This window comes from Armigeres subalbatus, chromosome 3 (assembly GCF_024139115.2).
Source record: "Armigeres subalbatus isolate Guangzhou_Male chromosome 3, GZ_Asu_2, whole genome shotgun sequence".
NCBI lineage: Eukaryota > Metazoa > Arthropoda > Insecta > Diptera > Culicidae > Armigeres > Armigeres subalbatus.
The window spans coordinates 429,295,660-429,417,555 of NC_085141.1; the positions used below are offsets into that span (position 1 = coordinate 429,295,660).

The 121,896-nt window shown below is 37.6% G+C and overlaps 4 protein-coding genes and 1 long non-coding RNA gene across 13 annotated transcripts; 4 read left to right on the forward strand and 1 right to left on the reverse strand.

Annotated features, from left to right (window-relative positions):
• The first annotated feature begins 3,717 nt into the window (after nucleotides 1-3,717).
• Nucleotides 3,718-21,143, forward strand: LOC134224491 (phosphotriesterase-related protein). The gene is made up of 6 exons (XM_062703853.1): nucleotides 3,718-4,015; nucleotides 4,116-4,343; nucleotides 4,407-4,658; nucleotides 4,727-5,164; nucleotides 5,231-5,451; nucleotides 20,585-21,143. The coding sequence occupies exons 2-6, from the start codon at nucleotides 4,325-4,327 to the stop codon at nucleotides 20,720-20,722; spliced, it is 1,068 nt and encodes a 355-aa protein (XP_062559837.1). The 5' UTR covers nucleotides 3,718-4,015; nucleotides 4,116-4,324; the 3' UTR covers nucleotides 20,723-21,143.
• A 78-nt stretch (nucleotides 21,144-21,221) lies between these two features.
• LOC134224492 (uncharacterized) lies at nucleotides 21,222-36,299 on the forward strand. Of its 3 annotated transcripts, XM_062703855.1 has the most exons (5): nucleotides 21,222-21,240; nucleotides 28,406-28,526; nucleotides 35,537-35,658; nucleotides 35,721-35,827; nucleotides 36,016-36,299. In XM_062703855.1, the coding sequence occupies exons 2-5, from the start codon at nucleotides 28,411-28,413 to the stop codon at nucleotides 36,124-36,126; spliced, it is 456 nt and encodes a 151-aa protein (XP_062559839.1). In that variant the 5' UTR covers nucleotides 21,222-21,240; nucleotides 28,406-28,410; the 3' UTR covers nucleotides 36,127-36,299. The 3 variants fall into 3 exon arrangements, with proteins under 3 accessions (XP_062559839.1, XP_062559841.1, XP_062559840.1); XM_062703857.1 differs by lacking the exons at nucleotides 21,222-21,240; nucleotides 28,406-28,526 and adding an exon at nucleotides 35,178-35,372; XM_062703856.1 differs by lacking the exons at nucleotides 21,222-21,240; nucleotides 28,406-28,526 and adding an exon at nucleotides 35,355-35,485.
• Nucleotides 36,300-60,557: 24,258 nt separating this feature from the next.
• Nucleotides 60,558-94,857, forward strand: LOC134227526 (cysteine-rich motor neuron 1 protein-like). Of its 7 annotated transcripts, XM_062709088.1 has the most exons (7): nucleotides 60,558-61,012; nucleotides 63,555-64,001; nucleotides 72,270-72,397; nucleotides 72,774-72,940; nucleotides 73,015-73,099; nucleotides 74,281-74,324; nucleotides 92,832-92,993. In XM_062709088.1, the coding sequence occupies exons 2-7, from the start codon at nucleotides 63,790-63,792 to the stop codon at nucleotides 92,853-92,855; spliced, it is 660 nt and encodes a 219-aa protein (XP_062565072.1). In that variant the 5' UTR covers nucleotides 60,558-61,012; nucleotides 63,555-63,789; the 3' UTR covers nucleotides 92,856-92,993. The 7 variants fall into 7 exon arrangements, with proteins under 7 accessions (XP_062565072.1, XP_062565065.1, XP_062565069.1 ...); XM_062709081.1 differs by lacking the exons at nucleotides 60,558-61,012; nucleotides 63,555-64,001; nucleotides 72,270-72,397; ... (1 more) ...; nucleotides 73,015-73,099; nucleotides 74,281-74,324 and adding exons at nucleotides 75,513-75,636; nucleotides 77,076-77,354 and having other exon boundaries at nucleotides 92,832-94,857; XM_062709085.1 differs by lacking the exons at nucleotides 60,558-61,012; nucleotides 63,555-64,001; nucleotides 72,270-72,397; ... (1 more) ...; nucleotides 73,015-73,099; nucleotides 74,281-74,324 and adding exons at nucleotides 75,519-75,538; nucleotides 77,076-77,354 and having other exon boundaries at nucleotides 92,832-94,857.
• LOC134224493 (uncharacterized) lies at nucleotides 82,107-82,697 on the forward strand. Its single transcript, XR_009982959.1, has 2 exons — nucleotides 82,107-82,465; nucleotides 82,533-82,697. It is a non-coding gene; the product is annotated as an uncharacterized LOC134224493 (long non-coding RNA).
• A 16,338-nt stretch (nucleotides 94,858-111,195) lies between the features above and the next one.
• On the reverse strand, nucleotides 111,196-120,528 carry LOC134224494 (homeobox protein six1b). Its single transcript, XM_062703858.1, has 4 exons — nucleotides 120,237-120,528; nucleotides 112,803-112,949; nucleotides 112,089-112,740; nucleotides 111,196-111,579 (listed from the first exon to the last, which is right to left on the reverse strand). The coding sequence occupies exons 1-4, from the start codon at nucleotides 120,355-120,357 to the stop codon at nucleotides 111,453-111,455; spliced, it is 1,047 nt and encodes a 348-aa protein (XP_062559842.1). The 5' UTR covers nucleotides 120,358-120,528; the 3' UTR covers nucleotides 111,196-111,452.
• Nucleotides 120,529-121,896: the final 1,368 nt, after the last annotated feature.

Sequence of the window (121,896 nt, forward strand, 5' to 3'; positions counted from 1 at the left end):
GTCTCGCCTTCTTGGGGTTCACGACTTCCCTCCAGGGTAGATCTTCCTCCCGGCGAGCTTCAGTGGTCTCACTGGTGGAGGCACTGGGTTCAACGGCTTGGGATGGCCATCCTTCTGCTCGACGTTCTTCCTTTTCGCTGACTTCGGGGCTGCGGAATTCTCGACAGCTGTTTTCAGGTTCGCCTCCTGCGTAACCTTACTCAGCTTCGGGGTCGCTCCCGTTACAGCCATCCTTTTGCGGAGTTCCTCGACCTGGCTCTCCGCCAGTCGTTTGCCCTCGGACAAGAGACGAATTTTCCGCCTCCTCTTTATCCTTATCCGCCTGCTTCCGCTCCTTGACGAGTTTGCGGAGCTCTTTCTCTGCACTCTTACTGGCCTCTAGTAGGGACCTCCACTCCGTTTTGGCCTCAACTACTAGGGCACAGAGTGCCTGTACAGCAAGTTTCAAGTCCTTGCTGTAGTTAACCCGGTTGTCTAGGAAGGACATAATCACGTTGGATACTTCCGTGACTACTTCCATCGTGTGACCACCGCGTTCTTCGTGGTTCGCCATCACAGATTTGATGACGCGGGTCAGGGTAGGGCCGTCCATCTTTACTTCAACCGGCACCTCCTCAGACCCTCCACGGGCTTCACCATCGCCTTCCCCGGCGATCTTTGGGGAGACCTTTCCAGGCCGCTGCGTCTGGTGAAAGGGTTCTCCTTACCACCATTCGCTTCACCTCCTTCCTTCGTCGTTTTTATTTTAATGGGATTACTCATGTCTGATGGGTCCCCTTGCGGCTGATGTCGAAACCTGCTGGTGTAGTCGCCTTCACGATCCCATGGTTATCTATACATACCTTGCGGCATGCAGGGAGGCCATGCGAGGTTGACACTTTCGTGTTCAGAGCCAGATCAGCGCTAGTCAGGGAAAAGCATCTGAGCCTACTCCCACTCAGCTGCCAGCTGAGCGACAGAATTGTACCGCGTGCTGCAAGGCCAGCCACGGTTTTAGGGGACGGAAGACAGCCTGGCCATTAGCCCATTCGCCGTTTCAGGTCGGTGTCACCCGGCCTTACTAAGAGAATAGAATAACCAGACTACCAGCCCTCGCGTTGACAATATCTCAATATCCAAAACAAGACCAATAACATGCAACCAGTATACCATAATCAGGATCTTACTGGAATCAATCCTGATGTGCCAATGGCACTCCCTGGGCTTGTGCTTTTGAAGCGGCACACAGTCGCTTTGATAGAGTCTGCTTACGGGCACTTGTGGTTTTTTTGGAAGGGATTTTAACAGTGCCCACTGCTAAATCCCACCACGCCCTAGGCAGTTCTCCCTGACTCGCAGACAGCTGGGGAGGGGTCGTCAAGCCCTTGGACATGGTCCATGCTGTCCCTACTGTCCCTGCTGCCCCCTCTCCATATGCTTGTGCGCTTGCTTATATGTACATATGATGTTTGAAACCTCGGTCGCGTGTGTTTGGGGGAACCGTCGTTTTGCGACTGCGATTCTGTCGCCGTTGGTATGGAAGCGTAGATGAAACATTGCATGCAGCGACCCAGCGATAGATTCGCGGCGATTAGTTGTCACCGGCGCGGCAATGAAATCGCTTAGGTTCGGGGGCCGCCTTAAATCTTGTTTCCAATTACCATAAAACGAAATAAATCTTCAAAAGTAGGTGAGAACAACTCAATATGAACCATTTGAGCTTTTCGATATTTTCATCAACATATGTAAAGCAAAATACCGTACAATTTCAACGTGCACATCAGAAAATTTCAAAACTAGCTGCATTTCACAATGATCACCTACAAAAACAAAAAGTGTTACTGTTTTTCAATGCGTTATATTTTAAAAAAGTGCCGGGGATAAAACACGCGAATGGTTACATCACCATTGACAATTTGCATGAGAAATAAATGATACACGCATGTTTTTCATTGAAATAATTAAATACCAAAACTGGTTTCGATGAACGTCAACTTCATTTTCTGCAAATCTGGGTTCAATCGGACTTTTCGAAAAAAAATTCTGGACGAAAGACAGACGGAGGTGTGCTTTTGACTTTCATGAATATTAAGTATACGTAAAGTGCGTGTGTCTCGTGTGTATGTGTGCGTATGCAAGGATGTTAACAATCATTCAATAATTTGCGTTCTATCATTTAGTAGTTTGTCAATAGCACATTCCAGAAGCTGAATATCAAAATATGTTGTATGGTGGACTTCTAGTGCGAAGGTTTTTCTATACAACTTTGCCTTAGTTTGTTATTAGAATTCAACTAATAACGGAGTTAGAGCGCTAATTGCAGTAACTTAAACTAAATGATTGGAATTTTGTTATCATTTAGTCTAAGTTACTGAAACTATAGCTATAACTCCGTTACTAGTGGAATTCAAACAACGAACCATTAGGCAGAGTTGTAGAAAAACCTTCGCACTAGAAGTCCACCATACAACATATTTTGATATTCAGCTTCTGGAATGTGCTATTGACAAACTACTAAATGATCGAACGCAAATTACTGAATGATCGTTAACATCCTTGTGCGTATGTGTGAGCGTGTCACTCGTTTTTAGGCATACTAGGCATTTTTAACTGATTTATCTGCAACAATATTGTCAGATCGCACTACGGACTCAAAAATTACCGCCAAAATCATTTTTTTTATATGCACGAGTAAGCTCCAACACCGCCATTACGACTTAAAATCAAATGGTCGGGGTTCTGCGCAACCGCACCAAGCGCCATTTCGACTGACTTGTGATATTTGGTTCATAAAATTAAAACGGAAATCAATCCATCTCAATTCATTAATTAATTTATTGTTGGATATCCTCATTCATAGGGTGGAAGGATATCCGATACGATTTGTGATCAGTTGGATCTGCTACACGGAAACTTGTGCAAGAAAATGGGTATTTTTTCATTGGCGCTTAGTGCGTTTTGGCAGAACCCCGACCAAATGTGCCAACTTATGACACAAAGGCAACCTGGGGGGTACCCCGTAGAATTCGACTACTTTTTTCATTCCATGCTAGACTGCGCCACTCTAGTAACTACCATAGAGATATCACCGCCAACTGATTTCGGTGATATTGAGCAGCTCTTTTCTTTTTTACTGATATCCCATCCAGCAACTGGGAAAATAACAGAGTTTGCGAAAATTTTATTGTTGATACATTACATTCTATGATACCCACCCTTATCAACATGGCTTGTTTGTAGTGCGACAGTCACAATGCCTACATGTGTTGAAATACTCGATTATATGTATAATAATATCATAATATGTATGTTTCTATGGAGGCCTAACACTACTCGCCATGGGGTAGGAGTACGCTTCTGCACGCACATTTACAATATAAGCACATATGAACTTATTTCGTTTTGCCTTTCTTGTACACTAAGTGTACGTGAACGATACATGTTCGCTCCCAAAACAAACGTTTCGGTGGAAGTCCGAAGAGCTATAGCTTTATATCCCGAACGACTCTTATTGATACCTTTGGAAATTCGCCGGAATTGACGATGGTTTTTACTTTGCCCTCATTAGCATGAGAGCCTACTCTAATGAACGAGGCATCAACACCGGTAGGTGGATTAATCAGGTTTTTATAGAAATACGTATTCCCTCCCACTGAAACTTGACCTACCCGTATTTCTAAATGTTTAGCACTCCATAATGGTTAGTATAGGTTTAATTGAATTATGCATCCAAGAGTCAATCTCAAAAGCATATCAGTGAATTTTAAAACGACGCAAATCATCTGTTCAATAAAACGTTGTTGTGAAGGTTTAGTCTGTGGGTTTAGGCTTTGTTCCATCGACTTTGCATGACTGATTGATAAAATACAATCAAAACTGAAACCAATTGATAAAAAGGCAACGAAAGTCGGTCACGCTTACGATTGATTACGTTTGATCCGGCAATAACAAACAACTCGTTTAAATTGGTTTGAAGTCATCTTCGGTCAGCATTTATGGTGTGCGTTATCATTGGAGAACAGCAACAACACTACAGGTGATTTATATTTAGAACCCTGTTTCTCTCTTCAGTTATCATTCGTGGTGACAAATTGATGATAAGCGTCTTGATATTGCGAGGATTTTGTTGTTTACAGACTCCCATGAAATCTGCCTGTTGTTAATAACAAAGTAAAGCTTAGAATTGTTGATTAAATTTTCGTGTATAAAGAAGAGGCAATGTTGTTCTCAAATATTCTGTAACAGACCGTTCATCTGTGCGCATCAATTCAATAAGTAGGGTTTGAGTTGGTATCATCAGTGGGAAAAATCTAAATTACTCAGATCAATCGACAGTTCACTTACAATGGCAAAGGTTATGACTGGTCAGTACATTTTGTGTATATTTGGATGCATGCGAGTTATTATAGCTATTCACAATATTCCAGTGCGTGGACAAGTGGATTCAAAGGAACTTGGGTTCACATTGACCCATGAACATTTGTCGTTAGACTTTCATCACTTTTACGTAGCACCTCCATCGGGCTTGGAGTTGTACGTAAATAAAAAGATCACGCTGCAAAACGTTGGGTATGTCCGTCAGTACCCTTACAGTTCTGCGTATAACGTTAACTTCGAAGATGATGATACCCATGATGCTGTGCTGAAGGATGTAATGCAATACAAAGCTTGTGGTGGAAGTAAGGATTTATATTTTAGATGAATAAGGTAAATGTATGTATGTCGAATATCGAGTAACGTTTTGTAGATACAATCGTCGAGAATACTTCACATGGAATCAATCGTAACTTGAAGCTTTTGTACAACATTTCGGAAGCATGTAACGTACATATCGTTGCTGGTACAGGCCATTATGTTCAAGCGGTACAACCAGACTCCGTTACCCACATGACCATAGAAGAGATGGGCGATCTCTATACAAAGGAGATTCTGTTCGGTGCACAAGTTGACACCACGGCCAATGAAACCAATGTGATTAAGTGTGGTATGATAGGTGAGGTTGGTAGCTCGTGGCCCATCACATCATTTGAGAAGAAAGCTATCCAGGCTACGGGAGAGACTCAAAGCGTGCTGAACTGTCCGGTAACTTTCCATCCCGGTCGAGATAAAGATGCACCGAGTGAGATTGTTCGTTTGTACTTGGAAGCTGGAGGCAAGGCTGACAAATGTGTTATGTCACATCTAGGTAATAAGTGAATAAGTCTGATGATAAACGATAACGTTTTATTGTACCTTTGAATGATATTCACAGATCGGACCATATTAGATCACGATGATTTATTGGAGTTTGCCAAATTGGGAACATACTGCCAATTCGACCTTTTTGGTACGGAGTGTTCTTACTATCAGTTGAACAATTGTGGATATATGCCATCTGACGAGCAACGTTTGCAAAGTGTCGTGCACATGATCAACGAAGGATACGAAGACCGTGTTCTAATGTCACATGATATACACACAAAGCATCGATTGGTAAGTTTCGTCTTATTTTCGGTTATTCGCCGCATTATCTATTAAGGGGTATCTGGGGTAATATGGACCCCCGGGGAAAAACGACCTTTTGGAATTTTTAGCAATGTTCCAGGTATATTTTCGAGAATGTTTACTACTGGATTGGTATTTCATAATCCGAACCTAGGATAGGATGTGCCAATTAGTCATTAAAAATCGTACCGGTTTTCTGTCAAAATCGTACCGGTTGCTGATTGGGTGAAAATGACAATCGATTACTTCGATCGGCGGTATCACATTTTCAAAAGGGCAGCTTGTTGTTACCTTGGCCGTGTTGCTGGGTTAATAAGTTGAAATTTATGAAAAAATTCAAAAGTTTGATATTTGATTTTTTGGGTAAAATTAATTTATGCTAGACTGCAAATGATGTATGCATGATTCTCAAGTGCTATGCTAATTTAAAACTCTTGATTTGAAGCATTATTTGCCAACTTTTTGCCCATTTCACTATAAAACTAATCTAATTCGATGTTTAAACTTTTTTCTGATAGTACGTAGCATCTTTTACTACGAATAATGGAAGAAATGAACGAGAAAACATGATTTTTTTACATATATTGTTCGGCGGATTTTGCATAAAAATTATTCGGAAGCACTGGCCACCACCTCGTCGAAGCGACCGACTGAGGAAACAACAAGGCAGTCGCAATTCAATTGTCACATCCTATCCTAGATCCGAACTACATGCGCTGTAATAAATACACTGAAAAAACTGCCGAAAATGTACTAAAAATGCCAAAGGGTCGTTTTGCCCCGGGGGTGCATATTACCCCAGTTTCCCCTAACTTATGAAAACTGAATTAACAATTTGACTCCACAGTATTCGATGCCTGGCCACATCCTTGATTGCGCTAAATGCTCGCCAAATTGTTCTGCAGCTGTTCTTCTCACCTAGCTTGCTGAATTGCACGCCTTCTTATACCATATACCTGGATGCCTGGTATATTGTAGAGTTCCATAACCTCAATATGTTCCTTCAGTTTCCCCGAACGTTTAGGGTCCCCAGACCTGATTCCACCGCGTGCACCCAGTGTGTTCTTATCCTTCCATGAACATTCGCATTAATTAACCAGTTCACTGAAGTCTGCCGTGTTTTAGTCGATTCACAATATTTTCTTCTTTGTACACTTGATACAGCTCGGAATTCATGTGTCTGTGCCACAACCATTTTCTTTACCGAGTACAGGGGTGACATTGCGCATTTCGACTCGAAACGAGCATGCAAACCATGCAAACAGTCATATGAAAGAGCCCAGTACTTTATGCCCGAAAACCCCGAAAGCTTTCCGGTCCGCCTCTTCTAACGTCCATGCTTCATGTCCCTAAAGGGCACTGGTAGAATCAGTGTTTTATACGGGAAAGGGCCGTTTCTCCGAAAACCATCCGGCCGAATGCCACTTCGTTGTTTGTTGTTTGGCCGAATATACTATTTAACCGAACAGACAATCAGGGCGAAAGTCATTTGGCAGAATAGGTCATATAGCCGAACAAATAATTTGGCCGAACAGATCATTTCGCCGAACAGGTCATTTGGCCGAACAAATTATTTTTCCGAACAAGTCATTCGGCCGAATAGGTCGTTCGGCTGAATATGTCATTTAGCTAAAAGGATCATTTGACGTCTCACTTCCACTAATCAATCATCATTTCTCACTTCTCACTGCGAAGAGAGACAACTCTTCTTCGCTCTTCCCAATTTTCACAGTGAGAAGTGATAAATAAGAAATGAGGAGTGAGAAGTGAGAATTGAGACAATGTGAGAAATGAGTAGTGAGAGATGAGACGACTTTTCTCTCACTTCGCACTAATCATTTCTTACTTCTTACTGTGAAAAGTAAAAAGTGCGAAGTGATTAGTTAGACGTCTCACTGCTCATTTCGCACTTCTCACTTTTCACAATAAGAAGTGAGAAATAAGTAGTGCAAGGTTAGAAGTAAGTCGTCTTAATTCTCACTCCCAGTGACAAGTTAGCAATGATTAGTGAGAAGTGAGACGTCTCTTTTCACACTTCGTACGTCTCATTTCTCACTCCTGATTTCTCACTTACTGTGTAAAGTCAGAGTTGCGAAGTGGGTAGCGAGACGTTTCAATTCTCACGCGCTACTCATTTTTGACAGTAAGAAGTGAAAAGTGAGAAATTATTAGTGATACGTTTCACTTCTCGCTTCGCACTACTCACTTTTCACAGTGAGAAATAAAAAGTGAGAAATGATTAGTGAGAAGTAAGAAGTGATTCGTCTAACTTTTCATTAATAATTCCTTATTTCTCACTTCTCGCTGAGAAAAGTGAGTAGTGCGATTTGAGAAGTGAAACGTCTACTCACTTTTCACAGTGAGAAGTGAGACGTCTCATTTCTCACTGTGAAAAGTGGGAAGGGTGAAGTAAGAAGGGAGACGCCTCTCTTTTCACTCATTATTTCTAACTCCCTATTTCTCACTTTTGCAGTGAGCAGTGAGAAATGATGATTTAGTAATGAGAAGTGAGACGACATATTACCTATTTGGCCCAAATAACATTTTCGGCCGAATGAACTATTCGGCCAATTGACTTGTTCGGCCAAATGACCCATTCGGACAAATGACCTATTCGGCCAAACGATCTATTCGGCCGTATGAACTTGGCCGAAGGTTACAAGGGTCGAACAAACCATCGAAATGAATATACGGTCGAACAGGTCATTTGGCTGGAAAAGTCATTTAGCCAAAATGTCCATTTGGTCGAAAATTACGAACAAACGACCGAACTGGTTATTTAACCGAAAATTTTTTTTGTTCGAATAGTTCACGTGACCGAAAATGCCGTTTAGCAGAATGGCCATTTGATCGAACGGGCCAAACGACCATATCGGCGAAAGTACATTTTGGGCCAAACGGCCATTTCGACCAAACGACCTGTTGAGCAGACGATTTTTTCTGCCAAAAGCTTTGCGTTTTGGCCGAAGTATGTCACTTTGGCCAAACTTTTTTCGGCCCAATAACCGATTCGGTCAAACGTTCATTTCGGCCAAAAGGAATTAACCTAGGTGACTTTCGGCTTAACGTGTTATTCATCCAAGTGACATTTGACCAAATGGTTTTTCCGCTGATTGACTGTCTTCAAAACGACCCTTCCCCTCTTTGAACAATTTCTCGTGGAATTACCGAAAAAATTGCTTATGGTTAATATAAAGAATTTTTATTAGAAATCCAACGAAATTAGCTCCAATTTCCGAAAAATTTCCCATAGGAATAAAAAAACGAAAGAATACTAAAGATTACCTATGGAAAATCCGAATAATTTTCCTGAGAAATTCCGAAGAATTTAATTAAGGATCATCTGCAGGCTAAACATCTCATCCATTCGTTCACCAGCTCTCACGAAAACCTGCATGGTATACCCTGACGAAGGACTCCACAAGCGGTCTCAGTCTGTAAATAATAATACGCGACAGAATTTCTTCGTCGAGTTCAGAACAGTGATCCCTTTGTAAGTGCCACACTCTAGTCTGTGCCCTTTCTTAAAGATCTTAAAGGCATATGAGGCAACCCTAATAGCCGGAAGATAGTTATTCATCCTCCCATATTTTCTGAATGTGTTGGATCGATTGATGCAGCTGCTCACTGCCAAGTTTAGGAAGCAATCTTTTTTGTTTTCAGTTCATTTAGAGTTTTCTTAACCTCATCCAGCGTTGGAGGTTCCACAGATTGTCCATCGTCGATTATGTTCTTACTTCTTCTTAATACACCTTCGTTTTCACTGTTCAACAAATCCTTGAATGCCTCTTCCACTTGACCGCACCTATAGTCTTGTCTTTTAGGGATGATTCATTAATTACGTAACGCAAAAAAATGCCGTTTTCGACCCTTTCTCCCCCTATGCCACACTTTTTGTATGAAGCATCTGAACATTTTGTATGAATTGTCTCATTTCATGGCCCCTCTTCTAAGCGCTTCGTAATTTATGGATGTTCCCTAAGCGAATTGCCTTCTCAGTCATTGCATATGTCGGGCACTAGCAAACCTCGGCATATCTTTTCTATCCATGCTTTCCGGCGCTTCAGCTATTACACTTCCTTCGTGCTGCCTTTTATTTCTGCAGTGGATTCGCGTCACTTCTGCTCTTGCTGCACTGTACTGTTCTCTATTGCATCGGGTACCAGTCACTAGCATCCGACTCCTGGCAGCATATTTCTCGTCCGTCACTTCTTTTTACCTACTGGATCTAAAGCGAATACCATCTTTGCAGGGTTGCTGTTCGGAGTTCTTACAACATGCCCAGCCTATCGTATCATTCTACATTTTGCCACCTTCTGGATATTGGGTTCGCCGTAGAGTTGGGAGTGTTGCAGCGGGTACCCGCTATACTAGCACCCGACTTCTGGCTGTATTTTTCTTGACCGTTACTTGCTGGCGCTTCTTCTTACCAAACAGATCTAAATCGAACACCATCTTTGCAGGGATGCTGTCCAGAATCCTAACAACATGCCCTATAATGCTAGGTAGATCACAATGAGTCTAGCTTCTTGGGTTGTTCCCTAATGGCTGCTAGTTAAAAGGCGTTTACCTCATGAGTTTTCCGGCAATAGAATATCACCACTTTTTTGAAATGTGAATATGTATTATCAATATGATTGACATTTTCAACAATTTTAAGGTGATTATAGAATGAAGCCCGTGGTGAATTTCAAATTCACCACACGTTTATCTGCATACATTTCCAAAAGCCCAAATCTGGCGTAATAGTTTTCGTACAGTGCCGAAACTTAAATCAGGATTGTTCAGCATAACTAAGCAAACGATCTACCATTATTTCAGGCGCATACGCGTAATGGTTCTTTCATCTCGTGCTCTTGAAAAAAATATTGGAAAAGCACGTGGTTTACAAAATGGCCGATTTCTGGCTTCATTCTATAATCACCTTAAGGTGGCATCAGCTAGCTATGTTTTTTAATTGTTGTAGAAGGTAAACATAAACAGGTAGAAGGTAAACAATAGGGCTGCTTTATCTCTAAGCGGACTGCTGCAAAGAAATTAGAAAACCACAAAATTGACAATTACTGACTGGCCGTATTGTTTTCTAACTTTCATAAATAACGAAAGAGAATGAGATTCGTCCTTGCAGTGCCCTATGAAAATCTTTACAACTAAGACGTTAAAGCAGTCTTTGCTTAGCTGTAGGAAATATTACCCACTTTCCCCTATCCGGGGATTTTTTTGAAGGATTGCATGTATACAGTAATGCTGATCTGTTGTAAATCTGTAGCCGAAGCTGATAAATTTCCACGAACTCATTCAAATAACGGAAGATGATTTGAGCGGTTTCTTTTGTTAATAAAAAAAATGATCTAGAGGTCGTACTGGACTTTGCACAATACATCCAGGGAATCCAATGTCGGAAGTGCATGATGAGAGGAGTTTGTAAAAAATGAATTCACAAATAACCACAGATTAAAAAGATTTACACATAATGTGAATAACGAAGGCTAATGAGTCATTAATGAGGTAGAAGCGGCAATGCATTTTTATCCATATACGATGCTTGTCTTTGATAAATATGCAATGCATATACACATTCCAGCCGCTGATTATAATAATCGTTCTACTCATAATTGTCTGATGTGATCTATTTAAAAAAAGCAAGTCCATTTGCTCTTAACTCTTTATATGGGCGATCACAATTCACAAGTTACTTCAAATTCAAGAATACATAATGATGTGTAATTTTGAAGTTTAGCAATCATAAGCTCACAAGACAATCATTTGCTCACAAGACAATATGAGGCGTCCTCCACCTGATTAATTGAACAAGATGGGACAATTAGGCAAACAATTGCAGTGTGTTTAATCGCTAAAATCAGCGATGTTAGAAAATCGCTTCTAGCGACCAACGAACATGTACACAGCTTATGTGAGATCTATTAGCATCATCGTCAGTAAGCGATGCTTTTGCGCTCTCCAGCCTTGTTCGTGCGGAGCGTTTCGGGTAGTGAGTTACCATGATCTCAAGAGAACAAGATACACGTAAATCGGTGTCGTCTACACTCACAGCTTGCAACTCACGCGATTTAACGTTTATTGCGAGAGCACGCAAAAAGCCGTTACTCTCAATGTGTACAGTTGTAGACATCAAGTTAATCGGAACATGTACAACTTACGATCAACTGGAATCGAATCACGATCAATGCTGCAATGATCGTGATTCTTCCTTTCAAATCGGACATGTGCTTTCGCTAGAGGCTGCCCGTTCACATCGTTCACATGCGGAACGGCATGTTCTTATGTTTTTTACGGTGCAAATAAAAGGAAACACGTAGGCGCGCGTCGAAAATACGCGGGCATAAATACTCGCCGGTGGAATTCAGGGTGCGCATCCGCGTGACTCCTGCGTATAGTCTTTAACAGCTTAAACTGACATTATTTAGAAAACTGACACATTTTAGAAAATTCAAACATCCTTCTATTAGTTGCATTAACTAAATGACGGTTATAAAGTTGTTAAAATAGTGAAACATAGAGAGTCCATTTCCCGATACTTTTCTTATCCCGGAAAAGATTAAAAACATAGTTTTAAATTCCCTCCAATACTGCGAGGCCAAATACTTCAGAACTAAGCCTAAATTCAGGTTAAAAATACTGCTTGATTTCTGATAAGGGATCTATTTAATAGCAAAAATTCGTTGCTGAAAACAATTTGGAATGTTCGTCACTTTGGTGCAATTTTATTTTCGTGACATTAACAACAGTTTGCTTAACACAGCTTAACAATAGTTTGCATTGTGCTTTAAACGAATCACACTATGTGTCACAAATCGCAACACCAGCATACAGCAATGTCAAATAATTCAATTCCCAGTTTTCATTCAAAAGTTACTACGAGGCCTTCCCCTTTGAAAATTTGAATTTGTTGCGATTGTTTAATCGATTCTTATAAGGAATATGTTTGTTCAAGGATATTAACATCCATTTTTGGTAGCATAATTTTGCTTTATATTTTCATAGCCTTTCTTTAGAAATAAGTTTCTTCTCTAGGTTTCATATCGCTTTCATATCACACTTCAAGTTTTCATCAATTTCGTTGCCAGGATTGAAGCAGAGGCGACATTTCAATTGATAATGTATCCATCTTTTCTTCAAAATCTAAAAATCGAGATTTTTTGGACTATGGAACCCAGTAATTTTAACAACAAAATTGTCATTACCGAGAGTTCGGCATAAATGAAAAAGTCAAATAAATATGATCATAACTGAGTTAGTCAGTAAATGAGGATTTGTTTTTTGGAATCCTATTTTACTGACTGACAATCAATGTTCATTTGCATAAAATAAAAGTATAAAGTAATAAAGACTTTGGCAGTTTTTGATTGATAGAGATTGAATGAAAAAAAATCTCTCACTTATTATCATCATCACTTACGATATGTAGCATAATATGACAAATGTTTAGTAGAAAAATGGAGTATAGCCAAAGCTTCTTGATAACTCAAGAAGCTTTGGCTATACTCCATGATAATTTCTTTTGAAAATTTGCAAAGGCAGAGGGCATCGATGCATTTCGACTTGTTTTACACAGCTATGCGATCTGTGGCTGAGTTTTGTAAAACACAAAAAAGTTCACTTTTGGAAACGCAGGTCCAACCAGCACAATTTACAAAATAATTTTTAGCTCAACGGGTAAGACAAAAGCAACAAAACAAGAGCGAGAAGCCCTACAACCATGTTTTGTATTTTCAAAAGGCTGGTCGGCAAATTTTAATTTTTTACCGATGACGCTGTATAAATTTCTACCGACTTTTTGTGCCGTTCAGCATTTTATGGATTTAATGATTCATTCAGCAAAAATAAATAGTCAAAATAATCAACAGAATTTGTTACCGAGACTCGGGAATTTATTACTGACAAACGTTGTTGGTCTACTAACAAACTGGAATTTCAGTAAAAAAGAAATTTTCTAGTTGAAACTCGGCATACAAAATACCGAACTGCTGATTAAGTGTATATACATCCGTCTAAGACGAATTAAGTACTGTCCATTTAATTCCACCAGTTAATTTTCGTTATCTTTGCAGATACGTATTTCGACCACAACTGTGTGGTCGTCTTCAGTGTCTTGTACTTGACTCGACTTGACTCGAAATACGTATCTGCAAAGATAACGAAAATTAACTGGTGGAATTAAATGGACAGTACTTAATTCGTCTTAGACGGTTTAATACATTCCACTAAACGAGCTTAATATATTTTTCTGTATATACATGTTTCAAATCAAAATCTTCCACATAATGTACATTTTCACATCTGAGTTTCAAAGCATTCTAAATTTAGAACACAAAGCGCCCATTCCGCTTGAGGTCATTACGCTATGAAACTCTCTTACCCTCTTGATCTTAATATCCCATTTTAAAAAATAATAGGTCCAAACCTGCCAAAACCATTATCCTTCATTTCCTTCAAAAATTTGTAAAAATATTTAAAAAACACGAGAAAAAAATATGCTGGTACATACTTATCGGAAAACAATTCTCGGATATTTCGAGTAAAAAATCGAAAGGAGGGACAAAAGTTAAAAATAATTTTTGTAACGTCCTTAACCGTTGTGTGGCCGGCAAAAAACACCCTTAACAGGCAGGGTACCCGGGTACCCACAAAAATAAAATGCTTATATCTCGGGAATTTTTCAACCGATTTTAACTATTCTGGGCTTATTCGATTCAGAATTTTCTCTTCTATGAAGATGTTATCAGAATGAACCGATCCGGCCAATTCGATCCCTGGAAAATCCGGATTTCCAGGAACATGTCCTGCATAAATGATACTGATTGTGGATTTCGGTAGCTAATCAGCTATATGGGTATCAAACTTATTGAAATTTAATCACTAGATTGATTTTTATCGATTCCATCAGAAGTGCAGATTTTCGATTGGCCATTCCAGAACAGGTTCCTCGATGGGTCATAGGTGGCCATGAACATTGATCAATGGAACATCAACAATATGGGTATCAAACTTCATGAAATTAACTCTTGCGTATGTCCTTCATGATCCTAGGCTCACCAGACAAGTTGACTCCGGAGTGGCCATTCTGGAACAGGTTCCCAGGGAGCCGGGGTTGACCAAAAACATTTCTCATTGGAACCCCAACAATATGGGTGTCAAACTTCTTGAAATTGTCTCAAGCGTTTATTTCTGATCTATTAGGGTACATCAAACAAGTTAACCCCGGATTGCCAATTCCGGAATAGGTTCCCTGAGGAGTCAGGAATGTTCATAAACATTTTCAGAGCCGCATTTTGTTTTAAATCAATTTATCTAGCAATGTGAGTGCAAAATCAAAGCAAGGACCACTCATTGACGCCGGGTGATCAGCAGGAGACCCACCATAAGATTCCGGACACTCGGAGATATGATCGATTCCAGAAATTCTTCTAGACAGATGCGACTTTTCATAAACCGTTTGTTTTAACATTGTCACATCAAAACCAATACATACTACAAAAGTTTGTTCTAGAAATTTGCGCCTTTTTTATAAACAATCCGTTGTAAAGTAAATGTCCAGGGCCATCAATTGATTCCAGGTGGACACTAAGTTATCCTTGGGAAGCTCCAAATCATCCGGAGCAGTGGTTAATTCTTGAAATTCGTCATTTGTTGTGAGAGCAAAATTAATGCAAGGGCTACCTGGTGGTCCCCAAATGGTGCTCCAGAAGTACAGGGACATCCAGAGCAGTGGTCAATTATTGCAGTTCTAGAAACTTTCGAAAATCGTTTGTAATAGCAGTATAGAAGCAGAGTCTTTACTCGCGCTTAGAATCGTAGGGGCGTAACTGTATTGATCGATTTCTCTTCATCGATTTTATATTCACTTCAGGTAGAAGATGCAATCATCCTTCATTACAACCATGAACTCGTCGAAGATAAATCGATCAAAACAGTTACGCCCTTATGATTCTAAGCGCGAGATTGCCAATATAATTCATTGATCCCGAGTGGCCACCAAGAAGTCCTCCTGAAATACCGGAATTCCCGAAGCAATCGTCATTTCTTACATTTTGTTGTCAACAGTTGCGTAATCGTGAACAATTTTTTTGTAACAAAGTAAAAAGAGAGGGAGAAGCGAGTGGGCTTGGTAGTCATAAGGCTACTGCTTCTGCCTCATACGCGAGAGGTCGTGGATTCATTCCAAGGTCCGTTCCATTCTCCTACTTTGTATCTTTCTTTATATTTATCTCTAGCAATCGCTAGAACTGGAAATGGACTTCCATACCATTTCCATTTCTATTCCTTCAACTTGACTATTCTAGCAGTATCTGCTAGAATTGAAAATGAACTAAAGAGCTTGTTTCCTACATCCAATTAGAAATTCCATCAGTTGCTTTCTATCTATAACATTGGCAGTTCGTTAACCAAGACGGACCTCTGCCACTCGAACCTTGACCCAAAAATTCCAATAAATTCCGTACGAACTCGTGGCAAGTGCAGAGGTATATTCGGCTTGCAGTGGGCGAGTGATTGCATCATCATTTCATCCCCCTTCTCTACATTGACTTGCATTCTGAATCCACCGATAATCTGTGTGAAAAAAAATGTAACTAGATCCGCTCCCTCAGTAGATGAAGAAACTGGCTAGTCTTATCAATTTCTTCGTTCCAGTTTCAAAATCTACCTGTCTGGCCGTGGAGGCCGATCAACGACGGATGAGATGTTTAGCCTGAAGATGATCCCTTATGAATTTCGGGAGTACAACTTGCAGACTCACCATCTGTCTATTGATTTCAAAGCAGCGTACGATTCAGTGAAAAGAAATTATCTGTGGCAGACATTGTCTAAACATGGTTCTCCGGCGAGGCTGATTACGATGATACGTGCAACGCTTGATGACTCGAAATAAAGTATTCGGGTTGCAGACGACGTATCAACCGCGTTTGTGACCGTGGAGAGATTGAAGCATAGTGACGCGATGTAAAAAGAGGCGGACAGGAAAGCTTTTGACGTTTTCGAGCGAAAAGTGCTAGGTACAATTCTCGATGGGAAACTAGAAAAAGATGTGTAGCGCAGACGCATGAATCACGAGCTGTATCAAGAAGAAAATATTGTGAATCGTAAAAATACGGCAAACTCCAGTGGGCCGGTCACTTAGTGCGAATGTCGGAAGAAAGAATAGCACAAACAATATTCACCAGAGATCCGGATAGAGGCCAGTGACTTCGCTGAAGGCCACGAACACGCTAGCTGCTGCACGCGGTGGAATCGGACCTGGGAACCCTAAACGTTTATGAAAACTGGAGGAACATCACCCAAGATTGACAATTGTGGAGCTCTACAATACGTCAGTCAAATGTTGTTTAGAGCTTCTAGTGGAGTGTCTTCACTTGTCATAAGACGATTTCGTACTTCCCATTTTATTCCATCACTTGAAGTGAACGAACGATTTATTGAAAGTCGCAGAATTATTGGATGTATTGTGGCTATACGTTTAGATTGCATCAATTATGCTCTCACATTTCTCAACAAGCGATTTCTAAAAACTCACAACTTTCTAGGACGACTTAAAAATTGGCACATCTTCGAAAGTTCCGAAGCTTTCAAAATCGATTACCTTTTCGGCTATTCCGGAGCTTTTGGAGCATCATAGTGACCTCCAGGGTCAACGGTCGGTTCTGGTATTGGTATTGGTCTCATTCTGATGCATAAATCGTTTTGTGAAACAATACGGTTTACGAGGATGAATTCAAAATTGGCCCTTCTCTCAGAATGTTCCGGAGTTCCCGGAGGACCATTTAGCGGAATTTTGCTGTCACATGTATAACAAACAACTGTATTCTAGGACAATTTTCAAGAATTTGTCTCTACTATGGGTGTTCTGGACCTTCAGTGCCAGATGACCAATGGTGGTCAATTCGTTGTTTATGCGATGATTTTACTCTCACAATGCTACAACAAGTAATAGTTTCTAAGACGGATTTCCAGAATTGGCATATCGCCAACAATAGATTTATAAAAAAATCGCTACTTCAAAATACAGTCGCCTCTAGACGTCTCGATATTGGAGGGACCATCGAGATAAGGAGAGATCGAGGAATGGGAGGAAAATTGAAATTGTACTAGATTGAAAAAGCTCGTTGCTATGAAAAACGACAACAAAACAAATGTAATCGCTTGTTGTTTATGCGTTTGTTATTGTCCAAAAATGGTCTAGTAGCCTTGAAATACGAATATATCGAACAAAATATGACCAGAACGCATCGAGATAGAGAGATATCGAGCTAGGGAGGTTATCGAGATGTAGAATGCCCAAATGTATGTAGATTGAAGGGACCGAGAAAACCATCAACATGAGGAGAGATATCGAGATATAGAACATCGAGATGTGGAGAGTCGACTGTATAATCTTCTACACCTGGTCATTTCTCCTGATGTTCCAGCACTTTATAAAAACCACTTAGTGGCCATCCGGGATGAATGAGTAGTCCTTGTATTGATTTTGCTCACTCATTGCTACAACACTAAAATTCTAAAAAGTCTCAGTTTTCTAGGATAAACTTTCAGAATCGGCAACTTCTCCGGATGTTTTGGAGCTTTCGGTGGTCCACTTAGTTGCCTTCTGGTGTCAAAGGGTGGTCCTTGCAATGATTTTGCTCTCAACACACGGATTACAAAAAACGGCAGCATTTTTTTTAAATTATATTTATTTATATTGACAAGTATTTATGGCCACTTAAGACCCTACGGGGAACCTGTCCTGGAATGGAAACTATAAAAGCAGCACGTCTGGTGGCTCTAAAACAATCAGAAACAAACTGCTGAGGCAATTTCAAGAAGTTTGATGCCCATATTGTTGAGGTTCCATTGAAAAATGTTTATGACCATTCTTGGCCCCACTGGGAATCTGTTCCGAAATGGCCACTCAAATTTTCGCACATCTGTTGGAACCAAGATAATAAACAAAAGTCTGCTGTAGAAGTTTCAAGAATTTTAACATCCATTTTGTTGGGGATCCAATGAGAAATGTTTTTGGCCAAGCAAACCCCCCCTCCTTCCCCACCCGGGAAACTTGTTCCAAAATGGCCACTCCGGAGTCAACTTGTCAAGAACACACCCTGGAAATAATTTCAAGAAGTTTGATACCCATATTGTTGATGTTCCCTTGAAAATTATTCATGGCCATCTATGACCCCTCGAGGAACCTGTTCTGGAATGGCCAATAGAAGATCTGCACGTCTGATGGACCCAAATCAATAAAAATCAACCTGCTGATGAAATATCAAGAAGTTTGATACCTATATTGCTGATTACCTATCGAAAATCATTTATGCAGGACATGTCCCTAGAAATCCGGATTTCCCGGTGATCTGAGGGACCGGACCGGTCCAATACTGGAACAGTATGATAAAGGACAAAATTCTGAATCGAATAAGCCCAAAACGGTTGAAAACGGTTAAAAATTGCCAAAGATATAAGCATTTTAGTTTCGTGGGTACCCGGGTACCCTGCCGGCCATTTAAAGGGTAAAAAAATGTCGGAACCCCTCCCTCAACCCCTCCTTAATAAAAATTTCAGTTAACCCGTACAATCGATTTTGGCCGTCATTATTGTGGATATGACAGAGTTTCAACCTCCTACTATGACAATTCATTTAGATATCGCGAATTGAATTCCAAAAAGGTACCCGGGTACCCAGCCGGCCACACAAGGGTTAATAAATCTACGAACTTGTTGCTTTAGGTAGATGAATTAAATTATATTTTGCTTGCTTTGCTTTGATAACATTGCTTTAGAAATTAGGGTCACAGATTTTACGTTCTTAACGTTTTTACTGATTTTGAAGGTTGCTATAAAATGATCCTCTCTTTAAGACAGGGCACAGACTGGTGTGCGCCAATTACCGAGGAATAACCCTCCTTAATTCAGCGTACAAAATTATGTCCAGAATTCTGTTCAACAGATTGAGACCGCTTGAAAAGTACATCTTCGGCGAATACTAGACAGGGTTTCATGAGAACCGAACAATGACGACTTACTGGTAATACTTGATGGAAACAGAAGTATATTACGGACTTATAGGATATTTTTTCCAATAACATGCTCGTATATTAATAATGGCATTCGCAAAAGAACAATTTCGGCATCATTTGTGTCCTTTTTGCTTTTTCATGCTGTTGGCTAAAAACAAAATCCAAATTCCAATGAGCATCGCACCTAGTTCGCACTTAAATTGAAAGCTACTCAGTAAGAATTTTGCTTTCAAATTTTAAAGACATTGCTTCTTCCCACGTCAATAGTTTGAAGATTTTAAAAAGTATCTAACTATCGAAGTTTTCGAAACTACAGAAATAAAATGGGAACAAAGTACACATAATGTTAAATAATTAGTTGAGGGGCTTCAATCTACAGTGCACATAATTAAGCAAGCGCGCTCAACGTCCCGCATGTAGTCATGCAAAGAAAACAGAAAGACACTCACGCTCTAGGGGCAAATAGTTGTCACGATTCGTTCGTAGGTAGAACGGCTAGAGTAACTCATTTCTCAGAGCAAGACTCAATCTTGCAATATTTTGGTATGTGCGAGTGTCCAAGGTAATAACATTCAATCGTAAAAGATGGGAACTCAATGTTGTTCGTAAATTGTACAGATCGCGATCTGTACAGTTTAGGATAAACGTCGAATCGGATCATGTTCGTCCGATTTTCATCGCTGCTAAAAATAGATGAATTAGAATGCAGATTCAAACGGCTTCCGCATTTTGTTAATTGTTGATTGATATCTGTGTGTTTACTCCTTCCCAATTTCAACGCGTTCTTTTGTCTTCGTGAAGTATGGTGAATCATTTGGTAGGTCTTTGATAGATAACAACACTAAAGGAAATTGATATTTTTGTAAACAAGTGCCTCGCATTTACTTGGTGGACGACCGCCAAGGTGATCCAGATACGGAGAATAACAAACTTTATTCAAGCAATATGAATAGATATGCTTCCACTAGTATAAGAGATAAAATATTGTCGAATCAATATTGACCGTACGGATATTGCGCACCGTTCATCGCTAGCTATAGGCACTAATTATTGTTAAATAAGTTCGTGAGCAACGATAAATCCCTCCCCATAACTTCTACTTTCAGACCCATTTCGGTGGACATGGCTATTCGCATATACTGACCAATATTCTGATGCGTTTGTCGTTGAAGGGAATCGATATCAAAACCGTTGACAACATCACTATCAAGAATCCGGCAAGGTGGTTGGAAATGAAAATTTGAGACTAAGCAATAACGGTCAGCATTAAGGAGAAAATGAGAAGTTTGCGTGTCAAGCAGATATCGTTTTATGATTCTAAAAAGAGTTATACATTAGAATAGCTGTAAAATTGTAAGAATATTTTCAATTAAGAAGATGAGAGTGTATTGCATGAATTTGTACTATTCATTCGATTGAAATATCCGCGTAATTCGTCTCCAACTGTAAGCTCGTCTTCTGTATTTAGTACTAGACTTCCTTGAAAAAAAAACTAGGTATACATGTCAAGATGTAAAGTAATGGAATTATCGAAATAATGTCAAATAATATAATTTAGATGTTCTTATAATAAAACCATTGAAAAATAAAACTATACCCCCGGCTAAGTTGCTACTTTTAGGTGAATAGAAGAATCCTTCAATAAATAGTTGTTAACATCGTTGATGTCCTTTGCGTTTCAATTAATCCTGCTGTGAATGTATAAAAGGAACCGAAAGTGTTGGAAACTATTCAGTTGTAAAGTGGCAATTGACATAATTCGGTAATAACGCGGATATAGTGATTATGATATAGTATAGTGTCGTATATTCGAATTTAAATTTCAAAGTCTTTATAAAATTTCATATCAACTTTCGTGTTAAAAAAATGTGCAGATCTAGTGGTTGATAGATAAGCGTGCCTGATTCTCGCATCATTGGGTCTCTGTTCAATCCCTGGAGGTCATGTATTTGTTCCCTTTGGACATTACAAGCTTCAGAAAAAGATTTTGTACTGGATGTTAAAAGATTCCAATCTAGTTTTAGAATGTTGTTTTATTTGAACTTTAACTTGCTATTTTCAATTCAAGTTCGAAAATCGGATGTAACTTGGTCGCACAAAAAAAATTTGAACAATATTATAATATTTGATGGTTATTTGAAAGATATGATATATATCTATCTTTTTTTTTCTTTTGATTATTACTGTTTGACCATATTTTTAGCATTCTTATAGTATTTGGGGCCTTCCTTAGCCTAGTGGTTACAAAACAAAACCATGCTGAAGGTGGCTGGCATCTATTCCCTTGTGAATCTGTAAAATTATTGGATTGGAAGTTTTCTTGACTTCCGTGGGTATAAATGTATCATCGTGTTGCCAAAGGTTTTTGGCATGCAAAAAATTATAAAGCGCGGCAATCTCGCAGGATTATAGAAAAGAAGAAAAAACAGTTTTTGAAACATCAGAAGTTAATTCAAATGAACATTTTTTTAAATCAAAATTTTAAATTTTTTCTTTGGAAAATTTTGATTTCTTTATGGAAAATTCTTCTTTTATAATTACAATTTTTACTTTTAAATGAAAAATTATATGGGGTTTTCAAAAGAAATCCTCTGGAATTTCAATTTTGTTTTGGGAATATAAACCGGGAAATTATACGGGAATTTCAAAGTGTTTACACGGTAAATTCTGTGGATTTCTGCAAATTTTAATCGGCATGGAAAACTGCAGATCAGTTGCGCGATACTTTTCAAACGGCAACCCATCGCAAAAATGTCGGCGGCAGCATGATGCCATAAACTTTTGATGGTGGCGCCACCGTGTACTCTTCCGGATCCCACAAAAAGGCAAATCTGCTAATTTCAACGAAAAGCACCAGGATTTCATAAATGCATTTGTTTTCATATTCTGAGTATGGGTTCGATGTTGTGGCCTAAACATGTTTACTATGACCCTCCGGAAGATCCGGTTAAATGGTTACAAAGCAAAACCTTCCGGAAAATGCCAAATTATTAAATATCATTGCAAAGCAACTATGCGATGAAAATATACAGATTGAAAATTATTTCATTTCATTTATTCAAACTAAGGCCAGTGTGGTCTCTGTAGTGATCTTTTGATAAATCCGGATCATCCATTTCATCGTGAGAACAAGCACAATTTTTCTTACTATAAGTATGGAGCTGGTGTTGTAGTTCATACATAGCCATTTTTTCATATAAATATTCCGGATGAGCATTTGGTGGCATGAGTCCCAATACCAACGCCGTACTCAGAATGAAAGAAACTCACAAATGTTTCTAAAAAAATCGATGTTTTGAAATGAATTTACCATCTTTATGAATGTTTGATTTTGGATCCCTTAGAAAAGCGAGAAAGGCACTATCACCACTAGGTGGATTAATCTGGCTTTTTGATATAAGTCTGGCACATATTGAGTACGTTACGACTGCGTTTGCCTTGATTTTTTATAATTATACACTTTATGATGGTTTTATTTGATGCATCGTGCTTTGAATTATCCTAAGATTTCGCTTGAAAAACAATGATTTCCCCAATATTTTTTTACAAAGATTAAAAAAAATATTAAATTAATTCTTTTGCACCTACAGTGCACAATGGTTCGAAGGCAACCAAAACCTCAAAAATCTAAATTCGTATTCCGGTCGGAATTATGTTTTTCTCATTTTATAGAATACTTATGTGGTTCAAATTCGAATTTTCGAGTTCTGTTGAGTTTTGACTTTGTTATATAATTTTTAATTGAACATGAGTGTTGATTTCCAATTAAAAACGCTGTTCGACAAAGCGTTTAGATCAGCATCGTACGGCTTGAATTACATCGCTAATTCCAATATTTTTTCAAGACTGCATTATCAGGGTCTTAAATAGTATGCCTATGTCCAGGGAATCAAATTTTCTTGGATGCGCATGCGATACAAGCGACAAAAGAGAACCAACGACAAAGCTTTGTATTTGTCGGAGATAATAATGACAAAGATCCGAAAAAAAATGTCAGCAACAAAAAAGAAGACAATTTTGTTGCTAACTTTTCATCCCGTTATTTTGCATTAACTCTTCAGCAAATCTCAACAGCAGAACTGTTCGGTAAATAATTTAACTGATTTTCGGTGATTTTGACAGTTGAGCAATGGAAAAAATTACAAAAAAAAACTGTAAAATAAATTACCGAACAGTTCTGCTGTTGAGATTTCGGTAAAATTTACCGAATACGGTGAAATGAGTTAAGTGTGTATGCTATCATAGTTTCTGTTTTTATCGAAATATTCGAGAATCTAACTAGGATTACAAAGTTATTATCGTATTCTCGGAAATATCAGAGCATGCAAGGCAAATGATACTTGTCATATTGTGTTTGAGTTCTGATAAAGGCTTGTTGCGATGTGCGTTTGTCAGTCAGTTGACGACAAAGGGTATATTGTTAGGCGTTGCTCGAATATTGATTCCCTGCCTATCTTCTTCTTCTTCTTCTTCTATATACATAAAAATGAATTTCTGTCTGTCTGAACCTTATTGACTCCGAAACTACTGAACCGATCGGCGTAAAAATTTATATGCAGAGGTTTTTGGGGTCGGGAAAGGTTCTTAAGATGGTTCGAGACGCCTCCCTCCTTTGGAAAGGGGGGCTCCCATACAAATGAAACCGAAATTTCTGCATAACTCGAGAACCAATCAATTTTAGGCGAAACGAAGTTCGTCGGGTCTGCTAGTGTAAAATATAAGTGACAGAACTCAACTTAAGTTAACTTTTTTTAATTGCAGTGCTCTAAAAGTATAGGCGCCTATGAGTGCCCATAATGATTCTATGCTCATTACAAAGCTGAGGGCAATATCTTTCTATTAATCACTATTTTGTTTTGCGAAAAATTGCGATAAAATTCTTTTTTAACGTTTTAGTTTGCTTAGTATTTTTTGGTCTGTTTCTAATTGAAGCTTTACAAATGCGTATTTTTTGTTCACAAGAACCTCAAAAATGCCTTTTTCTGATTATTAGATTGGAGTGTCTTACTTCCACAATCTGCTCCTGGCATCCGAATTTCTACCAATTTAAGTTTTTTTTTCACATGAATTTTATTGTTGAGATTTTGTTTTTGTCTATTAATCCGAAATATGCAATCATGCTGAAAACTTGTCTAGAACATATGAAAACTCATAGTATTGGATATTAGCATGGTTTATCACTTTGCAATCGAAATGATTCTACCTATAAAGAGTTTCAAGTTCTCACGTTTGAGCTCGAGCTAAACTGTAACACACTATTCTTGCCAGCAATAGACAATGTTGGTACTGATATTTGAAGAAACATCAGAAAACAACAAAAACTATTAGAACAAGCATAATAGATGAATAAAGCTTCCGATTCCATCAATCAAATCACAAACTGCTACTATATTTGACTTTGCTTAAATGATAACATTTGCTATTTCAATAGTCATTCAAATTTTCTGAGAGTTGATTGTAATTGAACAGAGCACAAGTTTGAAGTTTGTATGGAATTTACTATGACAATAGTAACTTTAGTCAACAGACAACGTTTCGCAGCACTGTCCACTGACCTTTTAAAATATATTATTACGTTGTGAACAAAAGAAATTCAGCAAAAAGATCGCCTTTTGTCTTGTCTTGTTTTAGCACATGGACAGCCAGTATTTAGCAAGCAATTATTTTAATAAGAAAATTATTTAGATCTTTTTTGTGGAATATCTTCACTTGTCATAGGACGAGTTAGTACTACCCCATTCAACTCCACCACTTGAGTCAAGTACGAAACACTGAAGACGGCGTTACTGTTGGAGTTGTGATACGTATCTGTAAAATAACAATCAAATGGTGGAATTAAATGGAATAGTACTAACTAGTTTTATGGCATGTGAAATCATCTTTGTTGCGAAACGATCTGTTTTCAAAAACCAAATTTACACAGATAAAAATATGTTGTGATTTAAATGTATTTTCATGCACATATTTGGAGCATGCAAATAAATGCAATATTCAATCGATCTTACTGTTCTGTTAAGTCGAAATAAACTTAAACAGTGCTTGCTAGTAAAATTCAGTCAAATTTAATTGAATATTGAATGTTAATTCGTTTGATGGGTTCAGCTGCAATTTCACACGTCGTTGAATATTCAAAACTATTTGCTGTGTAGCAGTAAAATGAAAGTATTTACTATTCACAGAGATGCCGAAAATGGCTATATATTGCCAAACCAGTGCTTCCAACACCCACGATCAAGTCTTTATGTGACAAAATACCATGATACAAACATAAAACCTACCTTTTTGGGACATTTTGAGGTTTTGGCCATCCTTTGTTCTAGAGCGATCCACTGTAAGTGGTGCAACTGTACCAATAGTGGCAAGTCTTATAAGAAATCAATGGCTAGCAATGGCTATGGGAACCAAAGTTAATTTTTACCACCAATAAAGGAACAGTTTACTAGACCTCTTCATGTTTTCAAAAAATATTTCAAATTCAACCGGTCAGCCCAAAATCACAATTCTTATGCTTAAAAAATCCTCCTATCAAATTTTCAGCTAATTCGAATAAAACTTCGAGGTGGTTCAAATCGATTTACTGTTTTTAAGCTACTTTCAATTTTGAAAAAAATGTAACAAAAGATATGAACGCCAAAAACCATCGGAACAGCTTCTATACGGACGCTTTTGGTGCGCTCTACAAATCTTGTGAACATCGCGATTCGTTCCGTTAACGACCATGTTAAAGTGATTTTAAAGCTTTCAAGTCCATAAAAATACTGTTTCCCCCTAAAAGTCGTTGTTCTACAAAATTTTTGAATTTAGCACAATACATTGCTAATTTATTTTATTATTATTCCTCTTTTTCCTCTGGACATTTGAGTAATATAATTGCCAATGGGCGATTTACCGTTAAATTCTTGAAATTCAGAAGCTGAACATTTGTCATAAATTTACACGTTAGGATTTTTTCAAACAAGTTGTTTGAATCATGAAACATCAGAATTTTCCAGAAGCAAGTTCATCTATCGCTTCAAGGCTTGTCGAGCTATGCAATGTGGCCCGATAACATGGAATATGATTATTCTGTGCGGCAACATGATTTATTGGTAAGAATTATCATGTGTAGTAAATCAGTCTGTACCGTTTTGGTACAGATTTATCATATTAAAGCCCATTTTTCGTCATTGCAAAATATTGCGTGTGCAACTAGTTGCAAAAATGTGATTTTTTCGGCACGAGTTGTGCGTTTATCCAACGAGGCTTGCCGAGTTGGATTAATACTACGAGTGCTGAAAAAATCGAGTTTTGCAACGAGTTGCACACGCTTGCAATGACGAAAAATGAGCTTTAATATGCTAAATCTGTACCGGCTGATTTTAATAGTTTTTCAACGGAGATTTCATGTTGACATCACTGTCTGCTGCGAAAGGAGACGATTAGTGATAGCTTGCAAATGACGCTGCCGACGACGTGAAACCGGCGACGCGTTGGGAGGAAAAATGCTCACTTAGTTTTATTTTGGATGATAGTTTATCAATTTATAAATTGAGTACTAGCTTATGTACCCGGCCTTGCTCGGAGTTGCCAGTTTGGTTCGCAGTTTTTTTTTCACAATCGGAAAATAATTAAACCAATTGGTTAACAGGGTAAATTGTGTTTACTTGTTGATACTTCTTTCCCTAACGCCCCTATCGTCGTCTTCTTAAGAAAAAGAATGTGTGTTCTAAATTTGGTTGAGATCTGATATTTTTTTAGGGAAAGGATAGTCAGGTGTGGTTTATATCAAAAACAAACTGCTCGGTGCTAATCGGAGCGAGGAGGTGGGTAATTGTAACATTGTGCTGGTGAGCCGCAAGGCAGCCATTCTGAATGACACCGTGAAAGGCCTTAAGCTAACTAAATTAAGCTAGTCTAAGCTCAAATTAGAATTATGTGTTATACGCACAGTCCTCATAGATTTGTGTGGGAATGCTAGGTTGCTATCGATTTGGTGCCGGACCTTGCTCCAATTGAGCAAAACTCCAGCACAATTTGGAGAACCTAGTATCCGCTTGGGATCAATTTGATTTTCGATATTTTGTATAACACATGCTTACTTCTGGCTATCTTAATAGTTATAAATGTACCTAGAATCATAACAACTTACCGAACTATGAAAGAATTGTAAGGATTAGACAAAATACGATATTAGGTTCAGGTTTCTCTTAATCCAAGTTATCATACAAATGAAAGCATACTTGTATAATTGTTTTTGTAACATATGGGATGCAATGTGCAAAAAAAGTTAATCTCAAGAATTTCAGCAAATAAAGAATAGTAAAAAACTTTCTTGAATTTTATGAATCAATACACCATGCGTCTCCACATGCTCTTATGCTTTATGATGATGAATACTTCAAATATTTACACATACTCTACCCCTTGTGAGGTTCTCGTTCCCTTAAAAATACTGATTGTAACATAAGAAATTAGATATCCTATAACTTAGGAATAGCTTCTGATAACTTCTACCATATATGCACATAAAACATGCGCATGATTTCAACATACATGTCGAGGAAAATGTTCAAGCGACGAACCCTCGGCCATTTTGTCATCAACTAATCTTGGAATTGCATTCAATTTTAAATTAATTAACTGTTGATAGTCTCCAATTGATTTCTGAGGGCGTGAATTATAGATGCGATACATGAATACTATTTTACTGCCGACCAATGTGATTTTCAATTATTCAATATCAGTCATAATGAACGAGAGCAAAAAAAAAACATTATTTAGGATACTTACACACATTGATAGCTGGAACTCAATAAATGATAATCTTCTTTGTTTTCTCTTTATTTTCAATATAAAACAAGATCTTTATTATCTTTATTTTACTTCAGAATCACGATGCAAGAAAACTTTCTTAAAAACCAATAACCCTAATATTACTCTATTTTTAGCGAAAATGGCAAATACTGAGCTAGTCACAGGTATAACAGCAGAGCAACGACTAGTTCTAATTGATGCCTGGAAATTGGTCAAATTGGATATTGTTACTCATGGAACAAACATATTCTTGAAGTAAGTATTGGTGGCTGTTATGAGGGTACTGTTAGCCGTTGAAAATTACGCCTACCTGGTCGCATTGCACTCGCGAAAAAATCGATCAAATTGCACTTATAACTAGTTGTTCCTTTTGTAACGGTAGTTAGAAGGAAAAATAAGAAAAGTGCTCCTAAAGCAACAAACTCGTACAAGCTAAGGAACGTAAGACTCGGTCTGTCATTGTGGTTAAACCGAAACAGTCCGACCAGAGTAGTGACGACACTCGAAAGTTTTTGAATACAGGTTTACCTCGATTATATGGACCCTCGATTATATGGACCCTCGATTATATGGACTTCGATTATATGGACTTTTTACCTCGATTATATGGACATTTTTTTGGCTATTTTTTTTGTGTTTTGGGGCTTTAAAAAGATGTTGAATATTGTAAGTCATATTTTACATTGATTCTATATTTATTATGGTACATTGGGGCAAATAAAGGCCAGTAAGGCATGATGTGATGTTATATATGGAGATGCACTCTGAGTCATATGTTCGATTGACTTGATTGATTTGCCATTTTCGCGTTGGAAAATTTCATTGTATATAATGATAAATATACAATTCTTTAATCTGCAACAGCCACGGCCACGTCCTTACAAATATGTGGTGAAAAATAATGCATATTTTTGGTGATCTCTGCATTACGAAAACGTGAAGTGAATTGTCAGACTGACAGTATGCGGAGCAAATGATAAGATGAGATTGTCATATTTAGCTGTTAGATCTTTGCTTCCAACCTTTTTCTGCTTTTGGTGCATGGAATTAAGTATAGAAGGACGGATGATGCATTAACATTTAGCAAACCGGACCCACTGAGACTGATTTTTTAGGTATATACACGAAACTGGAAAAGTTTATTTCAATATGTGATACATAAAGTTCCAAATGGTTTTCAAATCTGGCATTATTTCTTCTGGACGAACTTGATAATTATTTGAATGTAAAAAACTGAAAACTCTTCGAGCAGTCTTTATGTTTAAATAAATGTTGTCGAATATCCTGGTATTCACATTTGTTCAGCACAAAGCTTAAGGATTATACTGACGCTCAACGGTAGGAAAAGAAATTGAATATCTTTAGAATGTTCTTGTTAGCAGTTCTTGAATCAATTGCTGCTAAACCGTTCAGCAAAGCGTGATCCCGAGACGCTCATGCAAACTCGTTCATGCTGTGTAATGTAAGCTATGTGTTTTTCGTTAGTGTTGTACAAAATACAACAGCGCGCGGTGGTAAAATTTTGAATGCAATCTCAAGTTTTGTCCGGGATTTTTATGAGGGCCCGCCACTGTGCGTCGTTTTGAATTTTAAAACCCGTTGCAAAATTCAGCCCTGCTTTAATATACGAACATAATCCAAAATAGCCATAACAATTTATCCTTCAATATTCCACTTAGCAGATGTAGGTGCATTGTGCAATTGACCTTTCCCGTCAACAATTTTTATCCGCTCAATCGATTCTTCAATTTTTTGAGGACAACTTTCCCAAAGAACCCATACTTTTTGACGCTGGTTTCCAAGCTTGACCTAAAATTCGCCCGATTTTGAATTAAAATAAGGCCAATTCCAATTCTTCAAACGTGTGGCACTTTTCCGATTTTTTTTATTCTAAAATATTAATTCTGTGAAAAAGTTGAAGATACATTTTTTGGCGGGAAATGTCAATTGGTTCTTGTAAAAATGACACTGTTACGTGGATAGAGCACCTTATTTACATTAATTTAAATTCTTTTTAAGAATATCAATCAAACGCAACTTCTTGCAAGGAGATCTTTTAAAGATAAGTGTCTGAAAAGTGAGACTGTTTCTACGTGATTTTTGCATAAACAAATGCATTTCGGCCATATCTTCTGAGCCCATAGTCCAATCCGGCCAATTTTCACAAGGAGACAATAGGACAAAACTTTACATCGGTTTCAATTTGCTGCGATCAAATCAAAAGAGGACAAGTGTCAGTGCTTCTATATAAAGCCAGTTTTTGAATCTAACATATACCTTTCTCAACCAGTCAGTGTTTGCTTTGTTGCTGAAACAGGAAGGCACTGTAGTTAGAATTCGTGAATAAGTATATTAGTGTGCTCATATTGAGGGCGAAGTCTTCATTACTAATGTAATCTTAGAAACAAGCGACTGGAAAAAAGGTTACGTTCTTATAGAAAATCATAATCTACTGAGTTATCATAAAATGAGCCCAAAAATGCGGATTAGACTGTAAGGCAATATATGGATATTTTCTTTCAACTTTAAGACTTATTTAATCGTGTAACACAAATTTCGAGAAAAAAATTGTTTCGATTATATGGAAAATTCGATTATATGGACTTTTTGCATCGAAAAAGTCTATATAATCGAGGTATACCTGTATACTACGTTAGATCCAAAAGTACACAAGATTAGTAACTTTCGGAACGGGAAAATGGCTCCATTATTGTACTGTGTGCAACTGGTTTCAATGTAGATGTGGTGAAAAATGGTGTGCAAAACGATTTGGGTGAAAACTACACTGCTGTTGTTCCAACATTGGTGCCAAGATTGAAAGTGTTGGGTATGAGCGATAAATATTCCTCCGATGACTTCATCGACTATCTAAAAAGTCAGAATGAGGACATCGCAATAAATGATATGACGAGCTCGGTGGTCTAGTGGCTACCGCTTCTGCCTTGCAAGCAGGAGGTCATGGGTTCAATTCCAGACTCGTCCCTTTCCTACTTTGTATTTCTATCTTAGTTCTTTCTGTGTTTCACGTTCTACCAAAACGATTCCTACTGTTATAACCTTCCACACAATCCCAAAACCTCCCGTGGCACCTATGAGAGGTCGTAGAGTTCTCTGCATCTTTCTTAAGTAGGTGTCCAACTAACCATCCTTCCCCTTCCTCAGCATTCGCAAGGACGTGGCCAGGACAGATCTCGACTATTGGAGGGTGCATTGCTTTCATCTAAGAGATAGTGATTAGTCCCAAATCAATATCTGTGGTAACGGATGAAAGCGATGCTATTCTCGTACAATAGTCTTGGCTTGTACCACCTACGAATTTGTGCGAAAATGCTCAATGCTAATGCTAATGCTAATGCTAATGAGGACATCGCAATAAATGATGTAAAAGTATAAAACATATTTTAAGCTCTTTTTAATGGAATGTATTCAACCGTCTAAGACGAGTTTAGTACTCTCCATTTAATTTCACTACGTTTTGTTATCTTTGCAGATACGTATTTCGACCACAACTGTGTGGTCGGATGGAAAAGTAGTAAATATCTATGAAAATCCACGCTTCAAGTACAATCAATTTAGTGCCGTAATTGAAGTAGACAAAGATACATATAGCTGTTTGTATGGTAATTTCGCGAAATCGATTCATTGATAATGTTTCTGTTAGAATTGATGATGAAACACTTGATCGCGTTCGGGAAATTAAATACCTTGGCGTAATTATTGATGATACATTGAAATTCAGATATAAATGATTTTTAACGATTTTATAATTAACATTTGAAACATTTGGAACTGTTTGAAAGATACTATGAAAAGTAGTGAGCTCTCAGATAGAACGCGATTTTATCGAGACTTTTGGTATCTATGGGGAGGTAACACAAGTTTTGAATTTTTTCGAGTAAATATAATTGATTGGTACTAGCGAGAATAGTTTGAGTACGCGCTTCTTGGCCAAACTTTTGGCATCATGCGAGAGGTATCACAAATTTTGTATCTTAATCGGACTCGCTGTATCACTGATGATGCTTGCAAAACTCTGTGGTGGAATTCAACTGTTTCTTTTTACTAACTTATTTTTTTTTTGCTGTATAGCGATGTTATATGTTAATGTTATTTATATCTGTGGAAATAATCGGATCGTTTATTGTTTGCTAAATCTAATTAAAATTGATTATTATTAATTATCTTAAAGATAAATCGTCTAGCTCAAACCTTTGTAGGGGTATGTGGCGGGACCATCATCATCATCATCATCATCATCTTATCTATATCTAGAACAAAAATAGCAAAAAAAAATTGACAAAGTCAAGTCAAGTTATAACAATACCACAATACCACATCCCAAAACAATCGTAGAGATGCAGAGGTGTTCTCATTCTCTAGTAGCAACCAGAGTCGAACTATGTAACAATCCTTCGTTTCCTATATGGCCGTAAGGACGCGGCCGACGCCGCTATTGACTTAAAATTCGTGAGCTTCCGAAACGTGTACATTGATAATGGATAGCAGATCCCATGCTCCATTCACATGGTTCTCTGTACAATTTCACAAGTTCCAGTCAATCACGGAGTAGCAACTACGAATTGCACGGTCATAAAGCTCATGCTCATGGATTTCAACGCGATTCCACTTTTCACCATTAACCAAAACTTCTTTGAATAATATTTGGAACACTCGTTGCCAGAATACAGCTTAGGAGCCGTACTCATATTACGTAAGCACTGATGGTGGGAATGGTGGTTTATCGTTTTCTTAGCATAGCATAGCATAGTTACGGTGTACTTCGTAGATTGGACACTAGTGATACTCATCATACAAGGTGGGTGTGTGATTTATAGTGAATAATGCATCAACCATTCATAAGCTGAAAAAGCATCCAGAACCAGAGCTGAGGTTAGGAAAATTTGCCGAACATGAAGTCCATTTCGCTCGAAACTGTTGGTAGCTTAAATAAGCAGGGTGTCGACTACCTGGAAAACCTGCAGGGAATTGAGGCCAACCTGGAAAAATCAGGGAATTTTCGAAGTAATTCCTGCAAGAATTCCCGAAGTAGTTCCTCGAGATATTAAAAAAAAATCTTCGGAAATTACAATAAGAATTCCTTCGTGAATCCCTTTAGGAATACTTCGAAAATCCTTCCAGGTTCTCCTTCGAAATGTTTTTTTGAAAGCTCCTCCAAAAATGGTTTCAGCAATCCTCCAAGAATTCCATTTGAAATTCTTCCAGGAAAGTCATCTAGAAATAATTTTTAGCAATTCCTTTATGAAATCCTTCATGAATTTCTTTAGTAATTTATTCGGAATTATGTTCCCTTTGTATTTATTTAGAATTCCCTTACGGAATACTTTTCACTCTTTTGGATTTTTATTTGGGAGTTTTATAGGATACTAGTCGACCCGTCAGACGTTGGCCTGCATAGTAGGCGAAAATGCGCGTTGTGAACTGCATATGCGAAAATCCCATACGAATCTTTACTTTAGTTTTTTACAATCTACTCAACTTTACTTGTGATTTTCGCATTAGGAAATATCATATAAACCCGTCGGAAACTATAACGAATGTTTCTGCTGAAGAAATGAAAAAAATCCATCCAGCCGTTTTCGAGTTATGCGGATACGAACACAGACCATTTCATTTTTATATATAAGAAAGATTACTTAGGGGCCCTCCTTAGCCGTGCGGTAAGACGCGCGGCTACAAAGCAAGACCATGCTGAGGGTGGCTGGGTTCGATTCCCTGTGCCGGTCTAGGCAATTTTCGGATTGGAAATTGTCTCGACTTCCCTGGGCATAAAAGTATCATCGTGTTAGCCTCATATGATATACGAATGCAAAAATGGTAACTTGGCTTAGAAACCTCGCAGTTAATAACTGTGGAAGTGCTTAATGAACACTAAGCTGCGAGGCGGCTCTGTCCCAGTGTGGGGATGTAATGCCAATAAGAAGAAAAAGAAGAAGAAGAAGATAGGATATTACTAGAAAATCTTTCTAAAATTCTTTCAAAAATTTCTTTTTTACCATAATTTTTTTAAATCCTTCAAAAATTCATTTAGAATCTGCTTTAAGAAATTTCTGCTGAAATAATTTTAAAAGAATTCCTGTAATAATGTCCAAATAAATACTTGAGAAAAACAGGAATTATTGAAAAAAAATTGAAGAAAATCGTAAAGGAATTTCCGAAAGGATTCCCGAGATGTAATTTTTGAAGAATTTTCCAAAAGAATTTCTAGTGAGAATCTCAAAAAAAACTAATGGAATGCCTCATGCCTCAATTTCTGATTGAATTTCAGAAAGAATTCCTAGATGTATTTGCTAAAGAACTCCTCAAGTTTACGAAAAAATGTCTGGAGGATTTCTCGTCGGAATTTCTGGATTAATTTCTTAGATAACACCTAGATGATGGCAATTCCCGAGGAATTCCTGAAGTATTGAAAAGAACATCCAAAAATGTTTTAGGGCAACATTTCAATGACAATTTCCAAAGTTTTCCAGTAAATTAAAATCATCTGCATCTATAACTCAAAACCGCGAAAGCTGCTTCTAAATGTAATGAAAACCCTGGAATTTTTGAGTCGACACCCTGATAAGAGATAGTGCAGAGTTATTGTTGCTTTTGACTACTTGGCGTAATAACCAAAAGTAAGCAAGCCGTCTGGTGGGATAATTTTGGTTAGAGTTTCATTATAATGAAGTTTTACAACGATAAATTTACCCAACCAGTGTATATTAGGCAAATGCTTGAGCCATATTCCATATTCAGGATAACTGGAAACTGTTTCAAAATTGTCAATCATAATCCTACGACTTCCAAATAGTGTAAACAAGTGGTTTTGTACAGTGTGTCGGGAATTAGACCATTCGCTCAAGTAGTAATTAACACTATAACGTCTGCGAAAAAAGTTGAAATCTGAGAACTGCAGAGCGAACGCGATTCTGAATGTCACCTATGAAGTGGTATCGCATATCTTCCATTGCTTATCACCTATAAACTAATGAGTTCATAAAATGTTATCAGACTGATTTCATTAGCGGAAGGTGGCTAAAGAAGATTCACCCACTCACTAATGGACAAGCCCGGTAGTCCTTACAATGTTTTGCCATTACGGTATACCAAGATGAAGAGAATAGTTGAATAGTAGATATGGAGAGATTCATAGAGCTACTATGGAACTCTCCATCTTCAAACCAATCAATTTTAAAAAAAAGGCGGGATCAGTCGTAACGTCATAATGTTAATATCTTTAAATTATTAATATTCATTATTTGTAGGTTCTTTGAATTGAATCCAGAATATCTGGGGTATTTTGACTTTTCTATGGATTATGGTGCAAAGGAGTTGAAAGATAATAAATCGCTGCATGCCCATGCGCTGAACGTGATGAACTTTTTTGGTAAGCTCAGCAAACGGACAATATAACCGCATCAAAATACAGAAAAAAATTTGCCATTTCAGGAGCCATAATCGAATACGGACTAGATCATCCCATTATGTATAATAGCAGTCTCTCCAAAATGGTGATAAACCACAAAAGACATACGGTATCGAAACCCGATGTTGAGGTAGGTAATGTTTGTTGATCATGTAGTTTGTAGAAACGTATGTTTTATTGGAGTGCTAAACTGCGAATAGTCACGTTTTCATTAACACTCCATCTACACCGAGTGTACTACTGACTGACTTCAATTCTGAACGTGATCAGCAGCGTTAATGGCCGCATTATTTGTTCTATGAAACATATTCATTTCAGGTTGTTTGTGGTATAATCAAAGACTACTGTTTACAAACTCTGGGCCACTCTGACGAACTGGAAGATGCATTTACAGCATTGTTGAATAGTATCATAAAGGCATTCGATTAATAATATTTCAAGTGCGGCTACTCTCAAATGAGTAGATACCTATAGTCTAATATAGATACGTTACAGTTCATAACGAACCGATTCATTCATTGCGCGTTGATGTGTTGAATTATCGATGAATTACAAACGTTGAATTGTGCTATTCAACCTGCATGTTTTGTTCAGAAGCGGCAAATAAATATACGTAAATGATCACGTTAATGATGAAAGAAATTCCACAATGTGTATGATAAATTAATTACAAAAAACATAAATCAAACCACCTATCAGTGATGGTGTCTATTGTCGTGTATTGAAATTTAAATCAAAAGAAAAACAAAAGCCAATATTTGTATGTTATATTTTTATTTTTCTCGTACACCAAGAGATTTCGTAAAGGCTACAGGATCACTCCGAAAATAGTAATCAGGAAATCATTAAGCTCGTTTAGTGGAATGTCTTCACTTGTCGTAGGATGAGTTAGTTAGTACTCCATCCACTTCCACACTTTGTATTTTTTACAGATACCTATTTCGATATCAATAGACCATCTTCAGTGTCTCGTCAAAGATTACAAAGTGGTAAAATTAAATGGAACAGTACTACCTCGTCCTACATCAAGGGAACCAATTGAACTGATCAATAGTATATATATATAGAGTATAGTAATATAATATATATAGAGTATCGACTAGCTCAACGAACTGATGTGATGTCTATGTAGGTAAAGTATGCGCATGTGTAAATTTTGTAGACACACAATTTGAAACTTAGTAATAAGCTAAATCGGTTTGTCCAAGAAATCATAAAGTTCTTAAAGAAAGCAGGAACACCGTCTTCTACCAGAGGCCTTACAGACTGAACACATAAAACCTAGCATGAGACAAAGGACAGGACACATAACACCTTAAAGTCTGGCGGAGTGAAAATCGTGAGCTTTGGCAACCAAGAAAAATCTTGTCTAATTATGGCACCGCTTAAAAAAGTTCAAGCTTTCGCACGGCTATTCACTTTTGCAAGTTGCTTTCATAAAGTAAACAATGTTCTCATATTCTATTCGCGAAACTACAATTCCTGCTTTCGAAGATTTTGCTTGATTAGCCTACTGACTTTCTATTTATTTATTATATATTTTTTTTTATTTTGCAAAAAAAATATCTGCACTATCACAATACTCTTCAATAATTCAATCACATTTGAAGCGTCACGTTTGATTGGATCCCGTGAATGACAGTTCGATTGGTGACCTGTCAGTGGCTTCGCCAGACTTTATGTCTAGTGACATTAATAACACCCAGTGGACAAGTGGAGATTTCATTCGATCACGAAAATTTTTCTCCTTAGTGGGAATCGAACCCACACTCCATAGCCACGAAGTCCACATATGGGACGCCAGGGCTACCGTGAATGGAGTGTCGTTCAGGATCGTCTCTCCCAGTGCTTCATATGGCGAGACGAGTCGAAGGATGATAAACAAGTCTTCGTTATGGACGTTGCCATCTTCGGATCCCCGTGTTTGCCAGTTTCAACAAGTTTGCAAAATATCTTAACGCAAAGCGATTCTCCTAACGATCCTGTGTGGCTCCAAATGGCTGGAGTGAAATGCGATGACAGCAGCTCTTCGTCGGAGCGTGTGCACGCCTTCGAGATCTGACAAGAAGAGGGTGAGTCATGGCTTGCTGCTCACCGATTGACACGCTGAGGTGTTAATGTATAATCACACGCTGATGGTAACATACTCGAACCCCACATTCTCCTTCTTCTCTCATAAAAAAGACTTGCATAGTATAGTGATGAACTTTATTTTTAATTTATAAATCACTTTAATAAAGATTAAAAATAAAGACTTGCATAGGATGCAACTATTTTTTTAAAGCTATTTGCGCGAGACTACCTTAGTTCTCTATAAAACAGGGATAATCAAGTCTCCACGGGGATCAAGTCTCCCCACCTTCTCCTATCGTTTAAATGTTAAATTAAATAGATACCTAGTGTTACGATATTGATCTCTCAAGAAACATTATAGATTGCAGTAATAATATTAACATCTTATTCCGTTCATTTGATCCAACTTTCAGCCTCGTGTATAGTAAGTTGACATTCGACATATCGATGTTGAACTTCCGAACAACCGCCTAGAAAATTATATGTATCTAGAATTTAGCTGTGATATTATACTTGAATGAGATATCATACTTAAGTTTTAGACTTATGTTAACTATTAATTAACAACTCCGAACTAATAGCTTTGTAAATGCTGGCAACTTTTTTTAACTTCATGAATTTCGGATATCTGATCCAACAGGTAATTCCGCTATGAATACTATGTCAGAGAATTCCAAGTTTATCAAGATAATATATTTTGCCTTCCAAACACCCCTTTTGTAGCATTCGATAGTTTTCCATATATCCAAGATTCCGTTAGAACTAGCTTATCTGGTTGCTCATGTAAACTGAAGCTGCCTAGTGTATAAATTTCTAACAATATTTATTTTAACCAAAATCTTCCAAGACTCAACATGGTATTTTCTAGATCGTAAAGCCTTTTCTCGACAGTCTCCCAGATGCACCTTGAGGTATTCCAAACCACAAACCATTTTACTATTTTTACGCGCCTTGTGATTTTCCAAACCACCACAATCAATTTTCCAGCAGTCTTCGAGACGCACTTTGTGATTTTCCTAACCACAATCCATTTACCAGCGGTCTTCGAGACGCGCTTTGTGAATTGCCAAATATGGTTATTTGCAATCGATTTGAAGTTGATTAATTTTGTTGAAGCCAAATCTATTTTGGATGCGATATCACATAGCGGATAGAAAGCTTAGATCCTAACGATAATTTTCCTGTATTAATATCTAAAATTGGTTGATTTTGTGGTGCGTTAGAAATAATTGAATGTTTAGAAAGTCATTAAGCGTTCCATAACCGTGGGGGTAGTTTACTAGACTACTAAAGTCCGCTTAAATGATTGAAAAATCTCACTTTTTATTTCAAAATTTGGGCTCAATGTTAGCTATATGTGCATGTATGTATGAACGATAGATATTTTTATTTATTTTTTTTATAGAAGGTAACGGAAATATGCTATCAGACACCTGGGGATGCGAACCCAGGTAGTGTGGGGTTGAGGTCACTACTCCCGACCCACTAAAACCAACTCCTTCTTCTTCAGTCACACCCCGGCCCGCAATTAAGCAATACATCGGGGGTGCGACTATTTGAGCATTGCGCCCTCTCCTTGACGCCTCTACTCTCCTTAACGTCCCATGCACCACCTGTGCACATCGACACACTGGCACCAAATGTGCCCCAACACTCACCTGCCTGTGCTACGGGAATAACAGCAAGGAAATTGCAGGTACCTTGCAGGAGGCACCTCATGCTGATATCCCACAACACAGACAGTCCTCATTTAGGGTGGTATCCACTCCGTCCTGCAACAGGGTGGCACCACCTGTCTGCCAAGCCGGAGGCGACCCTAGGGCAGTGAATCCTATTCCTAATCCTATTCTTACCTCGGCTACGAGGCAGACCAATCACCCATCAACCCAGGCAGCGGTACCTCAGCATCAGTCAGGAGGTAAAGGTATCTTACAGGAGATACCCCAGTCTGGTGCTTCGCTGTCCAGGTTGACCTCACTCAATGTAGTGGTTCTCTAGTCCTGCGCTAGAGAACCCTACTAGTCCACCCACCCAGAGAGGATGTGTACATGGCTGGTACCCTGGGCCCTGGTTGCTTAGCACCTTACCATGACAACAATCCCCCTGGCGTGGGTAGACCACTCATTTTACTGCCGAAGCAGTCCGCTCACTTCCCTGTTAAGCAGGGACCCTCACTGCGGGTTTGTGGGTACCACCCACTGTCACCCTACTGACTAAGCAGCCACTCGATCAACCATCCTTACCGTGTGAGACTTACCCTTACATCCGAGAACTCACTCCGTGAGGATATTACCCCCATTCTCCTTGAGAGTAATACCCCTTGAGGCCCTTGCACTTGCACCACTTGTGCACTACTTGGGGGTGTGCGGGTACCACCCGCTGCCACCCACTTGCCGCCGAAGCAGTTCTCACTCTGTGGAACCTCCACAGGCTCCGTTAACTACCTGGCTAATTATTTCACTCCCCAGGTCATTCATCCCCTCGGCACGGGTCGCCTGATACCTTGGGATTCGGGGTTAGGGGCTTGTATGCTTTAAGGGGCACACGGTCACTTGATAGGGTCTGCTTGCGGATACTTGTGGTTTTTGGAAGGGAATTAACAGAGCCTCCTGTTAACCCCACCACCTCCTATACAGAACCCCCTGACTCGCAGACAGCTGGGGAAGGGTCGTCAAGCCCTTGGACATAGTCCCTGCTGCCCCCGATAGATGTGAAATGAAGCAACTGTACGACACTATTACATATATACTTATACCAAAGCCGAGAACATTAAAAATGAAACTACTGTATGTAGGGGAACTGCTCCGTTTTCCATCTTACTGAGCATATATTCATCACATCACGAAACAAAGAAATACGACACTAATATCGTCGCTTCCTTTTGCTAACATGCGTGCTCACTGCTGAAAAAATCACAAAAATATAAAGACAAATCAAATACCTTTTCTTTGCTTTGTTTTTCATGGGATGAATATCCGAGCTATGAGATGAAGTCCAGGAGCAGTAACCCTATAGGGTTATACTATGTGCTATGTTTTCAAAAATAATATTGAAACTAAATTAATTCTTATAAACAAACAATGCAGGCTCAAAGAATTCGCATAGTAATGCCTCATTTCATTGCAAATGTTTACCAAAAATTGTAAGATGAAATTTACTCGTGTTTCTGATTGTGATCATTCATTGAATGTTTATTATCATGACATGACAGCCTTTCTGCACATTCGTGCGCTTAGCCAACAGGAGGATTAAAAATGATTCACATTGAGTGCTTCATGTACTGCAAAGGTATGAATATTTGTCATGTCTTAAATCTAATATAGGATTTAGATTAAGATTAAGATTAGGACAAAAAATTGTCTACGCTTTTTATGGTCAAGCGAATTATAAAACTTGGAATGAAATAGTAGGATTCAATGTTGTAGCTTGGGTACCGATTAAAATACAGATTGAGCATTGCTACCGGGGCGCGTTGGTTGAACAATTCGTAAACTAGGAACAAAGAATAATATATCTTTTGGTAGATATCTCACACTGTAATGCACTGACAAACTGCGCTATCAACAGATTGTTCACTTTAGCTATCACACTGAGGACGACCTAGTCTGGAATGTTAACCATTCGCATTCCATTGTTATCTTTACTACCGGTTTTGTTAGAATATATATACCCTCTGATAAACCTTAGCACAATGAGCTGTATCAAACGCCAAGTGCTTCTTGGGGATCTTGAACATTGTTTTCATCAACACGGTTGAGCCAAATCTGTATTATTTATAACGCAAAGGAATTTCGCCTCGGATACTGATAAACGGGTAATCTGCAGTGACTATCGAATGATGCATATGCAAATAAACAACTGGATGTATCACATTCTAAAGCAACTGATTTCCAAAGGAATGGGCCGGTATAGAAAATGTGATTTATTGATTGATATACATATATATGACTAATGAGTAGAATGGAATATTTCTAGGGCCAATGAAATGAAAATAAATATCCAGCTTCGTACCACGTGGTAAATCTGTACTCGCCAAGCTGCATTGTTCCTATGAAGGAATATTGCATGTGGTTGAGATTGGCGCACTTGAAATTTGGCATCGATGATTCAATTCAAGTAGTTTATACTTGATACGGAGTGGATAAAGGAATTTTTAAACGATCAACAACAAACAATTTTGTACTTCTTAGACTAGCTTCAATTTTTGAAAAAATAATGCCACCAAAAATCCACAGTTATACTCCAACTACATATATTTCAAAATTAAATGGCATATCGTTATCCTCTTACATTCTTGAAGCTATGGGAAATTGTATAGCCTCATTCTGGAGCTTTATGGCGATATTGGCAATGGATTCCTGCAACAAATAATTATTTATACAATACAATATACAATATACAATAAATAATTATTTATACAATTTATTAAAAAATAATGTGAAGTTTAACTGGGATGATAATTGCCAAAGAGCGTTTGAGGAGAGTAAAAAGCTGCTTGTAAGAACAGATTTTTTGGAATTTTATGACCCAAAGAAACCTATGATTGTTATTTCGGATACATCCCCGTAGCTGGTGGATTGATAGCCCATATAGTTGACGGAGTGGAAAAGCCTATCAGTTTTACATCTTTTTCCTTAAATCCTGCTCAAAGAAAATACCCAATACTGCACTTGGAGGCCCTAGCACTGGTTTGCACCATAAAGAGATTTCATAAGTACCTATATGGACAAAAATTCACAATCTATACAGATCATAAGCCTTTGGTAGGCATTTTCGGCAAGGCGGGTAAAAGCTCGATTTTTGTTACAAGGCTACAACGTTTTATCTTAGAGTTATCTATTTATGATTATGATAATTTATAGACCTTCTCATAAAATGGGCAATGCAGACTTTTGTTCAAGGTTTCCACTACAACAGGAGGTCCCTGAGGAGTTGGATACTGAAGTAATTAAAAGCATAAATTTTGGGAACAATATACCCATTGATTCGAAAATGGTAGCCGAGGGTACTGAAAACGATGAATTTCTAAAAAAAACATTTAAAGGGTTTATGTTGAGCGGCTGGCCTGAAAGAGTAGACAAGCGATATGCTGATGTATTTGCAAATCAACAGGATTTAGAGCAGAATACATACCTTGACAGAGTGATAATCCCATAGAAAAACCAAAAACGGGTGTTAGATTAATTGCACAACAACCATTCAGGAATAGTAAAAATGAAGCAGTTAGCGAGACGTATGGTTTACTGGTATGGAATCAACAGTGATATTGAAAGACCTGCATGCAGTTTGGTTGATAAATTTGGTATGAATTTGTGATAGTAGTTTATGAGACGTAAAAATGACTTCAACTCTGATTCGTTTTTTGGGGCCTTCGCCTTCTCTATTGTTAAAATTTTATCTTGGCATGGTTTTAGTCCGTCTTTACTAATCACATGGCCTAAATGAATTAACTCTGATACAAAAAAAATGCATTTGTCGAAATTTACCTTAATGTTGGTCTTAGATAATTTATCTAAAACTAACATAAGCTTATTTGTGCATTCTTCTATTGTTTCTCCAGCTATCAAAACATCGTCCAAATAGCATGATACCTTTTCAATTCCCTCTAAAATTTTGTCCATAACTTGTTGAAAAATTGCCGCGCTTGAGGAGGCACCCTGTGGTAGTCTATTATAAGTATACAATCCTGTCATTGTGTTGATCACTACAAATTTCTTGGACCTTTCCGTCAGCTCTAATTGTGTATAAGCCCCCTCTAAATCTAGAGCACAAAACACTTTACAACCAGAGAGTTTAGCAAAAATATCCTCCGTTGTAGGTAAGGGGTACGTATTAGGCACGATTGATTTGTTTATGGACACTTTACAATCAATTACTAGTCTAATGTCCCCATTTTTTTCATTACTACGATAATCGGAGAAGCCCATTCGCTTGTGTCAATTGGCGTAATTACTTTTTCCTTCTCTAATTTATCTAGATAAAGTGCCACTCTGTCTATACGGAACGTCATACGCTTTTTTAAAAATCGGGGTATCATCTCTCAGCACCAGTTCTGCCTTGAAATCCTTAATAGGCCGTGGCCCCGGGCCCCCACAAATCTTATGTACCAAAACCAACCTTTTTTGTACATTTTGGGGCCCCCAAATACCGTCGGCCCCGGGGCCCCCTTCCGGCTAAATCCGGCTCTGCCTTCAACCGACCCAAGCCGGTACCTCTACCGCTTGAAGCAATCTGACTTCCCGTTACCTTCTCTTCTCGTTTCAACTGGACACGTCCAGTGCGACTCGGTGATTCTCCTCAGGGTTTCACTGATTCCGTCGGGATGTTCTGGCCCGTAATAATCGTTAATCTCGAACCACTGCTGCGTTTCCCGGAATGAACCAAATTGCTTCGCAGGTTATAAAAATCGGTGATAATAGCACACGAGGTATTTATTGTTTGCACTACTGTTACGTTTCTTTTTATGCCAAATAAAAGCTTCGTGAGCGATGCAAAGCCAGCTAGTCAAATCCGCAACGAAATTCACTGCTTCCCAGTTGGTCGGTAGTTCGTTCTATGCGCCGTCGGAACCGTGATGTCGATTTTCCGACTCTGTCACCGCAGATGGTATCGAACTGTATCGAATTCCTTAGCTCCTAATACACCGCAATTCCGATCTACTCGCTGGGCGTCTTAGCATCAAATTACACCTTTTATATGAAGTTTTTCAAATTTTCCAACACTTTTCTCGCTCGTCGCCACTTTAAAATCTTTTAGAACAAACCGAGACTGTGATAAGTTAAGAAGACTGATCAGATTTAGATTTACGACTTTCTGGTTCAGAGTATCTGTAGTAACTAACTTTTTATTCAACTTTCTCGTTACAGGTAAATGAACATATCACGACATCGCACGACAAACGTACGAAGTTTGACAGCGATAGAAGATCGCTGATTTTCGAATGCGCAGGGTGCGCTACGTATACAACAGTTTTATTATTGCAGAATTGAATAAGGTCATTAAATTGATTATTGCTCATTTCATATAGAATGGAGAAATAAGAAAGATAAATACTCAACATGTACACACTTGATTCCCTACAGTTTACTTGCCTTACTTAATACCAACAATATTGAATTTTTGCAATATTGTTTTTAAGTTAGACTATGAAGAATTGTTAGGATTTCAAAAAAAACAATTAAGCCTCTTTTTTTTCAATTTCGTTTATTTGGTAGGCTCAGGCGTGTATAACACTTTACGGAGCCATTGTTCTTTGTGATATATACAATCAATATCATTTTATTATACGGTTAGTAAGAGGGGGGTAGAAGCCAGCGTACTCGTGGTGACTCGAGGTTAGTTAACAATGTTTAAGGATGGACGGGGCTTAGGATTTGGGATCAGGAAATTTCAGTTTCTCATCCGGGCATTTGGCGTCAGTGACGATGTGGCATATCGTCGTACTCGAGGAATGGTTCGACTGGGAGCATCTTCCGGATGGCAAGAGCTATGGGGCTCTACGGAACAAAAAGGCAGAGACAGAACAAAAAAAAACTTTAAAGAAAGAAAAAAAAAACAAAATGTTAGATTTTGATGTCAGAAGCACAAAGAAAACTATAAATGGCCTGCATATAGACAACATCACGATCTCCCAAAACACCGCGAACTTCCCTGAAGGGTTGTTTACCTCGGGCCACAAGGGTATCCAATAATTGCTCTCTGGAGGCGTCATTTTCCGAGCAGGACCAAACTACGTGATCGATGTCATCATAACCGGCTCCGCACCTACATAAGTTGCTATCGACAAAGTTTATTCTGTACAGATGTGCGTTTAGTGAATAGTGATTAGACATAAGTCTCGACATCACGCGAATGAAGCCTCGACTTAAGTCCTCACCTCTGAACCACGCTCGCCCAGAAACTTTTGGAACTATGGAAAATAGCCACCGTCCAAGTTCGTTGTGTGTCCAATTTCTTTGCCAACTTTGAAGAGTACTCTGACGGACTAATGGGAAAACCTCGTTGCTCGAGTATTGTCTATCATAAACTTCACCTTCCTGTGCGCCCACCTTTGCCAGCGAGTCTGCCTTCTCATTGCCGTAGATTGAGCAGTGAGATGGGACCCAAACAAAGGTAATCTTGAATGATCTTTCGACCAAAACACGCATCTGCTCTCTTATGTTTGTAAGAAAGTAAGATGCGTGCTTAACAGGTTTCATCGACCGGAGTGCCTCGATAGAACTAAGACTATCCGAGAAGATGAAATAATGGTCTACAGGCTGATTGGAAATTATCCCCAAAGCGAAGTTAATTGCTGCCAGCTCAGCAACATAAACCGAACACGGTTCCTGAAGTTTTCGGAAGGTGGTTGAAGTTACATTGAAAACACCGAAGCCAGTGGATCTGTTGATGCGAGAACCATCAGTGAAATATCTGTTGTTGCAATTGACATGTTCATATTTTTCAGAAAAAGTGAGGGAATAGATATTTGTCGAAGATGATCTGGTATTCCTTGAATAGCATGTTTCATGGACAGATCGTATACAATTGAGGAACTGTCGTTGGTGAAGTGAACTCGAGGTGGATTATAACACGGAAGACAAAGATCTGAAGAAATGTAGTTGAGATAGACTCTAAGGAATCTTGAACGACAAGTTAGTTCAAGCATATTATCGAAGTTATCTAGAACAAGTGTGTTACTTGTTCCACATTTGATAGTATTCTAAGTGAGAGCTCCCAGTAACGGTGCTTTAAAGGAGTGACTCCAGCAAGCACCTCCAGGCTCATGTTATGCGTTGAATGCATGCAGCCAAGGGCAATACGCAAACAACGATACTGAATTCGTTCCAATTTGATCAGGTGGCAATCAGCTGCTGAGAGGAAGCAGAAGGAGCCATACTCTAAAACAGAGAGAATAGTCGTTCTATAGAGTTTGATGAGGTCTTCCGGGTGAGCACCCACCATGTTCCGGAGATAGAACGTAGAAAATTGATCCTTTTCCGACATTTTTGTATCAAATACTCAATGTGGAGTTTCCAGGTACATTTGGAATCAAACACCACCCCCAGGTATTTTGGAGATAAAGATTGGTTGATGTCATCATTCAACAGCTTGAGTTTGAGCAGGATACCGCTTCTTAGTAAACACAACCAACTGAGGTTTTTGCGGTGAAAACTCGATCCCTAAATGTCTGGCCCAAACAGTCAGATTATCCAGGGTACTTTGCAATGGTCCTTGCAAGACAGCTGCACATGGACCTCTTAGAGAGACCACGGCATCATCTGCAAGTTGTCTGAGCGTGCATTGTCCTTCCAAACAATTGTCAATATCTTTAACATAGAAATTATAAAGCAAGGGACTTAAACATGATCCTTGGGGAAGGCCCATGTAGCTATTTCTGGAAGTTGTCAGAGTGCCGAGTGTGAAGTTCATTTGTTTTTCTGACAACAAATTATACAAGAAATTGTTCAAAATAACGGGTAATCCAGTACTGTGCAGATTGTCTGACAGTACTTCTATGGAAACTGAATCAAAAGCGCCCTTAATATCCAAGAATACTGAAGCCAATTGCTCCTTGTGCGCAAAGGCCAGTTGTATATCTGAAGAAAGCAACGCTAGACAATCGTTAGTTCCTTTCCTTTTCGAAATCCAACCTGAGTATTTGAAAGCAATGCATTTTCTTCGACCCAATGGTCGACTCTTGAAAGGATCATTTTCTCCAATAATTTTCTCATGCATGATAGCATGGCAATCGGTCGGTATGAATTGTGATTAGACGCTGGTTTCCCAGGCTTTTGAATAGCTATTACTTTGACCTGTCGCCATTCAGGTGGCACAATGTTGTACTCCATGAAACAGTTGTACAGGTCAAGTAATCGTCTTTTGCGATATCTGGGAGGTTTTAAGCAGATTGAATTTGATGTTATCGCATCCCGGAGCAGAGTTATTCGATGAAAGAAGAGACATTGAAAGTTCCAGCATTGAGAATGGTCCACCCAAAGAACCGGGATCAGTGACTGATTCTCGAAATAGCGGTTCTGCTGGTACGGAATCTGGACAGACCTTTTTTGCGAAGTTGAATATCCATCGATTGGAGTATTCTTCACTCTCATTGGTGGAAACGCGGTTCCGCATGTTGCGGGCCGTTTTCCAAAGTGTTGTCATTGAGGTTTCTCGTGATAGTCCCTCGACAAAACGTCGCCAGTAGCTACGTTTTTTGCCTTGAGAAGATTTTTGAGTTTCTTTCGAGCCTCAAATACTCTTCAAAGCTCGGACCTTCCGTGTTTACGGAAGGCCTTGAAACATCAGATTTCTCAGAATACAACTTAGTACATTCATCATCCCATCCAGGAGTGGCTGGTCTTCTGATGACAGATGTACTTGGAACGCGTCGTTTCTGAGCTTCTAGTGCGCTTTTTGAATCAACTCAGTAAGGAATCGATATTCATCCAAAGGTGGAAGAGTATCAGTTGATTCAATACCAATTTTACCGCCGATGCAAATTTTGCCAGTCAATGTTCTTCGTGAGATCGAAAGGAACATTAACTGGCTCAGATTGATGATAGCCACTCTTAATTGTGGTGACTATCGGCATATGGTCACTACCCTGGGGATCTTGAATTACCTTCCACGTGCAATCTAATGATAGTGAATTTGAACATAAAGACAGATCAATACGGCTTTGTTGACCATTTGGTCCTATTCGAGTTACTTCACCAGTGTTCAAAATATTCAAATTGAAATCGTCACACAAATCATAGAAAATAGGCGCTCTATAATCGTCATACGTTTCGCCCCAACCAATACCATGTGCGTTCATATCACCCAATATCAATACTGGAGATGATAGGAGGAGACTGCGCTCCAAAATGTCGACGATTAATAGAGGCATTTGGAGGAATGTACACTGAAGCTATGCAAAGATCTTTATTCTTTACATTTATTTGGCAAGCGACGATCTCTAGGCCATTAACAGTCGGAATGGGAATTTTGTAGAAGGAGTAGCATTTTTGATCCCCAAAAGAACGCCACCATAATGATCATCCCGATCTTGGCGAATAATATTAAAATCGTGGAAGTTGATTTCATCTTCAGAAGAAAGCCATGTTTCACAGAGTGCAAATATATCGCAATCGGAATTGCGAATCAAAAACTTGAACACGTCTAATTTATTTTTCAGACTATGACAGTTCCACTGCAGCACAGCGATTGTATCTTGGGTATAGGCCGTATTATCCATCGAAAGATACAATTCCTGCAAGAAGGGGCCATGAAACAGTCAATTGCTTCAGATAACTTTCCACTGTTGGTATGAAAAGGTCAATGATAGGCCTCAATGAATTCGGAATATTGAATAAATTCAAAAACGGTCCACAAGGTCCTTAAAGGAGATCAATCCTCGCTTGGACGGAATACTTTTACTAGAAGTGCGAATTACTTTTTTCTTTCGTTGATTCTTCTAGCCGGATGTTTCTTCGAAACATCGGATTTTAACAATGGCAGGGAATGCCTTACTGCAACTAGGATAAAAAGAAGGAGTAGGGACAGGTTGCTTCGGGATTTTAAATAAACCCCCATTACCTTCAGAGTTTGCCAAGTTTTTATGTATGATTTTTGTTCTCTTGCGGCGCGATCCCGGGGAAGACGGTTGCTTCCTCTTTTCGGGCACGTGTACCTCCGCAGGATCATCCATATCGGCAGCGTCAGAGTCCAATTCATCAATGGATATGGAATCATAATAATCACTTACAAGAACGGTGGCTGAAATAGCAGTCGATGCAGTGGCTGTGGCGGATGTGTCTTGCGACTTAACCATTTCCGCATACGACTGCTTGGAGCGCTGTACCAACGAGCGCTTCACTTTTTGGGTGCGCTTTTGTACACCGGGCATTCCTGCAAACCATGGGGAGGATTCAAACCACAATAAGCACATTTTGTTGCCTGTTGCTGGCAGGACTCCTCCCTATGCCTTTCAGAACATTTGCCACAACGTGGTTTGTTGTCACAAAACTCGGCAGTGTGACCAAGTTGTTTGCAATTGGTACAATTAAATACCCTTGGCACAAAAAGACGCACCGGAAATAGCATGTTTTCAATATCAACATATTTTGGGAGCATCGAACCGGCGAACGTCACCCGAAGCGAACCTGACTTGGAATATACCTTCTTTCCATCTACCGTGCCTGCTGAATGCAATTCCTTGCAGTCCAGAATATCCACGGTAGACTCCATTGCATTCTTTAGGCGGCCTTTTCCCGCAAGTACATCCTTGCAAGTCAGGCTCGCTGCGTTGATCACACCTTCAATTTCGACCTCTCGCGAGGGGACATAAACCATATATTCAACATTGTACGCCCTGTCGCCAGCAATTTCATTCGCCACCTGGTATGTAGGTGCGGTGATGCGTAGTTTGTTCCTGTTGATCTGGCTAAAATCAAGCTTCGGAAAACGACGCGTCAAATCTCGTTTAATGCCGAGAAAATCCAGGCTTTTTACTTTCTGCCGAAAGTAAACAACCCAAGGCCCAGGCGAAGCCGCATGGTACAATCGAGTGCGCCCTCCATCTTTAGCAGGCACATTGCCTTCTCCAGTCTCCTCCTCCATTCTCACCCCGCAAGGTGGAAGGATAATTTTGCTTATACTAACTTAGAACTAATAGCAAATTAGAAAAAAAACTTAAAAAAACTAATTCGATTAATTCTAAGCAGTCCCACTCTGTATCAAACAGAAGAACAATAAAAAGTTTTGCCACTTATCTGCCCCTGCTGCTGTAGGTAGCAGCAGTAACAATAGCCTGCTTCACTGGCGTCGCCAGAAGCAGCTACTTCACTCGCCGACAGCGATCGCCTTGGATCCGTAGGTAGGAGCACCACACAATAGCCTTTTCACTACCGAACACAATCCGCGATGAGACACAGCACACACGTCTGGCTCGTTCGAACTATCGGCACGGAATGGAATTAAGCCTCTTGTTAGACTTCAAAGAACTATAATATGTTCAGCTAAAATGGGGGCGATTCCCCCCGATATGGGGATCAAGCCTCCCGCAAGCTTTGAAAATACTAAATTTTCTATCTCTCTTCTATCTCTCTATCTTTTTTGATAACTTTTATGAAAAAATAATTCCTTCCAATGATTCTTTTGAATAATTATTTTTTTGTTTTTCGAGTCGATCTCAAATCGTATAAATTTAACCATTTTACATCGAGAAACATCCGAAACAAAAAGTGGGGATCATGTGTGTCCTGTTTCCCCTAAATTTGTAAGATGATCAATATAATTTGCACAAAAATGCTTTAAAATGCATGTCACCTACAATCTGTTCAAAGTCCTAAAAACACAGGACCACAGGATCAACATCTAGTAAAATTAGAAACACTATCTCACAGAACTGTTAAGATTTTTTTTATTCATAGCTTTTTAATTTTTTTTACTCAAAAACAGAATTTAAAATGGTAAGAATTTTATAACAGTATGGTATTCGAATAGATAGACGGGACGATTCTGCCGAGGAACACAATATGTATTCGTTATTTTCTACTCTTTGTTATAGAGGTTTTCAGTCCTTGACTGGTTTAGGGTAAACTGGGGTAAAACGCACCCCCGGGGCAAAACGACCTTTTGGCATTTTTGGCGGTGTTTCAGGCATATTTTCAGGAATGTTTACTGCTGGACTGGTAGTTCGAGATCCGAACTACATGCGCTGTAGCAAATATGCTCGAAAAATTCCTGAAAATGTCCTCAAAAACGTCAAAAGGTCGTTTTGCCCCGGGGGTGCATATTACCCCAGTTTCCCTATCTCTTTTTACCATTATTAAATGGAACCGTTAACTGATGTTCTATAAAATAGCATAACCTGCACAAATGGTAAATATTCATCGTGAGACAAAAATACGCAGGAATGTTTGCCAATTGCTGTTTGATGTTCCCGACCAGTAGATAGTAACAGATTTGTATCAGAGCTTGTTGTTCTGTTACAGCAGTTTGTTTTATAAAAGGGGTTGTTATAAAACATAACATAACATAAAATGTTACAAACATAAAATGTTACAATATCTCTTCTAGTTTTAACAAATATGTTATTAATTGAACAAAAATAAAACTCGATGTGTTACATAAAAAGTGGTGAAAATAGCATATTATGGTATTGAAAATATTATGATTATCCATTATATAGGCAATTAACTTTGTCCAGCTGGTTCAATTTTATGTTCAAGTTATCCCTTATGCGGCCGACGGGGTACCCGTGTTCCTTTTTCAAATTCAAGTGGTGATATTTCAATGAATTTTTATAGCTGAAAGCTGAAACTCGGTGACATCTAAGAACTCCATAAAATGTAGCATCTGTGATCACGTTGATACAGTGAGGGGGGACGTGGGAAGGGCATCTGATTTTTTTTACCACGTGGATGGCCGACAGGGTACCCGTGTTCCACTAAATTGATATTTTCATGACTTTAACAATTTTCGACCGATTTTGATAATTTTAACAGTTTTAGAAACAGAAACTCATATACTTTTTGCCCATAGTCAAGGTTTACAGCTTTTGTCCTTGGTTATACAAGAAATCTTTGAAGTAAGACTTAAGAGTCTACACACGTAACCGAAGGACTATCAACCAGTTTCGAATATATTACATGCTCATTGCGCTTTTTAGAATAGTCGGTGTTCACAGTATATATTCTGGGTCTCCAAAAACCCCTGGAGTAAGGCCTAAGTCACCCAAAAAATCCCTGGAATAAGATCTTATGGTCTGCTAACGTTACCAGAGGTCTATCAACCAGTTTCAAATATATTACATGCTCATTGCGCTTCTTAGAATAGTCGGTGTTCACAGTATATATTCTGGTTCTCCAAAAACCCCTGGAGTAAGGCCTCAGCCATCCAAAAAATCCCTGGAATAAGATCTTATGGTCTGCTAACGTTACCAGAGGTCTATCGTGCAAATTCAAAAACGGTACATGCTCTTTATGGTGCTTAGCATATAATGCTTTCACAGTATATGTTCCGAGTCATCCAATGACCTTTTCTTAAAACATGTTTGCATTCCAAGTAGTTCTTGTTGCTGTCATTGATTCCAGGTAGTCTACGAGCTCCATACAGTCAAGGTCTTCGCATCAATCTCCGTAATAGAGGCAGTTAACGAAGAATAAAAAAAATGCGTGACTTCTTCTTGGTATATGTTTGTATTCTAAGTAGTTCTTGTTGTTGACGTGGGCTCCAGGTAGTCTACGAACTCCATAGAGTCAAGATCTGTGGATCAACCTCAGTAACGGAGGCAGTTATTGAAGAATAAACAAGTTGTGTGACCCCTTCTTGGTATCTGTTTGTATTCCAGGTAATTCTTGTTGTTGTCATTGGTTCCATGTAGTCTACAAACTTCATAAATTCAAGGTCTGTGGATCAACCTCCGTAATGGAGGCAGTTAATGAAGAATAAACAAGTTGTGTAACCCCTTCTTGATATATATATATATCTGTTTTTCTTGTAGTTCCTATTGTTGTCGTGAGTTCCAGGTAGTCTACGAACTCCACACAGTCAAGGTCTTCGAATCAATCTCCGTAATGGAGGCAGTTATCGAAGAATAAACAAGTTGTGTGACCCCGTCTTGGCATATGTTTGTATTCCAAGTAGTTCTGGTTATTGTCAGGGGCTCTAGGTAGTCTACGAACTTCATAGATTCAAGGTCAGTGGGTCAACCTCCGTAATGGAGGCAGTTATTGAAGAATAAACATGTTTTGTGACTCCTTCTTGGCATATGTTTGTTTTTCATGTAGTTCTTGTTCTTTTTGTGAGTTCCAGGTAGTCTACGAACTCCATACAGTCAAGGTCTTCGGAAAAATCTCCGTAATGGAGGCGTTTATCGAAAAATAAACAAGTTGCGTTACCCCTTCTTGGTATATGTTTGTATTTCTTGTAGTTCTTGTTGTTGTCGTGAGTTCCAGGTTGTCTACAAACTCCATACAGTTAAGATCTTCGGATCAATCTCCGTAATGGATGCAGTTATCGAAGAATAAACAAGTTGCGTGACCCCTTCTTGGTATATGTGTGTATTCCAAGTAGTTCTTGTTGTTGTCGAGGACTCCAGGTAGTCTACGAACTCCATAGAGTCAAGGCCTGGGGATCGACCTCGATAACGGAGGCAGCGTTTGAAGAATAAACAAGTTTTGAGACCCCTTCTTGATATATGTTTGTATTTCAAGTAGTTCTTGTTGTTGTCGTTGGCTCCAGGTTGTCTACGAACTCCATAGATTCAAGGTTGGTGGATCAACCTCCGTAATCGAGGCAGTTATTGAAGAATAAACAAGTTGTGTGACCCCTTCTTGGTATATGTTTGTATTTCATGTAGTTCTTGTTGTTTTCGTGAGTTCCAGGTAGTCTACGAACTCCATACAGCCAAGATCTTCGGATCTATCTCCGTAATGGCGGCAGTTATCGAAGAATTAACAAGTAGCGTGACCCCTTCTTGGTATATGTGTGTATTCCAAGTAGTTCTTGTTGTTGTCGAGGACTCCAAGTAGTCTACGAACTCCATAGAGTCAAGGTATGGGGTTCTACCTTGGTAACGAAGGCAGTTATAGAAGAATAAACAAGTTGTGGACGCCTTCATGGTATTTGTTTGTATTCCAAGTAGTTCTTGTTATTATTGGTTCCATGAAGTCTACGAACTCCATAGAGTCTAGGTCTGTGGATCAATCTTCGTAATGGAGGCAGTTATCGAAGAATAAACAAGTAGCGTTACCCTTTCTTGGTATATGTTTGTATTCCAAGTAGTTCTTGTTGATTTTGTGGGTTCCAGGAAGTCTACGAACTCCATAGGGTCAAGGTCGGTGTATCAACCTCCGTAACGGACGCAGTTATTGAAGAACAACTGGGAAGGACGGAAGGTAGCGGTTTTCCTCCAATACCTTTTCCAAACTTAATCTATCACATGTTGTGCATATGCAAAATCGAGTTTCAGACATAGCAATTAATTTTCAATCCGGCTGGCTCAATACCCGGAACATAGGCAATTAACTTTGAATGTACTGAACTCGAAAGGCGATCCCTCTTCGCTTATGTGGTCGGGTTGGGATCTGACGACCAACTGGCACAATCTCACACAACCCTCCTTCATCGAGCGCCGTTGTTGATGTGCAGCGCAATGCAGCTGTCATTGAGTCTGACATCGGTTTGAAGTTTAGCGGTCCGATAACTGTAAAACTGTTGCAACTATCGAATTGCAGTTTAAAAGCATTGCAGTTAAATGACTTGCAGTTATCGAACATCTGCTGTAGTTTTTGTTTTTGCCATGGTACTAGGTAGTCTATGAACTCCATATAGGAATGATCTGCAGATCAACCCACGAACGGAAGGCTATTGGTATATGTTTGCATTTCAAGTAGCTCAAGTTGTTGTCATTAGCTCTGGGCAGTTATTGAAGAATAAACAAGATGTGAAACCTCATCTTGATATATTAGCATTCCAAGTAGTTATTGTTGTCTTGTTGTTGTTGGCTCCAGGTAGTATACAAACTTCATTCATAATACAATAAATTGGAACGATACAACTTCACGCCGAGAACGTGAGGTTTAAAACGGGCTAATATCGCAAAGATCATGTACCATATTAAAATAAGATTAAGAACACTCCTCACGGAATCCAAGTTTCAAAGTGCTCGCGTTTTCGGGGGCACACCAATCGATACGGAGGCTGCGCACAACTGTCACTTTTGTTGATTTAGCTTTGCTGCGTCGCAGTATGCGTGGAATAATAAAAATGACAGTTGTGCGTTACTTCCGTATCGAGTGGTGTGCCCCCGAAAACGCGAGCACTTTGAAACTTGGATTCCGTAAGGAGTGACTTTAAAGACCCTCTAGATATTCGTGTAAGCCTAGAAGTCTTACTCCATAAATTTCTAGGATGACCATTAGCATATGCCATGAACGCATTTTATTCTAGAACCCCAAAGGCATGTACCAAATTTAAAACAGGCTCTGGTGTAGATCCTAATGCCTTACTCCAGGGTTTTCTTGGATGACCATGAACATTTGAAATGGGTGCATTCTATTCTACGTACCATAAAAGGCATGTATAACTATTCAAATAGGCCGAAAGAGCTCTGGTTACGCGTGAAGTTCCTGAGGATTGTTCAAGTGCAATGAAAGCGGTATATTCTATGTACCACAAAGGGCATATGCCACTTTTGAAACAATCCGAAAGGTATCTGGTTGCGATGTGAAGATCCTGAGGCCTATTCTAACATTTTCTTGGATGACCGTGAACCTATGCAATGGACGTATTCTATTCTATGTACCACAAAGGGTATGTACCACTTTTGAAACAAGCCAAAAGATCTCTGGGTACCCATGCAGATTTAAAGGCCTATTCCAGGGTTTTCTTGGATGACCATGAACCTATGCAATGGACGCAATCTTTTCTATGTACCACAAAGGGCAATCTGATAGATCTTTGGTTACGCGTGTATATCTTAAGGCCTTTTCCAGGGTTTTCTTGGAGGACCATGAACATATGCAATAAAGGCGTTCTATTCTATGTACCACAAAGGGCATGTACCGGTTTTGAAACAATCTAAAAGATCTCTGGTTACGCGTGTAGACCTGAAGGCTTTTTCCAGGGTTTTCTTGGATGACCATGAACATATGCAATGAAGGCGCCAGAGGACTTATCCGAGAGATTTCTTCGACAGCGCAAAACATATGTAGTGATCACATTTGATTTCAAGATGCGCAAAAAGCGTGTACCACTTTTGAGACAAGTTCATAGACCCATGGTTATGAGTGTAGACCTTAAGGCCTTACTCCAGAGATTTCTTGGATGACTCGGAACATATACTGTGAACGCATTCTATGCTAAGTACCACAAAGAGCATGTACCGTATTTGAATTTGCATAATATACCTTTGGTTACGCGAGTAGATCTTTAGGCTTTACTCCAGAGATTTCTCGGATGACTAAGACCTCATTTCAGGGATTCTTGCATTACCCGAAGCATATACTGTGAACACCTTCAATTCTAAGAAGCGCAAAGAGCTTGTAGCATATTTGAAACTGGTAGAATGGCCTTTGGATACGCGTGTAGACTCTTGAGCCTTACTTCAAAGATTTCTTGTATAACCATGGGCATAAGCTGTAAACCTTGACAATGGGCAAAAAGTATATGAGTTTCTGTTTCCAAAACTGTCAAAATTATCAAAATCGGTCGAAAATTGTTGAAGTTATGAGAATATCATTTTAGTGGAACACGGGTACCCTGTCGGCCATCCACGTGTGTTTTTTTTGTTGGCCGCATAAGGGTTATACTGACGGTGATACCTTCTTTTTTTCCAATTCCTATCTACCAAAAATGTAGGCAATTTTTTCGGTAAAAATAAACATAACACATTATGTTATAATCATGTTATGACGATCATTAAATTTTTTCCTCCATCTTTTACAGAGAATTTATAACAAAATTATTGCAAGTATCTATTGTTATTTGTAACACATATTGATATAATTGTGATAAAAATTTGTTACATATGACTAACTGGTCGGGTTGTTTTCAATAATTTTCATAGTTCGGTATCTTTGAGTATTTTTGAAAAATATGCATCAAAATGTACTGTTTTGAGATGAGAAGTCAAAATCTACAAAGACTAACATAATACAATTATGCGTCGAAGCAATTGCTGAAATCAGTTAATAAAACCCAGATTAATCCACCTAGCGGCGATGATGCCTTTCTCGTGCATCGTAAAATGTACTGAAAAAATCACATAGGAAAGGTCAAAAAAGCACTTTAGGGGAATAGATCGCATATTTTCTATCATTTTGCATGTTTTTGCATTAATTACTATGCATTCCCACCATTCTTGAAACATTTTTTTTTTCGGTTTTGAAATTTTTTTTCAAGGGGACCCTTGGGAAAAACAATGATTTTCAATAATTCCGAAACGCAATGTCCGATCAGGCCTATTTTCAATAGCAAACAATGGGACCGCATTCCCCGTCGAATGCAACTTGTTGCGAGTAAATCAGGTAATGCTAAGTTCCAAAAAGTGTGTCTACAAAATTTGTACACATACACACATACACACACACATACATACATACACACAAACAGACATCACCTCAATTCGTCGAGCTGAGTCGATTGGTATATAACACTATGGGTCTCCGAGCCTTCTATCAAAAGTTTGGTTTTAGAGTGAAATTATAGCCTTTACGTATACTTAGTATACGAGAAAGGCAAAAAGAAATTGCTGAAATCAGTTAATAAAAAAATCATTCACGTTATCCGCAACATTTTGTAGTATCCACCTCGACCCTCACCTTTTAGTGTAACAAAGTGTAAAGCAGGCTGGACGTAATTTGTGAACAGGCCATTTCTTTTAAGATAAAAATGCGGAACCCTATAGGGTATACGATCTATTTGAATTTAATTTATGAAGGATCCCCCAAACGCACGTGACGCGACTGTAGCTTCGCGATTGCGATTCTGTGGCCGTTTGTATGAAAGCGTATATGGGACATTGCATGCAGTGACCTAGCGATGGAGTTGCAGCGACTAGTTATCGTCGCCGCAGCGACTAGCTATCGCCGTCACAGTGATGAAATCGCTTATGTTCGAGGGAGCCTTTGCCATTCAAATACCATGGTGAGCAACCACGCGTTCCCATGCCCGTGTGGTGAGTATATTGTGGATTATGTTTGTATGGCGCATCAAAAATATATTTTAGTTTTAGAAAATTCAGATAATAAAACAAGGTTGAAGACCCTCGTAGATAAAATTAAGAAAAACGTTTTTTTTTTCGTGATTTATCCACATAATATCAATTAAACCGTTAGGAGGTTCCGTAGTTTTCTTTGAAAATAGCACCCGTCAGCTTCTATCTCACGACTAGAGCATACAAGCATTCACCTTGATTAAGGAACTTCATCCTCAATTTTGACGAACGTCGGATGACTATTCAAACATAGAATGACTTACTCAGTTTTATTCCTCATTTACTCACTCAAATCACAGACAAACAGACATAACACTCGTGTATCAGTTTACCGACCAATTAAAAAACTGGCCAAGCCCTCATTCGTGACGCACGAGTCGCTTTTGCTCGAGTTTGAAAAGTAAAATTTATGAATTTATGAATTTGAAAACAGAAATAGGGGAAAAGACGGCTTTGGCAGGTTTTGTTCTATTATTGTCAGGGGTTTTTTTTCCGACCGAATTTTATGAAATTTGACCACAATATTCTTTGATATGCAAAGAATGTTTAGGCCAAATTTGAGCATAATCAGTCATAAAAAACCCCCTGACAATAATAAAACAAAACCTGCCAAAGCCGTCATTCCCCCTATGTAGATTGGAAAAAATTAAAAAGGAGGTGTAAAAAGTGAGTAATTATAGAAGTGAAAAGTTAAGTGTCATAATACAAAATTAGCTGTGCCTTTGTCAAGAAACACGCAAGTTCTATCAGAAGCTCAACGCATCCCGCAAAGGCCTTGTGCTGCGATCTGAGATGTGCAAGGATAAGGATGGGAGCATCTTGACGGACGTGTAGTGATCGAAAGGTGGAAACAGCACTATGAGACTATGAGGGACATTTTGTATGGCACAGGCAGTGAAAGTCAAGACAGTAGGGGGAGATGAGTACGTCAGTTCAGCGGACGATGGAAGCCAACCAACCTCCACCTTGAGGGAAGTTAAGGATGCCATCCAACAGCTAAAGATCAATAAAGCAGCTGGTAAGGACGGTATCGGAGCTGAGCTCATCAAGATGGGCCCGAAAAAGCTGGCCACTTGCCTTCACAAACTGATCGTCAGAATCTGGGAAGCTGAACAGCTACCGGTGGAGTGGAAGGGGTCATATGCCCCATCTACTTGCTAACGGCTGATAATAATGTTAGTCGTGAAATACGAAGGCGCATGATCTGTGGAAGTCGGGCCTTCTACGGGCTCCGGAAAAAGTTTCACACCCGCACCAAATGTATCATGTACAGAACGATCATAAATCCGGTGGTCCTTCACGGACTTTTTTTTTTAAACTTTATTATAGTGATTTTTCAGAGTTATAGAGTTCATCACTCCTCTACGGCCATGAGATTTGGACCATGCTCAAGGAGGACTTGCAAGCTTGGTTGACCAGGTGCAACCGAGGATGGAGAGATGTAGCCTTGAACCGTGTTGTATATGTTTAGATGTAAGCTAAATAATTTTATTAGAATTAAACATGTGTTCATCCTGTTCACGTTACTTTTTGAACACTCTGATAAGGTTAAAAAATGTAGGCCGGAATTGAAACACAGCTGCATGAAATACAGTACTGAATTTGTGGCTCAACTTTAAGGTGTCATCTTAATAAAAAATCAACGATTCGTAATAAAATACGGAATGTTCCTAATTTAACATTATCTGGTTTTAGTCTCTGAGGGGATTTTTATTTCTATGTAATTGCATATAATCTCATATGAGTCAACATAATCGCTCGAAATTTAATCCGATTTGCAAGTCCTTCAACCCAATTTTACAAGAATATCATGGAACATCACATGACTGCAAAGTTTAATTTCCACTTTTTACTAGTGATTTTAGATTTTTTCTGATTTCTGTGAATTTTGACAAGGAGGTCAGTTATTCACTAACCGGCGAAAAAATATTTCCCTATCTTCTCCTAGGATTTTTTTTCCAGCGCATGCGTTCATAAAATCATAGAGCACGCGAGAGATTCCACTTGTTTGGGCAAAGTATCCACTCATGTTTGGGAAAATATACATGCCAGCACTCTCTTGTTTATGCTTCATTGTTGTTTCTTTTGAGAAGTAGTAAAGTTTTACCTCTCGGTGGTATTGTATTTCTTGACCGATTGATTCATTTCAACTTAGAACGCTGTCGACGGAGGCAGAAACGAATTAATTGTTCAGACGCTATCCACAAGTTGATTATATAAACCGCGTCATACGGAAAAGCCAACAGCAGTATTTATCCAGCATGTGATACACACGAAGGAAGAGTGTAGTGAAGTGTGATTTATAGGAATTGATTTGATTTTCATTGGAAGTCACAGGAATCTTATTGCCTCAGGATGTACATGTGACGTTTTATGATTGCCAAAAAAAAGTGGGAAATTATGAATGTTGTTTCTTGATTATTGATTATTTTGCAAAAGTGTGGTGTATTCCAACATTATTATTGGAATTTAAAGAGTTGCACAAGTAGTGAATAATCGTTGAAATTGTATTTCAATTGCGGATTATGTATCATAAATATTTTGTCTCCACAATTGGTAAGTTCCGTATGTTATAATAATGTTATTGGTTTAGGATGATTATTTAATATTTGTATGTATTGTGTTTTTGTCAGTTTTTCCCAGAATATGAAAATATGTACAAATTATTCTTTATTTTACTCTTGATTTGATCGCAACATCAAACAGAAGTTTATAATCCAATACTCTTTGCAAGAGTATTTCAACAAACGCCAAAGATCTGTGCCGCAGGGCTGGATGAAATGCATAGCCGCGTTTTTTTTCCATTCGTCTTTTGTAGAGAAAGCCACTTCCGCTGTTTTATACCTACATAGCATCACATCGTCCGTCCGTAGTTTCCGATTGACATCGTTTTTTCACATCAGCGGTTGGGTGTAAATGATACGGATAAGGACTATTTCGGCATTTTCTGGTCTATGCTTCGGGCAGCATTTCTTCTACAAAAGCGTTTTCTGTCGACTAGCTCAGTGGAAAGGACAAAACAAAAAGGCACGCTCATAAAGATAATGATGATGATAATAATGATATTTCGTTGTCATGGGCTTTTGTAAAAGTTACAACAGTTACATCCCCGAGTTGAATGAAGCTGATTGTATTTTGGCACATTCGAGTCATTCGTTAACAGTTTTCATTTTATGATGTTTTTCTTTCAGTTTTTATTGTTTTTGGGGAGGGAGCTGTTGTAAAATGATCACGTCCAACCAAATGGGAGAGGGTGTTGGTGACCAAATCACGTTGTATCCATTTCGAAAAGCATTTATCGAAAAGAATGATGATAATTTCGTAATGGTGCATTCAGCGATGTCTAAGGATCTCGAAGAATTTTTAGATTGCTCTGGGAACTTTGTCTACGATTTAATAATTTATTATTAGTCAAAAGCTACTAACGCCTGAGTGTTTTATGCTGTACATTAGTGTGATTCAAATTTTGACTTTTTCCCTCCCCTGTGTTTAAACGATTGTTTATGCTACTTTAATAGTCCTCCCAATTTTTTAGCTGATTTGGATGTAATTTGATTGTGCACAAGCCGTTTGAAGGTTATATGAAAATTACTATGAGAATTGCCACTTATGTAAAGGATCGTTTCGTGAAGCAGCCCAGAATCTATTTCAATATATTTACCGCATTGCCATCATAGAATAGATCCTAAACTGAAAGTCAGTTGTTGTTGCGAAGCAATCTGACTTTTGAGAGCAAAGTTATAAAGAAAACAGAAATGCTCATTATTGATATTGATGTTATTCTTTTACGTGTTAAATTGAATTTCCCATAATCCAGTATTTCCCTAATAACTTTTGTTGCCAGCATCAAATCGTTTAGCAACAACGACGATATTTTCCCTTGTTAAACTTCCTATGTTGCTAACGTATTCATACATTTTTAGAGCTTAATGGGCAATGATGTGGAACGGTTTTTCTTAAAAGTTACTGGTTTCGTAGTAATTTTCATACAAGCTTCAAACTGCTTGTGCTCAGTCAAATTACATCCAAATTAGCTAAAAATTTAGGACGATTATTAAAATGGCAAATGCTATCGTTTAAGCATAGGGGAGCAAAAAAGTCAAAATTTGAATCACTCTACTGTACATATAACATGTTTTCATTGCGCTCAAACGGTACATGTTGTACGATTTTGGATCTGCAAATAATTTTCCACCTGATCGATCCTCTGCGCTGCGAACTTCCCTTTGTTACTTGCCTGGTTTTAAGTGTCGGATAGCTATCGAGAACCATATTCACCGCGTTATTTTCGGGGTATGGGCGATAGATAAGTCAAACAGCAAATGCAATTATATAGTTCTAAGAATATTAATCAAATGGGTGTATGTAATAGATTCTGACCTTGATCTTAGGGAAGGCAATTGTACTATCGTCAGTTGAACAAAATATGCGTCATAGACCGAGTCATTTCTAATTTCAAGTGCAACTACAGTTACGCCCATTTGTGAAAAGTTTCTACAGTTTATTGATTTACTCCATGTACTAAGCAATAAGCTTGCAGAAAAAGCTTATCAAGCAGTAGGGCAACTATACCAGTTTTGACCATGTTCCTGATTTGACCAGCTTCTACCATAAACTATGTAAATAAACAATTTTCGATGCTTTCGCTTTTGCTTTCGATGTTTTTATTAGCTCTAACAGGGGATATACAGGGAATTGCGTGCGCGTGTATGAAAAAAATGATATGTATTAGGGGGGTGGGGGTTATGGGTTATTGTACTAGAACGACTCTACAGCTCCGGACCTCACTAGATTGCTTGGTAGATTTCGAAGATGACCCTCTACCTTTAGTCCTTATTTCCGTGGATTATTGTCGTTGCTAAACCTCTTGTTCATGATGGTCAACTGCTCCCGCCTTGCTATCACTGGTGTTGGTTATTCATTTGTCATACGAATATTATTAGTATAGAAATATGTTATGTTAATTATAAACAAATGCCGTATCACTTTAAATTCCTAGATATGATAAACCAATGCTGTGAATAATAAGACATGATTTCCCGTGGAATTGGCAAATAAGACTGTCTCATATCAATTTCTTTTCTCTTTTATCTTGCAGGTTGATTCACTGAATGATGCAACATCAGCTTTGTTTCCGGCAATACCGCGCACACAGAAAAGTGCATAGTGAATAATCAGAATAATTATTAGACACGTCTCGATAATAACTGTATCGACAAAGTGCAGTTCAAAATATTATGATCGTGCTATGAATAGTAATACTGTTAACGATTTGTGTAAAAAATTGTGGTTTCCTCCGTCAAATAAAGCTGTACCAGTACGAATTTGATAAGATGGAATACATTCCAAAGAAACCGTGCATCATCAGAAGCAAATTTACCGACATATCAAATTTTGATACAAAATTCAAATTTATTATATATTTTTTATTGGTTCTCGATGTAAAAGCTTTTGCGCTTAAGTGTGTTTGCAATCCCAATGAGTGTGATATAATCAGATCCGAAGACTGTCCTGGCAAAGGATACATAGTGTGGGATCCTTGTAGGTACGTATTAATGCAGGTAGAAATTATAAGATTTATAATTCATCGTTCCTTCGTCTATTGGAAATATATGGCTACTACTCAACATTCGGGATTACTCATAATTGAATAAAATATACTACTTCGTAAAAAGAATAATTAAGCTTGAACGTAAAATCTGTTGGTTGTAAAATGCATTCAGATAGATAGGTAAACTACTTTCCCATCCGTCGTATGAAAAAAAAATGATGGAAAAATTTTACGAAATAATCATTTCATTGAAGTACTATATTTTACTTGATATTTTATCTAACTTTTGAGTAGTCCCGTTTGTAATTTAAATGAGTCGGATTCGACTCAATTTTGAGTTGTTTGTTATTAGCGTGTGGGTATGTCAAGCACCCGAAAGATATAAAAATTAACAAAACAGAGTTAACCGCGGTAGAGGTTGGTACTCAGATTCTGATGGCTTTCTCGCAAGCCTGGCCTTTAAGTGTTCTTGTTGTGTAGGGGTTATCACGCCACGCCTATCTAGAGAGTAGGAGGTTAAAGGTTCGAGTCCCTCCAAGGAACGCTGATTTTTTTCGCAAATATCAATTTGTCCATTTGCTGGTTGTGCAGTTCGACGAATTAAGGTGATGTCTGATATTTTTTTCAGGCACTTACTATTAACCAAGTTTCTCGCAACAAGTTGCATTCGACGGAGAATGCTGGCCCATTGTTTCCTATTGAAAATGGGCAAAATCGGGCTATGGGATCAGTAACTATGGACAAAAAACATTTTTTTCAGCCTGACACGCCAAATCTCGCTCAGGCACTTACTCTTAACCGATTTGTTCGCAACGGGGACGGTGAATACTGTCCCATTGTCTTAATTTTGAAAATTGGCTGGGCTCGAAAGTTACTATTTTAATAATGCATCAAAATACTATTTTAATAATGCACGAGCAAGGCATCATTACCACTAGGTGGATTAGTCAGGGTATTTTTTTGATTTCAGATTTCCTTTCTTTTATGTTTTTTCATTAGATGAATAAAAAATATATTTTCATTAATGTCAATTAATCTGAAATTTACAAACGAGTAGAAAACAAATTTTCGCTTATCTTGTGCACAAGAGTGTAACAATTTTCAAGAATTATTTTGGTATATGTAATTTGTATTTGGGAGTGTATATTACCCAGCATCGTTTATACGGAAATACACAATTTTGCAATAAAAAACTCAAATGAGTTGCATAAAGTTCATTATAGCACTCATTTGGGTGCTGGGAAAAATCAACAGCAGAACAGTAATTACATGACTACATTTTGCTGAATTAGTGATAAATTAAATAGTTTGATAAACATGACATCATAATTGTCCAAAAGCAAGTTTAACTTTGCTTCTTGGCATGTCGAACTATGTAATGTGGCACGATAACATGAAATCTGATTGCTCTCTGTAGTAACATGATTTATTAGTAAGAATGATCATGAGGGATTAAACTAAACTATACAATTTTGGTACAGATTTATCATATTAAAGCCCATTTTTCGTCATTGCAAACTGTTGTGCAACTCGTGCATGCGAAACAAAGCTTTGTTTTTGTCGGACATACAGTCACTTTCAAAATTGAGCGTACAGTATGGAGTAGTTGACTACATTCGAAAATTTCAAAGGAAATTAGATGGTTGGCTCGGTTGTTTTTAATGCATTTCAATATTCATCCCTTCCTTCAATGTATGCGTACATAAAATTGTTAATTTTTTTTTCTCTAAAGTTTATTTATTTGAAAATAATCTTAAAATACGCCTATTAGATGTGACAAAATTGAGCGTACAGCGATTTTTTTTCTATAAAATTTCTTATTATAAACACGATTAATGTATTTGAATATTGTTTTTTCATGATTATATTTATAATAATAAACATCCGCTACTTAAACATTCAATGTTTTGAAATTAAACCATGTTTTGGTCAAAATGGTGAACAAGTGAGAGGTAAGAACATTGCTATTTAATAATTCAATGCTGCTGGGCAAAATAGATGCTTTAATTTGTATGTTTCACCGGCATCGAAATCGAGCGAGACATACGATTAATTTGGGAAAATTCAGTCGGCAAATGATGAAAACAGATGTAAACATACAGAGAATACGACAAATGTTAGGAATGACATAATTCAAATTTAGTATGTCTTTAACTTAAATTTGTTTTAAAGCTCGATTATTGTCTCAGATCTATCATTAAGAGTAATTTTATTGAATCCAATCATTCACAGTCAAATTCTAAAAGTACAAGGTGAATGTTAAGGTACCGATCATAAAAACAGCTTTTCAACCCCGTAGAGCACTTCTGATTGAATATTGAAAAGATAGCTTAAAATCGTAATTTCATAATTATATTTGGATTGAACTCCACGGTCTGTTACCATAAGGGATACAATTGGATGATTTCCATGTGGCGAGTAAAAATAAATGGCAGCTTATTTAATGATATCTTGGTGAATTTAAATAATTCAACCAAATTTGTTCCTACGGTGACAGATGTTTTCAAATATAAAATGACTTCTTATAAAGTATCCGTAATAAGTGTCCTGAGCTTATAAGCTACCGATACATCGACTTTTAAATAAAGTTATACCTAATTTGAAATATGTCATTCCCAACATTTGTCGTTTTCTCTGTATGTTTACATCTGTTTTCATCATTTACCGACAGAATTTTCCCAAATTTATCGTATGTTTCGCTCGATTTCGATTATCTATCATATATAAGACACGATACGGTGATATCCATATCATAAAGCATCTATTTTGCCCAGGCTATAGACATCCCTATCTAAGTCCCTTAGCCTAAAAATAGCCACCATGTCCCGGGCACAGTGTGCAGATAGACCGCTGTCAGTTGCATGAGATGTCAACAATCGTCAATGATCATTGAAAATATCCACAACAATAAAAGAGCAGGATTTATTTTTAAATTCAGCTCAAGCTTTTCACGGTGAAATAAAAGACAAATTGTTGTTCTCCATGTTAGTAAAATCAAAATTGATCATGTAGATAAGTTTTGAATCAATTAAACTCATTAGTCATATTTAATGAATATTCCCGATTAAAGTTGCATATTGAAGAAAGCTTAATTTGGATGTTTTATGATGTTAAGCTTTTTTAGATTTGGCGTACGTTGCTCGGCGTTGGTGTTGGTGTTGGCTACGCTAAACATGAGCTCTTAGCATAGGCCTGATTTTGCCCAGCAGCATTGAATTGTTAAATAGCATTGTTTATACATTTGTTCGCCATTTTGATTAAAACATGGTTTAATTTCAAAACATTGAATGTTTAAGCAGCGGATGTTTATTATTATAAATATAATTATTAGAAAACAATATTCAAATACATTAGTCGTGTTTATAACAAGAAATTTTATAGAAAAAAAAAAATTCGCTATACGCTCAATTTTGTCACATATAATAGGCGTATTTTGAGATTGTTTTCAAATAAATGAACTTTAGAGGAAGGGATGAATGCATTAAAACAACCGAGCCAACAATTAAATTTCCTTTGAAATTCTTGAATATATTCATCTAATCCATGCTGTACGCTCAATTTTGAGAGTGACTGTAATAATCACAAAGATCCGAAAAAAGAAGACAATTTTGTTGCTAACATTTAATTCCGTTATTTTGCATTATATCTACAGCAAATATCGGTTTTATGCTATTGTATTGTAGTTTCTGCTTCTGAGAAAATTTCGAGAATCTAACTCTAATTACAAAAATAATGTCGTATTCTTGGAAATATAAGAGCAGCAAGGCAAATAATTCTTGTCATATTGTGTTCGGTAGTTCTGTGCGCCGATTTACTTTGCTGTCTGCGGCGGTGGCTGCGGTTCGGATCGGGACGGTTCAAAACTATCCTTCAAACATTAAATGTGAGTCGGTGAGTGGCGAACAATACCTTTGTTAAACATTTGCATTTCTCGTGCCCTAATGGCAATATTCAATAAGCATAATTTTTATTGTACCTACCTACGCTGAAGTATTTCTTCGGGAATACCATGAGAAAATTTCTTCCGGAATTTCTTTACGATCTTCTCCAGTGATTTCTCTTCATGCGTTTCTTCTAAAAAATTCGAAAGAGATGAATTTCCCTGATTTTTCCCGATGTTCCTTAACATTTCTGAATGAGCTTTCAGGTGAATTTCTGTAGAACGAATTCTTGCAGGAGGAATTGCCCAGAGTTTCTGAAGGAGAAACTTTCCAAAAATCCAATAAGAATATTCCACAATTCTTGTATAGCGAGTTGTATATTTCCTGACTAAAATATCTGGGGAGAGATTTCCATAGAATTCATGAAAAATACCTGTTTTGATGCGGCTGCGTAGGCTGCAGGTTTTTTAATTTTTTGATGTAATATTTTCTGATGGTGTACGTCCTTACGACTTATGAGGAAGGTATTCTCCAGAATTTCTGAATATGGAAGAACCCAGAATGATTTGACAGTTTCCCAGAATTCAAAGATCAGGAATTTTCTTGTTGCTCAGAATTCAAGAAAAACGACAGTCAGCAGGGGTAAAAAGTTTCCAAAAATCCTTGGAGAAGAATTCTTCAAAAATCAGTGGCGTTGTCCTAGATTCGGCTGGACATATATAAAATCAGTAGCATACACGCTAAAAATGAACTACTCAAAATTGAGTCGAATCCGACTCATTTTCATTAAAAACGGGACAACTCAAAATTTGAGTAAAAGATACTACTTCAATAAAATGATGATTTCGCGAAAGTTAAGCTTGGCCTTCCATCAATTTTTAATACGACAGATGCGAATCAAGTTTATCTATCTATCTAAGTGCATTTTACGACAAACAGACTCCTAGTTTAAGTGCAATCATCATTTTATTGAAGTAGTATCTTTTACTCAAATTTTGAGTTGTCCCGTTTTTGATGAAAATGAGTCGGATTCGACTCAATTTTGAGTAGTTCATTTTTAGCGTGTAGCGAGAAAATGTTGTTGTGGGAGAGAGGGGGATTTCTGTATTGACTTCGATAAAGCAACTAAGAGTTATGTTTCTGCCAGTTCATCCAAGAATTCCTAAGAGTTTGGGCCTTAGGGTTTACACGCGAATCCAAACGCGAATTTAAATGATAATCGATAGAACCAAATTGGATATGTCCTCAAAAATAATATTTCCTGGACTTGGGTGCCAGATCTTTCCAAAAAATGGTTCGTGCTCTATATGATCCTTACAACCAAATTGTATAACAGGAAGTCAAATGCTATTTGATTCAAATGATCACAAACAGCTGGGCCTTCCTTAGCCGTGCGATAAGTTGTGAGGCTACAAAGCAAGACTATGCTTCAGATGGCTGGGTTCTATTATCGATCTGGTGTAGGAAATTTTCGGGTTGGTAAAAACTTCCCTGGGCATGAAAGTATCATCGTGTTAGCCTCGTGATATACGAATGCAAAAATGGTAACTTGGCTTAAAAACCTCGCAGTTAATATCTGTGGAAATGCTTAATGATCACTAAGCTACGAGGCGGTAATGTCCCAGTGAGGGATGTAATGACAATAAGAGACGAAGAAGATCACTAAGCGCATGTTCATTGCCAGAAGGAGCAAATAGATCTGTACTACAATTCTAGAAAATCTTGTATGGCCTGGAATGGAACATGCGTTCTACTCAAATTAAGTTCAAATGATTACTAAGAACATGTTTCAATTTCTGTAAGGAGCTAATGGATCTTTCGTTATGCGATATTTCGTTATATTTTTCCGTCATATTCGTTTTTCGTCCTCCCAATTAATGACGGTAAAAGAGGTTTGCGGGTACATGTTCTTTTTAGCGGCGCAGCATAAGGGTTTGAACGGAGTTTTTCTTCTAACAAATTGAGGGAGGGATATCAACCATCAAAACCAATTTATTGCTTTTCACCGGTGGCGCGGTCAAAAAAATGCAGCGGCGAGCCGGTCAAAAACGGGGGCTGCGGCAGGGCCTAAAAATCGTCGGCGGCCGCGGCGTGTCTTCTTTATAAATTTGTCATTACTAAAACCCAGATTAATCCACCTAGTAGTGATGATGCCTTCCTCGTCCATTACAAAATATATTAAAAAAATCACATTGGAAAGTTCAAAAAAGGTCTTCTTGGGACTAGATCACAATTTTGCATGTGTTTGCTTTGAGTAAAATGCACTGTCTAAAATTTTGAAAATAATAAAAAAAAATCGGTTCCGGGGGAGCCTTGAAAGAAAAAAAGTTTTCCAATAATTCCATTATGAAGCTAATTTTCAATAGCAAACAATGGGACCGCATTCCCCGTCGAATGCAATTTGTTGCGAGCAAATCGGATAATGCTCAATTCCAAAAGTGTGTCTGCAAAATACACATACACACGTACATACACACATACATACACACATACATATCGTCGGAGGCAGCATGCGTTATTGCCGGGATATTACCCATCTGCATCGCACTGGAGGAAGATATCGAGTGTTATCAGCGGAGAGACACCAGAAACATAAGGAAGGTGGTGAGAATCCGCTCGATGGCGAGATGGCAACAGGAGTGGGACAGTACGGAGAAAGGAAGGTGGACCAACCTTCTTATTCCGAACCTGACAACGTGGATAAATAGAAAGCATGGCGAGGTAAACTTCCACCTGACGCAGTTCCTGTCGGGCCACGGAGGCTTCAGTAAGTATCTGCATCGGTTCGGGCATGCCAACTCACCGTTCTGTCCGAACTGTGAGAACGTCGAAGAGACGCCGGAGCACGTGGTCTTCGTATGTCCAAGGTTTGAGACACTACGAAGGGAACTAACCGGTTTAAGCTTGGAGAACGTCGTTGAGGAAATGTGTCGAGAGGAAAGCACTTGGAATGCGGGCGACAGAGTAGTATCGCGCATATCATCTATTTTGCAAAATAAATGGCGCAACGACCAAAGAGAATCGGTACCGGGAGAAATTCTTTTGTCGGGGAACTCACCATCGGTGTAGGCTAGATCCACCGCCGGGGACTAGACTGAGTAGATCGCGACGAAATACCACCAGCGACGGGTAGTCAGGGCACCAGTGAAACGGACGCCCTGTTCCACCGGAATCGCTGGACTGACCTTGGCACCCGGCTGGTTGGCTTCGGTGTGGGAGAAACTCCTTCACCGGGGAATTCTCTGTCGGAGTAGGCTAGATCCGCCCTCGAGGACTAGACCGAGTAGAACGCGAAGAATTAGTTGGTTAAAGTCGTCGAGACACCAACCACTTCAAAGTGGAGGCCAAGGAGAGGTGCTTAACAGCACAACAGGCCGACTTCTCCGAAGTAAAGCAGATTGGTAGTACCGGAGAAGTGCAGGCATCGACACAGAAAGATTTGATTATAAGCTCGTGAGCTCGTAGTAGAAGACGCATCTTGCGGTCCCGGGGAGGAGCAAGATAGCAAAGCTAGGAAAGGAGGTTTTTTCTCTCATTTGAGGTTTTTCCTCCCATCACAGTGAAAGCAAGTTTCCATAGAAACAAGGATTACCTAATTTTAGGTAACATAGCAGGCGTGAACCCCAGAGCCCAATCTCCCTAGCAGGCAGCAAGGGGTGATAGTGAATGTTTCCAAGCAGTTTTGCGAGGAAGTGCGACATTAGTGTCTTAACCCAATAAAAAAAAAATATATATATATACACATACATACACACATAAACACACACACCAACACAAACACATTAAGACATTACCTCAGTTTGTCGACATTATTCATTATGGGTCTCCGGGCCTTCTATCAAAAGTTCTTTTTTGGAGCAATCATATAGCCTTTCGGTACAACTTTGTTGTGCGAGAAAGGCAGAAATAATGTGTGCAACTCGTTGCAAAACTCTATTTCTCAGCACTCGCAGTATTTATCTAACTCGTGAAGCCTCGTTGGATAAACGTACAACTCGTGTTCATCTTTTTGCAACTAATTGCACTAGTTTTCTACTGTTCTACGTACAAAGTAGGGTTACACTTTCGGTTCTTTATTTCATGTTCTCATATTTATCCTGTTTAAAACCAAGGAACAAAAAGCAATTGAGATTGTTTCCTCTTCCATGATATTTTACAGCAGTGAGCACGATTGTATGCAAAAAGAAAAGACGAAATTGACGTGTTTTCTTGCAATAAAACGAATATGCGACCGTGAGATGGAAATAGAATAGTTCCCTTGTATGCCATGAAACTAAAGTTTATTTACTCGATTATCCGAAGTAATTTGTGAAAAAGAGGAAGAAGAAAAAACAAAAAGTGCAAACTTTATAAACGAATTTTTGTATGCGTATATTTGCAGGTGCTGCAAAGTTTGTGCTCGTACTTTCGGAGAGGCTTGTGGTGGCCCAGGTGGATTTTCCGGCACGTGTGAGCCTCCATTTAGTTGCGTTTCCAAGATACCAGTTGGTGGGTCTGGAATCTGTTTAGGTAATTGATTTTATTGGCCGGTTTTACGTGGTTTTGCACACGATGAAGATTTTTGTTTTTTAGATTGTTTTGATGTTTTTGATGTTGTTAGATGTTCTTATTATTATCAATTCAATTTTGTGTCTATGTCTACTACGCTCCAAAAAGATGGTATTTATTTAATTTTACATTTACTTTTATTTCGACTTGCCAATCAACATTTAATTTAATTATTTAAAAAAGGATTACCAATATTTTATATTTTAATCCACTAATTCTCAAAAATCTATTAAATATTCATTTGAAATTCTGCAATTTTTTTATGTGCATGATTATGATCTCGTAACGCATTATTAAGTTTAGCATATAGTAAGTTGTGTCATTTTACGTATTCTAGATATTCCGACGCACAACGAAACCGATGTGGACCATTTTAAAAACTGTACTGAGACAATCTTAGTAGAATCAGGTTGCGAAATAGTGAACCGGAAATGTAAATGCTGGAATAAAATGCAGCTTTGTAAATCCAGATCGATCACCAAATGGGATTTCCGAAATATGCAGGTAGCGTTTTTTTCCCGTAGATATTTTTCTCTTCGATTTTATTTGACTCTTTGTTTCCATTGTGTTTTATTTAGGAATGTCAACTTAATGTTGCCAATCTTGTAAAATCTGAACTGGAGTTTGATGAAGACTATACTGTTCCACCGAAGGCGAATTACGGTATGTTGAAATAAACTCGAGCTTAGTTATTAATTAGGATAATTTTTTATTTTCATTTATTGAAAATGTTACGAATAGTGACTACTTTTCCATTGTTATTTTTTATTCTGTATCATAGAGATTTACATCCGTTGGTTGGATCACCTCTGACTTTCGAATGATTATAAATGCCAAAAAGAAACAAAATTTGAGCAAAATTAATATGACCAGACGTTTAGCGGGATGCTGCATTTTTCGATTTCGTTTTACAAATTTATTACAGTTCATACAGCCTTACAAATATTTTTCCATTTTTTTTGGGCCAAAATCTATGCGAAATGCACTTTTGAAGGATCCATTTTCAAGCCAGTGACGCAATCTAGATAGGCGTCCCGCGTTTCGCAGGACGCTTGTTGGTCACATTAGTAATAATCGAAAGTAATTTAAATATGTTTTAGATCATTTTAGTAGTAATCCACAGAACAAATCCTATAATCTTATAATCTTATAAAAATCGCCATTATCTAAATCAAACATCAATTAAAAATCAAAGCAAACTTTTTGATTTGGAACTCATCTGTTAACTCATTTGTTCATCAGTTAGAACAGTTAAACAATTAAAGTTTCTACTACATAGAGGTCATAAACGCAAAGGAGAAGAGAGAAGGAAGAAGGAAGAAGAAAAAGGAAAAAATGGAAGAAGCATAAAAAGAAAGAAGGAAGAAAGAAGAAGAAAGTAGCTGAAGTAATTTGTTTTTGGCTTAATAAGACCTTCAACAGCATTCATTGCTTGTCATAAGACCACCACTTAAGTGGTGGAATTCAATGGGATTGTATAAACTCGTCTTATGACAAGAGAAGACATTCCACTAAAAAGCTCAAAATAATTTTCTTAGCATTCAATGTTTGTTGGATAGACATCTCAGGAGATGCTTAATGGAAAATTTCTCAAAATGAATGCAACTAACAGTCACATCATTAGAAATTTTCAACGATTCATTGCATATCCCCCTCAAATTTTTTTTTCTTATTATTTGATATTGAATTACCAAATTTTAGAATGAACAAGACTAAACAAAAAAATATCTCAATTTCTAAGTTCATGCGATCAAATAATTTGATGTACATAATTATCCTTACAAATAAAATGTTAAGCTAAAAGTTTTACTAATTAGAAAATATGTTTATTGTTCAATCAACAGAAGCATTCACAGTACATGGAATAAAACATACGGAATCCGCGCAGGTAAGCAATTTTATTGATTGTATCATCAATCATAAATCGGTTATCACAAATGATTGATCTAGTTTGCTATTCATTCATCATGACGGTAATTAAATGCTACTACGAAGATCTAGAACTGCATTATCTTGTTGGTATTGGATTACCGAAATACAGCGGAATTAATTCCTTTTAGTTTCTTTGCATTTATATCGTAGTACCAGTGTACCAATACCAGCCCTATGTCTGTGAAGAATTGTAAACATTGGTTGTTTTTGCAAGCAAAGCGATGACCTAAGCACGTGAAACACGGTGGTGTTGGTCCAATATGACGATATCTGTGACGATGTGAGATATAAATTTAACATCACACACTTTTAGCCATCATTTACAGTCGCCCCACATTCATTCGTCACCCAGCTACTATGCTCTTCGATAGAAAGAGAGCTTGAACCAGTTTAATGGGTTTAGTTAAAGAGTTGTAAAATAGGTTTGTGCATCATCGACAGTTTTAATGAGTTTTTTTATCTATAAAAAATCAATTTTTCATTATAAGTTACTCCATCTTACCAGTGCTTTAACTCCGTGACTAGTGGAATTCAAATAACGAACTGTTAGACAGACGACACTTTTTGATATGCAGCCTCTGAAATGAATTATTGACTAAATGATCGAACACAAATCACTAAATATTCGAAACCATCACAGTATCCCCGAACCTCCTACAAAAAGTTCGTATTTGGAGTGATAGTTTCTCTATACAGCTTTGTTGTATGATAAAGGCAAAGATTTCAGAAGGCAAAATAGTATATTGAGGAGTATTATAGGACATATCGGCTATTCGTATCGATATTCGTAGAACATGGATGAGTTATTATTTTTTATATTTTCCTCTATGATCATTATCATCGTAGAGAGTACTGGATTTTGAATATCTCAGCCAAGTAATTAGTATCTATTCTTTCCTGCTCGGCTTTATAAATATTTAACGATCAGATTAAAAGTGAACTAGGGGCTTTAGCCAAAGAATCTCCAATATAATATATCCAAATATACCCAAAACTACTACATACCAACCTTGATATTGAAAGTGAATGAATCATTCTTACCTGGCCCATAATTGTGTGGGGAGTGTACGCATGGGACTCAACTTGGGAGTGTATATACGCAGTGCGCAGCGTTTCAGTATTTGGGATTACCATATGTGTATAGTGCAGACCGAAGCTGGCGTCAGACAGGTTGGCTTAGCGGAGCGCTTTAGTTTCATATTATCGCTTAACTAAGACGGGTTGAGCTCCGAGAAGCAGAGGCTAGCTAAAATCAGCAAAGTGAAATAGTACGAACAGTTTGAACCAATTAGTGCAAAATATTGTTTGTGATCCTTCATTATACGCCTCAGTACACATCGGCCATAAATCAATCGCGAGCGATTCGTTTACAGATGTTATTAGAGTTGATAACCATACGTCTGCGAAAGTTGTATTGCATATCTGGTTGAACGATATGTGTGCTTGTTTGTTTTTAGGTTTCTCTGTTCATAAACAAAAAAATTGACATAGGCGACGTAACATCGCATTCCCGAACAATTACTGATATCTAAATCAAATGAGCTGAGCAATCATTCAGAGCTATGACGTATCCAACTTCCTGATCCGATGGTCAACAGATGCTGAAATAAATTCCTCGTATTCGAATGCCAAGCGGATGAATAATTGTCGATCGTGTACTACCTTGGAATTGAAAATATTCGTCCGCTGAACGCGTTAAAACCCTTTGCTTGCCTTTCAATGGCGATTTGCGGCGGTTATGTCAACATTTTAAATATGAACATATTCGTGAAAACAGTCAGTGCCTTTGCCAGCGAGATACCAAGAATGCGAACCTTGGAGGACATTTTTTAATCAAACCTTTTTGTTATTGTGCACCCAGAACCTATATATCGCAAAATACGAAACGAGCAACCAAGCTGATGTGACTGGTGTATATCGAGTGTATATTTCGACTTCTTTGGGGTTGGTGTTGTTTAGTCGTAATCTGGAAACGTAGCATCATAAATGATAACTATGGATACACATTACATCCGTCTTAATGTGAACAATAGAATAATGGCTACAATGAAAATGTGGAGATGGAGATTTATGGCATATAAATTAGGTTTTCTTCATTTCGGTTCAGTTATTTTTATTCTGCAATTTACAAACAGTAGCAAAACATAAAAAGTAAATCACAAACGAAGCATTCACGTAGTGCATCGTAAGCTTGACTATATATCGTTTGTCTACGTAAACAGCTCACGAAGCGCAACGTCCCTATCCATATGATACAATTGTTTAACTCATCAAGTCTCAGAGTAGAACAGCAACTACTTGAGGCGTTCCATTTGTAGGGTAAGTTATAGCTTCGTCACACAACACCTTTAATAGTGTGAAGAAGTAATTTTCAATCTGACGAAAAGACGGTAATTGTGGACTGTATTGCGACCCGTTCAAGTTTACAAGCATCGTTGCTTGTGATATAAATCTTCAAAGCGATGCAGAAAGTTCTGCTCGGTCATAAAAGGAAAAGGGCAATCTCAAATAACATTTAACGTGGAATCGCGCACAACGTTTTCTCATTTTCAACTTTTTATGAATAATGAAAATAAAAATTTAAATAATGGATCGAGGATAGAATGTATCATTTAAATCAGTAATGCCAACCCCAAAGAAGTTATTCAATAGAAGCTAGACGTCTGTGATAATAATTATTTATTTTCATCCTCATTGATCAATCAAGTGAAATTGTTTCGAAAATATAATGCTATTTCTGTTATTGAGAGGTGAAAAGAAAATGAACAAAACTATTGATCCTATCAAGATTTCTTCTTGCCGAAGCTTTGAAATCTGTGAATGAACAGAACAGTGACAGTCAAAAGCTGGAAAAGTTTTCGTCAAATGTGATCGCAGTATTTCAATCTTAGTGACTTCTACCATATACAAAGTGACGTAGAAATGAAATTGATCATATTCATCTGTCTGCTGGAACTGATGGTGGCGCTGATTGAGGCTTCTACAGGTAATTGAGCTTTATTTATGTATGAAAACCCAGAAAAATCCACCTAGCGATGATGGTGTGCTTTCTCGTGTGCTATAACATGTAATGAGAAAAGCACATAAGAGAGGTCCAAATTACACTTCAGCGTGATAGATTCAATTATTTCTATCAATTTACATTTATTTGCGTTTATTTGAATGTACATATTGCAGTAGTTTTTGAAAAAAAGTTCTATTTTGATATTTTTTCCAAGGCGAAAAAGGGAGGAAAATATGTTTTGTCTATAAACACCGGAACAAATTGGCCGATTGGGCCAATTTTCAATAACAAAAAACTAGGCCGCATTCTGCGTCGAATGCAACATCCGAGCAACTCGGATAATGCTAATGCTATTGAGATTCTCACGTCCGAATGTGTGAGTGGCGATAAAAGGAAAACAAACACTCCTAGATGATGCAACTCAGCAAAGATTGGGTAAAATGAGTATATTTCCATATATTTTTTGAAATCATTGTGATGATCCGATCATTTTTGAGGTTATGAGCAGAAGGAAAACAAACATGTTTTTACATGACGAATTGCACATTAGTGTGCGAGCGTTAAACGTCACTCATCTCTATAGTAGCAATAAATAATCACAAAATTTTCCACAAAATAAATATTTTTTTCTACAAAAAATCATAAATCATAAAGGGTAATAGAGAATAAAAATATATCCATAAATGAATAGTAAGAAGCTTTATTTATTTATGGAAATTTTGTATTTTTTCCACGGAAAAAATTGATTTCTATATGGAAAATTCTTTTTTTATAATTGCAATTTCTCACATCGTATGTACACAATAATGGATGGAACACATTATTGAATGTTTGGAATATTATTCAAGATTTTGTTTAAGTAATGTTTTAATTCACAAGAATCAAATGATTAAAAGATAAAATTATAAAGCACTTTTATTTTCATTTCCTACCTCTGAACTGATGGTTTGATGCACTGCTCGATTGCTACTAGCAGATTCATCTGTTTTCACGCCGTTGTTTTCCACTCAATTTCAAGCTAAAACAATTCTATCCCTTCAAAATTCACTTCACAGCACATAAAGCACATCACATTTTCACTATGAATATAATTATATTTAAAAAACCAACGCGATTTCCTATAGTTTGATATAGGTTTATTTCGAACAACGTCTAAATTATCCTTGTCCGTATTCCAAACTGTTTACATGGCTTGCAGTACTCTCAAGGGTTGCCGAACTAGATTTTTTTTTTCAAAGCGCTTGAATGAACTTTCACTGTGAAATTCAACTCTTTTGTTTGTAAAATAAATTATATTGAAAAGATAAATTATGACAAACACAAAATTGAACTGATAAGATGGAAAACTGCAACAAAAACAGCAATTTTGTAATTATATTTCAACTCAAATTCAAAACATTGAAGAATTCGGCATCACTGCAATCATATCGTTACGTATACACTAGAGTGGCCCATCCAGGTTTCCGTAGTTTAATTTTATAGTGTGGAAGCGATATTTCGAGTATAATTTATAATTGTATTTAGATTGGATTTGGATTGGATTTGGATTGGATTTGGATTGGATTTGGATTGGATTTGGATTGGATTTGGATTGGATTTGGATTGGATTTGGATTGGATTTGGATTGGATTTGGATTGGATTTGGATTGGATTTGGATTGGATGGATTGGTTGGATTGGTTTGGATTGGTTGGATTGGTTGGATTGGTTTGGATTGGTTTGGATTGGTTTGGATTGGTTTGGATTGGTTTGGATTGGTTTGGATTGGTTTGGATTGGTTTGGATTGGTTTGGATTGGTTTGGTTGGTTTGGATTGGTTTGGATTGGTTTGGATTGGTTTGGATTGGTTTGGATTGGTTTGGATTGGTTGGATTGGTTTGGATTGGTTTGGATTGGTTTGGTTGGTTTGGATTGGTTGGATTGGTTTGGATTGGTTGGATTGGTTTGGATTGGTTTGGATTGGTTTGGATTGGTTTGGATTGGTTTGGATTGGTTTGGATTGGTTTGGATTGGTTTGGATTGGTTTGGATTGGTTGGATTGGTTTGGATTGGTTTGGATTGGTTTGGATTGGTTTGGATTGGTTTGGATTGGTTTGGATTGGTTTGGATTGGTTTGGTTGGTTTGGATTGGTTTGGATTGGTTTGGATTGGTTTGGATTGGTTTGGATTGGTTTGGTTGGTTTGGTTGGTTTGGATTGGTTTGGATTGGTTTGGATTGGTTTGGATTGGTTTGGATTGGTTTGGATTGGTTTGGATTGGTTTGGATTGGTTTGGATTGGTTTGGATTGGTTTGGATTGGTTTGGATTGGTTTGGATTGGTTTGGATTGGTTTGGATTGGTTTGGATTGGTTTGGATTGGTTTGGATTGGTTTGGATTGGTTTGGATTGGTTTGGATTGGTTTGGATTGGTTTGGATTGGTTTGGATTGGTTTGGATTGGTTTGGATTGGTTTGGATTGGTTTGGATTGGTTGGATTGGTTTGGATTGGTTTGGATTGGTTTGGTTTGGATTGGGTTTGGATTGGTTTGGATTGGATTGGATTGGATTGGATTGGTTGGTTTGGATTGGTTTGGATTGGTTTGGATTGGTTTGGATTGGTTTGGATGAGATTTGGATAAGATTTGGATTCGATTTGGATTCGATTTGGATTGGTTGGATTGGTTTGGATTGGTTTGGATTGGATTTGGAATGGTTTGGATTGGTTTGGATTGGTTTGGATTGGTTTGGATTGGTTTGGATTGGTTTGGTTGGTTTGGATTGGTTTGGATTGGTTTGGATTGGTTTGGATTGGTTTGGATTGGTTTGGATTGGTTTGGATGGATTTGTATTGGTTTGGATTGGTTTGGATTGGTTTGGATTGCATTTGGATTGGTTGGATTGGTTTGGATTGGTTGGATTGGTTTGGATTGGTTTGGATTGGTTTGGATTGGTTTGGATTGGTTTGGACTGGTTTGAATTGGTTTGGATTGGTTTGGATTGGATTTTGATTGGATTTGGATTAGATTTGGATTGGATTTGGATTGGATTTGGATTGGATTTGGATTGGATTTAGATGAGATTTGGATAAGATTTGGATTCGATTTGGATTGGATTTGATAAAACATCTAGTACATTTGGATTAAATATGTAGAAGGCCGATAAGATTTTCTTTTGATTTGGATAGATTTAGATTGATTCTCGTTCAGTTTAAGTAAATAACATTTGGTGCACGAATTTACACATCAAACAAAACAGTTCAGTTGCACTAACAGTAATATTTCGGTTATTTCTTGTTTCACCATTTTTCTGATGTGTTGACAAACACTTTGTGCTTAGCTGAGCTCTATTTTATTTCCACCAGTCTCTTGTATGCACCCGATAAGGTACAATGAAGCTACAAGCAATAGCAATATCTCCAAAAAGTTTTTTTTATGTGATTGCAAATCTCAAGGGTCATGGTTCAAATTCTCCGTATAAACATTGTAACCACAAGATATTGTAAATAGATTCCACCTTTTGCGCTTATTGAGTTACAAAAAAGTTCCACATAGGACGCGTTGTGCATAATTTAGTCACATTACAGTTGTTGTTACTTGTCGAGAAACAAGTAATTTTGCATGCAACTAGTAGAAAAAATGGTGATTTTTTTTCGATATAAATCAGTTTATGGGTTATGACAATTTAATCTTATTCGTGTGATACATCATTTTGTTTATTGTACGGATGTTTGATATCTGATCACCTTCATCCAGGTCTCCACATTGTGCTGTAATCCATATCTGTCCAAATTTGAATGTAGCCTGCATGATTGATAATTATTTTTCATAATTTTCGCAATAGGTAAACGAAGGGTATTCCCCCTTTCCGGTACAGGAACAAAAACCAACGCTCTGTTAGCTATAACGGCCTTTTTGTACCAAAGTGTCTTCAGAGGGTTTTATTGTTGGTTCGATGTTATCTTTAATTTGACCAAATGATACTCATAGGACGAGATTGTACTATTCCATTCAGTTCCACTACTTTATTGTACCTTCGACGTATAGTATTGCAACCTCAAAAGTAAGGCCGTCTTTGGTGTCTTTTGCTTGACCCGACCACTAAAAGCTTAAAATATTTTTCTTATCAAATGGATAACATTCGATTGGTCAGTGATAACGGTCTTACGAGCAATAGATTGCCAATCTGGAAACGGCTAATTCGATTTTTGGTCCAGTCAAGAGAATTTTTTTTAAAATGAAAAAGTTTCGAATCTCCTGACATAGTAGAGTTTCAAACACAGTTTCGTAAATTGACCTGGCCTTGCGATCAAAGGCATAGGTTTGCCAATCCAGAGATGGCGAGGTCGATTCTAGTTCAGTCTAGGATGTCTTCTCATCTCCTTTTGCATAGTGTATCCTTTGCTTGGTAACCAAAATACATATTCATGCAATGGTTGGCATAGAAAAGCTTTCACTTAATAACTGTGGAATTACTAATAGAACACTGAGTTGAAAATCGCTTAAAGTTATAGTTGGAATGTAGAGCCATTCGTGAAAAAAAATATGAAAGCAGAAAGACACAAATCTACAATCGCACTACATTTACATTTAAAACTGTTCAGTGCAACTACTAACACAACACCCCTGCTTACGATTTCTATTTGCCCCACATTTTTTGGCTCCCATACAATTCCATTTACGGGTACTTGTTCTTCTCTATGCCATTCCAATTTTTGTTTTCATTATCGTGAATCGTTATCTTTAAATTATCAGTGAGGATGTCCTCGTTCTTGAGACAAGAAGTGATTTATATGTAAAATAGTCTCTAGTTGATACTCTAATACATTGGTCGATACGAAGCAGACAGCCAACATGCTCAAATTAATTTCATTGATTTTCCTACTGATGGGGATTCAATCTTCAACTATTGCTATGGAGGATATTGACTGTGCAAGTGGTGCATTCGAAGGCGTATTCTTCCCTCATCCAGAATCTTGCCAAAGCTACCTGACATGCTTTCTAGGACGATTGATTGAAGGTCAATGTGGATATGGATTATTCTTCGATTTGGAGAGGCAAATTTGCGAAGCTGAATCACGCGTTCGCTGTGTCATGCCTGTCGTGAGCACAGTATAAGGTGGGATATCCTGCGGCGAATAATTGATTTGTCATTATATAAATATATATCCTTTTTTCAAACGCAGGTTCACTTAATGATGGAATAATTGGATTTTTCTCTAAACACCTCATTGCTACGTGATCAGTTATATAACTAACCACAATTATATATTCATGTTTTTGACTTTCTCGTCTCGTTTATGTATACTTAAAGAAACTAGTAAGGAAATAAAATTATCTCGAAACAAGAAGCGTTAAATGGTAATTATACAATCCCAATGCAAATAATTATAATTTCTATACAGAATACCTATGTGGCTTTTGGTCAGTTCACCTTTCTTGAATAATGGTGTACAACTATTCCAACTAAAACATGGAAATTACTCTCGGGCATAGGTGGCAAGAAGCCGGACACATCCTGCATAATAATGCACTTTTGAATTTCATGCATTTGGTCATCTGCCTCTATTGGGGCCTACGCTGTTTTGTCGAGCCTCTCTTGAATCATGCTTAGCTGCTCTAGTTCTCAGTCATGAGGCACCATACACCGGCAGTCGTTGCTAAATTACACTTACTTCTCGCTGGTGATTCAAAACTGGAATGACAATAAAGGAAGTCGGGATATGCCCATCACCCTTCTCTGCGGCGTCGGAAACGCCAGTAGTGTGGAGCCATGTTATTAAAAATTCAGAATACTAATGAACTTCGGGGGGTTTTGTTTTTCCGTTGTATGAATGTTTTAATTATGTTTCCTCACCTTACTATTTGGGATGCGGAGGATTTCATAGAGAGAGTATGTTTGTTGCATTCCATTAAGCATAATGGCCTTTAAGTGAAGTTCAAAGTCAAATACATTTCGGTTTGAAAAACTATACTGAATTATCGAGTGAAACCGAACCACAATTCCAATCTGTGATATTTTTTAAATGCAACTTGTTCAGTGGAATGTTCTCACAAGCCTGGTAGTCTATCGCTACTTTACTGACCGTAAAAGAATAGGAATAACGGATCTATGTTTGCAGGAATTACTATCCACATGCGACAGATATGCATTTATGTGCAGTTCGTAAGATGTATACTTTATTATTATCTTAATACTCCCAAGAACGGATGTTAAATTCTTTTTACAATTTTATTCAACCTACCAGAATCTGTTTATAAACTGAGAATACACAAAATTGGGTCCTAAACTGCCATAATCTGACAAAGTGATGTATACGCCATTTTCCAAATTACTGACCTTTTTGAAAATCCGCGTAAAAAGTGGGATCCGAGTAGATCCCGAGATGCGATTAAACAAAATGCGTTAGTTCCGAAAACCGTGTAAAAAACGCGTCAATTCTGAAATCCGCGTGAAGTTGTCACGTGAAAAGTGACCACAAGCGATTGCAAGCAACAACTACCAAATATTGCTTACACTACTACTTCTCAATGGCGGTAAAAATTATTATGGTTCCCATAGTGGTTCTATACATTGATTTCTTATGATACTCGCCACTATTGGTACAGTTGCACCACTAGAGGTATAAGGGAGTCAATTTTATTAGGAAAAATCATTGTTATCAATAGTTTTTCGAGCGAAATCTTAGGATAAGTAGCATTTATTATTATTATTATTTATTCAGACTAAGGCCGAAATGGCCTGTGCGGTATATAAGAGCCTTCTCCATTCGGCTCGGTCCATGGCTACACGTCGCCAACCACGAAGTCTACGGAGGGTCTGCAAGTCATCTTCCACCTGATCGATCCACCTTGCCCGCTGCGCACCTCGCCTTCTTGTGCCCGTCGGATCGTTGTCGAGAACCATTTTCACCGGGTTACTGTCCGACATTCTGGCTACGTGCCCTGCCCACTGCAGTCGTCCGATTTTCGCGGTGTGAACGATGGATGGTTCTCCCAACAGCTGATGCAACTCGTGGTTCATTCGCTTCCTCCACGTACCGTCCGTTATCTGCACCCCACCATAGATGGTACACAGCACTTTCCTTTCGAAAACTCCAAGTGCGCGTTGGTCCTCCACTAGCATCGTCCAGGTCTCGTGTCCGTAGAGGACTACCGGTCTAAAGAGCGTTTTGTAGATTGTCAGTTTGGTACGGCGGCGAACTCTATTTGATCGGAGTGTCTTGCGGAGTTCAAAGTACGTACGATTTCCAGCCACTATGCGTCTCCGAATTTCTCTGCTGGTATCATTTTCGGCAGTTACCAGTGAACCCAAGTACACAAATTCTTCTACCACCTCGATTTCGTCACCACCGATGCAAACTCGCGGTGGGTGGCTCACATTATCTTCTCTTGAACTTCTTCCTATCATGTACTTCGTCTTCGACGTGTTAATGACTAGTCCGATCCGCTTGGCTTCCCTCTTCAGTCTGATGTAGGCTTCCTCCATCTTCTCAAAGTTACGTGCCATAATATCTATGTCGTCGGCGAAGCCAAATAGCTGGACGGACTTATTAAAAATTGTACCACTTGTGTTAATCCCTGCTCTTCGTATTACCCCTTCCAAAGCGATGTTGAATAGCAGACACGAAAGACCATCACCTTGCCGTAACCCTCTGCGGGTTTCGAAGGGACTCGAGAATGCCCCTGAAACTCGAACTACGCACATCACCCGATCCATCGTCGCTTTGATCAACCGTGTCAGTTTATCCGGAAATCCGTGTTCGTGCATTAGCTGCCATGGGAGCGGGCCATTTGGCATAAAGTCATTTGGCATAACGCCATTTGGCATAAGGTCATTTGGCATAAAGGCCATTTGGCATAACGGTCATTTGGCATAACGGACATTTGGCATAATTGTAACCAACGTCAAAAGTGAGGGTCTTTTGGCATAACGGACATTTGGCATAATTTTTCTTTGCGTTCGCTAAATGGTGACTAAATGGTGCGGGAAACACCCCGGAATAGTAAATATAACACCCGTCAATAACAATTTTAGAAAGACATTGTCCTCTCGTGAAAAGAATGCATTTGCAATGCAATGCAAAAGTAGGCGCATGCCCGGACTAGAGCAGTGGTGGATATAATCCCCTCTTTAAAAGAAGGTGTGTTGCCGGATTATGGCAATGAAGGATGAGATCCCTTCTTTAAAAGTAGGTGCTTGCCCGGATTAAGGTCATGGTGGATCCGATCCATTCTTTAAAGGTAGGCGCTTGCATGGATTATGGCAATGGATGATGTGATCCCTTCTTTAAAAGTAGGCGCATGCCCGGATTAAGGCCATGGTGGATGCGATCCCTTCTTTAAAAGTAGGCGCTTGCATGGACTATGGCAATGGAGGATGTGATCCCTTCTTTAAAAGTAGGCACTTTCCCGGATTATGACAATGGTGGATGTGATTCCTTCTTTAAAAGAAGGCGCTTGCCCGGATTATGACAATGGTGGATGTGATTACTTCACTGAGGAAAATGGACGTATGATTTTCAATCAAACGCCTTATGAAAATTTGCCACAAGGAATCGGTATGAATTTCAATATGTTGCCTTATGAATGATGATTTTCATTTGAAAAAAGATGAAGTGCGGCAGACTGGGTTCGAACCATGGACGTCGGGGTCAGGAGGCCGGTATGTAGACCACACGCCAATCTACGCTTGATTACTCAGGAAGGTAATGTCGTATACGCACTCGACTCAGCCGAAGAGTCATACAAATCGCAAACACGAATGAACAAAATACATCCGATCGATTAAAACATCGTCAATAGACTGACCCTCTCATGCACATTTCTGCTTTTTCTAGCTGCCGTCTGTCCGGCTCAGATCCTTACATTTACATTTTCTCTCTTTCATACCTTCATTTTACTTCCCTTCATTCCTTCATTACCAAGTCGCATCTCTCACACGATTGAATGACGTTTGTCGCATTCGTCAATCTGTGCATCAACGTATGCGCTTTCTGTCTAAACAAAATTGAAAGCTTTGAAACAGTGGACTTTCTAACACTCAGAGAAATTCACATAAATGGTCTAAACATATATTAAATAATCAGATGGTCTATCGTATTCACTACAGGTAACTGCGTATAAGAAGCACTGTTTGTGGAATAATCAGTCGAAGATTCATACGGCGCCAGTTATGAATTTCTATAGTTCAGTTCGCTGAGTGTTCTTTAGAAGAAGGCGCTTGCCCGGATTGAGGCAATGGTGGATGTGATTCCTTCTTTAAAAGAAGGTGCTTGCCCTGATTAAGGTAATGGTGGATGTGATCCCTTCATTAAAAATAGGCACTTGCACGGATTATGGCAATGGAGGATTTGATTTGTTCTTTAAAAATAGGCGCTTGTCCTGATTGAAGCAATGGTGGATGTAATCACTTCTTTAAAAGTAGGTGTGTGGCCTGAATTGTGGCAATGCAATGGTGGATGTGATCCCTTCTTGGAAAGTAGGCCCTGCCCGGATTATGGCAATGGTAGATGTGACTCCTTCTTTATAAGTAGGCGCTTGTCGGGAATAAATCAATGGTAGATGTGATCTCTTCCCCGAAAAGCACAATTCAGATTGATTTGGTTGCAATAACTCATATGTGACTTGATTGGTTTTAGTAACTCGTCTACGACAAGTGTGTTGCTTGAGTTTTTAAAGTTAGGCGCTTACCCAGATTAAGGCAATGGTGAATTTGATCTGGTCTTCCGGCGCATGCTCGGATTGAAGCAATGGTGGGCGAATCCCTACTTTGAAAGCAGGCATGTGGCCGGAATAAGTCATTGATGGATGTGATCCCTCTCTCGGAAGTAATTCTGCCGTTTTGTTATTTCGTTCTTCCGGAAAATGTCTACCATCAATCTAAATTTATCAGAAAACAGCCTCGACCTACTTTATCTACGCTAAACATTACATGAAATATCCCTTTCGCTTTCACAGCTCGAAATTATGCCAAATGTCCGTTATGCCAAATGACCATTATGCCAAATGGCCTTTATGCCAAATGACCTTATGCCAAATGGCGTTATGCCAAATGACTTTATGCCAAATGACCCAGACCCAGCTGCCATAGCTGGTCCCGATCGATTGTATCATATGCGGCTTTGAAGTCGATGAATAGATTATGTGTGGGCACGTTGTATTCGCGGCATTTCTGCAGTACTTGGCGAATGGCGAACACCTTGGTCCGTGGTGAAGCGTTCGCCCATAAAACCCGCCTGGTACTGCCCCACGAACTCCCTTGCAATTGGTGCTAGTCGACGGCATAAAATTTGGGAGAGTACCTTGTAAGCGGCGTTCAGCAATGTGATTGCGCGGTAGTTGCTACAATCCAGCTTATCGCCCTTTTTGTAGATGGGACACACGACACCTTCCATCCACTCATGCGGCAAAACTTCCTCCTCCCAAATCTTGGTAATGACCCAGTGCAGCGCTCTAGCCAGTGCCTCACCACCGTTTTTAAATAGCTCTCCTGGTAGTTGGTCAACTCCAGGAGCTTTGTTGTTCTTCAGCCTGCCAATCTCCTCCTGGATTTCCTGAAGATCCGGAGCCGGTAAGATTATGTCCTGCGCGTGTTCTCCCAGGTCCATCATCATACCGCTATCTTCGTCTGCCACATCGCCATTCAGGTGTTCTTCGTAGTGTAGTTCGTAGTATCCTCACGCTCGTTCGTAAGAAGGTTCCCGTTTATGTCCTTACACATATCGGGCTGTGGCACGTGGCCCTTACGTGAAAGGTTCAACTTCTCATAGAACTTTCGTGTGTTATTAGCGTGGTACAGTTGCTCCGTCTCTTCACAGTCTCGATCTTTCTGCTGACGCTTTTTCCTCCGGAAAATCGAGTTTTGTCTGTTCCGCGCCTGTTTATATCGTGCCTCGTTCGCCCTCGTGCGGTGTTGCAGCAATCTCGCCCATGCTGCATTCTTCTCTTCTACTAACTGCTCACATTCGCCGTCATACCAATCGTTTCTCTGATCCGGGGGCACCGTGCCAAGTGCAGCGGTTGCGGTGCTACCAATGGCGGATCGAATATCTCTCCAGCCATCTTCAAGAGACTTCCACTTCCAAGAGAGTGCCACTTCCCGCTGCTGCACGTATTCTTGGGCTAGTCTACCGTCTTGTAGCCGCCCAATGTTAAGCCGCAGCGTCCGACTTCGACGCGTGTTGTACACCGTCGAGAGTTTTGAGCGCAGGCATACTGCAACGAGGTAGTGGTCGGATTCAATATTCGCACTGCGGTAAGTGCGGACGTTCGTGATGTCGGAGAAGAATTTACCGTCGATTAGAACGTGGTCGATTTGGCTTTCCGTTTCTTGGTTAGGTGATCTCCATGTGGCCTTGTGGATATTTTTGCGGGGAAAGAAGGTGCTTCGGACTACCATTCCGCGGGAGGCTGCGAAGTTTATGCATCGTTGGCCGTTGTCATTGGATACGGTGTGCAGACTATCCGATCCGATGACCGGTCTATACATTTCCTCCCTTCCTACCTGAGCATTCATGTCACCGATGACGATTTTGACGTCCCGCAGTGGGCATCCATCGTATGTCTGCTCCAGCTGTGTATAGAACGCTTCTTTCTCGTCGTCGGGTCTCCCTTCGTGTGGGCAGAGCACGTTGATGATGCTATAGTTGAAGAAACGGCCTTTTATCCTCAGCTTGCACATTCTTGCGTTGATTGGCTACCACTCAATCACCCGTTGGCGCATCTTACCCAGCACTATGAATCCGGTTCCCAGCTCGTGGGTGGTGCCACAACTTTGGTAGAAGGTAGCCCGCTTTTCCACACTTTCTGTCCTGTTCAGCAAATTTCCTGCAGCGCCACGACGTCGAAGTTGCGGGGATGTAATTCATCGTAGATCATCCTGTCGCAACCTGCGAAACCTAGCGACTTGCAGTTCCATGTTCCAAGCTTCCAATCGTGATCCTTTATTCGTCGCCTAGGTCTTTGCCGATTCTATCGAGTCGCATTATCTCTTATATTGTTCGTAATGATTGGTTTTCTAGGCGACCTGCACAAACCTCCTGTCTCGTCGGAGAGACGTCGTTTCAGGGCTGTTTAGCGTCCCACCTAACACCAGGACTTGGGCTTGTGTGCTTTGAGCGGCACACGGTCGCTTTGGTGGGGCCTACTTGCGGATACATGCAGCTTTTTATAGAGGTTTAACAGGGCCCACTGTCAAACCCCACCACATCCTAGGCAAGCCCCACAACTCGCAGATGGCTGGGGAGGGATCGTCAAGCCCTTGGACATAGTCCCTGCTGCCCATACATATCACATTATCTTCTACTCAAAACAACAATGTTTTGTGACTACCTAAAGCATTTAAAATATATGGGGCTGGGGGTAATATAGACATTAGGGTGGTTCAAAAATCTGTTTTGCTCCACAGTGCTCATCTGATTCTTTACCATGTTCTGAGTGTCCTCTGAAAATTTGAGCTCATTTGGACTAAAACTGATTTAGCACAAGCCGTTGCAAGTTTGGATGCAAATAAGTATGGGAAATTTATTTTTCATTATACTGTTAATGACGCTTCCCCATCAAGCGCATGTTAAAAGAAAACTTACATAGCTAAAAGGAATACTCAACACCTTTCACTCAGTGAAAACTGCGTCTTAATTAATCGTTCCAATAGAGTAGAGTGGGGCAAGAGTACGCACTTAGTTTATCATGTGTCCCTTTTGATGCAAGCTTCTGCATATCAAATCAGTGTCGATGATTCATATACTCTTCCTTTATGTTACCCAGTGGAAAAAATATTGAAATTATTGAGATTCGTTTCAGTAGAACCCTTATTGCAAGACAAGTGAAAAACGCACTCTTACCCCACCGGTGGGGTAAAAGTGCGCATCGGGTGGGGTAAGAGTATGCATTTATCCAATCATGTGCTTTAAGTATATATTAACACAAATAAAAGTTAATAACATTTAATTGATGTTTAATGAGCATATATTACGAAATGTTTAAAGATTACGTAACTCTTAAAGGGGGAGGGGGTCCTAAAAATGTGCACTTTCATTCGAACCACCATTGTTTTTATATATACAAAAAACTACAGAGGTAAAAATATATATCAGGTTTCGCGTGGTGTATACAAAGGCATTTTTCTTAAAGAAAGTCCATCAATCACGTAACGTAAAATTTGGCTATTTCATCACCTCCCCCTATCTTACACTATTTGTATGAATCCTCTAAAAATTATATGGATCGTCACATATCTCGCAAACCCTCCCAGCTAAACGTTGCGTAATTTATGAATGTTTCTTTTGATTAAATGAAATTATCATTTAGATGAAATTGTGTTTTCGTACTATGTTTTGGTGTACACCAATCCTAATACAATTTCATTATTTTGCTTCAGTGCTTTGTTCGCTAATTCCTTTCTAACACCGAATTACTTCAACTTATCCTAAAAACTTGTGATAAATTCGAATTCTGTCCCTTTTTCTTAGTTGTGGATCTTTACGCTTTGGAAGAAGTCTTATTTCGGCCGGAGATACGGGTTTGACTTCATAACTTGAAGATTCATATGCGTACTCTTGCCCCACCGGTTCCTGCGTACTTTTACCCCACAGTCCCAAAAATTATTCAAGTAAAGGTTTTGACTTCTTGGAAAACTAACCAGATTGGTGTTCTGCACCATAAAGTACTCTATACAATAGATTATTGAAATGGTATAATGTTCACCTGATTGAACGTATATACACACTTAACTCATTTCACCGTATTCGGTAAATTTTACCGAAATCTCAACAGCAGAACTGTTCGGTAATTTATTTTACAGATTTTTTGTATTGTTTCCATTGCTCAACTGTCAAAATCACCGAAAATCAGTTAAATTATTTACCGAACAGTTCTGCTGTTGAGATTTCAGTAAAATTTTACCGAATTCAACGATTTATTTTAAGTGTGTATGGTAATGAAATACTAGTTACGGAAATCAAATTATTTTTAGCAAAATGACCAAAAAGTTATCTAACTCCATATCTCCCTTGTTGTTTATTCAAATCGTTTACAATTACACATGATAATAGTTGGCCAGAATACCTGTCAAACTGATGCAGTGCTGCTAGTTTATCTTTTTATTACTTCAAAAATCGAAAACGTACTCTTACCCCACGCGCACTCTTGCCCCACTCTACTCTAATTAGTAATCATCACATGCTAAGGAATCACGCCATTTTCACGAGGAAAACGCCGTAATATTGTGAACCTAAGCCACTTACGTGAATCTTGAATAGAAGCACTACCATGGCTTGAAGTCAATTTAGTGGAAACCAATTGGATTTTGTGATTTTTTTGACAATGAAAATCAGGACGAAAAAATCTCGTTTTAAAAGTATGCGAGTGAAATGGACATAGTGTGTAGGTAAAACGGACATCTTAAGAAATTAAGCATAAAACAGTGAATTTAGTTGATAAATTGTATGCATAAGTTAAGCATCTCTAAAATGAGCCTCTGGAAATAAAAAATGTTGGATAATGATTGATATATTTACTTACAATGATTTAACTAAAAAAGCATGTTACATCAATAAAAATCTCTTAAAAATGCCATTTGAACAAAACTTGGAAATTCGAATTTCCTAATGAACGTTTGGTGTTTTCGGAGGTAAACAATACAAACTTTACAAAATAAAATTTCGTTGAAAATAATGTATGCACTTCATATGGTCCATATTACACCAGAACGTGTCCATTTTACCCCACCATGATCCAATTTCTTTAAAAATTATCAAAAAATCGAATTTTGAGATAAATCATCAATTCAACCAGTACACAATCTTTGGATAGACTAAGTTTGAGATCCTCGAGGATCTCGAGGATCATGCGGATTAGTTTTGCCGATTTCTGATTTAAAAGCTTAAATACTGCACATCAAAAAATTACATTTCAGCCATAAATTAAATCTTCAATAGACAGAATAGTTTTTATTATTTGAATGTAGTAAAACATGTTACAGTCATAATTTGAAACAAGCAATAGCTTCCACTTGTTGGAGTAGCAAATTTGTAGCGATTTAGCTCAAACGGGACCCCTGTCCATTTCACCCCACCTCCCCTATGTATAAAACGACCAGATGGTGTTGCAAAATGATTCAACTGTATGAGAAATAAATGATAAATAGTTCTTTGCACATATTAGTGAATGAATATAATGAATAGTAAAACGTTTTTTTCAGTGATAATAATGCGATTTTACTGCATCCTTTTGTTACGACTTGATAATGAGAATAAATAAAATTGAATTGTTGGATTTGCAATAATTCTAAGATAAGGAAACAAAAAGATCCTCGCATAGGACATATGATAAGTGACATCTTTGAAACCAGTCATATTAAAAAACGATATCATAGTAAATGACCTTCACAAATCTTTCTGCTACCGATATACCGATATACTTTTGAAATGTCCTCATACACCAGTGTTAATATCGACCGATTGTTTGTTTTATTTTCTTTGCAGAAAGGACAAGATGCAAAGACGTAGCGTGTCCCGCGCCGGAAATATGTCCAGAAGATAGCTATTTGAAGCTCACGAAGCATCATTCAAATCATTTTCACCACCATCTCAATAGTAATGTTAAGGACTCAACTCGAAAGAAACGTGCTCTCGCCTACGGCGGACGGCAGAGGGAAACAATAAAAATAATTCCTGGAGCTTACGTTCATCATAATCGTAAACGTAGTATTACCAATGATGAAATGCTTATTCTACAGTGTTGTCCGCAATACGAATGCGCATGCATACCCAATAATTGTGACCAGGAATGTCCAGCAAACAAAATACCTGCAAACACTACCAATCCCACCGAGCAGTTTGGAGTCCCTGGTAATTGTTGCGTTCCCTGCAAGGATAACTATTGCATACATGATAAGAAATATCGCAAGCATGGTGACAGGTGGCTTTCTGACGACTGTACCGACTGTAAGTGTGAATATGGACTAGTAAGCTGTCAGACACCATCATGCAAGATGCCGAACTGTCTGAACTATAAGCAAATTCCTGGCGAATGCTGTCCTGTTTGCGATGACGATGGCATGACCTTCTGTGCAGGTGTAGGGTACTGCAGTATCCACTGTAAATACGGCTATCAACGACAGGGCGATTGCGATCTGTGTCAATGCGCCAGACCACCAACCAATGGATCAATACATACAACAGTGGCATATCCTGAAGTCGAATCAACTACCGGAAAATCTACCGAAAGTGTTGCTGATGTCGAGGACATTGTTCGGAAAGGTCCTCATCAAAATAACTCTTACGGTTTTATTATAAACACATTCTGGATTTATTTAATGTCGTGTGTATTTGCTCTAATACTGATTATAGGGATTATTGGGTGGTACTGTTATTGTCGAAATAACGCCAAGTACGATGCTGTACAAGTATAGCATTAGTGTTTCAATATCTGAAATAATCGAGCACCGTAAAGATAGCAGGTGATGTATAGAACTATCATTTGACAAATATGTACACCTATTTGAATTATTATATTTTGTGTTATTACTGCAATTGTTATCTTTATAGCTATTGTTAGACAGATAATTCAATATTGAAATTTGTAAAGTTTTCAAAGTCTGAATAGTATGCAATGTAAAGAAAGTAAAAGTCTTCCGTAATAAACGAACTGTACGAGGCTCCGGAATCAGACGGTGCACGTATACTTAAAATCTATGATTATAAAACTACACCCACGGTTAAAACAAAATGAAAATATCAGTTGGAAAACTTTGTGATAAATTGTAAATAAATTTGTGTTCCATGCAGTTACGTCGACTTCATTTTACAAATCGAATTTTACCAAATTTGATATATTGTAGAGCTGAGTTAGGACACTTTAGTTAAAACTGTAGAGTATTTTCACTGGTAAAAACACTAATACAAAAAAGTTAAATTTTAAATTAATGATGCTAGACTGTTCCAAGAAAAAAGAAAATGAATTTATTTAACTTAGTTGATTTTCTGGAGAACAAATTTTGAACAATTAGTAGCACCTATTGCTGTTGTTATGAAATTACCGCCGATGGCCGTATGCCTTTGATTTTTAATTACTATTGTTTTTAGAACTATTATTTTATCCTCGAAGTAGTTTTATATGAAAATTGAAAGTATTATTTATTATATATTATTGTTGAAAATGTTTCTTGAACATAAGATAAGTTATATGAGAGGTCAAGACGGTATAGAACGATGATGATATGGTGATACATAAAATAAATAAAAACGAAAATATAATGCTTCCACAGAATTCAATATTCCTCATCAAAACAAAATATACTGCAACAATCATGTTGCCATCGAACATAGAGAAGAACAGTTGTGTCTGGTTTTGAAAAGAAATATCTCATCGTCATATCTACTTTCTATTATTATTCAACAAATACAGAAATGAATCAATAGCCTATTACACCCAATACTATCATCTGTAATAATAGCTGAATGTAATTTTTAACATTAAGTGAGTGATAAATAAATGAAATATCTCCTATTCGCCTCGCTTATATTATAAATCAAAAGACTCTTGGAACTGCAAAAATACTGTGCAAATCTCTCAGATATGTAACGCAAAATTAATTGTTCCAGCAGCATTGTTTGTAGCACAAAAATCAAAATTAAATTTCCGATGATATAGATGTTTAGAAAGTTTTTGATTTCAAGACAAACTTCTTGCCACAAAGTTGATAGTATAGAGAACGTGGATATTAAATATCAACTGTAAATCATATCATTCGAATGTTTTTTTATTCTATCTGTAAATTAAAATGTCAGAAAACATTAGAAACCATCATGTTTGTTATAAAATAGCAGTACATGTACAAGTACATTCAAAAATACATTGTGGCTATCAGTCATGACAGGATTTGAAAAGCACAGCAATATCATGGAAAGTGAAATTTGAGTTGTTAATAAAATATTGAGATAAATTAAACAAAATGAAGTTTGATTCTGCATGACATTTTCCTGCGCTTACAATGAAATACCATTTTTAGCAATTGCTTTGGTTCAGTTTTGAATGTTCATCAGGATGCCAGCTAAAGTGCTTTTTCCGTTTCGCGCTCTTTTCGGACGTGACTGCATATTTAATAATTTCTGTGTGTTGTTCTTTTACCCCGTGAACAATTTCGAATGCGTGTGTTCATCTCCCTAAAATATTATCCGTCATAAAAACAGCTACTCTTTTATATATGTTGCACTTTTATGCAACACGACCTTCCCCTCTTGCTCCGGCAGAAATAGCTTACGTACACAACATTTTAAATTGGTATTGTACGCTCACTGCACGTACGAGCGGCGAGTTGTGTGGCAGCCAGTGCAATCGTAATAGAATACATGTGTAGATATGTATTTCTTCGACTCGTTGGTGCTGTGTGGCGTCTACTGAAATGCATAATTTACTGCTGTTTCCGAGTAGAAGCTTTTCCGTGGAACAAACGATGCTTTAAGCTATTAAACGCCAGCAGGCATCATGAAATGTATGCTTCCTACAAACATTTTCGATGATGAACTGCTGAATTCGCATTATTTTTATGACCGTATAATGTGACTTGTAGGTTGAAAGTTTAAGAATATTTTTTGATCTTTTTACTTTTGTTGTATTTTATTTTGCATACTAAAAGAGTTTTTAAATCATTGTCGTTTTCATTGTGTATTTTATTTCAAACATTTGTCTTAACATATTGTCCATCACTTGTCATAGGACGAGTTTGTACAATCCCATTGAAATTCCACCACTTAATTGTATCTTGACAGATACGTATTTTGACCTCAACAGTAAGGCCGTCTTCAGTGTCTCGTACTTGACTCGACTTACATATTGTCCATCTCCAAGATGAAACCAATAAGCCAAGCATAGATATGTTGGTGCATGTTACGGCGGTTCTCATTTGTAGATTTACAAACAACAACATTGATGTTCTTTCCAAAAATTACTCACAAATAATATTATTAGATATATCTTATTTTCTAAAAAATACTTGAATTTACTCATCCCTTCCCAATATTAAAAGAGCCTTTACAATGCAATGTTATTAATTAAGGATTTGCATTTTCTTAAATTGAAATCATCAGCATCATAAATATGTATATTTGTTTTATTTAATAAATGCACCTTCTTTAATACACCCGATAACCATTAATTTATTTCGTCCTTCAAATGAAGAGAGAATCGCGATAGTGCTAATTGCTTTCTGCAGTCCTTTCCCCATAATAGATGAGGATGATTATTATTATCTTCTTCGGGTGCTATCATTACCACAATTTAGCCTCAAAAACGTACCGGAATGCGTAGCCACTGCTCTTGCTATATACTTTCTGACTGCTCAAATGCAAAGCTGGTAGAACATGGACCTAAAGCTCTAGAAGCGTCCCTTGCTCCCGTGAAAAAAAGGGAAAGAAAATTCCTCATTTACCAAAGCATGAGTTCAACGGATAGGGTAAGAAAATGTAATGTAAGTGTGTTATAAACATGTTTGTCTTCAAATGTTTTTCCGATCGAACTTTTTTTTTGCACCTTTTTTTTGGGCCTACCAAAAGCTCAGTTTTCATATTGCCTTTTCGTGTACTTATAGAATACTCGGTAAAGGCAAAACAGATACGGCAAAGTTTCACCCAAATTCTCAGGACACTAGCATCGCACAACGCGGGCATAATGACATACTTTCAAATGACCAGTACAAAGTTTTACACAGCTGCGCGAATTAAGATGAACGTCTGTTCTCTGTGATATTACCACGAAAATATGCAAGGCAAGTACTTTTTTATCGAATAACTTTATTTTATAAAACTAAAAAAAAATGAACAGAAATTTTTTTTTTTTTAAATACCGCATTTTTTGTATTTAAACATTTTTAGCTACGTATTTTGACCTCAACAACTTTCGACTCTCGATATGACGAGGGTACCGGATTGGTGCGTACCGGATTGGTGGACAAAAAACATTTTGTCCCAAAGGCCCTGTCCTTATAAGAAAAAAATCAATACAAGATATTGTGTTGTTCTTTTATAGTATGGCTAGAAATCTATATCTATATATATGAACAGATGTGTTCTCAAATACAAATCAAATTCACACACGGACGTACAGACATTTGCTTAGTTCGTTGAGCTGAGGTCTTTTGCCTCCCCCCATATTTGACCACGTGTTTTTTTTTCGTGAAAGAAAAATCCTTCCAAAAATCAATGATGATTAGCACACTGACCATCGAACAATTGGTACGATATTGCTAACCAGTGATGGGAAATGTCAAAAAAAAAAAATTCATGGGATTCTCTCGACTTGGTCGAGTCAAGTACGAGACACTGAAGACGACCACACAGTTGTGGTCGAAATACGTATCTGCAAAGATAACGAAAATTAACTGGTGGAATTAAATGGACAGTACTTAATTCGTCTTAGACGGTTGAATACATTCCACTAAAAGAGCTTAATATATTTTTCTGAAACATTTCTTTTATTAGCATGTTGCACAATAAATTTGTTTTAGGAATATTCTTTAATTCATAAAACATGTTTGAAGAGTTCCAAGATTTATTGGCTCTTGATTTATGTATTTCAACCTACCTCAAATGGGAATGTCAAAAAAAATTCATGGGATTCTCTAATAACTTTTTTCAAAAGCTATTTACAAGTCGGATTTTTTTATTGACATGTTATGTTCTAGAACTTTGTCAAACAGATCGTACCTCTAAATACAAAATGTGAGGCATGAGAACGAAATTTTAATAAAATGTCATGTCAATGTTTAAAATGTCATTTGACACTAATTCGGCTCTAACCCCGCCAATTTCAGATTTAGAGCAATGACCATTTAGAAAAAGTTTTAGAATCATTTAAGGACAACATGTTTATATATAAACCACAATTGTAGATAACGTGTGAAAACAGATATATTAGTCCCATGACATCGAAATGACATTTCCAGTCACTACTTCTAACTAAACAAACATTTCTTTCAACCGTCTAAGACGAATTAAGTACTGTCCATTTAATTCCACCAGTTAATTTTCGTTATCTTTGCAGATACGTATTTCGACCACAACTGTGTGGTCGAAATACGTATCTGCAAAGATAACGAAAATTAACTGGTGGAATTAAATGGACAGTACTTAATTCGTCTTAGACGGTTGAATACATTCCACTAAAAGAGCTTAATATATTTTTCTGAAACATTTCTTTTATTGGCATGTTGTAAAATAAATTTGTTTTAGGAATATTCTTCAATTCATAAAACATGTTTGAAGAGTTCCAAGATTTATTGGCTCTTGATTTATGTATTTCAACCTACCTCAAAAGTCTGTCATTGAAATCAAAATCTTAGAAATTTCTTTGTAGTATTTTTAATTCTAAGAATTCTTCTGGGAATCTCAGAATTGTAAAATTTTAAAACATTTTACTATTAGTGACCAATATATTCTTAGGAAAAAGCCACGGGAATTTTTAAAGATTTCCAAAGCTTTCGTTATTTTAAAAATTCAGGATTTTGATAGCATTGAGTCCGATAGCATTGACTTTCCTATTTTTGTTTTACTTAATTTCATTTAACTCAATTGGGATATTAGAAAACTAACGATTCATTTCTCAATTTCCTATTCATGAAATTTTTAAAGTTGATAATTTTGGAAATAAAAAAAAATAATAAGGATTTTCCATTATTTAGTTCCATTAAAGATTTCTCGTGATGAATCGAAAGATTATCTTGTTGAAATTCAAAAGACTCCCGTTAAAATCAATTAAAGAATAAAAAAATTCTAGGGAAAAAAATTGTAGAATATTCTGAGAAATTTAGAAGATTTACTCGTGATAATTTAGAGAAATTTGATTGAGGATAATGAAAGAATCCTACTTGAGAATAATTGATTTTTTTTTTCAAGAATGACTATTGTGATTTCTGTAAGGTTTCCCAGGAAGATTCAGAGCAATTTTTTTTACAAACGAATTCTCACTGAGATATATTATGGTTCCCCGGATAAATTCAAAAGAGTTTTGTTTGAGAAATTAAAATGAATTACATACCTTTAAAAACTTCAAAATATTTCTCTTAAAAATAAAAAAACGTAAGTTTAGAAGTAGTTCCTTTAGAAATCAAAACAAAAGCTTTTAGACATTCTTTAAACTTTAAAATAATTTCCATTGAAAATGTAAAAGATATTCCTCGAATCACAAGACTATTTTTTTATTAAAAATTTAGGAAAATTTAGGAAATATTAGGAATAGATTTCCATGAAAATTGGGAGGTATTTCCCTTTAATTCCTATAGAATTTCATGGAAAACTCAGAAAGAGTTTTCGGGTAGATCAATTTTTAAATTCCCGTGGAAATTAAAAAGAATATTCCAGTGAAATTTAGGCCCATTTTTCATCGAAATTTCAATGAATTTTCCGGGTCAATACCAGAGAATTTCTTGAGAAAAGTTTCGAAGAATTTCCTGAGAAAATTATGAAAAATATATCGCTGCCGGTTAAATTTTCTTTGGATGTGATGCAAAAATCGCTGAGCAAAATTATGACAAATACCGTCACCGATGATTTTTGAACCGGCTAACACCTCTACAACAATATTTTCCAAACAATCTCGAGATTCGTTTTTAGCGTTACCGCCCCACACTACTTTTGACTCCGGGGGCTACTTTGGAATTTTGATTTTCTAAAAAATTTAAACGAAAAAAGTACCAAATTTGAAACAAAAAGATGCCATTCAACTAACAACAAGACACCCGAATGGTGAAAAAGACAATTTTATATTAATTGATGTTATAATTCTTGTTTCAATATATCCAAAGTAGCTCCCGGTTTGTCAAAAGAAGCCTCGCACGACGGTACGTAATTAAATTATTTGTGTTTTTTATCCATTTACCATGTGTATATAAATAGTCTAGAGTTCTTGTGTTATCTAATAGTAATATTTAGGAAAAATCACGTGGTTTCGCCGTCAAACCCCTCCTCTTCATTTGGTCTGGACGATTAAAAAATACTCAGGTAACATTCTGAGTTTTATAACGGTCATGACATGATTTACAGGACGGCTTTCAAATGAGTATAACATTCCATACTAGGGTATGGGTCTCAGAGCCTTCTATGAATACGGTAATGTACCTACATTAATGAATGCAAACGACCGTTTATAAATATTCCAGAATAGGAGGCACCTTCAACGCTAAGTGAATTGTTTTGGCTTTTTTAGAAGTTTATTCAATGCTGTATAGAGACCGATGGCCATGATCGGCCAGAACAGCGTAAAAAAGGATAACGGTGTATTGATTCTTCTTTCAGTGCCATTAAGCAAAGTTTCTTTATGCTTTGTCGAACGATATGTCGACGATTTCCATAAAAGCTTTTGTAGCTTGAAAGCTTTGAAAGCCGTTAGTATCGTGACACATAGGTGTTTTTCGTGAGCTTAACTTCAAGAAGTAACGCGTGGTTGTTTTTCTTTTCGAAGGGAGCTTTTAAAAACAAATCATACTTGTTGACTATGATTTTTTTTAAGTTTTACTATGATTCATGAAAATGAAATATTAAATAGAAACATAAATTAAAATGCCTCTAAACTATTCTTAACATTTTTCCGTTAACCTTCCTAATGTGTGTGTTTGTTTGTTTTTATACATAGAGGGATGAAGGCAAATATGCATCCAGACACCTGAAATTATTACTCAGGGAGTGGGGTTGACGCGGTAGGCAGAAGGCCAGGCTGAGTTACGTCAGGAATTGTCCCAGAGAACAGTGGCTAAAATCGCGTTTTTAGCGCGTTTATTTGATAGTACCTTTACTATGCAATTTAGCGTATTGGTGTCTTCCAGACATTTTACCAGTAAGCTAAAGCGCTTTTTTAGAAGTATTCAGCTTACTGATCAATCCCCCTAAAAGTGAGATAAAAAATATTGTTTGCACTTCACATCATAAAAGGATTCTTCATTATTATTATTATCGTCTTTATTCTTCATGAAAGTTGTAGCAAAAGTTCTCCTGAAAAACTTTGTCCAAGACACCAATTCGTTATTCCGTTACTTTAGGAGATTTTTTTTACGTTTTATGCATTATGCATTTTTTTTTTCTTACATGGGTTTTTCATCATATCTGTTTCATTTTTATTTCCACATTTTTTGCATATTCTAGAAAGTTTCAGATAATATTAAAATACGCCGTTTGGTGGCTATTGTGACTTAAAAACTTGAAAAATTAAAAGTTATGATAGTTTTTTTTATTATTTTTTTGGCATATTTGATTTATCTGCAACTTGACAATGTTTAAATTGTGTTGTGACAGTCAATCTCATATGCATAACAAAGTACAAGTAACCAACTTTAAGTTAATTCCTGAACTATAGAGTTGTAAGCGAATGTAAGATATATTTCATTAAAAAACATGTTATACCATGCAAAGCAAAATCAATCTCCCATTACAAGGAGTTAATTGATCAGCGCACCATGCGTCTCCATATGCTTGTATGCTTATCAAGGAATGTAATTGTCGCTGAAAAATGCAGAAAAACAAGCAACAAAAGAGAATAGCGATAACTCTTTGTCCTCGTGTGCAGAGGATAAAGACATTGTTGCGTTCCATTTTATTTGCAACAAACATGGAGAGGTAATTGTTGTGAACTTTTCAAACTGCGTTAACTTGTATATTTCAGAAGTAAAACACAAATCATGTCAATAGATGGTTAAGTTTATGTCTAAACAATGATAACTGATACTAATTTAACCAAAAACATCATCGAAAACCGACTATTTCCCAAAATGCGCGGCAGACAATCATTGTCCTATTCTGTTGCAGTTTGGGACAAACGCTTATTGCGAGTTGAGTTTGTCCCAACATTTACAAGAGAGGACAATGTTGTTGTCATTGACAATGTTGTTATTTTATATTCCCTGATGCTTATTGCTTATACATCGAACATGTTCAAAGCTAGTTGACATAAAAAGCAATAAAGGCTCCCCCAGACCTAAGCGATTTCATCGCCGCGACGGCGACCACTAGTCGCCGCGATTCTATCGTTGGGTCGCTGCAAGCCATGTTCCATTTATGCTTCCATACCATCCCACAGTGGCTAAAATCGTGTTTTGAGCGCGTTTATTTAATAGCACCTTTATTATCCATTTTAGTGTAACAGTTTCTTCGAGACATTTAATCAGTAAGTTAATGCGCTTTTTTGGAGGTATTCAGCTTACTGATCAATCCCCTTATAAAAAAATATTTTTTCCACTTCATAACATATAAGGTTTGATTCTTCATAAAAGTTGCGGTGGTTAACTTAATCTAGAATTAAAAAAACACCTTAATAAAGAATTTAAAAAAAATCATAAAAGTTGTAGCAAAAGTTTTCCTGAAAAACTTTGTCGAAGACACCAAGTTTGTAATTCCGCTACTTCTAAAGATTTTTTACGTTTTATGCTGACAACCCCTTAAAATGGGTTTGCATCATATCTTTTTCATTTCTACGTTTTTTGCATGTTCTAGAAAGTTTCAGATAATATTAAAATACGTCGTTGGGTTGCTATTGTGACTTAAAAACTTAAAAAATGAAAAAAGTTATAACAGTTTTATTGGATTTTTAGGCATATTTGATTTAACTGCTACTTGACAAGAGGCAAATTTTGGCAGAACTTTAAATTAATACCTGAACTGTAGAGTTGTAACTGAATGTAAGTAATGTTTCATCAAAAACCATTTCCTACTTTGCAAGGTAGAAATCAATCACCTGATGAACTAATGCACCAAGCGTCTCCTTAAATATGTTTGACATCGAACATGTTCAAAACTTGTTGGAATAAAATGCAATAAATCTCCAAAAGTAATGAAATTACGAGCTTGGTGTCTTCGACAAAGTTTTTCAGGAGAACTTTTACTGCAACTCTCGCCAAGACTTATATCTGCCATGTTGTAAAGTGGAAAAACATATTTTTTCATCTCACTTTTAGGGGGACTGATCATAAGGCTGAATACTTCCAAAGAAGCGCGTCGACTAACTAATAAAATGTCTCGAAGACGCCATTACGATAAATCACATAATAAAAGTACTATTAAATAAACGCGCTAAAAACACGATTTTAGCCACCGTGCGCTGGTTTAAAATTCCGGAGAAGCATTCGTCAAGAAAATTCATAGGAAATTACGAAGAGTTTATGGGGCAAATTTGAATAGTTTTCAGAGTTTTCGCAAAAAAAAATTTGAAGGTGTTTAGAGTCTTCGAGGAAACTTTAAAGCGTTTCTCGAGAAAATTCCGAGGAATTTCTCATGGAATATACGAAATGTTTCCCGATGAAATTGCAATAAAGCGTTTGCCTAGAAATTTCAAAAAAAAAAATCGCCTGAGGAAATTTTGAAGCGTTTCGCAGAAATTAACGAATAGTTTCCCAAAGAAAATTTCAAGTGTGATGAAAGCGATGAAAAAGAGAAGCGTTTCCGAAGAGTTTCCGAGGAATGTTTGAAGATTTTTCCGAAAAAAAGCGGACCGTTCCGCGAGAAATTTCGAAGATTTTTTAGAAATATCCAAATAGTTGCCCGGAAAATTTAGAAATGTTTTTTCCAAAGAATCTTAGAAAAAGTTTTCCAAAGAATTTTCGATGCGTTTCCGATTCTTCCAAAGAAATTTAGATATACCGAGGAAATTTTTAAGAGTTTCCCTAGGAAATTCCAAATAGTTTCCCAAGGAATTTCCAAACAGTTTCTTCAGGAAAATTTGAAGCGTTTTTTGAGGAGATTCCAATGAGTTTGCCATGGAATGTACTCAAGTAAGAGTTGCCGGTGGACATTTCGAAGGGTTTCCCGTGGAAATTACAAAGAAATTCATAAAAGAAATCCTAAGAGTTTTCCGTAGAAATTTTGAAACGTTTCTCGAGGAAATTTCGAAGTGTTTCTCGGAAAAATTTCAAAGCATTTTTCAAAAAAACAATCTGTAAGAAAATATGGGGAACTGCCGAGAAATATAGCGAAGAGTTTCTAGAAGAAATTTCGAAGCGTTTCCCGAGGAAATTTCAAAGAGTTTTCCAACATCCGAAGAGTTTCGAGATGAATATTGGAATAGTTTTCCGTGGAAATTTTGAAACGTTTCTCGAGGAAATTTTGCATCGCAAATTCTAGTGCTTCTCGAGAAATATCGGTTTTTCGATAAAATCCTAAAGATATGTCTGAAGAAATTTTGAAAAATTATTCTCAAAAATTGCAAGGAATACACAAAAAGTTTTCCGGAAAATCTCCAAAAGTTTTCCGAGGAAATTGTTAAGCGTATTCGAGGAAATTTCGAAGAGTTTTTCAAAGAATACTTGAAGACTTTATCTTGTAATATTTAAAGAGTTTTTTTTTCAAGTCCGTTCATTTGGTAGGCTCAGGCGTGTACAACGCTTTACGGAGCCATGGTTCTTTGTGATATATACAATCAATATTATTTTATTTTACAGTTAGTAAGAGAGTGTTAGAAGCCAAAGTAATCGTGGTAACTCGAGATTAGTTTAAGGATAAACGGGGCTTAGGATTTTGGATAATGGAATTTCAGCTTCTCATCAGGGCATTTGGCGTCAGGGACGATATGGCGTGTCATAGTGCTCAAGGAATGGTTCGACTGAAGGCATCTTCCGGATGGCAAGGGTTATGGAGCTCTACAGAACAAAAAGACAGAGGCTAAACAAAAAAAAACGTTGAAGAAAGAAAAAAAACAAAATATTAGATTTGAATGTCAGAAGTACGAAGAAAACTGTAAATGGCCTGCATATAGACAACATCACCATCTTCCAAAACACTTCGAACTTCCCTGAAGGGTTGTTTACATCGGGCCTCAAGGGTATCCAATAATTGCTCTCTGGAGGCTTCATATTCTGAGCAGAACAAAACTACGTGTTCGATGTCATCATAACAAGGTTTATTCTGTACATATGTGCGTTTAGTGAATAGTGATTGAACATAAGTCTCGACATCACGCGAATGAAGCCTCGACTTAAGTCCTCACCTTTGAACCACCCTCGCCCAAAAATTTTTGGAACTATGGAAAATAGCAACCGTGTAAGTACGTTGTGCGTCCAATAACCTCAGCTTCCTGTTCCCCCCCTTTTGCCAGCGAGTCTGCCTTCTCATTACCGTACATGAGCAGTACCGGGTACCAGAACAAAAGTTATCTTGAATGATTTTTCGACCAAAACACCCATCTTCTCTCTTATGTTTGTAAAAAAAAAGTCTGTTGCATGCTTAACAGCTTTCATCGACCGGAGTGCCTCGATAGAACTAAGACTATCCGAGAAGATGAAATAATGATCTGCGGGATTCTTGAAAACTATCCCCAAGCTAAACGTGCGTGAGTTATTCTTATTTCGACTCTTTGGTTAGCAGGCTTGAGCTGGACAAATTGGTGAGAGTTCGATTGTTTTGTTTAGATCACATGGTAAGTATCTAGTAGTGTATGTGTAGGTCTTGCTTTTTAGACATTGCATAGCATATGATTAATTATCACTTTCTATTCTTTCATATTCTGGTGAAATAGCTGCCATTCCAAGGCATTCGAATAAAACTCTGTCGCATGCTATCCTTGTGCAGGTGACAAGAGTTTCCCAAGAAAATTCCGCAGAGTTAACTTGGAAATTTCAAAGCGATTCCTGAGGATATTTTGAAGCGTTTTCCGATGAAATTTCGGAGAGTTTCCTAAAGAAATTCAGAATATGTTGTAAATGTAGTGCTGTAGTGTAAATGTAGTGCTTCTAAAATTAAGAAAATACAAAATAATATTTTGAGCTGCTCTTACTCAATAATTCTAGCAAACGAGACAAGCTGGGATATGAGTGTAAGAAGTGAGGAAGCTTTTGGTAACAGTTATAATGTGTTTAGAGATGACAGAGATTGTGAATGGTCCGAAAAGAAATCAGGTGGTGGAGTTCTGGTGGCAGTTTCCACAAGTTATAATTCAGAAATCATTGCAGTAACGAAATTTTAATAATTCGAGCACGTGTGGGTGAAAGTTCAAATGGCAAATGAGAATCATATTTTCGCTTCGGTATACTTTCCTCCAAACAGAACCAATAAAGATTTATATGATAAGTTTTTTTCTGTAGCTGATCAAATTTTGTCAGGCCAAACTCCTGAAACAAAATTACACATTTTTGGGGATTTCAACCAACGCAATGTAGATTTCATACCAGATATTGATAATGAAAACATTTTGTTTTCAATAGTTGGAGAAAGTGAAATTCTGCACTTTATTTTTGACAAAATTTTAAGCTTGGGACCTTATCAGGTCAACCATGTGAAAAATCAACAGAACTGTCATTTGGACCTATTGCTAACTAACATTTATGATGACTTTAGTGTGAACGAATTACTCACACCATTATGGAGAAATGAAGTGTTTCACACGGCAATCGAATACTCTTTGTTTTTACACGATGTTTCCCCACCTAATGACTATCAAATCGAGGAAGTTCTGGATTATCAAGCAGCTAATTACGAGAACATTAGAAATAAATTAAACATTATTGATTGGCAAACAACTTTAAGGAATGAAGATAATATCGAAAATGCTGCTAATTTATTCTACAGTAAATTGTTCAAAATAATAAAAGAAGAAGTTCCAGTTAAAAGACGTAGACGCTCTTTTTCTACAAAAGAACCAATTTGGTTCAATAGGCAAATAAAGAACTTAAAAAATCGAAAGCAAAAAGCGCATAGAAATCTCAAAAAAATTAATAATTCAAATAGTAAGGAAAATTATTTGAACATTTGCGATCAACTTAATATGGCGATGCACACAGCATTTGATGAGTATAATGCAAAAACTGAAGCGGAAATTACATCTTGTCCCAAAATATTTTTAAAATATGTAAACACCAAACTAAAGACTGACAATTTTCCCTCAATAATGTACATAGTAGGGAGGTTCAAAAAATCGATTTTGCTCCACAGTGCTCATCTGATTCTTTACCATGTTCTGAGTGTCCTCTGAAAATTTGAGCTCATTTGGATTAAAATTGATTTAGCACAAGCCGTTTCAAGTTTGCATGCAAATTAGTATGGGGAAATTTATTTTTTCATTATACTGTTAATGACGTTTCTACATTAAGCGCAGGTTAAAAGAAAACCTACATGGCTAAAAGGAATACTCAACAGCTTTCACCCAACGAAAACCGCATGTTGATTAATCGCCCCAATAATTACCCAGCCAACACAAAATCGCATATGTTGGCGAATAAGTATACATGGTGGAGGCGATACAGGCGCATGCCTCCATTTGACTGCATGCAAAATGTACCTATATGGCTTCCACTTTATACACTTATTCGCTATGATATACGATCTTGTGTTTGCTGGGTAGTAATCGATTTTAAGACGAGCAGCAATGTTGCCTGTTGATGAGTTATGCAATTAGCTCCAGAAAACCACGGTTTAGATTAAATTCGATTACTAATTCACGCGATTTTCACTGAGTGAAAGCTGTTGAGTATTTCTTTTAGCTATGTAGGTTTTCTTTTAACCTGCACTTGATGGGGAAGTGTCATTAACAGTATAATGAAAACATGAATTTCCCCATACCAGTGGCGTAGCCACGGGGGTGGTTTTGGGTACAAACCCCCCCCCCCCCCAGAGACAAAATTTTTGGAAAAAAAATGTTTTTCGAAAAAAAAATGTTCAGAAATTCACCCCCCCCCCCCCGACCAATTTTCTGGCTACGCCACTGTCCCATACTAATGTGCATGCAAACTTGAAACGCCTTGGGCTAAATCAGTTTTAATCCAAATGAGCTCAAATTTTCAGAGGACACTCAGAACATGGTAAAGAATCAGATGAGCACTGTGGATCAAAATCGATTTTTTGAACCATCCTAGTACATTGACAGCAAAGTGGGTACTAATTCTGATAAGATTTGCCATTTGTTTGCTGAGTATATCCGTGAAATTTACACTGAACACTCAGAAGAGGACCGTGATCGCGCGTTTTTTGATTTCTATCCTGAGTTCTCAAGCGATATAAGCGTCGACCAAATTAATGTTCTTGGACGCGTTAAAACAACTGGACGTAACAAAGAGTACCGGTCCAGATAGTGTTCCCCCCGTATTTTTGAAAACTATGGCGGCTGAGCTCACTGCTCCTTTGTTTTGGCTCTTCAATATGTCATTAAAATCTGGAGAATTTCCTTAACTGTGGAAAACTTACTTTCTGGTGCCGATTTTCAAGACTGGTAAAAAATCCGACATCCGCAATTACCGCGGAATCGCTCTTCTCTCCACCATTCCAAAATTATTCCAAGCAATTGTCAATGAGAAAATATTCAACCAAATAAAAAATAAGATCACTACAAGGCAGCACGGATTCTTTAAAGGTCGGTTGACAGCTTAGAACTTACTGGAATTTGTGAATTATTCTCTTGAAGCCATGGACAGAGGAAATCACGTTGAAGTTTTATATACGGATTTTAGTAAAGCGTTCGATAGAGTCGATATACCAATGCTTCTCTTTAAACTGCAAAAAATGGGAATCCAGCCTGGACTCCTTAAATGGCTTGAAGCATATCTGACCAGTCGCAATCAAATAGTTAGGTTCAAAGGAAAGCAATCTATAGCTATTCATACCTCCTCGGGAGTCCCGCAAGGCTCTCATTTAGGTCCACTATTGTTTATTTTGTTTGTAAACGACTTGTCCTTCATTCTAAAACATCTAAAAGTATTGATTTACGCTGACGATATGAAACTTTTTAATGAGACCAAAGACGCTGAAGACATGAACACATTCAAACACGAGATATTTCATAACTGGTGTATAAAAAGCTGCTACAGCTCAATATAAAGAAATGCAACTTAATTACTATAAGCAGAAAACGAAATATTACAATCACTTTAGGTAGCGAAATGTAACAAGATGTGATAGAGTAAGGGATCTTGGCATAATTATAGACTATAAGCTTACGTTCATTGACCATTATAATACTATTATAAACAAAGCCAATAATATGTTAGGATTCATAAAAAGGTTTGGCTACAACTTCCACGATCCATACACTATAAAAACATTATATATATTGCTTATGTCAGATCGATACTTGAATATTTCAGCATAGTTTGGTCACCTTACACAGTCACGCTCCCGTCTCATAAAGCACGATGCATGCTAATTAGTATACAAACATTGAAGGAACGACGGGAATATGCGATGGTATCTTTCTTTAATGATGTTATCTCGAACAAGGTCGACTCAAAGGCAATATTATCTAAATTAAATTTTTATATCCCAGACCTTTGTGAAATCGAACTCTATTTGCCTGTAGTAGTCATCGTACAAACTATGCAAAATTCAGACCCATAAATCAAACATGATTGACGACAATAAATAAATAAATAAATTTGATTTTTTTGAATATGATGGCGAAAACAATGTGAGAATTTAAAACAACTTTCCTTTCATATCTCAGAGGAAATTTTCGTGAAAATGCAGAAAAGCTTTCCGGTGAAACGTAGAAAAATCTCCCGCGAAAATTCAAATGTAATTTTCGTGAATTCAGATGAATTTGCTTTGCAAGTTAAAACTAATTTCACTTTCGAATTGAGAGGAAATTCCGGAGAACTTCACAGGTCAATTTAAGAAACATCCTTGGGGAAATTGAAAGAAAAGAAACGAAAACTAACGCTTAACTTCACCTGGGAAATGACGGTTGAAATTACTTTCGGCGAGACGCCAAAAACGCCGCAGCCGCGTACAATATTGTGACAATCGGTGCCGCCGATGATTTCTGGAACTGTGTGCACCTCTGCAAATGAAATTTCTGTGGAATTTGAGCAAAAGTTATGAAATTCTAAAAAAATCCCGGAAAAAAATACAACAAATCGTACAGAAAAATTAAAAGAATATTCATGAAGGAATTTTGTTTGATTAAATTCAGTAGAAGTCACTTTAACAATTAAAAAAAAGTTACGACGGAAATTTAGAAAAACATCCCTCGGAAATGAATTTCCAACAAAAAATCAAATGAATTGCTATTGTGATGTAAGCAGAATTGAAAATGAAAATGCAAATTGAAAATGAAAATGCAAAAAAAATGTGTTTTAGAATTTAAAAGAATTTCCTTTGAAAGTTGAAATGAATTTTCCTTATTTCCTTTGGAAATTGGAAATAATTTCTTTTCAGAAGAAGACTTTCCTTTATCTTGAAAGTTCAGATAAACTTCCGTAGGAGATGCAAAAAAATTTCCCTTGAACATAACTTTTCTAAAATTAAAATGGATTTTTTCGTGGTAATTCAGTAGAATTTCCGTTGGAAAATCAAAGGAACCCTTGGAAATTTAGAAGATTTTTTCTAAGAAGTATGGAGTATTATCTCAAAATGTGACGTGGAAAACGTGGCCGCCTAGCAAAATTACGACAAACTGCACCGCCGACGATATTTGAGGACCAACATTCACCTCCACTTTTCCGTCGTCCTCCGCAGCTTAGCGGTTACTAATAAGACCAAATTCCTAATAGTATAGGCACATAGCAATCAATTTTTAAAACAAAATCTCTCACACGCATTGTTTGTGCAATGTCAACCGAGTAGGATGAGTATTTAGTTTTGTCTGGCATCCTCACAGGTGGCGAAACAAACTGATTTTAAAACCCAATCCAACAGTAAAATAAAAGTATTTAAAGGTAATATTTATATTCAAAATTCACATAAATAAAGAAAAAAAAACCGAACCTACGATCGTGATTGTCCTTGATAAAACTAACTAAAAACCTAGAATACAAACATACAAACTATTTTCAGAACGTTCAGAAGTTGTGGTCTACCTTTGTTCTGCAGCGCTGTTCGAAAGAAAAAGTCAATTAAGTGATCGCAACTGTATTCAATATCAAGCAAACACCAAAAAACGTTCATCACATGGCTCACATTTTATTTCAATTTTCTTGCATAATACTACTATTTACAACGGAAAAGATTGATTAAAACAATTCGACCTGCTATCACAATGTTCTTTGTATTCTGTTATTAATTTCGCACAATTTGCAATTATCCCAAAAAATGAGTGAAGTTGTTGCTCCATTAAAGATCCAATTTAGCGATCTTCTCTGAGCGGTTCCACAAAATTACACACTGGGCACAAGCTAATGTCGTATGGTTCGATTATGATGAACACTTTCACTGAACCGCGTACATATCATTTGCATGATAAGCATGTCCTCCATAATTGGCTACGTTAAACAGCCTCTGATAGCTTCCATCCATCTGGGCAGGAGTAACTGGGAGGACCGGCATCATCATATCCCTGAAATGGTATGAACAGGAAGAAACAGAAAAACAACATGTTAACAAAGCATTTAGTAATCACGAAAAGGCACAAAGAAGTGCTGAAGTCATTCATCCCGAATATCAAGAAAAACAAAACATCGCTGAGAGGTGGCCATCGGATTGATGATTATTAGCCACAACAAAGCGTGCTCGCAGCATCATTCATCGTTTTAACTTTACGATTGAAAGCAATATTTGTGGTTATAGCATGAGACATAATATTGCATTACAGAATGGGTTCCAAACATGCACAACAAATCAGTGAGAGTAATGTGTGGATAAAGTCATCCAGATGATACATAGGACAGGCTGCTTCCAAGAATGGTTTGAATTTAGCACGTGCATTGCCTTACATAAAAAAAGGACGTGTGTTTCGGTACACATAGTTTCACAGTTGGAAACGAGACTTACAAGCAAGAAAATAGCACGCCTGAATTACATCGAAAATTCTAATTACAAACACATGTTGTATGCTACGCTACTTACGGTCTAGCCTGCGGTGTCCTGTCCCGTTGTCGCCTATTTTTGAACCAGTTAGACACTTGTGTCAGCGTGAGTCCAGTTTTCTTGGCAAGTGTTTTTTTCTCATCTGGCGTTGGGTATCGGTTTCTTGTGTAACAATCCTTCAGGGCGTTGCGACTCTTTTCCTTAAAACAGTAAACGGTCTCTTCCCCATCCCAAATGGTTTTCGGCAGAGGGTATTTCTTGCGCAATCTGTACTTGTCAACTGCGCCGAGTGGCCGTCCTCTCACTTTTTCCGCTTCTCGATAGTGTCCTTTGAACCATAAATTCTGTAGATCTGGATGATATTTAGGGGAAAAGAAGTGTGACTCCAGGAGAGCGTACAGCTCGTGAAATGCACCTCGATGGTACGCCACCAAACACCTGGCCCTGAGCAAACTTTCATTGCTGCTGATCAGCTCATTTTGGGGTATACTCCATAAGAAAGTAGCTAGCTTTTCTATATCACCTTGTTGCTGCAATGCTTCACACATGCACTGGATTTGTTCTGGACTGAAACTCAAAAGTTTCCTATCTACTTCATTGTTGTTCAACTGGGGTGGTATATTTTGGAGGAATTGTACGTTATTCGAACCATCCCGCACATTGGAGGGGTGCACTTCGTTCACAGCTTTGCCTATCGAAGAAAAGACTCGGTTGATTTAGAACTCATTTTATTGAAAACTTATTGCTGTCTACCTGTGTAATATGCAATCTCCGGTTGCGAATGGGCTTTAATAGGATAAGCGTTTTCGTTATATTTCCTTTCATAGTCCTTGTCAGTAAATTCTTGTAGTTTTTCGGAGAAGAATAGGTTCTTCATAGAAGTAGTAGCATCTCGATATCCTGAAACAGTTGAACGAAAAAAAAACCATGACAGCTTTACATCTAGGAAATTGTTAGCAATCGTGTTTTATAATATCTAGTTTTTTTCGTCAAGAATGCTGAATCAAGTGAATCAGATTGAAGACTACATATTATTAAAATGAACTCATATTGCGTCATTAGATAAGAAAACAGTGCAAAAACGTTCCAAAAACGAGAAATATTCTAACCATAGGCACTGGAAGTGTTAATCAGACTCAGAAAGCCAACATATGCAAATCAAGTTGAATAATTTCACATCTTAAATAACTATTATGAGAGCTTCCAAAGCATAGCATGGTTAAATCCCAAATGTGTTTGTGTTTAGAACTAAATTTTACAGTCGAAGTAGAATTTTCTAATCAAAACATGAATCAGAATGACTGTTTATGATACGTATGCACATTGATGCACTTATCGTAGCGCCGTACCCCAAAAAAAAAACGCGGTTACCTTTTTTCATTCATTATTTATGTGAATTTTAAAATTTGTAATGTTCTTCACTCAACTCGGTTACTCTCGATCATGTGGTTTAGTTGGATTTCAATTTCACCCTTAGTCAGTACGTTGCGAACGCCCGTGGATATAATATGTAGATTTTAAGTCTAAGTAGGAGAACTGTTCCGTTTTCCATCTCACTGAACATATTTTCATCTATCGCAAAACAAAGCAATACAGCACCAAATTCGTCGCTTCTTTTTGCTAACATACGTGCTCACTCTCACTGCTGAAAAAATTACAAAAATGAGATACAAATCAAATTCCTTTTCATTGCTTAGTTTTTCATGAGATGAAGTCCAGGAGCAGTAACACTATATGTTAAACATTAATATAATTTCTTTGCTTCAGGTAAAATCGTGAGATACAAAAGAAAACTGTTGTAAATTTATAAGAAAACTATTTTGAGCTTTTAGTTGAATGTCTTCACTTGTCATAAGACGAGTTCGCTCTATCCCATTTAATTCCATCACTTAATTGTAACTTCAACCCTTCAAACCCTAGGACCGCCTTTAGATAGGGTGCTTTGATTATTTTTTGTAATATTCAATTATGCAGATATTAAAAAGTTATTTTTCCACAACTAACTTTTTCAATAGTAGGAGGTAGGAGTAGGGTAGGTATTAGTTGATTACGACCTTTAGCGTTATAACCCCATGAAAAAAATCACAGAAAATCAAAGAAAATTCAGGTGGTATTCAGGTGGCTGTGAAAAATCAGAATACCAACCGTGTAAAAAAAACATCAGGTGAATTCAACTTGTTACACGGAACATAAAAATTAACTCTGAACATTTTAAAATTGCAATAAGTCAACAATTAATGAGAATTTTCAAACTCTAAATATGTTGAAAAAAAAAAATAGATTTAATCAATTAAAATCAAAAATGTAAAATTGATAAAACAGCGAATTAAAAAAAATTGATTGCCCAAAACATGTTTAAATAGATTTTAGAAAGGAAATTAGTGATTTACACTGAAAACAAAAATTTGGGTTTGTTGAGGGTTAACAGATACGTATTTCGACCTCAACTGTAAGGCCGACTTCAGTGTCTCGTACTTAACTCGACTTAAAAATATCATGAATCATGGAGTTTCCAAAAGCAATTCAACGCTATCTAAGCTCGTGGAATTCACTAAAAAAAACTAGATTAATCCACCTACCGTTGGTGATGCCTTTCTCGCATTATTAAAACAAAGAGAAAAAATATCAGAGAAGTCAAAATATCACTTTAAGAGAATAGATTTCACTACTTTCATCAATTCACATTTATTGGCGTTCAATTTAATGCATTGCAAAAGCTTTAAAACATTTTTTTTACGATTTTGACTTTTCTTTTTCAAAGCAAAAAAACAAGTTTTTTAAACTACTTCGGAATGCTATATATTCAAACGTATTGCAATATATTGATATTATTAATATTGATACGTATATCTCAAATCACTTGGATATTCACTGCAAAAAAGTTAGCTGAATGAACCAGCGGTAACTAACCATGCCGAAAAAAAATACGCTCTGTAATCTGTTTCCGAAACATGAAGAGGTGCTCTCTCGGAAGACCTCATCAAACACCATAGAACGACCATTAAACGACTCTTTCTATTTTTTCTTGGCATCTGATTGCCACATTATCAAGTTTGAACGAACTCAATACTGTTGTTGGGCTGTTATCCTTGGCTGCATGTATTCAACGCATAAAGTAAGCCTGGACTTGAAGATACTTGTAGGAATTACTCCTCAAACGAACCATTTTGGAGAGCTCTCACTTAGAATACTGAGCACATGTGGAGCAATAAACACAATAATTCGATAAAATGTTTGATTCCTACACACACACTGGATTCTGTATTGACACCATTTGCCTTTTCTTATTTTGCACCCATCCTAAATGTTAATTACTATATGTGATTTTTCTTTGAATTATTTAAGACTTTTTGAAACATGTTGCGAAGATTTTGGTGGCAAACTGGAGTCACACGATCAAAAATACAAGCGAAAAAAATCTTATAAAATAGAATCCAGTGTATTCAGATATTTTATCTTGATTCACCTCGAGTTTACTTAAAAAACGAGTACCCTTTGTTTATGAAACAACATCTTCCACAAGTATCTATTCCCTCGTTTTTAAGAAAAGTATGAATACACCAATTGCGGAGTGATTTGTGATTTGGGCGTACACAAATTTCTGTTTTTACACGATTTATTGCCCGATTATAATTTACATTATTTTTTCAAAGCTACAAAATTTTCTCAAATTTACGCAATTTTTAGGAAATATCTGTGGTTGCGCCGCTGTTGTTATCAGATTATAAAAAGAGAGAGGCCATAGTATAGAATACATTCACGACATATGTTCATGGTCATCCAAGAAATCCCTGAAGTAAGACCTTAAGGTCTACACGCATAATAAGAGGTCAGTCGGCTTAAGTTAAATGTGGAACATATCCTTGGTGGCACATATAATAGAATGCATTCATGTTTATGGTCATCCAAGAAATCCCTAAAATAAGGACTAAAGGTCCTGTTAGCCTGTTTCAAATTTGAAACATGCCCTTCGTGGTACAAAGGCAAAATACCAGTTATGCTGCTAACAGTTGCTTTGTCGTCGTCATCATGCCGTTTTTAACGATGGATCGGAGCAATTTGACTTCAACATCAATATCAATATCAATACCTTGAGGACACACTTAGAAATTTCTTGTATGACCAAGAATAATTGTTGTGAATACATTCTATTCTATGTTTCACAAAGAGCATGCACCATATTTACAACTGTCAAAATAATCTCCGGTTACGCGTAGCCCATAAGGTCTTATTTCAGGGATTTCTCAAACGACCCAGAACATAGATTCTAATATTTGATGCCGTAATTGGGTAGTTTAAATGTATAAAAAATGTTGCTTTTCGTACATAAGGTTTTTAGCGAGCCCTACTGAACCCTACCAAATCTGGCACTGACTGGAGCAATGAATCTTATATAGCGTACTATGCACTTCAAATCAGCTAGGGAGCAAATTCGTAGAAGACCCTGTGCATCATTTTTTCGTGAGTGATGTCCAAAAAACAAGCATTCTACTCTTAAACGATTTCTTCAAAATATGCGATTTATTTTTCTACGTTTTCTCGAAAAAAAAATCCAGGCACGCATCGACCGTATCAAAAAAAGAACTCAGTGTACAGTACATGTAGGGGAACTGTTCCATTTCCCATCTCACTGAACATATATTCATCTCATCGCAAAACAAAGAAACACAGCACCAATCTCGTCGCTTATTTTTGCTAACACGCGTGTTTACTGCTGAAAAAAATCACAAAAATAAAAAAACAAACCAAATTCCTTTTCATTGCTTTGTTTTTGATGGGATCGAAATAGGAGCTATGGGATGAAGTGCCGAACCGTTCCCCTATTTGTAAGCGAACAATTGGGTTATCGTTTTTGTCATATAGTATCGTTTTTGTGGAACTTATTCTCATAGCTGATAAAGGAATGCTTATTTTATCGGATACAAGCCGTGATTTTTTCAGATAGTGATTGTTTTGGTCGAAATTTACATTCTAAATATTTGTTTACAAAAGCAAGTACTCCCAAATTGCAAATCGCTCCAGTATTGCAGTTTATGCGCAATATACACCCCTGGAAATAATTATAAGGCATTCGCTGAATTTCATATAAAATGGTGTGTTCGACAATATGTTTGAGGAGCCAAATCTCGATTTCTAGCGATTAGATTAGGGACATCCCAGCCTAACATGACTTGAAATTTCAGAAAATATATAAACCTTTTATTCAATTGAATCTAAGACGAATTAAGTACTCTCCATTTATTCCATCAATTAATTTTCGATATCCTTGCATGATATCTATAATTAATTGGTGGAATTAAATGGAGAGTACTTAATTCGTCTAAGACGATTGAAATTTCAATTAGGCTCAAAAGGCTCGTTTTAGTTGGAAATGAAAATAATTATTAAGTTACTCCACTGGTATGAGCTCTATACAAATGTGGTGGTTTTAAAATTATTTCCAACTAAAACGTTCCTTTTCAGTAAACGTGCCTACAAAAAAACCATCATTAATTGAAAATTTAGGTAATTTTAGGCTGGCATGCCAAATATGTCCTCAATCTAATAGCTAGAAATCGAAATTTTGGTCCTCAAACATGCCCATTTTGTAAATCAGCGAATGCCTTATAATTATTTCCGGGGGTGTATGATAATGCCCGCATTCAATGTAAACTCAGCCATATTTCAAAACAAAACTTCAGGAACGACGTTTGATTTATGATGCTAAACTAGAAGCAATTAACTTCGCTTTGGAGATAATTCCCGATCAGCTAGTAGATAGTTATTTCATCTTCTCGAATGGTTTTAGTTCTTTCGGGGCACTCCGGTCGAAAGAATCAGCTAAGCACGCATTTTAAAATCTTAATAAAAAATTCCGGGTGGATCATAGCATCCGGTTCAATGGAGTTTCAACGACTCAAAACCGGCCATCCAACTTGTCACGATCTACCCGGCCTAGCACCCCGGTGGCGCAAGCTCCCTTAAAACAGATCTTCTGTAGTTATAAGCTTACGGCTTGTTCGCGTACCACTCAAGTTATCCTTGGCGTCGGACCTATCCTACTTCTACAGATGGTGGAATTTTCCTTCCTTTTGCCGATCACCAACACTTTAGTTTTATGATGGACTTATGCCAGCTTTTTCTCACACATCTAGTTTCAACTATTTCTACCGCCTGTCCATGGCGCGTATTCCTAGGTTAGTCGACAAAGAGAACTATCTCTTGCATTCGTCTATTTACCAGATAGAGCTTGAAGTATCGAATATAACTTGTGTTAATATAACTTGTGTTAAATATATACATTTCATTTCATAGATATAGGACGACAGTTTATCAACAGAGACTGCCAACTCCTCTGAGAAGTCTTCGGCAGACAGATGACAGTTGTTCGCTTACTCGTTAATGGCTGTTCCATTAACGTTGACAAAATTATGTCCAAGGTGATTCTGTGCGAGCTGATAGTGTTTCTTCAAGTCGCGTCAAGTACGAGACACTGAAGACGGCCTTACTGTTGAGGTCGAAATACGTATCTGTTAAAGGTACAATAAAGTAGTGGAATTAAATGGAATTGTACAAACTCGGCTTATGACAAGTGTGTACTAAATTCGGCGGCCTTTCTGCATGAGTTATCAGGAGATCCGCCATGAGATGAGGCTTAGAATTTAATGCGATGTTCAATTTCCAGAACAGCTTGACCAAAGCGTTTGTTAACGATAAGGTTGTAAGTTGCCTTTTGTATATATCACACTACGGCAAATTCAAAAGATGGTATCGAGAAGAGTTTCATTATGGTCTTAATCGCCATTACCTACTAATATATCCGGAAATCGGTTTCAGTTAAATTGAACTTACGAATCACTTCTTTGTGAGGCGTAAAAAGTTTGATAAGCTGCGGAGCTGCAGGCAAAGGCATAGGATTGTCAATCCGAAGATGCCTACAAGGTTGAAATAGATATACACACTTTTCATCGTGTCCGATTCACGACGTTTTTTATTCAAACTTCCATAGTATAGTCATCGATCTCATATGTTTTATCCACTGATGATCAAAAAAATTTTTTTTTTAAATTCGAAGTAGGTAAAAATTGCACCGGAAGAACTAAAATATCTCATGACTTCGTAATTTATGCATCTTAGCGCTCAAAAATAATTATTAATTCCACGGATACTATTTTTCTGATTTGAAATATGGAATCTAAGGTGCATACTCCAGTTTAATGTAGACAAATTAATCTTTTTTGTGGTGCTGAAATTGTAGTAGATATATGGATTTTTTCAAATGAGTTACATATTATTCGCTTTCAAATTTATAAGCTGCAAAATTCTTAAAAGTTTTATTTATTAGCTATAAAGCAATTGAAAACGTATTTTCTAGGTAATTCTACAATCGTTCAATTGAGAAGCTTAAGTGAAGAACTGCAGAAGATTTATAAAAACTCACTATAATAAAGATTATAAAAATGGAGAAGCTTGGATTTCGCTTGATCAAATTGTATGTACACAAAAACAAATTGTATGTTCTTATTACAAAACGCCTCTCATGAAGAAGCGATGATTTTTTATTTGTAGTTTTTTTTTCTCAATTTATAAATTAAAAAAAAATCCTTTGAATAATTTGACAAAATAACACTTTGACAACCATTGATTTGTACTATAAAACAAATACAAAACAAATAAATCACATTTATTTTAATGACAGTTATGTTCATCAAACTGCACATTTCTCTTGTAACAATAATAATCAAGAAATTTTATATAAAATCAATCATATGGGAAATAAAAATCGAACTGAAATGTTCTGTAAGTGATGAAAGTATGACATCATGCTTCCTATTTGACAAATTATTGACTTGAAAAAAAAATGAACTTGCTTCAATCAAACGTTTGTCTATATCTATACAACAGTAGGCTCCTTTGAAATTCCAGATCGAGATAATATTTTGGGACTATTAATATTACTATTTAATAAGCTCCTATACGCATTTCAATTATGTGTCATATTTAAATAAATTCAGTCCAACCGTTGTTTGGTTAGCCGTGAGATTACTTTTTCTTCGTTGGCTGATTTGCACCGTGTTTCATTTCTGCTGACGCTTTCTACTAATGAATGTTTTCTTCAGACTCAACATGTTCTCCAATTTCAAACGAAACTGTATCATTCATCACCCTAAATCAACCTCGATGGCAAATATGGCATTTGAAACTAACCATTCTGCGACAGATATAAGCTTTGATTAGTTCCAAAACTGTTCAATGACTGGCTCACACCATCCGATCCGGTAGAGTTAGAATCCAAATCAGCTAACGGGGATAATCCTGAGGTATCCATTTGAGCCGGAAAATTTTTGCAGCTTTCGGTTTTTCACACACTGTAATCCAGTAAGTAAGGTAGGGCACTGATTTTTTTCTAGTCACTCGGGTTACTCATTTTCAATTCACGCGAACCGATAATTTCACAGCTGCTGCGTTTGAGGTCCTGGCAGAAACTAAACTGATTCAAATAATGCCTTCATTCATAAGCGTGCAAACCGTTCCCGTTTCGCTCTCTCTGCTAAATTCTCCCTTCCTACATCGACTGGATCCCAACGCACTTCTTTTTGCTGCTCAATATCGTTGTCAACGGAACCATGCAGATTCGGGCTGTGCATGTGTTAGCATGGTTAGCATTGCACAGACTATGAATTCCAAGTGGACGAGTAAACAAATGCGAAACACGAAACCTTTGTAGAGTTATAGAATGAAGTGGCTATAAGAAGATAATATAAACAAGTAAAATCGTAAAATTGACTAATTATGCTGCGTATTGCACATTCTTATGCTATCGTCAAGGGCAACGGAGCAGAACGCAGAACGGAGGGATGATATGCTCCGCCCCCTGTGCCTTATTCTCCACAGAGAAATTTATGCTTACAGGCGGGTTTGGTTTCTACGGAGTTGATTAATGGATGATATCTTTATGGCATACATTTGTTTTCATTTTACTGATTATAAATATAACCGACAATAATCTAGATTTAACTTGTAATTTAAGAATTTTTGTTATTTTCATGTTTCAATGTGCTTTATTCGTTTCTAGAATATTATCTCTCATACAAAAAAAAAGGTTGTAGGATTAACCCAAACACGATTTTTTGCTAAAATATACAAAAATCTCATATAACAATCTACCCGAATTTAAGAAATCTCGACCAACGCAACGTTTAAAAAAGACGTAACAGCCAAAATTTATATAGCTATATACACAACTACCCACCGGATGGCAGATTTTAATAAGTTCTGCATAAGCACCTTACAGAAACTGGCATATATACAGTTTCTGGCATATATACTATTCCGGAAGTGGGGGCCCTCCTTAGCCATGCGGTAAGACGCGCGACTACAAAGCAAGACCATGCTGAGGGTGGTTGGGTTCGATTCCCGGTGCCGGTCTAGGCAATTTTCGGATTGGAAATTGTCTCGACTTCCCTGGGCATAAAAGTATCATCGTGCTAGCCTCATTATATACGAATGCAAAAATGGTAACCTGGCTTAGAAACCTCGTAGTTAATAACCGTGGAAGTGTTTAATGAACACTAAGCTGCGAGGCGGCTCTGTCCCAGTAGTGTGGGGATGTAATGCCAATAGGAAGAGGAAGGAAGACTATTCCGGAAGATTTCAATCTTTGGCTTTATGAGAGTGTGTGTAAATCCGCGTAGTATGTGCTTTTCAATAAAATTGAAAGACTACTTTTGTTTGCCAAAGGTTACAAATCACTTATTTCGAGATAATTGTACCATGATAAAAAGGTCAACAGTTGCCCTTATTATTGTTATGATATTTAAATTGTTGAGGTATTGGAGTTTCGACCCACAGAGCTATACATTCGTTT

What these genes read in the sequence shown, in the direction of transcription:
- LOC134224491 (XM_062703853.1), top strand. An exon ending in ATACAAAGCTTGTGGTGGAA is followed by an intron (nt 4,659 to 4,726) that starts GTAAGGATTTAT and finishes AACGTTTTGTAG; the next exon opens with ATACAATCGTCGAGAATACT. An exon ending in TACACACAAAGCATCGATTG is followed by an intron (nt 5,452 to 20,584) that starts GTAAGTTTCGTC and finishes TTCTACTTTCAG; the next exon opens with ACCCATTTCGGTGGACATGG.
- LOC134224492 (XM_062703855.1), top strand. Translation starts at nt 28,411, where the DNA reads ATGGCAAATACTGAGCTAGTCACAGGTATAACAGCAGAGCAACGACTA. An exon ending in GGAACAAACATATTCTTGAA is followed by an intron (nt 28,527 to 35,536) that starts GTAAGTATTGGT and finishes CATTATTTGTAG; the next exon opens with GTTCTTTGAATTGAATCCAG. An exon ending in TATCGAAACCCGATGTTGAG is followed by an intron (nt 35,828 to 36,015) that starts GTAGGTAATGTT and finishes TATTCATTTCAG; the next exon opens with GTTGTTTGTGGTATAATCAA.
- LOC134227526 (XM_062709081.1), top strand. Translation starts at nt 77,291, where the DNA reads ATGAAATTGATCATATTCATCTGTCTGCTGGAACTGATGGTGGCGCTG. An exon ending in GCTGATTGAGGCTTCTACAG is followed by an intron (nt 77,355 to 92,831) that starts GTAATTGAGCTT and finishes TTTTCTTTGCAG; the next exon opens with AAAGGACAAGATGCAAAGAC.
- LOC134224494 (XM_062703858.1), bottom strand. Translation starts at nt 120,357, where the DNA reads ATGGATACCTCAGGATTATCCCCGTTAGCTGATTTGGATTCTAACTCT. An exon ending in CTTATATCTGTCGCAGAATG is followed by an intron (nt 112,950 to 120,236) that starts GTTAGTTTCAAA and finishes CAACTGTTTCAG; the next exon opens with GATATCGAGATGCTACTACT. An exon ending in AGGACACCGCAGGCTAGACC is followed by an intron (nt 111,580 to 112,088) that starts GTAAGTAGCGTA and finishes ATACCATTTCAG; the next exon opens with GGATATGATGATGCCGGTCC.